This window comes from Trichomycterus rosablanca, chromosome 24, assembly GCF_030014385.1.
Source record: "Trichomycterus rosablanca isolate fTriRos1 chromosome 24, fTriRos1.hap1, whole genome shotgun sequence".
Lineage (NCBI taxonomy): Eukaryota > Metazoa > Chordata > Actinopteri > Siluriformes > Trichomycteridae > Trichomycterus > Trichomycterus rosablanca.
The window spans coordinates 9,210,146-9,354,324 of NC_086011.1; the positions used below are offsets into that span (position 1 = coordinate 9,210,146).

Genomic DNA, 144,179 nt, shown 5'->3' on the forward strand with positions numbered 1-144,179 from the left:
CTGTTAAGGTCCAGTAAGGCCTTTTAAGGTCCAGTAAAATCTGTTAAGGTCCACTAAGGCCTGTTAAGGTCCAGCAAGGCCTGTTAAGGTCCAGTAAGGCTTGTAAAAGTCTTCTAAGGTCTGTTAAAGTCCAGTAAGGCCTGTTAAGGTCCAGTAAGGCCTGTTCAGTTCCAGTTAGGCTTGTTAAGGTCCAGTAAAAACTGTTAAGGTCCACTAAGGCCAGTTAAGGTCCAGTAAGGCCTGTTAAAGTCTACTGAGGTCTGTTAAGGTCCAGTAAGGCCTGTTAAGTTCCAGTAAGTCCTGTTAAGGTCCAGTAGGGCCTGTTAAGGTCCAGTAAGTCCTGTTAAGGTCCAGTAAGGCTTGTTAAAGTCTTCTAAGGTCTGTTAAGGTCCAGTAAGGCCTGTTAAAGTCCAGTAAGGCCTGTTAAGGTCCAGTAAGGCCTGTTAAGGTCCATTAAGGCCTGTTAAAGTTTACTAAGGTCTGTTAAGGTCCAGTAAGTCCTGTTAAGGTCCAGTAAGGCTTGTTAAAGTCTTCTAAGGTCTGTTAAGGTCCAGTAAGGCCTGTTAAGGTCCAGTTAGGCCTGTTAAGGTCCAGTAAGGCCTGTTAAGGTCCAGTAAGGCCTGTTAAGGTCCAGTAAGGCCTGTCAAAGTTTACTAAGGTCTGTTAAGGTCCAGTAAGGCCTGTTAAGTTCTACTAAGGTCGGTTAAAGTCCAGTTAGGCTTGTTAAGGTCGAGTTAAACCTGTTAAGGTCCAGTAAGGCCTGTTAAGGTCCAGTAAGGCCTTTTAAGGTCCAGTAAAATCTGTTAAGGTCCACTAAGGCCTGTTAAGGTCCAGCAATGCCCGTTAAGGTCCAGCAAGGCCTGTTAAGGTCCAGCAAGGCCTGTTAAGGTCCAGCAAGGCCTGTTAAGGTCCAATAAGGCCTGTTAAGGTCCAGTAAGGCCTGTTAAAGTCTACTAAGGCCTGTTAAGGTCCAGTAAGGTCTGTTAAAGTCTATTAAGGCCTGTTAAAGTCTTCTAAGGTCTGTTAAGTTCCAGTAAGGCCTTTTAAGGTCCAATAAGGCCTTTTAAGGTCCAATAAGGCCTGTTAAGGTCCAGTAAGGTCTGTTAAGGTCCAGTAAGGCCTGTTAAGGTCCAGTAAAGTCTGCTAAGGTCCAGTAAGGTCTGTTAAGGTCCAGTAAGGCATGTTAAGGTCCAGTAAGGTCTGTTAAGGTCCTGTAAAGCCTGTTAAGGTCCAGTAAGGCCTGTTAAAGTTTACTAAGGTCTGATAAGGTCCAGTAAGGCCTGTTAAGGTCCAGAAAAAAACCTGTTAAAGTCTACTAAGGTTTGTTAATGTCCAGTAAGGCCTATTAAGGTCCAGTAAGGCCTGTAAAGGTCCAGTAAGGCCTGTAAAGGTCCAGTGAAGCTTGGTAATGTCCAGTAAGGCCTCTTAACGTCCAGTAAGGCCTTTTAAGGTCCAGTAAGGCCTGTTCAAGTCTACTAATGTCTGTTAAGGTCCAGTAAGGCCTGTTAACGTCCAGTAAGACCTGTTAAAGTCTACTAAGGTCTGTTAATGTCCAGTGAGGCCTGTTAGGTTCCAGTTAGGCCTGTTAAGGTCCAGTTAGGCCTATTAAGGTCCAGTAAGGCCTGTTAAAGTCTGCTAAGGTCTGCGAAGGTCCAGTAAAGCCTGTTAGGTTCCAGTTAGGCCTGTTAAGGTCCAGTTAGGCCTGTTAAGGTCCAGTAAGGCCTGTAAAGGTCCAGTGAAGCTTGTTAATGTCCAGTAAGGCCTCTTAACGTCCAGTAAGACGTGTTAAAGTTTACTAAGGTTTGTTAATGTCCAGTAAGGCCTGGTAAGGTCCAGGAAGGCCTGTTAAGGTCCAGTAAGGCCTGTTAAGGTCCAGTAAGGCCTGTTAAGGTCCAGTAAGGCCTGTTAAGGTCCAGTAAGGCCTGGTAAAGCCTACTGAGGTCTGTTAAGGTCCAGTAAGGCCTGTTAAGGTCCAGTAAGACCTGTTAAAGCCTACTAAGGTCTGTTAAGGTCCAGTAAGGCCTGTTAAAGTCTAATAGGGTCTGTTGAGGTCCAGTAAGGCCTGTTAAGGTCCAGTAAGACCTGTTAAAGCCTACTAAGGTCTGTTAAGGTCCAGTAAGGCCTGTTAAAATCTAATGGGGTCTGTTAATGTCCAGTAAGGCCTGTTAAAGTCTACTTAGGTTTGTTAATGACCAGTAAGGCCTGGTAAGGTCCAGGAAGGCCTGTGAAGGTCCAGTAAGACCTGTTAAAGCCTACTAAGGTCTGTTAAGGTCCAGTAAGGCCTGTTAAGGTCCAGTAAGGCCTGTTAAGTTCCAGAAAGTCCTGTTAAGGTCCAGTAAGGCCTGTTTAAGTCTACTAAAGTCTATTAAGTTCCAGTAAGGCCTGTTAAGTTCCAGTTAGGCCTGTTAAGGTCCAGTTAGTACTGTTAAGGTCCAGTAAGGCCTGTTAAAGTCTACTAAGGTCTGTTAAAGTCCAGTAAGGCCTGTTAAAGTCTACTAAGGTCTGTTGAGGTCCAGTAAAGCCTGTTAGGTTTCAGTTAGGGCTGTTAAGGTCCAGTTAGGCCAGCTAAAGTCTTCAAAGGTATTTTAAGGTCCAGTAAGTCCTGTTAAAATCCAGTAAGGCCTGTTAAGGTCCAGTAAGACCTGTTAATGTCCAGTAAGGCCTCTTAAGGTCCAGTAAGGCCTTTGAAGGTCCATTAAGGCCTGTTAAAGTCTACTAAGGTCTGTTAAGGTCCAGTAAGGCCTGTTAAGGTCCAGTAAGACCTGTTAAAGTCTACTAAGGTCTGTTAAAGTCCAGTAAGGCCTGTTAAGGTCCAGTAAGACCTGGTAAAGTCTACTAAGGTCTGTTAAGGTCCAGTAAGGCCTGTTAAGGTCCAGTAAGGCATGTTAAGGTCCAGTAAGGCCTGTTAAGGTCCAGGAGGCCTGTTAAGGTCCAGTAAGGCCTGTTAAAGTCTACAAAGGTCTGTTAAGGTCCAGTAAGGCCTCTCAAAGTCTGCTAAGGTCTGTTAAAGTCCAGTAAGGCCTGTTAAATTCCAGTTAGGCTTGTTAAGGTCCAGTAAAAACTGTTAAGGTCCACTAAGGCCTGTTAAAGTCTAATAAAGTCTGTTAAGGTCCAGTAAGGCCTTTTAAGGTCCATTAAGGCCTGTTAAGGTCCAGTAAGGCGTGATAAGGTTCAATAAGGCCTGTTAAGTTCCAGTAAGGCCTGTTAAGGTCCAGTAAGGCCTGTTAAAGTCTACTAAGGTCTCTTAAGGTCCATTAAGGCCTGTTAAAGTCTGCTAAGGTCTGTTAAAGTCCAGTAAGGCCTGTTAAGGTCCAGTAAGGCCTGTTAAGGTCCAGTAAGGCCTGTTAGGGTCCAGTAAGGCCTGTTAAGATCCAGTAAAACCTGTTAAGGTCCAGTAAGGTCTGATAAGGTCCAGTAAGGCCATTTAAGGTCCAATAAGGCCTGTTAAGGTCCAGTAAGGTCTGATAAGGTCCAGTGAGGTCTGATAAGGTCCAGTAAGACCTGTTAAAGTCTACTAAGGTTTGTTAATGTCCAGTAAGGCCTTTTAAGGTCCAGTAAGGTTTGTTAATGTCCAGTAAGGCCTGTTAAGGTCCTGTAAGACCTGTTAAAGTCTACTTAGGTTTGTTAATGTCCAGTAAGGCCTAGTAAGGTCCAGGAAGGCCTGTGAAGGTCCAGTAAGGCCTGTTAAAGTCTACTAAGGTCTTTTAAGGTCCAGTAAGGCCTGTTAAGGTCCAGTAAGACCTGTTAAGGTCCAGTAAGGCCTGTTAAGGTCCAGTAAGGCCTGTTAAGGTCCAGTAAGACCTGTTAAAGTCTACGAAGGTCTGTTAAGGTCCAGTAAGGCCTGTTAAGGTCCAGTAAGACCTGGTAAAGTCTACTAAGGTCTGTTAAGGTCCAGTAAGGCCTGTTAAGGTCCAGTAAGGCATGTTAAGGTCCAGTAAGGCCTGTTAAAGCCTACTAAGGTCTGTTAAAGTCCATTAAGGCCTGTTAAGGTCCAGTAAGGCCTTTTAAGGTCCAGTAAGGTCTGTTTAGGTCCAGTAATGTCTGTTAAGGTCCTGTAAGGCCTGTTAAGGTCTGTTAAGGTCCAGTAAGGCCTGTTAAGGTCCAGTAAGGTCTGTTAAGGTCTAGTAAGCCTGTGAAGGTCCAGTAAGGCCTGTTAGTCTACTAAGGTCTGGTAAGGTCCAGTAAGGCCTGTTAAGGTCCAATAAGGCCTGTTAAGGTCCAATAAGGCTCGTTAAGGTCCAGTAAGGCCTGTTAGGATCCAGTAAGGCCTGAAAAAGTCTAATAAGGCCTGTTAAGGTCTACTAAGGTCTGCTAAGGTCCAGAAAGGCCTGGTAAGGTCCAGTAAGGCCTGGTAAGGTCCAGTAAGGCCTGGTAAGGTCCAGTAAGGCCTTTTAAAGTCTACAAATGTCTATTAAGGTCCAGTAAAACCTGTTAAGGTCCAGTAAGGCCTGTAAAGGTACAGTAAGGCCTTTTAAGGTCCAGTAAGGCCTTTTAAAGTCTACTAAGGCCTGTTAAGGTCCAGTAAGGCCTGTTAAGGTCCAGTAAGGCCTTTTAAAGTCTACTAAGGCTTGTTAAGGTCCAGGTAAGCCTGTTAAGGTCCAGTAAGGCCTTTTAAAGTCTACTAAGGCCTGATAAGGTCCAGTAAGGCCTTTTAAGGTCCAGTAAAGTCTTTTAAAGTCTACTAAGGCCTGTTAAGGTCCAGTTAAGCCTGTTAAGGTCCAGTAAGGCCTTTTAAAGTCTAATAAGGTTTGTTAAGGTCCAGTAAGGCCTGTTAAGGTCCAGCAAGGCCTGTTATAGTCTACTAAGGTCTATTAAGGTACAGTAAGGCTTCATAAGGTCCAGTAAGGCCTGTTAAGGTCCAGAAAGGCCTGTTAAGGTCCAGAAAGGCCTGTTAAGGTCCAGAAAGGCCTGTTAAAGTCTACTAAGGTCTATTAAGGTACAGTAAGGCTTCATAAGGTCCAGTAAGGCCTGTTAATTTCCAGTAAGGCCTCATAAGGTCCAGTAAGGCCTGTTCAGGTGAAATAAGGCCTGTTAAGGTCAAGTAGGGCCTGTTAAAGCCTTCTAAGGTCTGTTAAGGTTTAGTAAGGCTTGTTAAGGTCCAGTTAGGCCTGTTAAAATATACTAAGGCCTGTTAAGGTCCAGTGAGGTCTATTAAAAACTACTAAGATCTGTTAAGGTCCACTAAGGTCTGTTAAGGTCCAGTAAGGCCTGTTAAGGTCCAGTAAGGCCTGTTAAGGTCCAGTAAGGCCTGTTAAAGCCTTCTAAGGTCTGTTAAGGTCCAGTAAGGTCTGTTTAGGTCCAGTAAGGCGTGTTAAGGTCCAGTAAGGCCTAATAAAATCTACTAAATCGTGTTAAGGTCAAGTAAAGGCCTGTTAAAGCCTTCTAAGGTCTGTTAAGGTCCAGTAAGGTCTGTTAAGGTCCAGTAAGGCATGTTAAGGTTCAGTAAGGCCTCATAAAGTCTAGTAAGGCCTGTTCAGATGCAATAAGGCTTGTTAAGGTCAAGTAAGGCCTGTTAAAATCTAATAAGGTCTTTTAAGGTCCAGTAAGGTCTGTTAAAAACTACTAATGCGTGTTAAGGTCCAGTAAGGCCTGTTAAAGCCTTCTAAGGTCTGTTAAGGTCCAGTAAGGTCTGTTAAGGTCCAGTAAGGCCTGTTAAAATCTACTAAGGCGTGTTAAGGTCCAGTAAGGCCTGTTAAGGTCTACTAAGGTCTGTTAAGGTCCAGAAAGGCTTGTTAAGGTCCAGTAAGGCCGTTTAAGGTCCAGTAAGGCCTGTTAAAGTCCACTAAGGTCTATTAAGGTCCAGTAAAACCTGTTAAGGTCCAGTAAGGTCTGTTAAGGTCCAGTAATGCCTGTTAAGGTCCAGTAAGGCCTTTTAAAGTCTACTAAGGCCTGTAAAGGTCCAGTAAGGCCTTTTAAGGTCCAGTAAGGCCTTTTAAAGTCTACTAAGGCCTGTTAAGGTCCAGTAAGGCCTTTTAAGGTCTAGTAAGGCCTTTTAAAGTCTACTAGGTCTGTTAAAGCCTAATAAGGCCTCTTAAGGTCCAGTAAGGCGTGGTAAAGTCTACTAAGGTCTGTTAAGGTTTAGTAAGGCTTGTTAAGGTCCAGTAAGGCCTGTTAAGGTCCAGTAAGGCCTTTTAAGGTCCATTAAGGCCTGTTAAGGTCCAGTAAGGCGTGATAAGGTTCAATAAGGCCTGTTAAGTTCCAGTAAGGCCTGTTAAGGTCCAGTAAGGCCTGTTAATGTCCAGTAAGGCCTGTTAAAGTCTACTAAGGTCTCTTAAGGTCCATTAAGGCCTGTTAAAGTCTGCTAAGGTCTGTTAAAGTCCAGTAAGGCCTGTTAAGGTCCAGTAAGGCCTGTTAAGGTCCAGTAAGGCCTGTTAAAGCCTTCTAAGGTCTGTTAAGGTCCAGTAAGGTCTGTTTAGGTCCAGTAAGGCGTGTTAAGGTCCAGTAAGGCCTAATAAAATCTACTAAATCGTGTTAAGGTCAAGTAAAGGCCTGTTAAAGCCTTCTAAGGTCTGTTAAGGTCCAGTAAGGTCTGTTAAGGTCCAGTAAGGCATGTTAAGGTTCAGTAAGGCCTCATAAAGTCTAGTAAGGCCTGTTCAGATGCAATAAGGCTTGTTAAGGTCAAGTAAGGCCTGTTAAAATCTAATAAGGTCTTTTAAGGTCCAGTAAGGTCTGTTAAAAACTACTAATGCGTGTTAAGGTCCAGTAAGGCCTGTTAAAGCCTTCTAAGGTCTGTTAAGGTCCAGTAAGGCCTGTTAAGGTCCAGTAAGGCCTGTTAAAATCTACTAATGCGTGTTAAGGTCCAGTAAGGCCTGTTAAAGCCTTCTAAGGTCTGTTAAGGTCCAGTAAGGTCTGTTAAGGTCCAGTAAGGCCTGTTAAAATCTACTAAGGCGTGTTAAGGTCCAGTAAGGCCTGTTAAGGTCTACTAAGGTCTGTTAAGGTCCAGAAAGGCTTGTTAAGGTCCAGTAAGGCCGTTTAAGGTCCAGTAAGGCCTGTTAAAGTCCACTAAGGTCTATTAAGGTCCAGTAAAACCTGTTAAGGTCCAGTAAGGTCTGTTAAGGTCCAGTAATGCCTGTTAAGGTCCAGTAAGGCCTTTTAAAGTCTACTAAGGCCTGTAAAGGTCCAGTAAGGCCATTTAAGGTCCAGTAAGGCCTTTTAAAGTCTACTAAGGCCTGTTAAGGTCCAGTAAGGCCTTTTAAGGTCTAGTAAGGCCTTTTAAAGTCTACTAGGTCTGTTAAAGCCTAATAAGGCCTCTTAAGGTCCAGTAAGGCGTGGTAAAGTCTACTAAGGTCTGCTAAGGTTTAGTAAGGCTTGTTAAGGTCCAGTAAGGCCTGTTAAGGTCCAGTAAGGCCTGTTAAGGTCCAGTAAGGCCTGTTAAAGCCTAATAAGGTCTGTTAAGGTCCAGTAAGGCCTGTTAAGGTCCACTAAGAACCACTAAGGTCTGATAAGGTCCAGTAAGGCCTGTTAAAGCTTTCTAAGGTCTGTTAAGGTCCAGTAAGGTCTGTTAAAGTCTATTAAGGCCTGTTAAGGTCCAGTGAGGCCTGTTAAAGCCTACTAAGGTCTGTTAAGGTCCAGTAAGGCCTTTTAGGAACCAGTAAGGCCTGTTAAGGTCCAGTAAGGCCTGTTAAGGTCCACTAAGGAATGTTAAGGTCCAGTAAGGCCTGTTAAAGCCTACTAAGGTCTGTTAAGGTCCAGTAAGGTCTTTTAAAGCCCATTAAGGTCTGTTAAAGTCCAGTTAGGCCTGGTAAGGTCCAGTAAGGTCTGTTAAAGTCCAGTAAGGTCTGTTAAGGTCCAGTAAGGCGTGTTAAGGTACAGTAAAGCCTGATAAGTTCCAGTTAGGCTTGTTAAGGTCCAGTAAAAACTGTTAAAATCCAGTAAAAACTGTTAAGGTCCACTAAGGCCTGTTATGGTCCAGCAAGGCCTGTTAAGGTCCAGTAAGACCTGTTAAAGTCTACTAAAGTCTGTTAAGGTCCAGTAAGGCCTGTTAAGGTCAAGTAAGGCCTGTTAAGGTCCAGTAAGGCCTGTTAAGGTCCAGTAAGGCCTGTTAAGGTCCAGTAAGGCCTGTTAAAAACTACTAAGATCTGTTAAGGTCCAGTAAGGCCTGATAAAGCCTTCTAAGGTCTGTTAAGGTCCAGTAAGGTCTGTTAAGGTCCAGTAAGGCCTCATAAGGTCCAGTAAGGCCTAATAAAGTCCAGCAACGCCTGTTCAGGTGCAATAAGGCCTGTTAAGGTCAAGTAAGGCCTGTGAAAGTCTACTAAGGTCTGTTAAGGTCCAGTAAAGCTTGTTAAGGTCAAGTAAGGCCTGTTAATGTCCAGTAAGACCTCTTAAGGTCCAGTAAGGCCTGTTAAAATCTACTAAGGTCTGTTAAGGTCCAGCAAGGCCTGTTAAGGTCGAGTTAGGTCTTTTCAGGTACAGTAAAGCCTGTTAAGGTCCAGTAATGCTTGTTAAAGTCTGTAAAGGTCTGTTAAGATCCAGTAAGGCCTGTTAAGGTCCAGTAAGGCCTGTTAGGGTCCAGTAAGGCCTATTATAGTCCAGTAAGGCCTTTTAAAGTCCAGTAAGGCCTGTAAAAGTCTACTAAGGTCTTTTAAGGTCCAGTAAGGCCTGTTAAGGTCCAGTAAGGCCTCATTAGGTCCAGTAAGGTCTGTTAAGGTCCAGTAAGGCCTGTTAAGGTCCAGTAAGGCCTGTTAAGGTCCAGTAAGGCCTGTTAAAGCCTTCTAAGGTCTGTTAAGGTCCAGTAAGGTCTGTTAAGGTCCAGTAAGGCCTGTTAAGGTCCAGTAAGGCCTGTTAGGGTCCAGTATAGCCTGTTAAAGTCTACTAAGGTCTTTTAAGGTCAAATAAGGCCTGTTAAAGTCTAATAAGGTCTGGTAAGGTCCAGTAAGGATTGTTAAGGTCCAGTAAGGCCTGTTAGGGTCCAGTAAGGCCTGTTATAGTCCAGTAAGGCCTTTTACATTTACATTTTCAGCATTTAGCAGACGCTTTCATCCAAAGCGACTTACACAATGAGCAGAACACCATGAGCAATTGAGGGTTGAGGGCCTTGCTCAGGGACCCAACAGTGGCAACTTGGTGGTGGCGGGGCTTGAACCGGCAACCTTCTGTTTACTAGTCCAGTACCTTAACCACTGAGCTATCACTGGCCCCAGTAAGTCCAGTAAGGCCTGTAAAAATCTACTAAGGTCTTTTAAGGTCCAGTAAAGCCTGTTAAAGTCCAGTAAGGCCTGTAAAACTCTACTAAGGTCTTTTAAGGTCCAGTAAGGCCTGTAAAGGACCAGTAAGGCCTGTAAAGGACCAGTAAGGCCTGTAAAAGTCTACTAAGGTCTTTTAAGGTCCAGTAAGGCCTGTAAAAGTCTACTAAGGTCTTTTAAGGTCCAGTAAGGCCTGTTAAGGTCCAGTAAGGCCTGTTAAGGTCCAGCAAAGCCTGTTAAGGTCCAGTAAGACCTGTTAAGGTCTACTAAGGTCTATTAAGTTCCAGTAACGCTTTTAGAGTCCAGTAAGGCCTCATAAGGTCCAGTAAGGCCTGTTAAGGTCCAGCAAAGCCTGTTAAGGTCCAGTAAGACCTGTTAAGGTATACTAAGGTCTATTAAGTTCCAGTAACGCTTTTAGAGTCCAGTAAGGCCTCATAAGGTCCAGTAAGGCCTAATAAAGTCCAGCAAGGCCTGTTCAGGTGCAATAAGGCCTGTTAAGGTCAAGTAAGGCCTGTGAAAGTCTACTAAGGTCTGTTAAGGTCCAGTAAAGCTTGTTAAGGTCAAGTAAGGCCTGTTAATGTCCAGTAAGACCTCTTAAGGTCCAGTAAGGCCTGTTAAAATCTACTAAGGTCTGTTAAGGTCCAGTAAGGCCTCTTCAGGACCAGTAAAGCCTGTTAAAGTCTAATAAGGTCTGTTAAGGTCCAGTAGGGCCTTTAAGGTTCAGTAAGGTCTGTTAAGGTCCAGTAAGGCCTGTTAAAGCCTACTAAGGTCTGTTAAGGTCCAGTAAGGCCTGTTAAGGTCCACTAAGGTCTGTTAAGGTCCAGTAAGGCCTGTTAAAGCCTACTAAGGTTTGTTAAGGTCCAGTAAGGAGTTTTAATGTCCAGTAAGGCCTGCTAAGGTCCAGTAAGGCCTGTTAAGGTCCACCAAGGTCTGTTAAGGTCCAGTAAGGCCTGTTAAAGCCTACTAAGTTCTGTTAAGGTCCAGTAAGGCCTGTTAAGGTCCACTAAGGAATGTTAAGGTCCACTAAGGAATGTTAAGGTCCAGTAAGGCCTTGTTAAGCCTACTAAGGTCTGTTAAGGTCCAGTAAGGTCTTTTAAAGCCCATTAAGGCCTGTTAATGTCCAGTAAGGCCTGTTAAAGCCTATTAAGGTCTGTTAAAGTCCAGTTAGGCCTGGTAAGGTCCAGTAAGGCCTGTTAAGGTCCAGTAAGGCCTGTTAAGGTCCAGTAAGGCCTGTTAAGGTCCAGTAAGGCCTCATAAAGTCCAGTAAGGCCTTTTAAAGTCTACTAAGCCCTGTTAAGGTCTAGTAAGGCCTTTTAAAGTCTACTAAGGCCTGTTAAGGTCCAGTAAGGCCTCATAAGGTCCAGTAAGACCTGTTAAAGTCTACTAAGGTCTATTAAGTTCCAGTAAGGCCTGTTAGAGTCCAGTAAGGCCTCATAAGGTCCAGTAAGGCCTAATAAAGTCCAGTAAGGCCTGTTCAGGTGCAATAAGGCCTGTTAAGGTCAAGTAAGGCCTGTTAAAGTCTACTAAGGTTTGTTAAGGTCCAGTAAGGCCTGTTAATTTCCAGTAAGGCCTCTTAAGGTCCAGTAAGGCGTGTTAAAGTCTACTAAGGTCTGTTAAGGTTTAGTAAGGCTTGTTAAAGCCTTCTAAGGTCTGTTAAGGTCCAGTAAGGTCTGTTAAGGTCCAGTAAGGCGTGTTAAGGTCCAGTAAGGCCTCATAAAGTCTAGTAAGGCCTGTTCAGGTGCAATAAGGCTTGTTAAGGTCAAGTAAGGCCTGTTAAGGTCAAGTAAGGCCTGTTAAGGTCAAGTAAGGCCTGTTAAGGTCCAGTAAGGCCTGTTAAGGTCAAGTAAGGCCTGTTAAGGTCAAGTAAGGCCTGTTAAGGTCAAGTAAGGCCTCATAAGGTTCAGTAAGGCCTGTTAAGGTCCAGTAAGACCTGTTAAGGTCCAGTAAGGTCTGTTAAGGTCCAGTAAGGCCTGTTAAGGTCTACTAAGATCTGTTAAGGTCCAGTAAGGTCTGTTAAGGTCCAGTAAGGCCTGTTAAGGTCCACTAAGGTCTGTTAAGGTCCAGTAAGGCCTGTTAAAGTCTACTAAGGTCTTTTAAGGTCCAGTAAAACCTGTTAAGGTCCAGTAAGGTCTGTTAAGGTCCAGTAATGCCTGTTAAGGTCCAGTAAGGCCTTTTAAAGTCTACTAAGGCCTGTTAAGGTCCAGTAAGGCCTTTTAAGGTCTAGTAAGGCCTTTTAAAGTCTACTAGGTCTGTTAAAGCCTAATAAGGCCTCTTAAGGTCCAGTAAGGCGTGGTAAAGTCTACTAAGGTCTGTTAAGGTTTAGTAAGGCTTGTTAAGGTCCAGTAAGGCCTGTTAAGGTCCACTCAGGTCTGTTAAGGTCCAGTAAGGCCTGTTAAGGTCCAGTAAGGCCTGTTAAGGTCCAGTAAGGCCTGTTAAAGCCTAATAAGGTCTGTTAAGGTCCAGTTAGGCCTGTTAAGGTCCACTAAGGCCTGTTAAGGTCCAGTGAGGCCTGTTAAAGCCTACTAAGGTCTGTTAAGGTCCAGTAAGGCCTGTTAAGGTCCAGTAAGGCCTGTTAAGGTCCACTAAGGTCTGTTAAGGTCCAGTAAGGCCTGTTAAAGCCTACTAAGGTCTGTTAAAGTCCAGAAAGGCTTGTTAAGGTCCAGAAAGGCCATTTAAGGTCCAGTAAGGCCTGTTAAAGTCTACTAAGTTGGATTAAGGTCCAGTAAAACCTGTTAAGGTCCAGTAAGGCCTGTTAAGGTCCTGTAAGGCCTGTTAAGGTCTGTTAAGGTCCAGTAAGGCCTGTTAAGGTCTAGTAAGCCTGTTAAGGTCCAGTAAGGCCTGTAAAGGTACAGTAAGGCCTTTTAAGGTCCAGTAAGGCCTTTTAAAGTCTACTAAGGCCTGTTAAGGTCCAGTAAGGCCTGTTAAGGTCCAGTAAGGCCTTTTAAAGTCTACTAAGGCCTGTTAAGGTCCAGTAAGGCCTGTTAAGGTCCAGTAAGGCCTCATAAAGTCTACTAAGGCTTGTTAAGGTCCAGTTAAGCCTGTTAAGGTCCAGTAAAACATGTTAAGGTCCAGTAAGGCCTGTTAAAGCCTACTAAGGTCTGTTAAAGTCCATTAACGCCTGTTAAGGTCCAGTAAGGCCTGGTAAAGTCTACTAAGGTCTATTAAGTTCCAGTAAGGCATTTTAAGGTCCAGTAACGTCTGTTAAGGTCCAGTAAGGCCTGTTAAGGTCCACTCAGGTCTGTTAAGGTCCAGTAAGGCCTGTTAAGGTCCAGTAAGGCCTGTTAAGGTCCAGTAAGGCCTGTTAAGGTCCAGTAAGGCCTGTTAAAGCCTAATAAGGTCTGTTAAGGTCCAGTTAGGCCTGTTAAGGTCCACTAAGGCCTGTTAAGGTCCAGTGAGGCCTGTTAAAGCCTACTAAGGTCTGTTAAGGTCCAGTAAGGCCTGTTAAGGTCCAGTAAGGCCTGTTAAGGTCCACTAAGGTCTGTTAAGGTCCAGTAAGGCCTGTTAAAGCCTACTAAGGTCTGTTAAAGTCCAGAAAGGCTTGTTAAGGTCCAGAAAGGCCATTTAAGGTCCAGTAAGGCCTGTTAAAGTCTACTAAGTTGGATTAAGGTCCAGTAAAACCTGTTAAGGTCCAGTAAGGCCTGTTAAGGTCCTGTAAGGCCTGTTAAGGTCTGTTAAGGTCCAGTAAGGCCTGTTAAGGTCTAGTAAGCCTGTTAAGGTCCAGTAAGGCCTGTAAAGGTACAGTAAGGCCTTTTAAGGTCCAGTAAGGCCTTTTAAAGTCTACTAAGGCCTGTTAAGGTCCAGTAAGGCCTGTTAAGGTCCAGTAAGGCCTTTTAAAGTCTACTAAGGCCTGTTAAGGTCCAGTAAGGCCTGTTAAGGTCCAGTAAGGCCTCATAAAGTCTACTAAGGCTTGTTAAGGTCCAGTTAAGCCTGTTAAGGTCCAGTAAAACATGTTAAGGTCCAGTAAGGCCTGTTAAAGCCTACTAAGGTCTGTTAAAGTCCATTAACGCCTGTTAAGGTCCAGTAAGGCCTGGTAAAGTCTACTAAGGTCTATTAAGTTCCAGTAAGGCATTTTAAGGTCCAGTAACGTCTGTTAAGGTCCAGTAAGGCCTGTTAAAGCCTACTAAGGTCTGTTAAAGTCCATTAAGGCCTGTTAAGGTCCAGTAAGGCCTTTTAAGGTCCAGTAAGGTCTGTTTAGGTCCAGTAACGTCTGTTAAGGTCCTGTAAGGCCTGTTAAGGTCTGTTAAGGTCCAAGTAAGGCCTGTTAAGGTCCAGTAAGGTCTGTTAAGGTCTAGTAAGCCTGTTAAGGTCCAGTAAGGCCTGTTAGTCTACTAAGGTCTGGTAAGGTCCAGTAAGGCCTGTTAAGGTCCAGTAAGGCCTGTTAAGGTCCAATAAGGCCTGTTAAGGTCCAATAAGGCTCGTTAAGGTCCAGTAAGGCCTGTTAGGATCCAGTAAGGCCTGAAAAAGTCTAATAAGGCCTGTTAAGGTCTACTAAGGTCTGTTAAGGTCCAGAAAGGCCTGGTAAGGTCCAGTAAGGCCTGGTAAGGTCCAGTAAGGCCTTTTAAAGTCTACAAATGTCTATTAAGGTCCAGTAATGCCTGTTAAGGTCCAGTAAGGCCTTTTAAAGTCTACTAAGGCCTGTTAAGGTCCAGTAAGGCCTTTTAAGGTCTAGTAAGGCCTTTTAAAGTCTACTAGGTCTGTTAAAGCCTAATAAGGCCTCTTAAGGTCCAGTAAGGCGTGGTAAAGTCTACTAAGGTCTGTTAAGGTTTAGTAAGGCTTGTTAAGGTCCAGTAAGGCCTGTTAAGGTCCACTCAGGTCTGTTAAGGTCCAGTAAGGCCTGTTAAGGTCCAGTAAGGCCTGTTAAGGTCCAGTAAGGCCTGTTAAAGCCTAATAAGGTCTGTTAAGGTGTAGTTAGGCCTGTTAAGGTCCACTAAGGCCTGTTAAGGTCCAGTGAGGCCTGTTAAAGCCTACTAAGGTCTGTTAAGGTCCAGTAAGGCCTGTTAAGGTCCAGTAAGGCCTGTTAAGGTCCAGTAAGGCCTGTTAAGGTCCAGTAAGGCCTGTTAAGGTCCACTAAGGTCTGTTAAGGTCCAGTAAGGCCTGTTAAAGCCTACTAAGGTCTGTTAAAGTCCAGAAAGGCTTGTTAAGGTCCAGAAAGGCCATTTAAGGTCCAGTAAGGCCTGTTAAAGTCTACTAAGTTCGATTAAGGTCCAGTAAAACCTGTTAAGGTCCAGTAAGGCCTGTTAAGGTCCTGTAAGGCCTGTTAAGGTCTGTTAAGGTCCAGTAAGGCCTGTTAAGGTCCAGTAAGGTCTGTTAAGGTCTAGTAAGCCTGTTAAGGTCCAGTAAGGCCTGTAAAGGTACAGTAAGGCCTTTTAAGGTCCAGTAAGGCCTTTTAAAGTCTACTAAGGCCTGTTAAGGTCCAGTAAGGCCTGTTAAGGTCCAGTAAGGCCTTTTAAAGTCTACTAAGGCCTGTTAAGGTCCAGTAAGGCCTGTTAAGGTCCAGTAAGGCCTCATAAAGTCTACTAAGGCTTGTTAAGGTCCAGTTAAGCCTGTTAAGGTCCAGTAAAACATGTTAAGGTCCAGTAAGGCCTGTTAAAGCCTACTAAGGTCTGTTAAAGTCCATTAAGGCCTGTTAAGGTCCAGTAAGGCCTGGTAAAGTCTACTAAGGTCTATTAAGGTCCAGTAAGGCCTTTTAAGGTCCAGTAAGGCCTGTTAAAGTCTACTAAGGTCTATTAAGTTCCAGTAAGGCATTTTAAGGTCCAGTAACGTCTGTTAAGGTCCAGTAAGGCCTGTTAAAGCCTACTAAGGTCTGTTAAAGTCCATTAAGGCCTGTTAAGGTCCAGTAAGGCCTTTTAAGGTCCAGTAAGGTCTGTTTAGGTCCAGTAACGTCTGTTAAGGTCCTGTAAGGCCTGTTAAGGTCTGTTAAGGTCCAAGTAAGGCCTGTTAAGGTCCAGTAAGGTCTGTTAAGGTCTAGTAAGCCTGTTAAGGTCCAGTAAGGCCTGTTAGTCTACTAAGGTCTGGTAAGGTCCAGTAAGGCCTGTTAAGGTCCAGTAAGGCCTGTTAAGGTCCAATAAGGCCTGTTAAGGTCCAATAAGGCTCGTTAAGGTCCAGTAAGGCCTGTTAGGATCCAGTAAGGCCTGAAAAAGTCTAATAAGGCCTGTTAAGGTCTACTAAGGTCTGTTAAGGTCCAGAAAGGCCTGGTAAGGTCCAGTAAGGCCTGGTAAGGTCCAGTAAGGCCTGGTAAGGTCCAGTAAGGCCTTTTAAAGTCTACAAATGTCTATTAAGGTCCAGTAAAACGTGTTAAGGTCCAGTAAGGCCTGTAAAGGTACAGTAAGGCCTTTTAAGGTCCAGTAAGGCCTTTTAAAGTCTACTAAGGCCTTTTAAGGTCCAGTAAGGCCTGTTAAGGTCCAGTAAGGCCTTTTAAAGTCTACTAAGGCTTGTTAAGGTCCAGTTAAGCCTGTTAAGGTCCAGTAAGGCCTTTTAAAGTCTACTAAGGCCTGTTAAGGTCCAGTAAGGCCTTTGAAGGTGCAGTAAAGTCTTTTAAAGTCTACTAAGGCCTGTTAAGGTCCAGTTAAGCCTGTTAAGGTCCAGTAAGGCCTTTTAAAGTCTACTAAGGCCTGTTAAGGTCCAGTAAGGCCTTTTAAGGTCCAGTAAAGTCTTTTAAAGTCTACTAAGGCCTGTTAAGGTCCAGTTAAGCCTGTTAAGGTCCAGTAAGGCCTTTTAAAGTCTACTAAGGCCTGTTAAGGTCCAGTAAGGCCTTTTAAGGTCCAGTAAAGTCTTTTAAAGTCTACTAAGGCCTGTTAAGGTCCAGTTAAGCCTGTTAAGGTCCAGTAAGGCCTTTTAAAGTCTACTAAGGCCTGTTAAGGTCCAGTAAGGCCTTTTAAGGTCCAGTAAAGTCTTTTAAAGTCTACTAAGGCCTGTTAAGGTCCAGTTAAGCTTGTTAAGGTCCAGTAAGGCCTTTTAAAGTCTACTAAGGTCTATTAAGGTACAGTAAGGCTTCATAAGGTCCAGTAAGGCCTGTTAAGGTCCAGAAAGGCCTGTTAAGGTCCAGAAAGGCCTTTTAAGGTCTGTTAAGGTCCAGTAAGGTCTGTTTAGGTCCAGTAAGGCATGTTAAAATCTACTAAATCGTGTTAAGGTCCAGTAAAGGCCTGTTAAAGCCTTCTAAGGTCTGTTAATGTCCAGTAAGGTCCGTTAAGGTCCAGTAAGGTCCGTTAAGGTTCAGTAAGGCCTGTTAAGGTCAAGTAAGGCCTGTTAATGTCCAGTAAGGCCTCTTAAGGTCCAGTAAGGCGTGTTAAAGTCTACTAAGGTCTGTTAAGGTTTAGTAAGGCTTGTAAAGGTCCAGTTAGGCCTGTTAAAATCTAATAAGGTCTTTTAAGGTCCAGTAAGGTCTGTTAAAAACTACTAAGAACTGTTAAGGTCCAGTAAGGCCTGTTAAAATCTACTAATGCGTGTTAAGGTCCAGTAAGGCCTGTTAAAGCCTTCTAAGGTCTGTTAAGGTCCAGTAAGGTCTGTTAAGGTCCAGTAAGGCCTGTTGAAATCTACTAAGGCGTGTTAAGGTCCAGTAAGGCCTGTTAAAGCCTTCTAAGGCCTGTTAAGGTCTACTAAGGTCTATTAAGGTCCAGAAAGGCTTGTTAAGGTTCAGTAAGGCCATTTAAGGTCCAGTAAGGCCTGTTAAAGTCTACTAAGGTCTATTAAGGTCCAGTAAAACCTGTTAAGGTCCAGTAAGGTCTGTTAAGGTCCAGTAAGGCCTGTTGAAATCTACTAAGGCGTGTTAAGGTCCAGTAAGGCCTGTTAAGGTCTACTAAGGTCTATTAAGGTCCAGAAAGGCTTGTTAAGGTCCAGTAAGGCCTTTTAAAGTCTACTAAGGCCTGTTAAGGTCCAGTAAGGCCTTTTAAGGTCTAGTAAGGCCTTTTAAAGTCTACTAGGTCTGTTAAAGCCTAATAAGGCCTCTTAAGGTCCAGTAAGGCGTGGTAAAGTCTACTAAGGTCTGTTAAGGTTTAGTAAGGCTTGTTAAGGTCCAGTAAGGCCTGTTAAGGTCCAGTAAGGCCTGTTAAAGCCTAATAAGGTCTGTTAAGGTCCAGTAAGGTCTGTTAAAGTCTATTAAGGCCTGTTAAGGTCCAGTGAGGCCTGTTAAAGCCTACTAAGGTCTGTTAAGGTCCAGTAAGGCCTGTTAAGGTCTACTAAGGTCTGTTAAGGTCCAGTAAGGCCTGTTAAGGTCCACTAAGGTCTGTTAAGGTCCAGTAAGGCCTGTTAAAGCCTACTAAGGTCTGTTAAAGTCCAGAAAGGCTTGTTAAGGTCCAGAAAGGCCATTTAAGGTCCAGTAAGGCCTGTTAAAGTCTAATAAGGTCAATTAAGGTCCAGTAAAACCTGTTAAGGTCCAGTAAGGCCTGTTAAAGCCTACTAAGGTCTATTAAGGTCCAGTAAGGCCTTTTAAGGTCCAGTAAGGCCTGGAAAAGTCTACTAAGGTCTGTTAAGGTCCAGTAAGGCCTTTTAAGGTCCAGTAAGGCCTGTTAAAGTCTACTAAGGTCTATTAAGTTCCAGTAAGGCATTTTAAGGTCCAGTAACGTCTGTTAAGGTCCAGTAAGGCCTTTTAAGGTCCAGTAAGGTCTGTTTAGGTCCAGTAACGTCTGTTAAGGTCATGTAAGGCCTGTTAAGGTCTGTTAAGGTCCAGTAAGGCCTGTTAAGGTCCAGTAAAGTCTGTTAAGGTCTAGTAAGCCTGTTAAGGTCCAGTAAGGCCTGTTAGTCTACTAAGGTCTGGTAAGTTCCAGTAAGGCCTATTAAGGTCCAGTAAGGCCTGTTAAGGTCCAGTAAGGCCTGTTAAGGTCCAGTAAGGCCTGTAAAGGTCCAGTAAGGCCTGTTAAGGTCCAGTAAGGCCTGTTAAGGTCCAGTAAGGCCTGTTAAGGTCCAATAAGGCTCGTTAAGGTCCAGTAAGGCCTGTTAGGATCCAGTAAGGCCTGAAAAAGTCTAATGAGGCCTGTTAAGGTCTACTAAGGTCTGTTAAGGTCCAGAAAGGCCTGGAAAGGTCCAGTAAGGCCTGGTAAGGTCCAGTAAGGCCTGTTAAGGTCCAGTAAGGCCTTTTAAAGTCTACAAATGTCTATTAAGGTCCAGTAAAACCTGTTAAGGTCCAGTAAGGCCTGTAAAGGTACAGTAAGGCCTTTTAAGGTCCAGTAAGGCCTTTTAAAGTCTACTAAGGCCTGTTAAGGTCCAGTAAGGCCTGTTAAGGTCCAGTAAGGCCTTTTAAAATCTACTAAGGCCTGTTAAGGTCCAGTAAGGCCTGTTAAGGTCCAGTAAGGCCTTTTAAAGTCTACTAAGGCTTGTTAAGGTCCAGTTAAGCCTGTTACGGTCCAGTAAAACCTGTTAAGGTCCAGTAAGGCCTGTTAAAGCCTACTAAGGTCTGTTAAAGTCCATTAAGGCCTGTTAAGTTCCAGTAAGGCCTGTTAAGGTCCAGTAAGGTCTATTAAGGTCCAGTAAGGCCTGTTAAAGTCTACTAAGGTCCATTAAGTTCCAGTAAGGCATTTTAAGGTCCAGTAACGTCTGTTAAGGTCCAGTAAGGCTTGTTAAAGCCTACTAAGGTCTGTTAACGTCCATTAAGTCCTGTTAAGGTCCAGTAAGGCCTTTTTAGGTCCAGTAAGGCCTTTTAAGGTCCAGTAAGGTCTGTTTAGGTCCAGTAACGTCTGTTAAGGTCCTGTAAGGCCTGTTAAGGTCTGTTAAGGTCCAGTAAGGCCTGTTAAGGTCTGTTAAGGTCCAGTAAGGTCGGTTAAGGTCTAGTAAGCCTGTTAAGGTCCAGTAAGGCCTGTAAAGGTACAGTAAGGCCTTTTAAGGTCCAGTAAGGCCTTTTAAAGTCTACTAAGGCCTGTTAAGGTCCAGTAAGGCCTGTTAAGGTCCAGTAAGGCCTTTTAAAGTCTACTAAGGCTTGTTAAGGTCCAGTTAAGCCTGTTAAGGTCCAGTAAAACCGGTTAAGCTCCAGTAAGGCCTGTTAAAGCCTACTAAGGTCTGTTAAAGTCCATTAAGGCCTGTTAAGGTCCAGTAAGGCCTGGTAAAGTCTACTAAGGTCTATTAAGGTCCAGTAAGGCCTTTTAAGGTCCAGTAAGGCCTGTTAAAGTCTACTAAGGTCTATTAAGTTCCAGTAAGGCATTTTAAGGTCCAATAACGTCTGTTAAGGTCCAGTAAGGCCTGTTAAAGCCTACTAAGGTCTGTTAAAGTCCATTAAGGCCTGTTAAGGTCCAGTAAGGCCTTTTAAGGTCCAGTAAGGTCTGTTTAGGTCCAGTAATGTCTGTTAAGGTCCTGTAAGGCCTGTTAAGGTCTGTTAAGGTCCAGTAAGGCCTGTTAAGGTCCAGTAAGGTCTGTTAAGGTCTAGTAAGCCTGTTAAGGTCCAGTAAGGCCTGTTAGTCTACTAAGGTCTGGTAAGGTCGTGTAAGGCCTGTTAAGGTCCAATAAGGCCTGTTAAGGTCCAATAAGGCCTGTTAAGGTCCAATAAGGCCTGTTAAGGTCCAATAAGGCTCGTTAAGGTCCAGTAAGGCCTGTTAAGGTCCAATAAGGCCTGAAAAGGTCCAGTAAGGCCTGTTAAGGTCCAATAAGGCCTGAAAAAGTCTAATAAGGCCTGTTAAGGTCTACTAAGGTCTGTTAAGGTCCAGTAAAACCTGTTAAGGTCCAGTAAGGCCTGTAAAGGTACAGTAAGGCCTGTAAAGGTACAGTAAGGCCTTTTAAGGTCCAGTAAGGCCTTTAAAAGTCTACTAACGCCTGTTAAGGTCCAGTAAGGCCTGTTAAGGTCCAGTAAGGCCTTTTAAAGTCTACTAAGGCTTGTTAAGGTCCAGGTAAGCCTGTTAAGGTCCAGTAAGGCCTTTTAAAGTCTACTAAGGCCTGATAAGGTCCAGTAAGGCCTTTTAAGGTCCAGTAAAGTCTTTTAAAGTCTACTAAGGCCTGTTAAGGTCCAGTTAAGCCTGTTAAGGTCCAGTAAGGCCTTTTAAAGACTACTAAGGTTTGTTAAGGTCCAGTAAGGCCTGTTAAGGTCCAGCAAGGCCTGTTATAGTCTACTAAGGTCTATTAAGGTACAGTAAGGCTTCATAAGGTCCAGTAAGGCCTGTTAAGGTCCAGAAAGGCCTGTTAAGGTCCAGAAAGGCCTGTTAAAGTCTACTAAGGTCTATTAAGGTACAGTAAGGCTTCATAAGGTCCAGTAAGGCCTGTTAATTTCCAGTAAGGCCTCATAAGGTCCAGTAAGGCCTCATAAAGTCCAGTAAGGCCTGTTCAGGTGAAATAAGGCCTGTTAAGGTCAAGTAGGGCCTGTTAATGTCCAGTAAGGCCTGTTAAAGCCTTCTAAGGTCTGTTAAGGTTTAGTAAGGCTTGTTAAGGTCCAGTTAGGCCTGTTAAAATATACTAAGGCCTGTTAAGGTCCAGTGAGGTCTATTAAAAACTACTAAGATCTGTTAAGGTCCACTAAGGTCTGTTAAGGTCCAGTAAGGCCTGTTAAGGTCCAGTAAGGCCTGTTAAGGTCCAGTAAGGCCTGTTAAGGTCCAGTAAGGCCTGTTAAAGCCTTCTAAGGTCTGTTAAGGTCCAGTAAGGTCTGTTTAGGTCCAGTAAGGCGTGTTAAGGTCCAGTAAGGCGTGTTAAGGTCCAGTAAGGCCTAATAAAATCTACTAAATCGTGTTAAGGTCAAGTAAAGGCCTGTTAAAGCCTTCTAAGGTCTGTTAAGGTCCAGTAAGGTCTGTTAAGGTCCAGTAAGGCATGTTAAGGTTCAGTAAGGCCTCATAAAGTCTAGTAAGGCCTGTTCAGATGCAATAAGGCTTGTTAAGGTCAAGTAAGGCCTGTTAAAATCTAATAAGGTCTTTTAAGGTCCAGTAAGGTCTGTTAAAAACTACTAATGCGTGTTAAGGTCCAGTAAGGCCTGTTAAAGCCTTCTAAGGTCTGTTAAGGTCCAGTAAGGCCTGTTAAGGTCCAGTAAGGCCTGTTAAAATCTACTAATGCGTGTTAAGGTCCAGTAAGGCCTGTTAAAGCCTTCTAAGGTCTGTTAAGGTCCAGTAAGGTCTGTTAAGGTCCAGTAAGGCCTGTTAAGGTCCAGTAAGGCCTGTTAAGGTCCAGTAAGGCGTGTTAAGGTCTACTAAGGTCTGTTAAGGTCCAGAAAGGCTTGTTAAGGTCCAGTAAGGCCATTTAAGGTCCAGTAAGGCCTGTTAAAGTCCACTAAGGTCTATTAAGGTCCAGTAAAACCTGTTAAGGTCCAGTAAGGTCTGTTAAGGTCCAGTAATGCCTGTTAAGGTCCAGTAAGGCCTTTTAAAGTCTACTAAGGCCTGTAAAGGTCCAGTAAGGCCTTTTAAGGTCCAGTAAGGCCTTTTAAAGTCTACTAAGGCCTGTTAAGGTCCAGTAAGGCCTTTTAAGGTCTAGTAAGGCCTTTTAAAGTCTACTAGGTCTGTTAAAGCCTAATAAGGCCTCTTAAGGTCCAGTAAGGCGTGGTAAAGTCTACTAAGGTCTGTTAAGGTTTAGTAAGGCTTGTTAAGGTCCAGTAAGGCCTGTTAAGGTCCAGTAAGGCCTGTTAAAGCTTTCTAAGGTCTGTTAAGGTCCAGTAAGGTCTGTTAAAGTCTATTAAGGCCTGTTAAGGTCCAGTGAGGCCTTTTAGGAACCAGTAAGGCCTGTTAAGGTCCAGTAAGGCCTGTTAAGGTCCACTAAGGTCTGTTAAGGTCCAGTAAGGCCTGTCAAAGCCTACTAAGGCCTTTTAAGGTCCAGTAAGGCCTGTTAAGGTCCAGTAAGGCCTGTTAAGGTCCAGTAAGGCCTGTTAAAGCCTACTAAGGTCTGTTTAGGTCCAGTAACGTCTGTTAAGGTCCTGTAAGGCCTGCTAAGGTCCAATAAGGCCTGTTAAGGTCTGTTAAGGTCCAGGAAGGTCTGTTAAGGTCCAGTAAGGTCTGTTAAGGTCTAGTAAGGCCTGTTAAGGTCCAGTAAGGCCTTTTAAAGTGTACTAAGGTCTGGTAAGGTCCAGTAAGGCCTGTTAAGGTCCAATAAGGCCTGTTAAGGTCCAGTAAGGCTCGTTAAGGTCCAGTAAGGCCTGTTGGGATCCAGTAAGGCCTGATAAAGTCTAATAAGGCCTGTTAAGGTCCAGTAAGGCCTTTTAAAGTCTACTAAGAATTGTTATGGTCCAGTAAGGCCTTTTAAAGTCTACTATGGCCTGTTAAGGTCCAGTAAGGCCTTTTAAAGTCTACTAAGAATTGTTATGGTCCAGTAAGGCCTTTTAAAGTCTACTAAGGCTTGTTAAGGTCCAGTAAAGCCTGTTAAGGTCCAGTAAGGCCCTTTAAGGTCCAGTAAGGCCTGATACAGTCTACTAAGGCCTGATACAGTCTACTAAGGCCTGTTAAGGTCTAGTAAGGCCTGTTAAGGTCCAGTAAGGCCTCATAAGGTCCAGTAAGGCCTCATAAGGTCCAGTAAGACCTCATAAGGTCCATTAAGGCCTGTTCAGGTGCAATAAGGCTTGTTAAGGTCAAGTAAGGCCTGTTAAGGTCAAGTAAGGGCCTGTTAATGTCCAGTAAGGCCTCTTATGGTCCAGTAAGGCGTGTTAAAGTCTACCAAGGTCTGTTAAGGTCCAGTAAGGCCTGTTAAGGTACAGTAAGGCCTGTTAAGGTACAGTAAGGCCTGTTAAAGCCTTCTAAGGTCTGTTAAGGTCCAGTAAGGTCTGTTTAGGTCCAGTAAGGCGTGTTAAGGTCCAGTAAGGCCTGTTAAAATCTACTAAATCGTGTTAAGGTCCAGTAAAGGCCTGTTAAAGCCTTCTAAGGTCTGTTAAGGTCCAGTAAGGTCTGTTAAGGTCCAGTAAGGCGTGTTAAGGTCCAGTAAGGCCTCATAAAGTCTAGTAAGGGCTGTTCAGGTGCAATAAAGCTTGTTAAGGTCAAGTAAGGCCTGTTAAGGTCAAGTAAGGCCTGTTAATGTACAGTAAGGCGTGTTAAAGTCTACTAAGGTCTGTTAAGGTTTAGTAAGGCTTGTAAAGGTCCAGTTAGGCCTGTTAAAATCTAATAAGGTATGTTAAGGTCCAGTAAGGTCTGTTAAAAACTACTAAGAACTGTTAAAGTCCAGTAAGGTCTGTTAAGGTCCAGTAAGGCCTGTTAAGGTCCAGTAAAGCCTGTTAAGGTCCATTAAGGCCTGTTAAGGTCCAGTAAGGCCTGTTAAGGTCCAGTAAGGCCTGTTAAAATCTACTAAGGCATGTTAAGGTCCAGTAAGGCCTGTTAAAGCCTTCTAAGGTCTGTTAAGGTCCAGTAAGGTCTGTTAAGGTCCAGTAAGGCCTGTTAAGGTTTACTAAGGTCTGTTAGGGTCCAGTAAGGCGTGTTAAGGTCCAGTAAGGCCTGTTAAAATCTACTAAGGCGTGTTAAGGTCCAGTAAGGTCTGTTAAGGTCCAGTAAGGCCTGTTAAGGTCTACTAAGGCGTGTTAAGGTCCAGTAAGGCCTGTTAAGGTCTACTAAGGTCTGTTAAGGTCCAGAAAGGCTTGTTAAGGTCCAGTAAGGCCTGTTAAAGTCTACTAAGGTCTGTTAAGGTCCAGTAAAACCTGTTAAGGTCCAGTAAGGTCTGTTAAGGTCCAGTAATGCCTTTTAAAATCTACTAAGGCCTTTTAAAATCTACTAAGGCCTGTTAAGGTCCAGTAAGGCCTTTTAAAGTCTACTAAGGCCTGTTAAGGTCCAGTAAGGCCTGTTATGTCCAGTAAGGCCTCATAAGGTCCAGTAAGGCCTCATAAAGTCTACTAACGTTTGTTAAGGTCCAGTAAGGCCTTTTAAAGTCTACTAAGGCTTGTTAAGGTCCAGTAAAGCCTGTTAAGTTCCAGTAAGGCCTTTTAAGGTCCAGTAAGGCCTTTTAAAGTCTACTAAGGCCTGTTAAGGTCCAGTAAGGCCTGTTAAGGTCCAGTAAGGCCTGTTAAGGTCCAGTAAGGCCTGTTAAAGTCCAGTAAGGCCTGTTAAAGTCCAGTAAGGCCTGTTAAAGTCTACTAAGGTCTATTAAGTTCCAGTAAGGCCTGTTATGTCCAGTAAGGCCTGTTATGTCCAGTAAGGCCTCATAAGGTCCAGTAAGGCCTCATAAAGTCCAGTAAAGCCTGTTCAGGTGTAATAAGGCTCGTTAAGGTCCAGTAAGGCCTGTTAAGGTCAAGTAAGGCCTGTTAAAATCTACTAAGGTCTGTTAAGGTCCAGTAAGGTGTGTTAAAAACTACTAAGATCTGTTAAGGTCCAGTAAGGTCTGTTAAGGTCCAGTAAGGCCTGTTAAAGCCTTCTAAGGTCTGTTAAGGTCCAGTAAGGTCTGTTAAGGTCCAGTAAGGCCTGTTAAGCTCCAGTAAGGCCTGTTAAAAACTACTAAGGTCTGGTAAGGTCCAGTAAGGTCTGTTAAGGTCCAGTAAGGCCTGTTAAGTTTTATTAAGGTCTGTTAAGGTCCAGTAAGGCCTGTTAAGTTTTATTAAGGTCTGTTAAGGTCCTGCAAGGCCTGTTTAGGTCCAGTAAGGCCTGTTAAGGTCCAATAAGGCCTGTTAAGGTCTACTAAGGTCTGTTAAGGTCCAGTAAGGTCTGTTAAAGTCTACTAAGGTCTGTTAAGGTCCAGTAAGGCCTGTTAAGGTCCAGTAAGGCCTTTTATTGTCCAGTAAGGCCTGTTTTTGTCCAGTAAGGCCTGTTATTGTCCAGTAAGGCCTGTTAAGGTCCAGTAAGGCCTGTTAAAGTCTACTAAGGTCTATTAAGTTCCAGTAAGGCCTGTTAAGGTCAAGTAAGGCCTGTTAAGGTCCAGTAAGGCCTGTTAAGGTCCAGTAAGGCCTCATAGACCCTACAAGACGTTACTAGACATTACTAGACTTTACTAGACCTTACTAGACCTTACTAGACCTTACTAGACCTTAAAAGACCTTACCAGACCTTAAAAGACCTCATCAGACCTTATTAGACCTTAACAGACCTGAATAGATCTTAACAGACCTGAATAGACCAAATCAGACCTTACTAGACCTTAAAAGACCTTACTAGATTTTACTAGACCTTAACAGAACTTAATAGACCTCATTAAATCTTAACAGACCTCACTAAACCTTACTAGACCTTAAACGACCTTAACAGACTTCAACAGACCTTACTAGACTTTATCACACCTTACTAGACTCTACTAGACTTTACTAGATTCTACTAGACTTTACTAGATTCTACTAGACTTTACTAGATTCTACTAGACCTTACTAGACCCTACTAGAATGTAACACTCACTGAATCTACTTTATTAAAAAAGAATGAGGTTAACATAATTTAAAAAGGGGGGGGGGGGGGGTCATTTCTGATAGTAAGAATACTTTTGTATGTCTGTACACAATAAAGTGAAACAAACATTTAATTTAAGTGTGGATAAAGGTAATCACCACCATATTACCATAGGCAGGTTTCACATGATATACTATTGCCACGTCTGGGATAACAAATGGAAAATAAAGTAAACAGTCTCACCAAGTTCCAAAAAGTCCAGTCACAGTTCAAAATTTCATTCTTATGTGATGGATTTCCAAGTTCACCAGTAATCCATTTGCTGTGACAGCCAGTCTAAAAGCCTCTGTAGCAAAGATAACTGTAGAGTAGGTCCTAAACAGTTGCTGGGTACTCAAAACCAGGATGACCAAGTACCACAAACCAGCAAATTGCATTTGGCACAATTCTAGACCAAAATGCTGAAAAAGAAAACATAAACTACATAACTACATGGGTAACACACTGTTTCCTCCCAATTAAAACTAAATATACAAAGCTACACAAACCAAAAGTACTTACGTTTGGCTAAAAGAACAGTATATTCTCCCAACAAGGGCTTGAAAAACATGCCTAAGGAACATAAAGAAATCCTGCATGTTACAAACTCATTTTCCCTCTCAAACTAATTCTTCTTCTCCCACTTAATTATACACCTGAGTGACTGAACACTGCCCCCTAGTGACTGGGAAAAGTATTTAACTAGTGACAGTGCCTGAACATTGTAACAAGACCCTACAATACCTTAGTAGACTTTTCTAGACAGTAGAAGAGTACTAGACTTTACTAGTCTTTACTAGACCCTACTAGACCCTACTAGATGGTACTAGACCCTGCTAGACCCTACTAGACTTTACTAGATTGTACTAGACCCTGCTAGACCCTACAGGAACTTACTAGACATTACTAGACTTTAATAGACCTTTCTAGACCTTAACACACCTTACTAGATCCTAACAGATTTTAAAATACCTAAACCAACTTTAATAAACCTTAACAGACTTACTTAACCTTAATAGACCTTACCAGACCTTAACAGTCCTTACTAGACCTTAACAGAATTTACTAGACAGTACAAGATGGTACTACACCCTGCTAGACTCTACAAGACAGTACTAGATGGTACTAGACCCTGCTAGACCCTACAAGACCTTACTAGACTTTAATAGACCTTACTCGACCCTAACAGATTTGACAATACCTAAAGCAAATTTAATAGACCTTCACAGACTTACTTGACCTTAATAGACCTTACTAGACCTTACCAGACCTTAGCGGACCTTATTAGACTTTAACAGACCTTAATAGACTTTTTAGACCTTAACAGTCCTTACTAGACCTTACTAGACCTTAGCAGTCCTTAGCAGTCCTTAGTAGACCTTAGTCTTCTTAATGTCTGTTAAGAATACCTTTTTCCACACTTTGCAAATTAAATGTTTGTTTCACTTTACTGTGTACAAACATACAAAAATAATCACCACCATATTACCATAGGCACACTGCAAAAAATGAAATCTTGACAAGGCAGAAAATCTTAAAAATAAACAATAGATCTTGTTTTTTTTATTTTAAGATTAACTGACTTCACTACATTTGCATGTGCAAGATTAATAATCTAGATTTAAGAAACTTTGTCTACAATTGTCTTAATTAGAAAAATTAGCTAATTATACAGACTTCTTACAATGAAACAAGAAACTTTTTCTAGAGAACTGAAAAGTATTGACCCTCTCCACTAAGTAAAAAGAAATTCAAGACAATTTTACTTAATTTAAGAATACAATGTGTTCTGAATATTTCTTTTTTAAGATTATAAAGCTAAACATCCCCACTCATGTTTCCCTTAATTTGATGACACATTTTTATGTGACTGACAAGAATTCTATTGGTATTTTCAATTTGCTGTTGGGTTTCTTTTAACCAAATGCTCATTACACAAAACACAAATTTCAAAAAAGGTGAAGCATTTTTTTTGTTTTATAACACATTTTACAAAAAGTGCAAATAAATAAAGTACAATAGTGCAAAAAAAACAGACATATCCTTTCTGTATATTCTTTTGTACATTATTTATACCAGTTGCAGCTGCTGGTCTTTCAAAGAGGGGAAGCTCATTGTCGGCTTACATTATAAAATTTATTTATACATAAATTCTGCCCTCCGTTCCTTTTCAAGAAAATGGCCTGAAATGGGTTGCAGTTTGTCTTTCGACTTCACTCGCAAAATCCGCGATGGGACTGAAGCTCCCAGTAATAGCTGTCAATCAAAACGGGATCCAGCCTTTCGACTGATCCTCCAATCATCTTGCAGAAGCTCAGCGTCCAGACCCGCCCACAGCTCATTCACCCCCAGAGACGCTCAGCGTCCGGGGGCGGGACAAAATCACGGCATTTATCCAATGACCGGCGAGTTTCGAAGCAATGAAAAAAAAAACCCATGCAGTCCCATTGAAGTGAATAGACGCTCAGCTTCTGTGGGCAAATGCATTGACGCTCCGGGAATGTATGATAATTAGCTGATTCTGAATGAACTCGTCTTCGAGATGAACATGTTCTAACGCATTTGTAGTCAATGAAATGTTAACACAACTGTACATATTTGACCATTTAATTTTTGACATTTTAGGGGAAGCTGAGCTTCCCTTGCAGTCTTAGAGAAGTCGCCACTGATTTATACACATGCACTTTAAACTTTACAGATTGTGCGTTCATACCGATGAAAAAACTGGGTCAAAAAAAACAAAACAAAACAGGCAACAGTTTATCTTCTCTTTCTTTCAAACCTCCCTTGTTCTCTCTACCCAGTGTTTATTTGACTTAAGTGTTAAAGCTACAAATACAGATACTATTAACAAGTAGATAACAAATATACTATTAACAAATAGATAACAAGCCACCGCTAGTGGTGGGTGGATTGATACAAATATTGATATTATCGATACCAATGTTGGTATTGGATCGATACTAGTGTGATGGGATCGATACTTTAGTTTTACTTTATCTCCGCTACATTCAGCACGTTTCTCCCGTTTCATCAGAAAGTAAAGACCATGTGTGTACAGACTCGCTCCTCTCACATCTTACAAGAAACAAGAAATCTGAGCTTTAAAAACAACTGAATTTATTTACAACCTTACTGAAAGCAGCTCTTTACAAAAAAAATTTATTACATTAATACACCTCATGAGAATTCAGATTAAGCAATTTGATGATGCATCTACCTTAATTATTAAAAAGTATCGGATTGATATTAGCGATACTGGCGCTGTATTTACTTGGTATTGGAATCGGATCGATACCAAATTTTGCAATATCGCACACCACTAGCCACGTCACACCCGAAAACAAAAACCCGCGAATCGCGCCTGGGGGGGTCGTCTATAACAGCTGCTTAAACAGTCACCGGTATTGTTGAGCTGTTTTTGTTTAATTATATTTGTGTTTTAGAGCTGTAATAAATGCAACACATTTTATCAATTCTAAAAGCTAACTAAAACCGTGCTGCCTAATGAAATGAATTGCTCCCCTTGTACAACATGAGATAGTACATTCCTCCTCAGTTCCCGCCGGAACTTTCTTCTAACCGAAATTTCAGTCTTTTTCTGCTGCTAAGTGCTAACCATAAACAACTCAAATTGACACCCTGGATGATATTTCCACCGCAGCACTTACAGGTAAGCTAATAACTTATATCTTCTGTTTGAATGTTGAGTTTTGTGGGCCAGTATTGTGCTTGTACAGAGTCTTATCTAGGTTTATTTGCGTTAGCATTGACCTAATTAACTTAGCTAGCTAGCTTAACTTTAAAGTCAGCATTTTTTTTCTTAATTGTTTTCAGGTTTGATAACCAAGTGTAGTTGGACCATAAAAGATACATTTAAATGAAAATTGCGAGTGGTAACACTGGATTCTTGGATAATGCAATTATCCATCTATTAATAGTGTCTCAAATCACTCCATGTTTCCTATATAGTGCACTACACTGTCTGGGGTGGAAGCGCTAATATGTCATGGCCTACGAAGTGCACTAAATAGGGAAAGGGGAGTGATTTGGGACGAAGCCTCACAGAATAAACATGAGTGCTGCTTTCTGTAAGAGGGAAAAACAACGAAGTTTCATTTAGACTTGAAAAAAGATTAAACTTAAAATAAGTGTTTTTCAAATGTCAGTGAAGTGAGTTTGAGCTTCTGAACTGTTTTGAAACTGTTCATGGACAAGCGGCTCCACAGGTGAGGGTCACTTCAGCCTGGTGAACGTGGTGTTAGGGACAGGAAAATAACTTTGTGGAGAACACAATGTGCTAAAAGTTTAAGGGTAAGGTAAGGAAGACTATAAAAGTGTGGTGATTTATTAGATGCGTTTTGGAGGAATAACTTGTAACCATAAGTAATAAATCACGATAAATGAATGATTATTGCAATAATATTATTATATGTCATGGCTCATGTGTTATTGTGGAGCCTGTAGTGATGAACACAAGTAATAATAAGTAGTTTTGTTCTTTTCTTCTGATTGTTTACTTTGCTGCTATAAAGAGCATTTTTAATCAGCTTATGTTTGTGAAATTATCATTTGATGTATAAGAAACAGTATTATGAAAACCATTTACTTATTGTAAATAATACATTTGAATACACAGTTAATATCTGCTGTTTGAAGTATTTTAATAATTCTTGTAACTCTTCTCTTAGTATTTTGGTTATTTGTAATGTTATGTAAATTATACTTTGTTTCGTTTAGAAGGCAGTGTACATACAAATTTATATTCATACTTTTTGTAAACTTTTTTTTTTTAAATATCTCTTAAATCATATTTTTTTCCTCCTTATGGCCCAAATAAATTGTGACAATAGTGATCTCAGTTTTAGATCAGAAATAGAGATTAAATAAAAACTGAGATGCTTCAGTTCTAGTTCTCTAACATATGTTCTCATGGCTGTTTGTGCTTGTTTACAGGTGATGGATGAGTTGGATGGATGATTCTTTAATCTGGCAATCACAAGTACACCACAGAACTGACGGAAAGCATTCTGTTCAAAAGTTCAGTTCTTTGGAGTCATGAAAAATGTAATGAAGCCACCAGTGACTCTGGATGAAGGTAAATTCAATGTAAGTCATTACTCAAAACGTATTCAGCAATTTGTACCCCTAGAGGCACCGCTGTCTAAAATATTTTAAAGCATCACTTTATTACTTATAATGAACTTCATTCATGAAAACACATCAATGTAATTTAATATTGTAGTTAGGTTTTTTTGTAATAACTCTTACAATTATATGTAAATACTGTAATATTGTGGCTCAGAATGCATTGTAACCAGCATGCATTGTAATGGGCATCATACACACATCAGCCGTAACATCAACACCACCTTAATCACTCATTGTCTATTTTATCAGCTCCACTTATCATCCTGGAGTACTTTGTAGTTCTACCATTACAGTCTGTAGTCCATCAGTTTCTCTGCATGCTTTATCCCTCTTCCATCCTGTTCTTCAGGACCCCCAGAGTATCAACACAGAGCAGGTTTTCTTTGGGTGGTGGATTATTCTCAGCACTGCAGTGACACTGATGTGATGGTAGTGTGTTGGTGTGTGTTGCACTGATATGAGTGGATAAGACAGCAGTGCTAATTGAGTTTTTAAGCATCTCAGTTCCACTGCTGAGTCCACCAGCCAACAATGTTCTTTGGGCAGCATCCTGTGACCACTAATGAAGGACTAGTGCATGACCAACACAAACTGCAGCAAGAAATGAGCGAACGTCTCAGACTTTACATCTACAAGGTGGACCAACAAGGTAGGAGTGTCTGTAGAGTGGACAATGAGTGGACACAATGTTTTAAAAACTCCAGCAGCACTGCTGTGTTTGATCCACTTGTACTAGTTCAACTCACACTAAAACACCACCACCATGTCAGTCACTGCAGTGCTGAGACAATCATTCAGTGAATTAATACCTGCTCTGTGGTGGTCCTGTGGGGGTCCTGACCATTGAAGAACAGGTGGCTAACAAAGTATGCAGAGAAACTGATGGACTACAGTCAGTAATTGTAGAACTAGAAAAGTACTCCAGTATGGTAAGTGGAGCTAATAAAATAGACAATGAGTGTAGAAACAAGGAGGTGGTGTTAATGTTATGGTTAATCGATGTAAATAGCTAGCAAACAGTAATTAAACAATTATTAACATTTATGGCTGAAAGAAGAATATCACAAACATATGTTTTGTTCCCTGGAGCCTAATTTAAGTTTGAAAATCACTAAATTGGCTAATCACTGAACACAAACATTAGATTGTTGTTTATGAATAGTACTTAGAAGGTTGACCAGATTACAGAGACTCTAACAGGAAATGTTACTTAAATGTTTGTTAGAAACTTTGTCTGTTTAAGAGTGTTAAAAAACACGAACAGACAACTGTTAGCTTGATGCTACAATACATTCTCATTAAAGATAGAAATTTGCGTTATGCTTGCAGTAAACACTTGATGAAATAAGTGATTTAAAATAATTTCTGGATGAAATACTGCTTTATTAGTAAATGATTGTTTTATAGATGTTGAGTGTTAAGTCTTTATTTGCCACTCGACCCTTACTTTATCAGTAATCAGTAAAATATCCCATGTGCTATTTTTATCATCCTCAACAAGCGGTAGTCTGAAGCCCCGTCTAAAGTCATGTCTGTTCATGAGAAATGTTGTGAGCTCTCAGGTTGGTCTAGAACTTTGAACACGTTTGGTGGTGTCTGTTTTATTCTGGGTATATTTTGAAGTCTGGTGGTTTCGGTGACTGATGGTAAAATAAATGTGTAATTATTGTAAATCCTGTGGTGTGGCCAGGCAAAAATTAAGTGAATTAGATATGACATATTGTAAAAATTCTGGAAGGGAAAAAATTTATTTTAAAAATGATTTCAATTTCAGTAAGACATTGCTTTTCTTTAAATAGTGCAACAGTCCATTGAGATTTTGAACGGCCTTCCAGCACTCTTCCCATCAGGAATTGCACCACCACAGAAACTGGGACAGCCAAGTGAGGCTCTGTTTCATATTCTCATGGTAAGTATTGTCAGCTGTTATTTATTTGTTGTTTAGATAGTTCACTAAACTGCTTGCAAAGAAACCTTAAGTTGTCATTTAAATCCTGAATAAAGTTTGTTCTGTTCATGTCTGTGGCTTATAGTGCCTTTGGTTTCTGTTTTTTCAGCCCTCTGAAAACACTGCTGCTTTTCTATCAACCCCCTGCTTCTAATTGACCAGGATAACTGCATGATCAGTGTTGGGAAGAACCCAGTGACAACATTCCCCAAAGGCCTGCTGCACGAAGGTGTTTTGTATGTCATGGCGTATACGCGCTGCAAGTCAGGTCCAGGTCCCTTTTTATTATTATTTTTTTATGTTTAAAGATGGTATATGAAGACCAAGCAATGTTGTTAATGTTGTAGACGTAGGGACATTGTTATTGGAAAGCCTTGACATCTAAGATTGACATGTTTTAATAGAATTCTCAGAAGCGGCCTGAACATGCTTGTTGTGTATTTGGATAAATCTGTCTTGTTTGCACACTTGTAATGTATTTATATCAAGCTGCCATGATGGCACACTTGTTAAAGTTAATAAAATTGATAGCAAAATTCAGATTTTCTGTTGTATTTTTGATAAACGGATTTGGCGTATGATGTCTTAATTTGAGTATAAAGTACATTCTTTTGAGTCTCAGATTACTGGCAATGCAGTCTTACCAATAGACAAATGAGAGAGACTAGTATTGAGTCTCTATGTCTTTCTTTTGTGCATGGAAACTGAATTTTTAACGCTTATGTCATGATTAAAATGCTCTAATTTTCATATTTTCTGACTGGTTTTAAGGCATTTAGTGTGATGCAAAAACCTATGTATTATTGCTTATTTTAAGAAGTTTTACTAAGTAACATTTGTTAATTATAATAATGAGGGTTTTTTAATTGTTCATTTCTTATTTTGAGAACTATTTTCTGGAGTTAATCTTATTTTAAGCTTTAAAGTGTTAATTTAAGAACATTCTAAAGCCATTTTAGCTAAAAATATGTCCAAGCATTCTAATTTCAAGAAATTCTTTACCAAATAAGGTTTTATGAAAATGCTTAAAACAAGATTAATATGCTAGTTTAGCTGATTATGCTAGTTTTTGGATTATTAATATGAAATTAGAGCAAATGAGTGTTACTCAAATCTAGCCATGATGCCTTAAATCAAGTAATTTCTTACTAAAAGATCTTTTTTCTTGTTTTAGGTAATCTTGCTAAGATAAATTCTCACTATACTGGCAGATAATTTTGCTTGATTTAAGTACCTTTTGTCTTGATTTGTTTTTATTTTTCTTGTTTTCTGAAGGTGATTTTTTGCAGTGCAGGTTTCACATGATATACTATTGCCACATGTCTGAGATAACAAAAGGGGAAAAAAAACATATAAAGAGTCCCTCTGCAAAAAGCTTTCAGAAGGTAAACTTAAACAGTCTCACCAAGTTCCAAAATGTCCAGTCACAGTTCAAAATTCCATTCCTATGTGATGGATGTCCAAGTTCACCAGTAATCCATTTGCTGTGACAGCCAGTCTAAAAGCCTCTGTAGCAAAGATGACTGTAGAGTAGGTCCTAAACAGTTGTTGGGTACACAAAACCAAGTAGACCTCAAAGTACCACAAACCAGCAAATTGCATTTGGCACAATTCTAGACCAAAATGCTGAAAAAGAAAACATAAACAGGTATAACTGCATGGGTAAAACACTGTTTCCTCCCAATTAAAACTAAACATACAAAGCTACACAAACCAAAAGTACTTACGTTTGGCTAAAAGAACAGTATATTCTCCCAACAAGGGCTTGAAAAACATGCCTAAGGAACATAAAGAAATCCTGCATGCTACAAACTCATTTTCCCTCTCAAACTAATTCTTCTTCTCCCACTTAATTATACACCTGAGTGACTGAACACTGCCCCCTAGTGACTGGGAAAAGAATTTAACTAGTGACAGTGCCTGAACATTGTCACAAGACCCTACAAGAAAATACTAGACTTTACTAGACAGTACCAGATGGTACTAGACCTTACTAGACCTTACTAGTCTTTACTAGCCCTTACTAGACCCTACTAGACATTACAAAAACTTACTAGACGTTACTAAACCTTACGAGACACTACCTGACCCTACAAGACCTTAAGAGATCTTTTTAGACAGTATTACACCTTACTAGACCCGCCAAAAACTTACTAGACATTACTAATCTTTACTAGACCTTATTAAACTTTAATAGACCATTCTAGACCCTACTAGACCTAACAAGACATACCTAGACCTTACTAGACTTTACTAGACCTTACTAGAAATTTAAAAACCTTACTAGCCCTTATTAGACCCTACTAGACCCTACAAGACCTTACTGGATCTTACTAGACCATACTAGACTTTACTAGACCCTAGTAGACCCTACTTGACCTTACTACACCCTACTAGATTTTACTAGACCAGAACAGACCTGACTAGACTTTAATAGACCCTACTAGACCTTACTTGACCTTACTAGACTTTACTAGACCTTACTAGACCAAACTAGACCAAACTAGACCTGACTAGACCCTACTAGACCTTACTAGGCCTTACAAGACCCTACTAGACCCTACAAGACCCTACAAGACCCTACTAGACCCTACAAGACCCTATAAGACCAGACTGGACCCTACTAAATCCTACTAGACCTTTTTAGATTTCACTAGACCCTACAATACTCTACTAGACCTTACTAGACCTTACTAGACCTTCTAGTCTGTACAAGACCCCACTAGACCTTAATAGACCCTACTAGACCAAACTAGACAAAACTAGACCCTACTAGACCAAACTAGACTTTACTAGATCCTACTCGACCTTTCAAGAACTTACTAGACCTTACTAGATCCTACTCGACCTTTCAAGAACTTACTAGACCAAACTAGACCTTACACGACCCTTTTAGACCCTACAAGACCATACTAGACGTTAATAGTCTCTACAAGATCCCACTAGACCCTACTAGTCTTTACTAGACCTTACTGGACCCTACTAGACCTTGCTAAACTTTGCTAGACCTTACAAGACCCTACTAGACCTTACTAGACCCAACTAGACCCTACTAGTTCTTATTAAAACCTACTAGACCCTACAAGACCTTACTAGACATTACTAGACTTTAATGGACCCTACAAGACCTAACTAGACCTTAATAGATTTTACTAGACCTTATTAGCCCCTAATAGACCCTACAAAACCTTACTAGACACCAAGAGACCTTACTAGGCTCTTTTATACCTTACTAGACCCTAAAAAACCCTACTAGACAAAACTGGACCAAAGTAGACCCTACTAGACCAAACTAGACTTTACTAGATCCTACTAGACCTTTCAAGAACGTATTAGATCTTACTAGACCTTACTTGACTTTACTAGACCTTACTAGATCCTACTCGACCTTTCAACAACTTACTAGACCTTAGTAGGCCTAACTTGACTTTACTAGACCTTACTAGATCCTACTTGACCTTTCAAGACCTTACTAGACCTTACTTGACTTTACTAGTCTCTACTAGATCCTACAAGACCTTTCAAGACCTTACTAGACCTTACTTGACTTTACTAGTCTCTACTAGATCATACTCAACCTTTCAAGACCTTACTAAACCCTACAAGACCTTTCTAGACCACAACAGATCTTACTAGATCATTCTAGATTTTACGAGACCCTACTAGACCATACTAAATTTTACTAGACCCCATTCGACCAGACCAGACCTTTCTTGACCTTACTAGTCTCTACAAGACCCTACTACACCCTTTGAGACTCCACTAGACCTTACTAAACCTTTACTGGACCCTACAAGACCTTTATTGACCCTATTAAACCTTACTTGACCTTACTAGACCTTGCTAGACCCTACAAGGCCCTATTAGACCTTACTAAACTTTACTAGACCTTACTAAACTGTACTAGACATTACTAGACCCTACAAGACCTTACAAGACTTTACTAGACCTTACTAGATTTTACTAGACCTTACTAAACCTTACTAGACCTCAATAAATCTTACTAGACCCCACTAGACTTTATTAGACGTTACTAGACCCCACAAGACCTGACTAGACCTTATTAGACTTTTCTAGACCTTACTAGACCTTATTAGACCCTACAAGACCCTACTAAACTTTACTAGACCTTAATAGACTTTTCTAGACCTTACTAAACTTTACTAGACCCTACAAGACCTTACTACACCTTGCTAGACCCTTTAAGACCTTACTAAACCATACTAGACCTTACTAGACCCTGCTAGACCTTACTAGACCCTACAAGACCTTTTTAGACTTTAATAGACCTTTCAAGACTTTATTAGACCCTAATAGACCATACAAGACCTAGCTAGACTTTTCAAGACTTTACTAAACCCTACAATACCTTACTAAACCTTACTAGACCATACTAGACTCTAGACCAAACTAAATTTTACTAGACCCTATTAGACAGACCAGACCTTACTTGACCTTACTAGACAAAATCAGACCCTATAAGACTCTACTAGACCTTAATAGACCCTACTAGACCTTACTGGACCCTACTAGACTCTGCTAGACCTTAATAGACCCTACTAGACCTTACTGGAAACTACTAGATTTTAATAGACCCTACTAGATTTTACTTGACCTTACTAGACCCAACTAGACCTTAATAGACTTTACTAGACCTTACTAGTCCCTACTAGACCTTACTAGACCATTCTAGACCCCACTTCACTTTACTTGCCCTTACTGGACCTTACTGGACCATATTAGACCCTACTTGACCTTACTAGCCCCTACTAGACCTTACTAGACCTTATTAGACCCTACAAGACCTTACTAGAACTTACTAGACTAGACTTTACTAGCCCCTACTAGACCTTATTAGACCCTACAAGACCTTACTAGACCCTACTAGACCTTACTACACCTTGCTAGACCTTACTAGACCCTATAAGACCTTACTAGACCCTATAAGACCTTACTAAACCCTACTAGACCTTACTAGACCCTGCTAGACCTTACTAGACCCTACAAGACCTTTTTAGACTTTAATAGACCTTTCAAGACTTTATTAGACCCTAATAGACCATACAAGACCTAGCTAGACTTTTCAAGACTTTACTAAACCCTACAATACCTTACTAAACCTTACTAGACCATACTAGACTGTACTAGACCAAACTAAATTTTACTAGACCCTATTAGACAGACCAGACCTTACTTGACCTTACTAGACAAAACCAGACCCTATAAGACTCTACTAGACCTTAATAGACCCTACTAGACCTTACTGGACCCTACTAGACTCTGCTAGACCTTAATAGACCCTACTAGACCTTACTGGAAACTACTAGATTTTAATAGACCCTACTAGATTTTACTTGATCTTACTAGACCTTAATAGACCTTAATAGACTTTACTAGACCTTACTAGTCCCTACTAGTCCCTACTAGACCTTACTAGACCATTCTAGACCCCACTTCACTTTACTTGCCCCTACTAGACCTTACTGGACCATATTAGACCCTACTTGACCTTACTAGACCTTACTAGACCCTACTAGACCTTACTAGACCTTACTAGATCTTATTAGACCCTACAAGACCTTACTAGAACTTACTAGACTAGACTTTACTAGCCCCTACTAGACCCTACTATACTCTACTAAACCTTACTGGACCCTACTAGGTTTTACTAAACTTTACTAGACCTTACTAGATCCTACTTGACCCTTCAAGAACTTACTAGACCTTATTAGACCCTACTAGACCTTACTTGAATTTACTAGACCCTTACACTGATCAGTCATAACATTAAAACCACCTCCTTGTTTCTACACTCACTGTCCATTTTATCAGCTCCACTTACCATATAGAAGCACTTTGTAGTTCTACAATTACTGACTGTAGTCCATCTGTTTCTCTGCATACTTTGTTAGCCCCCTTTCACCCTGTTCTTCAATGGTCAGGACCACTACAGAGCAGGTATTATTTGGGTGGTGGGTCATTCTCAGCACTGCAGTGACACTGACATGGTGGTGGTGTGTTAGTGTGTGTTGTGCTGGTATGAGTGAATCAGGCACAGCAGCGCTGCTGGAGTTTTTAAATACCGTGTCCACTCACTGTCCACTCTATTAGACACTCCTACCTAGTTGGTCCAACTTGTAGATGTAAAGTCAGAGACGATCACTCATCTATTGCTGCTGTTTGAGTTGATCATCTTCTAGACCTTCATCAGTGGTCACAGGACACTGCCCCAGGGGCGCTGTTGGCTGGATATCTTTGGTTGGTGGACTATGCTCAGTCCAGGAGTGACAGTGAGGTGTTTAAAAACTCCATCAACAGTGCTGTTGTCTGATCAACTCATACCAGCACCATGGCGGTCCAACTAAATATTAGAGTGTGTTACAATCACCTGTTGACATCACCTGTTTGGTCACCAGTTTTTTCACCTCGTTACTAGCCCTTTATAGCCCCAATCCCAACTTTTTTTGGAATGTGTTGCAGGCCTGAAACGCAGGAATGGTATTTATTAATAAATGAAATAAAGTTGAGCAGATAAAACATGAAATATCTCAGGTTCATCTTGTCTGCAATCAAATAAAAGCTAAGTAAATGTAAGGAACACTATTTTTATTTTATTAGCATTTTCCATGCTGTCCCAACTCTTTCTGATTTGAGTTTGTTTTTCTTGTTGTGTCTAGTGGATTTTTTAGATTGTAGAATGCAAACAAGCTACACCCCCTGTAGCCAACACTTACAGTAAATATAAAGTAAATTTGGATTTGTCCAAACTGCCAAACTGTTGGTACCAGAATAAAAAAAAAGCACACAGCCACTCAGGAGGCACAGTGGTAAAAACACACGCTGGAACCAGAGCTGGGATCTCGAATACATCGTATCGAATCTCAGCTCTGTTTTCCGCCTGGGCTGAGCAGCCACATGAACGATTGGCCTGTTGTTCAAATAGGGGTGGGATTAAGCCGGATAGGGACTCTCTCATAAGTAATGCAATTACGACCTCTGCTGGCTGATTGATGACGCCTGCACAGAGATGGGGGAAAGAGTGCTGTCAGGGTGTGTCTCTCCGTACACAGTGCTGATCCACATATGCACTCGTCACAGTTTAGGTGACGAGATGCATACGGCTGTTGAACACGTGTCGGAGGGGGCGTGGGTTAGCTTCATTCTCCTCAATCAGAGCGGGGATCGGCATTGGTGGAGGGGAAGCATGACGCACTAAAAGGGAGAAAAAAAGGAGAAAATGCATAAACAATATACACTGCCTGGCCAAAAAAAAGATCACACACTCATATTTGATTGGACCGCCTTTAGCTTTGATTACGGCACACATTCGCTGTGGCATCGTTTCCACAAGCTTCTGCAATGTCACAACATTTATTTCTGTCCAGAGCTGCATTAATTTTTCCCCAAGATCTTGTATTGATGATGGGAGATTTGGACCACTGCACAAGTCTTCTCCAGCACGTCCCAAAGATTCTCAATGGGGTTCAGGTCTGGACTCTGTGGTGGCCAATCCATGTGTGAAAATGATGTCTCATGCTCCCTGAACCACTCTTTCACAATTTGAGCCCGATGAATCCTGGCATTGTCATCTTGGAATATGCCCGTGCCATCAGGGAAGAAAAAATCCATTGATGGAATAACCTGGTCGTTCAGTATATTCAGGTAGTCAGCTGACCTCAGTCTTTGAGCACATAACGTTGCTGAACCTAGACCTGACCAACTGCAGCAACCCCAGATCATAGCACTGCCCCCCACAGGCTTGTACGGTAGGCACTAGGCATGATGGGTGCATCACTTCAGCCGCCTCTCTTCTTATCCTGATGCGCCCATCACTCTGGAACAGGGTAAATCTGGACTCATCAGACCACATGACCTTCTTCCATTGCATTAGCCTCACTGACAAGTGGTTTTCTTAAGGCTACACAGCTGTTTAGTCCCAATCCCTTGAGTTCCCTTGACATTGTGCGTGTGGAAATGCTCTTACTTTCACTATTAAACATATCCCTGAGTTCTACTGTAGTTTTTTTACAATTTGATTTCACCAAACGTTTAAGTGATCGCCGATCACGATCATTCAAGATTTTTTTCCAACCACATTCTTCCTGGAAGATGATGTTTCCCCACTGTCCTTCCACTTTTTAATAATGCGTTGGACAGTTCTTAACCCGATTTTAGTAGTTTCAGCTTCTCCTTAGATGTTTTTTCTGCTTGATGCATGCCAATAATTTGACCCTTCTGAAACAGATTAACATATTTTCCACGACCACAGGACATGTCTTTCCACATGGTTGTTTAACAAATGAGAAGCTACTCACTGCATCAGTTAGGGTTAAATAACTTGTTGCCAGCTGAAACAATCACCCAGGCTCTTACCTATTTGCTCAGTTAAATCCAGGTGGTGACCTTTATTTTGGCCAGGCAGTATATATATATGTATATATACTGTATATATACTGTATATGTATGTACAGTATATATATATATATATATATATATATATACACTGTATATATATATATACAGTGTATCACAAAAGTAAGTACACCCCTCACATTTCTGCAAATATTTCATTATATCTTTTCATGGGACAACACTATAGACATGAAACTTGGATATAACTTAGAGTAGTCAGTGTACAGCTTGTATAGCAGTGTAGATTTACTGTCTTCTGAAAATAACTCAACACACAGCCATTAATGTCTAAATAGCTGCAACATAAGTGAGTACACCCCACAGTGAACATGTCCAAATTGTGCCCAAATGTGTCGTTGTCCCTCCCTGGTGTCGTGTGTCAAGGTCCCAGGTGTAAATGGGGAGCAGGGCTGTTAAATTTGGTGTTTTGGGTACAATTCTCTCATACTGGCCACTGGATATTCAACATGGCACCTCATGGCAAAGAACTCTCTGAGGATGTGAGAAATAGAATTGTTGCTCTCCACAAAGATGGCCTGGGCTATAAGAAGATTGCTAACACCCTGAAACTGAGCTACAGCATGGTGGCCAAGGTCATACAGCGGTTTTCCAGGACAGGTTCCACTCGGAACAGGCTTCGCCAGGGTCGACCAAAGAAGTCGAGTCCACGTGTTCGGCGTCATATCCAGAGGTCGGCTTTAAAAAATAGACACATGAGTGCTGCCAGCATTGCTGCAGAGGTTGAAGACGTGGGAGGTCAGCCTGTCAGTGCTCAGACCATACGCCGCACACTGCATCAACTCGGTCTGCATGGTCGTCATCCCAGAAGGAAGCTGACGGACAAGAAAGCCCGCAAACAGTTTGCTGAAGACAAGCAGTCCAAGAACATGGATTACTGGAATGCCCTGTGGTCTGACGAGACCAAGATAAACTTGTTTGGCTCAGATGGTGTCCAGCATGTGTGGCGGCGCCCTGGTGAGAAGTACCAAGACAACTGTATCTTGCCTACAGTCAAGCATGGTGGTGGTAGCATCATGGTCTTGGGCTGCATGAGTGTTGCTGGCACTGGGGAGCTGCGGTTCATTGAGGGAAACATGAATTCCAACATGTACTGTGACATTCTGAAACAGAGCATGATCCCCTCCCTTCGAAAACTGGGCCTCATGGCAGTTTTCCAACAGGATAACGACCCCAAACACAACCTCCAAGATGACAACTGCCTTGCTGAGGAAGCTGAAGGTAAAGGTGATGGACTAAACCCAATTGAGCACCTGTGGCGCATCCTCAAGTGGAAGGTGGAGGAGTTCAAGGTGTCTAACATCCACCAGCTCCGTGATGTCATCATGGAGGAGTGGAAGAGGATTCCAGTAGCAACCTGTGCAGCTCTGGTGAATTCCATGCCCAGGAGGGTTAAGACAGTGCTGGATAATAATGGTGGTCACACAAAATATTGACACTTTGGGCACAATTTGGACATGTTCACTGTGGGGTGTATTCACTTATGTTGCAGCTATTTAGACATTAATGGCTGTGTGTTGAGTTATTTTCAGAAGACAGTAAATCTACACTGCTATACAAGCTGTACACTGACTACTCTAAGTTATATCCAAGTTTCATGTCTATAGTGTTGTCCCATGAAAAGATATAATGAAATATTTGCAGAAATGTGAGGGGTGTACTTACTTTTGTGATACACTGTATATATAAAAACACACATATTGTTACGTAGTTGTGTAAAAGTTATGTAAATATTAGGGCTGTCGAAGTTAACGCGATAATAACGCATTAACGCAATCTCAATTTAACGCGATTATAAAAATTAGTGCCGTTAACGCAAATTCTAGTTCATGTTGAGACTTGACTGGTAGAACAAACGTTTTAATGTTGGACTTGCCACCGTTTTTCATTTGCGGTTTGTTAACATAATGTTACCGAGTGTCGTAGTAATGCACTTGCATAATAAAGAAGCTGCCAGTCCTCCATTCACGTAACGCTAGGACGGACACTTAAAAATCCTCCTTTTGGAGTGAACTGGTTTCATTTTTGATCAATATTATTTACCATTGGCTCAGGTACATGTCAAAACAAATGCTTTGTATTTCATTGGTTTAACAGCCTCATTTCACTGCTTACAGCGCTACCACTGGCCAATCGGAGAAGGTCCGCCCTCTAAATGCTAGTCTGTGATTGGGTGGTTGAATTTCGCCCGCCCTCTCTGTTTTGTAAACACCGCTACCTGAGTCAATCACTCAGCTCTCATGATCAGGAACGCGGTGAAAATGCCAAAAAGTAAACTTTTGAGGCAGCGATGAACGGACCTAAATATGAAAAGACACAACATTTAGTGAGTAAAACAGTCATTTGTTATATAATTCTTGCTTAAATTGGTCAAAAACTCTGTTATATGGGTTCTGGATTCATTCTGTGTTGCAGTAGCATGTCCCCCTGTTCCTAATATGATGTCCGGCTTTTTGGGGTGTTATGTCCTCCTTTTTGTTACTATGAATCTGGCCACCCTAGTCTAAACACACTCAGTTCGTGTAGAAACGTCCATTAAACCACTGGATAGTATTACTGCCTAGTATGTGAGTGAATAAAACAGTTTTCTCTTGTCCCAGCAGTTTTTAACATCAGTACATTTAGCATAAAATGTGTTCACCATTGTAACTGTAACATTTCACTTAAAAATCCTTGTTTTCTATAACATTTACACAGATTTTTTTTAATGCGATTAATCGCGATTAACTATATGAAATTCTGAGATTAATCGCGATTAAAAATTTTAATCGTTTGACAGCCCTAGTAAATATATATCATAAGCACCACCACTGCTTTATCATATTTGCTTTAATTATTTAACATATCTTTCACTCTACAAGGTTCTCATTCATCTTTCCAGCTACATAAATACATACGCTTCTTTAAAACCCACTATTGACGTGACCGTGTCCATCCCTAGCCTAGCTAAGAACATTCTCCCACTCTTAATTATAATAACACGTTGCATCATGACGTCTGATTTCATAAGGATTGTATTTGTAGCCGCTCAGGTGGCGCAGCGGTAAAGTACGATAGCGCACCAGAGTTGGGGTTTCGAATACATCGTATCGAATCTCAGCTCTGCCTTTCCGACTGGGCTGGGCGGCAGCATGAACAACGATTGGCTGTTGTTCAGGGTTAGAAAGTAAGAAAGTCGGATCCTAATAACTGGTGCGACTGCGGCCCCTGCTGGCTGACTGATGGCGCCTGCACAGGGCTGAGGAATAATGCCGATGGGGGTGTGGCCCTCCATACACAGTGCCCGTCAAGTGTTTGAACTCGACTTGTGCAGGTGCAGGTGTCTAGTAGACTACAGCTTTTGCACCAATAAGCAAGGTTTTCTTTTAATGTGTCCAAGTTTTTCTTTACTTCCTTTCACCTTGAAAGAGTCTGGAAGCACAGTCCAAAAATATACTCCCAGTAATACCAAAAAAAAATCAACACTGAAGACAGAACACGAATTCGGAGTGCATTTATAGCATTTTTCCAGTTCCTCAATGATAAAACGACCCTCGATTCCAGCACCTGCAACTTCCTTGTGCTTTTATCTCCCTCATAAAATCCCTTCGATCCCCATCTCCGAATCATGGAGTCCCAGGAGTACGATGCGGCGCCCCCTAGGGGAGCCTCAGGACGAGAAGCACAGCCCGCAACACTCCATGCAGATCTCCAGGCAGTCGGCCGACTCGCAGCAGGCGTCGATGATCCCACAGTCCATGTCGCACGGCAGCTCGCAGTCGCCACATTCCTCCGAACCGCAGCAGCAGCAGAAGCACGAGTTGTCCGAGGAACACGAGCCGCACGTGGCGCAGTCCAGCACGATGTTGCACAGCATCAGGAACTCGCAGAACAGGCAGGCAAGGATGCAGTGGACGCAGCAGTCTGGTACACAGATGGGGAAATGACTTGAAAAGACCAAAAATATGTGGACACCAAGGCATAAACTTCTACTATTCAGCCAAGTCAATTTATTTGTATAGCGCTTTTTACAATAGATTTGTCTCAAAGCAACTTTACAGAATCCAGGACCAACAGACCAAATACTCCTGTTGAGCAAGCCAAGGGTGACAGTGGCAAGGAAAAACACCCTTAAAATTACGGGAAGACACCTTGAGAGGAACCAGACTAGGGATAAGAAGGTCTGCATGGTAATGGAATTTCTCTATTACATTAAACATTAAAACCACCTCCTTGTTTCTACACTCACTGTCTATTTTATCAGCTCCACTTACCATATAGAAGCACTTTGTAGTTCTACAATTACTGACTGTAGTCCACCTGTTTCTCTGCATGCTGTTCTTCAATGGTCAGGACCCCCACAGGACCACCACAGAGCAGGTATTATTTAGGTGGTGGGTCATTCTCAGCACTGCTGTGACACTGACATGGTGGTGGTGTGTTAGTGTGTGTTAAGCTGGTATGAGTGAATAAGACACAGCAATGCTAAAAGATTTTTTAAACACCTCACTGTAACTGCTGGACTGAGAATAGTCCAGCAACCAAAAATATCCAGCCAACAGCACCCCATGGGCAGCGTCCTGTGACCACTGATGAAGGTCTAGAAGATGACCAACTCAAACAGCAGCAATAGATGAGCGATCGTCTCTGACTTTACATCTACAAGGTGGACCAACTAGCTAGGAGTGTCTAATAGAGTGGACAGTGAGTGGACACGGTATTTAAAAACTCCACTCATACCAGCACAACACACACTAACACACCACCACCATGTCAGTGTCACAGCAGTGCTGAGAATAATCCACCACCTAAATAATACCTGCTCTGTGGTGGTCCTGTGGTCCAATGGTGACCATTGAAGAACAGCATGAAAGGGGGCTAACAAAGCATGCAGAGAAAGAGATGGACTACAGTCAGTAATTGTAGAACTACAAAGTGCTCCTATATGGTAAGTGGAGCTGATAAAATGGACAGTGAGTGTAGAAACAAGGAGGTGTTTTTCAAAGAGTCCAAACACAAGCCAAGCAAGCAATGGTTGACGCCCTTGGTCAGTGCCCCAACAATAGCAACCTCATTCTCACATCTATCCCTTGTTAATATGCCCAAATTCTGTGTTCCCAAATTCCACCCTAGTTCCTCACTAGCACTCACCTTCTTGTGCTTCTGTAGGAATCTGCGAGCTGTTAGACTTGGAGCTTCCTTTACTCCTCTTGCTGCTCTGGCTGTTGATCGATGGGTTCGAATGCAGCTTCTTGGGTTGCTTATGGTGCAAAGAGGACGACGAGGACGTCGAAGACCCTGCCCGCAACAGTGGCGCGCCGTTCTTGACGCCCCCGCCGTGCACGTGGTGTTTAATAGACTTGTTTCCATTTTTCAGAAGCACTCCGGTCTCCGACATGCCGGTTAATGACTTGTGTAAGGGCGTGGACCTGGCCTGAGGCTGACCTAGAAGAAACAACAACAACAACAAAAAGTTGATCGTGACTGTGGCCAAGGACTGTGTTAAATACAAGCTCTTCTACCGTGCAATTACTGTCCTGTTATAGCAGTGAGTAAAAAAAAAAAAATCCCCACAGATGCTAAGAGCTGTGAACTTCACACATTGAGGAGCTTAAATCCACTTACCATATAGAAGCACTTTGTAGTTCTACAATTACTGACTGTAGTCCACCTTTCATGCTGTTCTTGAATGGGCAGGACTACTACAGAGCAGGAATTATTTAGGTAGTGGATCATTCTCAGCACTGCAGTGACACTGACATGGTGGTGGTGTGTTAGTGTGTGTTGTGCTAGTATGATGAAGTTTTTAAACACCTCACCATCACTGCTGGACTGAGAATAGTCCACCAACCACAAAATCCAGCGTCTTGCAGCGATCACTGATGAAGGTCTACAAGATGACCAACTCAAACAGCACCAATAAATGAGCGATCGTCTCTGACTTTACATCTACAAGATGAACCAACCAGGTAGGAGTGTCTAACAGAGTGGACAGTGAGTGGACACAGTATTTAAAAACTCCACTCATACCAGCACAACACACACTAACACACCATGTCAGTGTCACTGCAGTGCTGAGAATCACCCACCACCCAAATTATACCTGCTCTGTAGTGGTCCTGACCATTGAAGAACAGGGTGAAAGCAGGTTAAAAAAGTATGTACAGAAACAGATGGACTACAGTCAGTAATTGTAGAACTACAAAGTGCTCCTATGTGGTAAGTGGAGCTGATTAAATGGACAGTGAGTGTAGAAACAAGGAGGTGGTTTTAACATTATGGCTGATTGGTGTATATATTATATTAATAAAGCTGAAGGGCAGGTACTCATCTGATGCGTAATTTGCACAATGGTAACAGTCATTAGCTATATGTCAATCTGCAAACTGCATACTTGCTTTGTTGGAAGCTTCAACAAATCTTCGTTTGTCAGATTGAACACAGTTACAATTGCCATATTAAGTAGATACTAGTTCTAGATAAAACTAATGATGGTTTTACTTATGACTAGAGTAATTTTTAATACTGTACACAGTGTTCATGTAAATCTCTTAAAGTTCAGACCTAAGACTCCCTGTAAGTTTACGGCCTACAAATGTTCTAGTGTTCCTCCGCGAAACCACTCAGCGAGTTTTTCTTGGCAGCTCATCCCCAGCTCGGCATATATTTCACTCCCGAACGACACAGGATCCAAATTATGCCAGACGAAAGAAAAACGAAGTGAAAAGCACACCTACACTGCCAAAAGAAATACGTCCCAACCCTAAAGAAATAATGAAAAAAAAAAAAAAAAAGCATTTGCTGAATGTATATATTATTATAAGAATTAATACCATCCTATTACTGGGATGAACGCTTGCACAACCTTAACATAGTCGCTGTGGGTCGAAGGCGAAAGTCGTAAGAGGGTACTGAAAGGCGGACTTCCCCGATCGAGGGCTGGTACACCAACACATTAAAAAAGTATACATTAGACAAAATCGGGGTGGGGAACACACACCTCCAGTGGAGGCATGTTGTTCTTGGTCAGCTACTGAGGCCATGCAACAACTAGTCTAGTGTGACTGAATATTCTTCAAACTCAAACTTCCAGATGTTTGACATGTTAAAAGATGTTTGCATTTATACATCATCAAATCTTTCCAGCTGTGTCTCTTTTTTCATAATGGAAACAATAATGTAAGAACACACTATGGTAAGTGTAGTCCTAGTATGTACATCTGATCTTGGCCATACAAGCAGCCTTTAAGACGAGAGAGGTAGTGTATCTTGTCAAGTCAAGTCAAATATATATATATATATATATATATATATATATATTAGGGCTGTCGAAGTTAACGCGATAATAACGCATTAACGCAATCTCAATTTAACGCGATTAAAAAAATTAGTGCCATTAACGCAAATTCTAGTTGATGTTGACACTTGACTGGTAGAACAAACGTTTTAATGTCGGACTTGCCACCGTTTTTCATTTGCGGTTTGTTAACATAATGTAACCGATCGTGGTAGTGATGCACTTGCATAATAAAGAAATAAATACATGCTATATTCACAAGTTGTCGGGAGCAGAACACTTTATTACACTTAATTAACTTCTTCTTCTGTACCGAATACCGGAAAGCTGAGTCGAGCACGTTAGTTCATGAACTATGGAAGCCCCAAAGGGTCAAAACACACTCACTTCGTGTAGAAACGTCCATCAAACCATCGTCACGATACAACCACAGACAAGTCTGATACAATAACTACGCCTTATCCCACCTAAAGCACCGCTGATCTACAATGTTTGCTGATGGAGAAATTCTAACCTACAATCTGACATTTACTGCCTAGTATGTGAGTGAATAAAACTCCCTTACAGTTTTCTCTTGTCCCAGCAGTTTTTAACATCAGTACATTTAGCATAAAATGTGTTCACCATTTTAATTGTAACATTTCACTTAAAAATCCTTGTTTTCTATAACATTTACACAGATTTTTTTTTATGCGATTAATCGCGATTAACTATATGAAATTCTGAGATTAATATATATATATTAGGGCTGTCGAAGTTAACGCGATAATAACGCATTAACGCAATCTCAATTTAACGCGATTATAAAAATTAGTGCCGTTAACGCAAATTCTAGTTCATGTTGAGACTTGACTGGTAGAACAAACGTTTTAATGTCGGACTTGCCACCGTTTTTCATTTGCGGTTTGTTAACATAATGTTACCGAGCGTCGTAGTGTCGTAGTAATGCACTTGCATAATAAAGAAGCTGCCAGTCCTCCATTCACGTAACGCTAGGACGGACACTTAAAAATCCTCCTTTTGGAGTGAACTGGTTTCATTTTTGATCAATATTATTTACCATTGGCTCAGGTACATGTCAAAACAAATGCTTTGTATTTCATTGGTTTAACAGCCTCATTTCACTGCTTACAGCGCTACCACTGGCCAATCGGAGAAGGTCCGCCCTCTAAATGCTAGTCTGTGATTGGGTGGTTGAATTTCGCCCGCCCTCTCTGTTTTGTAAACACCGCTACCTGAGTCAATCACTCAGCTCTCATGATCAGGAACGCGGTGAAAATGCCAAAAAGTAAACTTTTGAGGCAGCGATGAACGGACCTAAATATGAAAAGACACAACATTTGGTGAGTAAAACAGTCATTTGTTATATAATTCTTGCTTAAATTGGTCAAAAACTCTGTTATATGGGTTCTGGATTCATTCTGTGTGTTGCAGTAGCATGTCCCCCTGTTCCTAATATGATGTCCGGCTTTTTGGGGTGTTATGTCCTCCTTTTTGTTACTATGAATCTGGCCACCCTAGTCTAAACACACTCAGTTCGTGTAGAAACGTCCATTAAACCACTGGATAGTATTACTGCCTAGTATGTGAGTGAATAAAACAGTTTTCTCTTGTCCCAGCAGTTTTTAACATCAGTACATTTAGCATAAAATGTGTTCACCATTGTAACTGTAACATTTCACTTAAAAATCCTTGTTTTCTATAACATTTACACAGATTTTTTTTAATGCGATTAATCGCGATTAACTATATGAAATTCTGAGATTAATCGCGATTAAAAATTTTAATCGTTTGACAGCCCTAATATATATATATATATATATATATATATATATATATATACGTATATAGCACTATTTACAAGACATTGTCTCAAAGCAACTTTACAGAATCCAGGACCAACAGACCAAAAACCCCTATTGAGCAAGCCGAGGGCGACAGTGGCAAGGAAAAACTCCCTTAAAATGACAGAAAGAAACCTTGAGAGGAACCAGACTCAGCAGGGACCCATCCTTCTTGGGTGAAAGGTCAAAAATTGTATGGTCAAGGATGGGTTCAACAAGAACACCTCACTTCGGTGCACGCCTCATGTGCAACACAGGAAGCAAGGCAATGGCTAATCAACAAAGCCTGTTCATAAAGGTATCCACCAGCGGCAGCAAATTAACTCAATGAGGTGCGGAGACTGCCTATTAAAGAAACTGTGCCACACACAGGTCCACAGGCTAGGCTGTAAGGTAAGGCAATGTCGTTTTGGCGTAAAAAAAAATAACATTATGACCTTCCCAATATTGTGTTGGTCCCCCTTTTGCTGCCAAAACAGCCCTGACCCATCGAGGCATGGAGTCTGACACCTTTCTATCAAAACCAGTATTAACGTCTTCAGCAATTTAAGCTACAGTAGCTCGTCTGTTGGATCAGACCACATGGGCCAGCCTTCGCTCCCCACGTGCATCAGTGAGCCTTGGCCACCCATGACCCTGAATGTAAAATGTTCTCTTGCTGCCTAATATATCCCACCCACTAACAGGTGCCATGATGAAGAGGTAATCAGTGTTATTCAGTTCACCTGTCAGTGGTCATAATGCTATGCCTGGTCGTTGTATGCAGGCCAGACCAAGCCCAGCATCATTTCCTTGGAGAGAAAGGGCAGGTACTACAGAGAAGCCAGCAAAGATTTGGAAATAAGGCATGGACTTTAAAGGGACTCTTCCAGCTGCAGCAAATTAACACGTAATGAGGCGCAGAGACTGCCTATTGAAGAAACTGTGCCTTTAAGAAGAGAAAAGAACTGATCTTTGTATTTTCTCAACTGCACATGTGTTTAGAAGTCTCAAGAGTAGATTATTCTGGTCCACAGACCTGATTAGGCATTCTGTATGCCGGACGCCCTTTCTCTTGATGCAACCCTCCTTATTTTTATCTGGGCTTGAGACCAGCACTGAGAACACACTGACAAGCCTAACCCCAAGCCTGGCTGGTGAATAAAGGTGGTATTTCGGTGTGGTAGCTACCACGAGCATCTGTCCTGTTCTCAGGTTTTGTCCCAGTCAGCTCTCTTAGTGTTTGCTACAGGTTTGCTGGGTTCCCAAGTCTGGTGTATGTTTGGGTTGTAAATTGCTGGTAGACTGAGTAGCTGGCAAAGTTGCACCAAAGTGATTCTGCTTCTATCCTCAAGCTTGGGGCTGAGGCTAATGCATCTCTTTTGTGTTACAGTTTGTATATTTCATAGTTTGGTTAATTTAAAGCTCTGACAACACCTTTAAATAATTTGCCAAGCTCTTGAGTTCAAATCTCAGCTATGCTGACTTTGCCAAGCATCCAACAGACTCAACTGGCTGGAGTAGGTAGGTAGGTAGGTAGGTAGGTAGACTGGCTGGCTGGTCGAGGTGCCTGCACAAGTTGTGGATGATGTGGATGTGGATTTGCAACTCAATTTTTCCCTTGTGCCAATCGGGGTCAGAACGCTGAATCAAATACAAGGTGAGTCACTCGGCATTGAGTAACGTTCTCATCACCCGCCACCCTAAAACAACATGTTTAACTTCCAAACCTAAACACACACAGACCTACACATGAATAGAAAGAAGCCTTTTGTAATGGTGCACAACCCCTAATCATCTGCCGCGTCCAAAACTTAGTGACTAATGATGTTTTTGTTCTGTTTCTTAGTCATGACTCTGGGCTTTTTGACTCAGAACTGCATCTATATTTATTCTGCACTTGGTAATGCAGGGTAATGAAGCATGTTCCTTTGAGAAGAACAAGTATTCAACCATGTTATGTTATTAAATATACACTATATGGTCAAATTGAATGGGGGCCAGGCTGGACCGAGCCTAGCATCATATCCTTCGGGAAAAAGGTCAGGTACCACAGAGAGGCCAGCAAAGATCTGGCAATAAGGTGTGGACTATAAGGGGACTCTACCAGCTGCAGCAAAGTAACACTTAATGAGGCGCAGAGACTGCCGTTTAAGATAAAGCAGCACTTTTAGTCATTTGCGCCTTTATGTCCCACTGCTGGCCATTCCTGGCACAGCAGGTGGGCATGAACAGAAACAGTCGCACTGTAACAGCAAAGAATATTCCTCAAACTGCTAAAAGTGGTCATATATCAAATTAAAAACATCACTTATTTTATGTTATTCAGCTTCATAACCAAATAACAGCAATTATCTACGATTCTTGACACTAATAAATACTTACAAACAAAATGAACATATAAACATAAATTTGAAAACTCAAATAAATACAAACAAAAAGTATTTAGACACCACAAGACATGGAGAGTCATGCACCGATATCCATCATCCCCTGTCTCTGTGCAGGCAGCATTGATCAGCCAGCAGTGGTCGTAATTGCATCAGCTATGAGGAACCTCTCTGGCACTCTCCCTACAAACGAGTCAATTGTTGACTATGTAGGCGCCCAGCCTGCCGGAAGCAGAGCTGAGATTCGAATCACCTGAGCACATAAATGTATTTTATATAAATTTTTCCCCAACTTTTCTAGTCGTATCCAATTATCCGATTGCATTACACTTCCTCTCTACCAATGCTGATCTCCACTCCTGACTCAGGAGAGTGAGACACATGCTCCCTCCGACATGTGTGTAGTAGCCGACTGCACGAGGCGAGTTCATATGCTGATCAGCTTTGTGTACGGAGAGCAACACCTTGATAAATATTATTCCTTGACTCGCATCAACCGGCCAGCAGAGGTCGTAACTGCATCAGTTATAAGGTCCTGGCTCCGGCTCCCACCCTGTGTGAACAACAGCCAATCAATGTTAAAGGTGCCCAGCCTGCCAGTAGCAGAGCTGAGATTCAAACCACATGAGCACATAAATGTATTTTTTATGTAAATTTTTTTGGTATTTTTCCCAATTTTTCTTCGCAATCTAGTCATATCCAATTACCAGATTGCATTACGCTTGCTGATCTCCACTCCCCACTCCAGACTGAGGAGAGCGAGACTGACACACGCCCCCTCCGACACGTGTGCAGTAGCCGAATGCTCGAGGCAAGTTTAACCAGCCAGCAAAGATTGTAATTGCATCAGTTATGAGGTCCTGGCTCCGGCTCCCACCCTGTATAAACAACAGCCAATCGTTGTTTATAAAGGTGCCCAGCCTGCCGGTAGCAGAGCTGATATTCGAACCATCTGAGCGCATAACATGTACAACTGTTACCTTCAGGTGTGTCTGACATACCTAACGTTAATAATAAAAAGGTGTCCTCATACATTTAGCCAAATATGGTAAATCAGTGCACTAAAATACTCCAGCCTGCTTATTTTTAAGCTCTGTGAAATCTGTATAAGTGACATTTTTATATTGGTCAGGCGCTATAATGGATGCTAATGTAACATGAATTAATCAAGAACAGAGTCCCTTAAAAAAAAATCCCAAATCCCAGCTCATTTCAATGACAATCTCCAGCGGAGAGGACTCTAATTGGAAAATTTCCGAGCTGCGGTTTAAGCGGGCGCGTTTCCCTTGATTTAAAGGAGTTTATTTCCGCTGATAGGGGCCCCGTCTGACGGGTTATAATGGATGAATGAAAAATGGCCGGAATTGGGCTTTAAACCCTGCTGAGATTGAATAAATGTTCCCTTACATCTGAGCCAGAGATGGAAATGAGAATGTAGGGTCGAGAGATATACAGAGAGAGGAAGAGAGAGAGAGAGAAAGCATTCCATCACTGAGATGAGATGAGCATATTCTTAGCCAGGGATATAAATCCCTGATGGGCTATTAGAGGAATGTCTTAACATAGGCCTTTGTTCTCACTTCTCAGCACCTTAAATTGTAGCCCAGACACACACACACACCCATATCCATAGGGCCTAATTAAAGTTTACATCCATGTATGGATACATTATATGTACAACCCCAAATCAGAAAAAGTTGGGACAGTATGGAAAATGCAAATAAGATAAAAACAGTCTTCCTTTATTTTACTTTTTACATTTACTTTGACTTATATTCCTTTGCAGACCCGGAATATCCCGAGATATTTTTTTTTTTTTCTGCTCAACTTAATTTCATTTGTTAATAAACCTCCATTCCTGCATTTCAGGCCTGCAATACATTCCAAGAAAAGATGGAACAATAAAGCATTTACCACTGTAATGTTGCTATTCCTTTTCACCACACTTAAAAGACGTTTTGGCACCGAGGAGACCAAGTGATTTAGTGTTTCAGCTTTTATTTTGTCCCATTCTTCCTGCAAACACGTCTTAACATGTGCAACAGTACGGGGTTGTTGTTGTCGCATTTTTCCTTTAAAAAATTCTCTATTGGGGACAGGTCAGGACTGCAGGCAGGCCAGTCCAGTACCCGTACCCTCATCTTTCACAGCCATGTCTTTGTAATGTGTGCAGCATGTGGTTTTGCATCGTCTTGTTGAAAAATCCATGGACGTCCCTGGAAGAGATGACGTCTTGAAGGCAGCACATGTTGCTCTAAGATCTCAATGTACTTTTCTGCATTAATGCTGCCATCACAGAAGTGTAAATGACCTTTGCCAAGGGCACTGACACAGCCCCATACCATGACAGACCCTGACTTTTGGACTTTGGTCCGGAGCACAAGGCATCCGTTTTTTTCCAAGAAGAGACCTGGAATGCTGATTCATCTAACCACAAGACACGTTTCCACTGTGTGAGGGTACATCCTACATGCCTCCGAGCCCAGAGAACTTGACGCCACTTCTGGACATGGTTAACATAAGGCTTCTTTTTTGCACAGTAAAGTTTTAAGTGGCATTTGTGCATGTAACTCTGTATTGTAGTGCTTGACAAAGGTTTGCCAAAGTAATCCCTCACCCATGTGGTTATATCAGCTATTGTTGAGTGGCGGTTCTTGATGCAGTGCCGTCTGAGAAATCGAAGATCACGGGCGTTCAGATTAAGCTTGCACCCTTGGCCTTTACGCACTGAAATTCCTCCCGATTCCTTGTTTTTAACATTTCAATCATTTTCTTACACATTTGTTGACAAACTGGAGATCCTCTGATCATCTTTGCTCATCAAAGACTCAGACCAAACCATGATTACAATCACCTGTTTAAAATCGCATTATTATTTAGTTTTTTCACCTCATTACTAGCCCTATATTTCCCCTGTCCCAACTTTTTTTGAAATGTGTTGCAGGCCTGAAATGCAGGAATGGATGTTTATTAATAAGTGAAATGAAGTTGAGCAGATAAAACATGAAATATCTTGGGTTCATCCTGTCTGCAATCAAATAAAAGTCAAAGTAAATGTAAGAAACTCTGTGTTTTTTTATTATTTGCTCCTTCCATGCCATCCCAACTTTTTCTGATTTGGGTTTGTAGAAAAATACATACACTCCTACTATCTCTTTATGTACATAATAAATCGGATGTTCACAACTTTGAGGCAACGGTTTGGGACAGGCCCTTTTCTGTTCCAGCAGGACTATAACTGTGCACCTCATAAAGACGCGTTTTTCACAAACAGGGTGTGGAAGTCCAGTGACCTTCAAAAAGTCCTGACCTCAACCCCAATAAACAATTCGTAAAGAACTGGAACACTGTCCAGGAGCCTAGTACTCATGACGGACATCAGTCCGTCACCTCATGAATGTTCCAATGTTCCACAAACACACCTCAACATCTTGTGGAAAGATATAGCAGAAGAGTGAAGCCACAAGGGGGCTCCACAAAGTCCATGTTTTTGGTCATAGCTTCAAAATAGGACCAGACATAGCTAAAACGCAGGTGTTACTGTCCACAGTCAAGCAAGTTAAATGGGTTTAAAGGTTGCCATGCAGGAAAAAACACCCTAGTTCAATGTTTTTCCATGTGATCTGCACCAAATTCCAGTTAAGCTTTGAAATGCTGGTTTTTAGCATTTTAGCCTCTAAGCTGTATATGATTCAAAGCTTGCTTTACCGTTTACAGTGTCACGCTTGTTTAAGTGGTTCCTAACCTGGTATGTACCGGTCAAGTCAAACTCCCCTGCTCATACAGGTACAGAGCAGTCACCACCTCCACTTAATAATTAACATATTCATTCATTCATGTCTGTTTTACCATCCTGGTCAGGGTTACAGTGGGTGCAATTCTCTTATAAGCTTATAAGATAATCAATAAATGTAAATTAACACAGATGAAGGATTTTTTATTTCTTTCAAAGGACAAAACTGGCTGTGTGTGAGGGAGGGGGTAGATGGGAAATCATCTCTATGAAAGCCAACCCCCCCTTCCTTACCCTCTCCCCTTAAAGAAAGAAGAGAAATAAACAATGACACCCCCTTGACATCGTAAAGCAGCAGGATTTCTGGAAACGCATGACTAAATCTTACCAAAAGCAGACCAAATCTCAACTTTGAGTCACATGATCACATTTCACGCCTTTAGTTGTACTTTGTTCCCAGACGTGCCTACTGGAGGCGTTTTGCCCAGATGCATGCAACCCCCATGACATCATCACTCCAAGCATGTACATCTGGCCCATGTGGAATGCAGCATGACCTCGAGGTTTGTGCCGTAAGCCTGCTCGTCTGAACTTCAGAACCGAGCCTAATTTCAACGACACGACACACAAGCCAAGAATTACTAGTGAGCAAGTGCAGATTAAACACATGTAGAAAGATACAGACGTTCCTGAAAAGCAGATGAAGCTACGGTATTCGCTGTTTACGAGGTCCGACCAGACGCTTCTCACAAGCCAGCGTCACAGGAAACCAGATGAGAACCCGAGTGCCGGCGCACATGTGGTCTATTGCACAACTCTTTTATAGCACATTCGTGTTTGAAGGATGGGAACTACGTAACGTCTTTTTTTAACTGTTGTCGTAATGTTTATTGATTACTAAAACTGTACCGTGATGGACTGGCATCCTGTTCAGGGTGTGTTAATGCATTGCGCCCCTTGATTTCGGGATACCAGACCGACATGACCCTAAACAGAATCATGTAGTGGAAAAATATGAAAATGAAATAAAATAATAATAATAATAATAATAAAAAAAACTAATACTGTATGTCAAAAGTAGGCATTGCATATTTTGTATTATTTGTTTATTTATTTACAATCTCAGCAGCCCATTGTACATTTATTTACCTCTGAAAGTCCTTTTTTAGTCTAATCTCAAAAAAGCTATAATAATAATGATAATAATAATTATAAATAATAAATTAAAGAATAATAAAATAAATATTAATAAATAAATAATAATCATAATAAAAATAATTACGAATAATGAATTAAAGAATAATAAAATAAATAATAAGAATAAGAATAATACTAACAAATAATGACAAAATGAATAATAATAAGAATAAGAATAATAAAGAAATAATAATAATAATTAATAGAATGAATCACAAAAATAATAATAAAAATAATAAATAAATAATAATTTAAATAATGATATTACTAATAAAAAGGAACCTGAGTAATGAATAAAAAAATAATAATAAATGATTACAAATAATAATAATAATAAACAATGATATGAGACAATAAATAATAATAAAATGAATAAACAGAATAATAATAATAATAATAATAATAATAATAAATGATTAATAATAATAATTAAATTAATAACAAAAATAAAATGAACAATAATAAAATTATTAATAATAATAATAAACAAATAATTAATATGAATAAATGAACATTAAGAATAATAAAATGAATAAAAAAAATAATAATATTAATAAATGATTAAAAATAATAATAAAATGAATAACAAAAAATAAAATTAATAATAATAGTAAGAAGAAGAAAATAATTATAAATGTATAATAATTTTAATAATAATATTACTAATGAAAAAGAACATATTATAAATATTGAATAAAAGAATAGTAATAATAATAATAATATAATAAATGAATAATAATAATAATAATAAATGAATAATTAATATGAATAAATAAATCATAAGAATAATAAAATGAATAATAATTGATAATGATAATAATAATAAATAATAATAATAACAATAATAATAAAAGTGATAAAATGAAAGGAACTGCGACCAGTAAAGACAGAGATCAAGTGGGCCATTCTAAAACTAGCTAAGCCTGGTCCAGATGACAAAGCAGTTAAACCGCTCAGGGAAGTGTGCAAGACTGGGATCTGACCTAAAAAAAAAAAAAAGGTCTTCACTGCATTGCCCAAAAAAGCTGATTTGGGAGAGGGATAAACTGAAATTGGAAAAACATTGTCCAAACATTAGTATAATAACAGTTCAGCATAACGACTGTTAAACTGGACTCAATTACCTTAAACTAGTGGGTTTTACTCAATATTAGTGCAGATGGACAAGAGAAAGATGAAACAAAAACGTTAAGAGTGGAGAACTTCAATGGCACCATTAGGATGAGGCCTCGTCAGCTGGAGCAATTTTTCTCAGATCACCTAATAACTCATTTTCTCTCTGTTCACTTGCCAATGCATTAAATTTAATATCATATCAGCCAGCCTCCACCCTTTCACCCAACCAATCTCTCGCCCTCTGGGCTTTATCACATTCCACATGCCTCTCCCTTCAACAGCTCAAAATAACCCTATTAATCACTAACTTCAGGCATTTGCAACCATTAAAACCGTTTCATTTCTTTTTCTTGTCTGGAGTTTTGAACCAGAGCAACACTGCCGGACTGAAGCTCTCGGACGATCTGAAAGAGTCGTGATTTTCATTTTGAAGGTGTAAGGAAAAATCACATTCTTTAGGTATGATTTCATGTGTCTGTTCCAGAACAAAAACCAGCAAATGGAGTCTGTTGTATATCAGCATGACAAGATCATGATCTCACCAACCACACCTGTAGATACAGGAAAGACCTGCCTGGTCACCTGTACTGAATGTTCACACATATGTATACACCGATCAGACATAACGTTATGACCACTTTCCTGATATTGTGTTGGTCCCTCTTTTGCTGCCAAAACAGCCCTGCCCCGTCGAGGCATGGACTCCACTAGACCCCTGATCGTGTGCTGTGGTATCTGGCACCAAGATGTCAGCAGCAGATCCTTTAACTCCTCTAAGTGGTGAGGTGGGGCCTCCATGGATCAGACTTGTTTGATTGGATTGAGATCTGGGGAATTTGGAGGCCAAGTCAACACCTCAAACTCGTTCTTGTGCTCCTCAAACCTGCTGAACCTCATTATCCTGCTGAAAGAGGCCACAGGATCAGGAAATATCGTTTCCATGAAAGGGTGTACATGGTCTGCAACAATGCTTAGGTAGGTGGTATGTGTCGAAGTAACATCCACATGGATGGCAGAACATTGCCCAAAGCATCACACTGCCTTCTTCCCATAGTGCATCCTGGTGCCATGTGTTCCCCACGTGATGTAAAAAAAAAAAAAACGTGATTCATCAGACCAGGTCACCTTCTTTCATTGCTCTGGGGTCCAGTTCCGATGCTCACGTGCCCATTGTTGGCGCTTTCAGCGTTGGACATGGGTCAGCATGGGCACCCAGACTGGTCTGCGCAACAAACTGCGATGCACTGTGTATTCTGACACCTTTCTATCAGAAACAGCATTAACTTATTCAACAATTTGAGCTACAGTAGCTCGTCTGTTGGATCGGACCACACGGGCGTCAATGAGCCTTGGCCGCCAATGACCCTGTCGCCGGTTTACCACTGTTCCCTCCTTGGATCACTTTTGATACATACTGACCACTGCAGACCGGGAACACACCACAAGAGCTGCAGTTTTGGAGATGCTCTGACCCAGTCGTCTAGCCATCACAATTTAACCCTTGTCAAACTCACTCAAATCCTTACACTTGCCCATTTTTCCTGCTTCTAACATCAGCTTTGAGGATTAAATGTTGCCTAATATATCCCACCCACTAACAGGTGCCGTGATGAAGAGATAATCAGTGTGTCACTTCACTTGTCACTGGTCATAATGTTATGCCTGGTGGATGTACAGTATATATTATATATTACTTTTTTTTTTAATCTTTTTGTTTTTATTATTAAGACAGTTTAAGTAAGCTTAGCCAATATAGCCAAAATCTTTTACCAATAGTATGTAAACGTTTACATCAATCAATCAACAATTTATTTATTTTACAAACCCCATTTCCAAAAAAGTTGGGACACTAAGTAAAACTCAATTCGTTAATTTTCTTGAATCTTTATTTAACTGATAAAAGTACAAAGAGAATATTTCCAATATTCCAATATTGGAATAAAGTTGGAACAGGGCAAAAAAAAAGTAAATAGTTAATAGTATATTGAACTTAGTGTTTTGAAACATTCCACAATGAGCAGGTGGATTGGTAACATGTGAGAGAATCATCATTCCACCCAAGACTCAAGTCTTTACATGCAGTGATGTGCCTGACTCATCATGACTGATCACTTTGTATTAATCTTCATGAGAGAACTGTCAATCATTTGAAAAAGAACGTTTCTCAATGCAAGTTTGCAATTAATGTAGGTATTTTACCATCTATTATACATAATATTGTGAAAACATTCGAGGAATCCAAAAAAATGGATAAGGAAACCACTGTTGAATGTGCATGACCATTGAACCCTAACTCTAATGTGCTAAATAGAGAGAGACAAGTTCGGGAGTACTACAGAAAACCATTGTTACTTAACGCAGTACACTGCTATATTAAGAAATGCAACACGAAACTCTATTACACAAAAAAAGCCAAACATCTAAACATCAATTCTATACAGAAATGTCGTTGAGTTCTCTGGGCTTCAGCTTATCTCAGATGGACCGTAAGGCGGTGGAAACGTGGTGTTGTCAGATGAATCTGTTATCAGTGAAAGGTGCAAAAGCCAACATCTGTCATAATAAAGGGGTGCATCAGTGCCCATAGCATGAGAAACTGTCATTCTAATGTGCTAAATAGAGCTGGATGGGTTCGGGAGTACTTCGGAAAACCATTGTTACTTAACACAGTACGCCGCTGCATCAAGAAATGCAACCTGAAACTCTATTACACAAAGAGAAAGCCAATTATCTAAACAACAATTCTATACAGAAATGCCATTGAGTTCTCTGGGCTTGAGCTTATCTCAGATGGACCGAAAGGCAGTGGAAACGTGTGTTGTGGTCAAATGAGTCCTAGGCGCAAAAGCCAACATCTGTCATAGTAAAAGGGTGCATCGGTGCCTATAGCATGGGTGACTTGCATATGTGTGAAGGTACAAGACAATGTCAGGCCTTTTTCTGCACACGCTACAACTTCATAGCTTCATAGACAACGAGTGCATGTGCTGGACTGGCCTGCCTGCAGTCCAGACCTGTCTCCTATTAAAAATGTAAGGTGCATTATGAAGAGGAGAATCAAACCACAATGACTTTGGACTGTTGAGCAGATGAAGTCTCGTATCCAGCAAGAATGGAGTACAATCCCACTAGTAAAACTGCAACAATTGGTGTCTTCAGTTCCCAAACCATTGACAAGTCTCTTTAATAGGAATGGTGATGGAAAACCATGCTAAACATAAAGTTTACTGCAGGTATCAAGGCATCAATAATAACTTGAATTATTTATTTGTTGGTGTATAAAGTTCCATAATCTTATTTGTTTACTTACTCATTACTGATTTGATTATGATCGACTTGTAAAAGTCAATGATAATTTTTAAAACCAGGCTGCATTTACTGCACCCGTTTGAATCAGCCACAATCACTACAATGGGAAATTCTAGAAAGTTCTGAAGAGGATCACTTCAGAGTATGTGGAACAGTGGCCTTTTTGCCAGCAAGAAACCAAAACTGTCACCTTATGCTAGGAGGACAGGGGGTCAACAGGGGGTATATTAGATGTATTCCAAAAGACGCCAAAAATGGATTGTGTGGCACTGCCCGAAATCAAGGGAGCTACACTGGTGAGCTGCCTATCTAGGCAGCTGTCTAAGAAGAGAGGATTCTGACCCCTAGGACTGGATTCCCACCCTGATTATAGACACAGAACTTGGGGGTTTGAGGTCATAGAAACTTGTGGTGATCAGGGATGTTGGGTTGCTGTTCCGATCATTCACGTTTGATGAATGCCACCCATTCACACACATCCAAGTAAACACATCCATCAAAACTCTACCAACCAGTCTGAACACACACCTGGATCAGTTACACAACCCAACCTAATGTTTTCAGACAATACCAAAGCCACATCTGCGCTTTCTGGTAGGCATCCAAGCCTCTCTTTTCCGATCACTCAGTTTTGTTGATGGTGGGAAAGGTGGGCGGTGACATTCTGTGAAAGCCCTCATGACCTTGTTACCTGCTAGTTCTCCCTTTTAATTATGCTGTTATAATTAGGGGTTCCGGAGTCTCATGCTACTCTCTGCGATACTTCTTTTACATTTTTACCCACCTGAGGTTGAAGCCTGCCAGTCGAGACTGTGATGCCAACAATGCTGCTCCTACTAGATGTGACGGGACCCTGACGTGTTTGCGCTAAAAATGTCCAAAACTCACTACGAACATTATTACAGACTGGATTGAATAATGAAGAACTTCAATTGTTTTGCCAGTTATAACCTTTGAGTTCAATTTAATGTTGTGTATATACGATTTGTGTTAATCCTATTCATTACTCTCCAGGAGGATGGGTGTCTGCTGAGTCTGGTTCCTCTCAAGGTTTCTTCCTTTAATTTTAAGGGAGTTTTTTCTTGCCAGTGTCGCCCTTGGCTTGCTCAACAGGGGTTTTTGGTCTGTCGGTCCTGGATTCTGTCAAGCTGCTTTGAGACAATGTCTACTGTAAAAAGTGCTATACAAATCAATTCGACGTTTGACTAACAGTTAGCCTCAGGCTGTTCCAAACAATGTGCTGAGGTGGCACAACCCGCCAGCAAGCCAGCTAACACGGTTAAATTGTTTTTTGGATGCGTAACTGCCAAAAATTACTGCCATCATGGACACGGTAATTTTATAAGCTGGGCATAAGGCGTGGACGAGACGGTGTGATTCAGGTACACGACTTACCCTCAATCCAGATGAAGTCATAGCGCTTATTCACAGTCAAAAGGAGGTCTAATGCCACCCATTCACACACACCCAAGTAAACACATACATCAAGACTCCACCAACCAGTCTGAACACACACCTGGATCAGTTACACAACCCAAACCTCATATGTTTTCAGACAGTACCAGAGACACATTTGTGCTTTCTGGTAGGCATTCAAGAACGCATGTGAAAACCCCATCTAATTAATGGGTATGAATATCTATCCACACCCATTGCCACAGGGTGCAAAAAATATACAAACACTCAAAGTAGATTAGACAGTACTAAAGAGCTCAGAGATGGTGAGCACTGCCAATTTCCAAATGACATCAAGGAGAACTGTTCGTCAGAAGCTTTTGTTCCATGGCCACACACAAGCCTAAGACTACCATGTGTAAAGCTGAGTATTACCTGAAGTACACTTGCTTTTGATTGTCTTGGCTTGGGCTTTACCATTTGCCAGCTGGACAGACAAATCTTTGACAGGTCTCCTATTTTGCTGCCAGTTCTGTTGGCTGGCATCTACACAGACATGATTGGCTGGGTCTGAAGGGGGTACTTGAAGCCCTGCCATAGATTGGCATTCTGTACATGGTATTTCATTCGAAGTGTTCACTGTGTTCACAGTAAGACTTTGGATCTGTCTCAAATCACTGTCTATGTAGAGAGCTCACTAGGTTTTAGGTCACTAGAACAATTTGCCAGCCGGACAGACCAATCTTTGTTTGGAGGACTCTCATATTTCGGCTGGCCAGGCGTCTACACAGACATGATTGGCTGGGTCCGAAGGGGGTAGCCTAAGCCCTTCCATAGATTGGCATACTGTACATGGTATTACTGCCTTGCATTCAGTGTTTCATTATGCTCACTGTAAGACCTTGGGTCTGTCTCAAATCACTGTCTATGTAGAGAGCTCACTAGGTTTTAGGTCACTAGAACTATTTGCCAGCCAGACAGACCAATCTTTGTTTGGAGGACACTCATATTTTGCAGCCGGTTCTATCGGCTGGCCTGGGCATCTACACAGACATGATTGGCTGGGTCTGAAGGGGGTAGCCGAAGCCCTGCCTTGAATTGGCACACTGTACATGGTATTACTGCCTTGCATTCAGTGTTTCATTTTAAGTGTTCACTGTGTTCACAGTAAGACTTTGGGTCTGTCTCAAATCACTGTCTATGTAGAGAGCTCACTAGGTTTTAGGTCACTAGAACAATTTGCCAGCCAGACAGACCAATCTTTGTTTGGAGGACACTCATATTTTGCCACCGTTTCTATTGGCTGGCCTGGGCATCTACACAGACATGATTGGCTGGGTTTAAAGGGGTTAGTTGAAGCCCTGCCATAGATTGAATGCAAGGCAGGAACACCATGTTCAGAATGCCAGTGTTTCATTTTAAGAGTTCACTGTGTTCACAGTCAAACTGCTGTCTATGTAGAGAGCTCACTAGGTTTTAGGTCACTAGAACAATTTGCCAGCCAGACAGACCAATCTTTGTTTGGAGGACACTCATATTTTGCCCCGGCTCTATCGGCTGGCCTGGGCATCTACACAGACATGATTGGCTGGGTCTGAAGGGGGTAGCCGAAGCCCTGCCATGGATTGGCATTCTGTACATGGTGTTACTCCCTTGCATTCAGTGTTTTTTGGTGGAACTACATTTACATTTTAGGCATTTAGCGGACACTTTTATCCAAAGCGACTTACCGTACTGTGACAGTATACTGTCTAAGCAATTGAGGATTAAGGACCTTGCTCAAGGGCCCAACAGTGGCAACCTGACAGTTGTGGGGCTTGAACTTGTCCAGTAACTTAACCACTGGGTCACAACTAGAACATGCAAACTCCACACAGTAAGGACCCAGACCGCCCCACCTGGGGATCGAACCCAACACTTCTTGCTGTAAGGCGACAGTGCTACCCACTGAGCCATCGTGCCGCCCCCATTCAGTGCAGTACAAGGTAAGGTGTACAAGTATAATTTAGCTGCAAATTCGAGCTTGTCATTGACAAGGCCGGAAACGTTAACTGTCGTTAACTTTGTTAGCCTATTAAGCCAAAACTGTGGTGGTTGGCGGGGACAGCTGATGACGCAATCGGTGTCTGACATCAGACTTTAGAAGTCAGATCATTGAGATGCTTTAGTTAGTTAGAACCCTTTTTACTTCCTAGGTAGGCAGTAGGCAGCAAGGGAGCTCACTAGGATTTGAGACAGACCCATTGTTTCCAGCTTTAATCTAAAATTCCACACAAGTTTTTCTAGACCTTCAATCCTGACATCAAGATCAGATCTGGCTCATATATATGAGTTATGTTCAGTGTCTAGAACATTAATACAATTAGCCATGTAGTGTAGCCTACATAGTCACAAATCCTTATCAATGCAAAGTTTAAATCCTGTATAAACATCCAATTTCAATTTTTTTGGTTATTAAGCCTAATAAAGAATTACAGCAAGTCCACCAGCCTGGTAAGCGAGGTACCTATGTAATCCGGACATCTGGAACCTATATAGCTGCAAGTGAGAACACAGGACAAAACAGACCGACACAGGCAGGAGGAATCGGGTTTCTTCTTGGTAAAACTCTGCGTGAAATAAAAATCCCAAGATCAGCAACTTTTCCGTCTGGCAGTCCTACGGGGTGAAAATAAATGCGGTTTCAGCAAGTGCCTGCATACTTTTGCTAAATCCGGAAATACGACACGTACGTGTGCTTGAATAAAAGCTGCGAGTTTGAACTGTATGAACGAAGGGAAAAAAAGCTTTGTTCTTCATGGAGTCATGGACTCTCTATGGCTAAACCATTGGTTTATTTAGTTTCACTAGCCACTTCAACTGGGGGAGCTCCGGTTTCCTCCCAAAGTCCAAAAACATGCAGTCAGGTTAATTGAAGACACTGAATTGCTCTATAGCTGAATGGGTGTGTGTATGTGTGTGTGTTTGTGTGTTTGGTGTCTGCCTTGCGATGCCTTGCACCCATTGAAAAGCTGGGATAGGCTCCAGCACCCCACTGCGACCCTAATTGGATAAGCGGTTAAGAAAGTGGGTGAGTGAGTGAGCCACTTCAACTGGGCAGTGGTTGCTCGGTGACTAAGGTACAGGACTAGTAATTGGAAGGTCGCTGGTTCAAGCCCCACATCTGTCAGGTTGCCACTGTTGGGCACCCTTGAGCAAGGCCCCTAACCCTCAGTTGCTTGCAATGTATACGGTCGCAATTGTAAGTCGCTTTGGCTAAAAGCGTCTGATAAATGCTGACGCTTCAACATTAATAGGGTTGAAATTTAAACCAGACCGTCCACCTTCTACAAAAAGTGCATCATGAAAACTGAAGTACCTGAAGGAAACCCACATACACTGATCAGCCATAACATTAAAACCACCTCCTTGTTTCTACACTCACTGTCACTACACTCACACATTTAATCAGCGCCACCATATAGAAGAACTCCATCTGTTTCTCTGCATGATTTTTTAGCCTCCTTTCATGCTGTTCTTCAATGGTCAGGACTCTCCCAGGACCACTACAGAGTAGGTATTATTTGGGTGGTGGGTCATTCTCAGCACTGCAGTGACACTGACATGGTGGTGGTGTGTTCGTGTGTGTTGTGCTGGTATGAGTGGATAAGACACAGCAATGCTGCTGGAGTTTTTAAACACCTCACTGTTATTGCTGGACTGAGAATAGTCCACCAACCAAAAATATCCATCCAACAGCGCACCGTGGGCATCGTCCTGTGCCCACTGATGAAGGTCTAGAAGATGACCAACTCAAACCGCAGCAATAGATGACAAGGTGGATCAACTAGAAAGGAGTGTCTAATAGAGTGGACGGTGAGTGGACACGGTATTTAAAAACTCCAGCAGCACTGCTGTGTCTGATCCGCTCATACCAGCACAACACACACTAACACACCACCACCATGTCAGTGTCACTGCAGTGCTGAGAATGATCCACCACCTAAATAATACCTGCTCTGTGGTGGTCCTGTGGGGGTCCTGACCATTGAAGAACAGGGTGAAAGCAGGCTAAAAAAGTATGTAGAGAAACAGATGGACTACAGTCAGTAATTGTAGAACTACAAGGTAAGTGGAGCTAATAAAATGGACAGTGAGTGTAGAAACAAGGAGGTGGTTTTAATGTTATGGCTGATCATTGTATATGCATTGGGTTTCTTCCAGATGCTCCGGTTTCCTCCCACAGAAACAAGTGTACTGACCAATGGAAACCAACGTATTCATATGGCTGACCAAAGTATTATTTGTGGCCACTGAAGTAGGGTGACCATAGGTCCTCTTTTTTCTGGACATGTCCTCTTTGTTGGACCTAAAAAATGTATTTCTAAGTCACCAAAGTTTGCCTACTTACAATCATCTCAGTTTTACCGTTATGCCAAAAACATACGTAAATACTGTAGCGCTGTGGTAATTTTCCAAGCTTTCACAACGATAAAAAATAAACAAAACTGTGACAGCCATATCAATATCATATAATTATTTTGGACAGCTCTGCATCGAGTAAATCCTTTATAATGGAGCATAGTTTTTTTTTGGCTTGTATCATTCACCGCACAATCAGACACCATAGTACTTCATGGGTGGCATTTCGAATGTAGTTGTGTTTTATTCTAAAACAAATTTAGCAGTTCATATTTTATTACTATACTGTAAATACACTGACCAGGCATAACATTATGACCACTGAAAGGTGTAGTGAATAATACTGATTATCTTTTGATCACGGCACCTGTTAGTGGGTGGGATATATTAGGCAGCAAGTGAACATTTTATCCTCAAAGTTGATGTGTTAGAATCAGGAAAAATGGGCGAGCGTACGGATTTGAGCAAGTTTGACAAGGGCCAAATTGTGATGTCTAGACGGCTGGGTCAGAGCATCTTCAAAACTGCATCTTGTGGGGTGTTCCCTGTCTGCAGTGGTCAGTATCTATCAAAAGTGGTCCAAGGAAGGAACAGTGGTAAACCGACGACAGGGCCAAGGCTCATTGATGCACGTGGGGAGCGAAGGCTGGCCCGTGTGGTACCGATCCAACAGACGAGCTACTGTAACACAGTGCATCGGGCTGCATAGCCACAGACCAGTCAGGGTGCCCATGCTGACCCCTGTCCACCACCGAAAGCGCCAACAATGGGCACGTGAGCATCGGAATTGGACCGCGGAGCAATGGAAGAAGGTGGCCTGGTCTGATGAATCACGTTTTCTTTTACATCACGTGGATGACCGGGTGTGTGAGCATCGCTTACGGAGGAGGCAGTATGATGCTTTGGGCAATGTTGGGCAATTGTGAATCAATACAGAAGCTTGGTACACAGATGTGAATGGTTAAGTCTTAGAAATGACCGAAGCCCTGCAATGGATTGGCGCATTGTACCCTCTGTGGCCCTGACAAGAATAAGGCCTGATTAAATGATTATGTATATATATACAGTGTATCACAAAAGTGAGTACACCCCTCACATTTCTGCAGATATTTAAGTATATCTTTTCATGGGACAACACTGACAAAATGACACTTTGACACAATGAAAAGTAGTCTGTGTGCAGCTTATATAACAGTGTAAATTTATTCTTCCCTCAAAATAACTCAATATACAGCCATTAATGTCTAAACCACCGGCAACAAAAGTGAGTACACCCCTTAGTGAAAGTTCCTGAAGTGTCAATATTTTGTGTGGCCATCATTATTTCCCAGAACTGCCTTAACTCTCCTGGGCATGGAGTTTACCAGAGCTTCACAGGTTGCCACTGGAATGCTTTTCCACTCCTCCATGACGACATCACGGAGCTGGCGGATATTCGAGACTTTGCGCTCTTCCACCTTCCGCTTGAGGATGCCCCAAAGATGTTCTATTGGGTTTAGGTCTGGAGACATGCTTGGCCAGTCCATCACCTTTACCCTCAGCCTCTTCAATAAAGCAGTGGTCGTCTTAGAGGTGTGTTTGGGGTCATTATCATGCTGGAACACTGCCCTGAGACCCAGTTTCCGGAGGGAGGGGATCATGCTCTGCTTCAGTATTTCACAGTACATATTGGAGTTCATGTGTCCCTCAATGAAATGTAACTCCCCAACACCTGCTGCACTCATGCAGCCCCAGACCATGGCATTCCCACCACCATGCTTGACTGTAGGCATGACACACTTATCTTTGTACTCCTCACCTGATTGCCGCCACACATGCTTGAGACCATCTGAACCAAACAAATTAATATTGGTCTCATCAGACCATAGGACATGGTTCCAGTAATCCATGTCCTTTGTTGACATGTCTTCAGCAAACTGTTTGCGGGCTTTCTTGTGTAGAGACTTCAGAAGAGGCTTCCTTCTGAGGTGACAGCCATGCAGACCAATTTGATGTAGTGTGCGGCGTATGGTCTGAGCACTGACAGGCTGACCCCCCACCTTTTCAATCTCTGCAGCAATGCTGACAGCACTCCTGCGCCTATCTTTCAAAGACAGCAGTTGGATGTGACGCTGAGCACGTGCACTCAGCTTCTTTGGACGACCAACGCGAGGTCTGTTCTGAGTGGACCCTGCTCTTTTAAAACACTGGATGATCTTGGCCACTGTGCTGCAGCCCAGTTTCAGGGTGTTGGCAATCTTCTTGTAGCCTTGGCCATCTTCATGTAGCGCAACAATTCGTCTTTTAGGATCCTCAGAGAGTTCTTTGCCATGAGGTGCCATGTTGGAACTTTCAGTGACCAGTATGAGAGAGTGTGAGAGCTGTACTACTAAATTGAACACACCTGCTCCCTATGCACACCTGAGACCTAGTAACACTAACAAATCACATGACATTTTGGAGGGAAAATGACAAGCAGTGCTCAATTTGGACATTTAGGGGTGTAGTCTCTTAGGGGTGTACTCACTTTTGTTGCCGGTGGTTTAGACATTAATGGCTGTATATTGAGTTATTTTGAGGGAAGAATAAATTTACACTGTTATATAAGCTGCACACAGACTACTTTTCATTGTGTCAAAGTGTCATTTTGTCAGTGTTGTCCCATGAAAAGATATACTTAAATATCTGCAGAAATGTGAGGGGTGTACTCACTTTTGTGATACACTGTATATACAGTATATATATATATATATATATATATATATATATATATATATATATATATATATATATATATATATATACAGGGGTTGGACAAAATAACTGAAACACCTGGTTTTAGACCACAATAATTTATTAGTATGGTGTAGGGCCTCCTTTTGCGGCCAATACAGCGTCAATTCGTCTTGGAAATGACATATACAAGTCCTGCACAGTGGTCAGAGGGATTTTAAGCCATTCTTCTTGCAGGATAGTGGCCAGGTCACTACGTGATGCTGGTGGAGGAAAACGTTTCCTGACTCGCTTCTCCAAAACACCCCGAAGTGGCTCAATAATATTTAGATCTGGTGACTGTGCAGGCCATGGGAGATGTTCAACTTCACTTTCATGTTCATCAAACCAATCTTTCACCAGTCTTGCTGTGTGTATTGGTGCATTGTCATCCTGATACACGGCACCGCCATTGGATGCACATGGTCCTCCAGAATGGTTCGGTAGTCCTTGGCAGTGACGCGCCCATCTAGCACAAGTATTGGGCCAAGGGAATGCCATGATATGGCAGCCCAAACCATCACTGATCCACCCCCATGCTTCACTCTGGGCATGCAACAGTCTGGGTGGTACGCTTCTTTGGGGCTTCTCCACACCGTAACTCTCCCGGATGTGGGGAAAACAGTAAAGGTGGACTCATCAGAGAACAATACATGTTTCACATTGTCCACAGCCCAAGATTTGCGCTCCTTGCACCATTGAAACCGACGTTTGGCATCGGCACGAGTGACCAAAGGTTTGGCTATAGCAGCCCGGCCGTGTATATTGACCCTGTGGAGCTCCCGACGGACAGTTCTGGTGGAAACAGGAGAGTTGAGGTGCACATTTAATTCTGCCGTGATTTGGGCAGCCGTGGTTTTAGGTTTTTTGGATACGATCCGGGTTAGCACCCGAACATCCCTTTCAGACAGCTTCCTCTTGCGTCCACAGTTAATCCTGTTGGATGTGGTTTGTCCTTCTTGGTGGTATGCTGACATTACCCTGGATACCGTGGCTCTTGATACATCACAAAGACTTGCTGTCTTGGTCACAGATGTGCCAGCAAGACGGCACCAACAATTTGTCCTCTTTTGAACTCTGGTATGTCACCCATAATGTTGTGTGCATTGCAATATTTTGAGCAAAACTGTGCTCTTACCCTGCTAATTGAACCTTCACACTCTGCTCTTACTGGTGCAATGTGCAATTAATGAAGATTGGCCACCAGACTGGTCCAATTTAGCCATGAAACCTCCCACACTAAAATGACAGGTGTTTCAGTTATTTTGTCCAACCCCTGTATATATATATATATATATATATATATATTATATATATATATATATATATATATATATATATATATATATATATATATATATATATATATATATATATATATATATATATATATATATATAAGATCAAGCATCTCCACGACTAAGAAGCACAAGGAAACAATAAAGAAGTAAAGGTAAATTGCGGGTTTTACTGTATTTTATATGGATTTTTAACTGTTTCTAATTGTATTTCAGTGTTTTATATTATATTTGTGTTATTTTCAGTGTAAACCTAAAATATATGCAGTTCCACAGGACCATGGAACGCATTAACAGGTTTCCCATACATCCTTATGAAAAACAAAAATACCTTGAAACTCGACGCCTTTGACGTCGAGTTTTAAGGTACCACTGTACTCCGAATCTGCTATGTACTCCTATGAACATCAAGTCTACCTCCGAACCGACCCCAAGTCGGAAATTCAAAAAAACTAATAACTTACATGTGATGCTTTTGCTAGGTGTGATGTCCATGCTGGATAGGCTGTTGTTGTTGTTGCCGTTGTCTCTAACATCTGTTTTATTTCCGGAGTGACACGTAGGCTCCTGCCGTGTGTGCTCACTGTTCCCATTTTTACCTGAGGGTTAGAGAACACAGACGGGGTGAAACGCACGTCAAGCGTGCATCCAAAACGTGTGGTTCTAAACAACGTTAATGAGCTCAGGAAAAAACAACTTGCACGGGGTAAATATTGAGCTCACATGTTCTGTGTCTTCTCGGGTAAATTTACGAGGAGGAAACTGCATCTGTTTAGAGAATTCTAGTTGGCAGGGATGCCAGCATGGCATGTCCAGGAGGTTTTCTGCAAGATCATCACTGTTCTGGCCGCAACAGTACGTGCCTGTACATGCACGAGTGTGTGGGGGGGGGGTGGGTGCGCTATGAATGTTTATATTCAAAGAAGAATTCATGCACAGCGCACAGCACAGCATGTGTGTATGTGTGTAGTGCGTGTGTGTGGGCATGCATGTGTTTTTACGCAAACACTGGAGCCAAGCAGGCTCATTTTGCGGCCGAGTAATTACACAGCGCTGTCTGAGAGAGCCTGAACCGGGACGAACATCAAAGCGAGGCAGGTTTGGGCCTAAGTGAGGAGAAAAGGGCAGAGAAACGAACAGGAAGTAGGAGGGAAGTATGGGTAGAGAGGAGAAAAACATAGAAGTCTAAGAAATAGAAAAGAAAGGTTGATAAGGAAAAGTGGAAGGAATTAAGAAAATAGGTTACAAGAAACAAGGGAATGAAAGATAAGTAAAATGGGGTGAGTAAGGGTGAGATAGTGAGATAGAAGTTAGGAGTAAAGAAAAGGAAATTAGGAGTAAAAATAAGGGAAAAATAAATACAAAACAAAAATTAAAGGAATGGAGAAAAAATGGGAAGGAAATAAGAGGACAGCAAGAAAGTTAAAGTAAAAAAAAAGACAAGAAAAATTTAGGAACAAATAAATTACCAAAAAAGTGAGAAAAGTAAATAAAATAAAAAAATCAATGCAAAAATATGAAGCGAGAAATTAGAAAAGTTTAAGAAAAGAACAAAATGTAAAAAAGGAATGTAAAAAAGAAAGGAATAAAACAACATGCATGGAGACAAATGTATAAGAATGTAAAAATAATAATAATAATAATTGGTTAGACATAGAAGGTAAGGCAAAGAAACAAATAAAAAAAGAAAAGGAAAAGAAAGACAGGAGAAAAGCATAAAAGAAAAGAAAAAAAAATAAGAAAGAATTTGTAATAAAAATCAAAATTGACAAAGAAAACAAAGAAAACAGAGTAAGGTTAAAAAAAAGGGGGGGGCAGTTCAAGCAGGGATAGAACAAGTAAATTATGATAAAACATTAAAATACAAGAACAGGTAAGAACAAGGCAAGGAAATAACAGGAATTTCAATCAAAATGAAACAGAAAATTGAAAAAAAAATTTAGAGGCAAAGACATTATAGAAAAAGATAATAGAAATGAAAGTAAACCAAAAAAAGAAAAATAATTGAAATAAAAAGGCAACCCAAGGCAAGCTAAGACATGAGAGAAAAGAAAAAGGCAAAGCAAGGAAATAAATATAATTATGTGAAAGTAAAAAAAAAACATAGATAACAACACATAAGGCAACAAGGGAATGAGTAAAGATAAGTAGATCAAAGGTGATACTAGGAAAGGAAAACATAGAAACAAAAAAAGAGAAACTAAAAAAGTGAGACATAGCAAATCAAGTAAGAAACTGACAGCAGAAAAATAAATTTTATATTTCTTTATGAAGTAATAAATATTAGGTAACAAAATATGTATGTTACAAGAAAATGCAGAGAAGAAGGAAAGGGAAGGGAAAGAAAGGAAAAAAATGAAAAGGGGAAAAGGAGAGGAATAAGGGAAGGTAAAGGGAAAGAAATAAAAGGCAAGGAAGAGGATAGGAAAGGGAAAATAAAAAGTAAATAAAGGTAGGGAAGGGAAGTAAAGTAAAGTAAATGAAGAGGAAAGGAACAGAAGGGAAGGGAAAGAAGAAAAGTAAAGGAAATTAAAGGAAAAATGAAAAGTAAATAAATGAAAGGAAAGAAAAATAGGGTAAGTAAAAGAAAGGAAGGAAATGAAATAAAAGGAAAATAAAGAAAAGGAGGGGAAAAGGGAAAAGCAAGAAAAGGAAAGGAGGGGAAAGAGAAGGGGAATGGGGGAGGAAAAAGGAAAAGAAAGAAATGGAACCAAATGAAAAGGAAGAGAATGAAAGGAAAGTAGAAACGGGAAAAGTAGGAAAGAGAAGAAAATTAAAAGGAAAGAAAAGGAAAGGAAAATAAGGAAAAGAAAGAGAAGAGAGGGAAAAAGAAAAGAAAAGGAAAGAAGGAAAAATAAGGGAAGTGAGGGGAACGGTGAAAAGGAAAGAAACGGGACTGAAAAAAAGGGAAAGGAAAGAAAGGAAAAGAAAGAAAAGGAAAGGAAAGGAAAGAAGGGGAAAGAGAAAAGGAACGGGATAAGGAGGGAAAGGAAAATAGAAAGGGAACGGAAAAGGGAAAGGGAAAAGAAAGAAAGGGAACCGAATGGAGAGGAAGGAAGAAAAGAAGAAAAGAAAGGAAAAGAGGGGAGAGGAAAAGAATGAAAGGGAGGTAGAAAAGGGAAAAGTAGGAAATAAAAGAAAATGAAAAGGAAAGGAGAAAAGAAGGAAAGGAAAGGAAAGGAAAAGAAAGAAATAGAAGGGAAGAGAAGGAAAGGAGAAAAAAGAGAAAGAGAAACAAGAAAGGAAAGGAAAAGAAAAAAAGCAAAGGGAAATGAAAAAAGGAAAAATAAGGGAAGTGAAAGGAATGATGAAAAGGAAAAGAACAGAACTGGGAAAGAAAGAAAAAGAAAAAAAGGTAAAAGAAATGCAAGAGAGGGGAAAAGGAAAGGAAAGGGGAAAAATAGGGGAAGTGAGGGGAACGGTGAAAAGAAAAGTGACAGGACTGAATGAGAAGGGAAGTTAAGGGAAGTGAAAAAAAGAAGAGGGAAGAAAAGGAAAAGAAAGGCAAGAGAAGGGAAAAGGAAAACACAAGGAAAGGAAAGTTAAAAGGGAAATGAAAGGAAAGGAAGAGAGGGGAAAGACAAAGGGAACAGGAAAGGAAGGGAAATGAAAATATAAAGAGGAAAAGGAACCAAATAGAAAGGAAGAGAAGAAAAGAAGAAAAGAAGGGAAGGGAGGGGAGAGGAGAGGAAGAGAATGAAAGAAAAGTAGAAAAGGGAAAAGTAAGGAGGGAAAAAATGAAAAAGGAAAGGAAACAGAAGGGAAAAGGAAAACAAAGAAGGAAAGAAAGAAAGGAAAATAAAATAAAGGAAAGACAAGGAGGGGAAAAAGAAAGGGAAATAGAAGGGAAGGAACGGAAAGAAAGGGGAAATTGGAAGGTAAAGGAAAAGAAAAAAAAGCAAAGAAGAAAAAAGGGAAGAGAAAGAAAAACAAGAAAAGAAAAGGAGAAAATGAAAAAAGGAAGGAAGGAAAGGGAAAGAAGGAAATGAGAATAAAAAAGGGAATTAAGAATTAAAGAGCAGTTAAAAACAAAGCCATCAGTAAAGCTTGATGAACTAAATGAGAGAAAAGAACCAAAAATGTAATCAAATAAAAGACAAAAAATACTGTATACAATAACGAGAGAGAGAAGGTAAGAGAAAACAGGGAAGGTAAAACAGTGCTAAGCTGTATTTTACTCAACAGCCTCTCTCTGTCATTCCTGGCCAAATGGGAGCCAGCTGGGCTTTATTTGCTGTCCGGTAAATACCCACAGCGCCCTCCTTTTGCAGCTCCACCGCTCGCTTCTCTGTTTATTTGCTTTAGTCACTGGCGCTTGCTGACTCCTGTTTTTCTTTGCCGGCTTTTGGCTGCCTTCAGTGTTTTTTTATTCTTTTTTTTTTGGGAGGTGGATATCTTTCTGAGATTTTTTTAGATTGAGGACGGGACAGAAAAGGTTGGTTTTGTTAAAGACTGGTGGAGCTTAAGAGAGGGGTCAAGGAAACGACGAAACGGGGAGAGTTGAAAGCTTAGCCGTTTAGGACACTTCCTGAAGAATATGGAGCATATGATGACAGCATGACTGCCAGACTCCAGGAGCAATCCTTTTCTCATGTTCCTCAGGACGTTTTCACCTTTCAGCATATGATAAGCTTTCCTCTCCATTTCCTCCTCTGAGGTCCAACATCTGGATCGTCGGAGGCTGGACTAGCTCGTTTCAGCTTCTTCATACTAGACGCAAACAGGGCGTGCTGCACATTTTGTAGCATTAATAGTATCCCACGTCGTCCAGTGTACTATCGCAGTACGATATAGTTTGCTTTAGAAACACTATATGACCAAAAGTATTTAGACACCTGAGCAACAGTGTCAGTTGGCACAGCCTGGATTCACACCGACAATCTTCAGGATGGTAGCCCAAAGCTCTACCCACTAGGCCACCACTGTCTCTGACACCAAGTCGTCCAGTTTGTAATGGAGCAAAGCACATGTGCTGTTCATGACATAGACTTTAAAGTACATCCCCAAATCAGAAAAAGTTGGGACAGTATGGAGAATGTAACTAAAATAAAAATGCAGTGTTCCTTACTGATTGCAGACAGTTTGAACCCGAGATATTTCATGTTTAATCTGCTCACATTCCAAAAGAAGTTGGGACGATGGCAATTTACGGCTAGTAATAATAATGATGTGATTCCAAACAAGTCATTGTAATCATGGTTTGGTCCAAAAGCAGCGTCCAGGAAAGGCTGAGTCTTTGATGAGCAAAGATGATCAGAGGATCTCCAGTTTGTCAACAAGTGTGTGAGAAAATGATTAAAAGAAAAATTGGAATAGATTTGCATATTTCTCCCTCTACAGTGCATAATATTATTAAACCAATCAAGGAATCAGGAGATATTTCAATGTGTAAAGGCCAAGGGCGCAAGCTTAACCTGAATGCCCATGATCTTACCCTTAGATGACACAGCATCAAGAACCACCACTCAAAAATAGCTGATATAACCACATGGGTGAGGGATTACTTTGGGTTTGGCGGTTGCCAGGAGAACGGTACTTGTCTGACTGCATTGTACCAAGTGTAAAGTGTGGTGGAGGGGAGATTATGGTGTGGGGTTGGTTTTTAGGAGTTCCAGTGAAAGGAACTCTTAATGCTTCAGCATACCAAGAGATTTTGGACAATTTCATGCTCCCAACTTTGTAGGAACAGTTTGGGGATGGCCCCTTCCTGTTCCAACATGACTGCGCACCAGTGCACAAAGCAAGGTCCATAAAGACATGGACGAGCGAGTTGTGTGGAAGAACTTGACTGGCCGATAGAACACCTTTGGGATGAATTAGAGCGGAGACTGCGAGCCTGGCCTTCTCGTCCAACGTCAGTGTCTGACCTCACAAACGCACTCCTAAACCTCGTGGAAAGCCTTCCCAGAAGAGTCGAAGCTGTTATAGCTGCAAAGGGTGGGCCGACATCATATTCAACCCTATGGATTAAGAATGGGACGTCGCTCAGGTTCATATGTGTGTGAAGGCAGACGAGCGAATACTTTTGGCACATATAGTGTAGAATCTGTACATAAACCACAGTCCAGCGTGCACCAATTAAACAAACAAAAGCCCGTTACGAAAGACATGTCATCAAAAGTCACGCTGTGTGTTTAAAGAGAGAGAGAAAAAAAAGACACAGACAGACTTAACAGTGGAGACATAAGCAAAGAAATACAGCCCAAAGAAGTTGGAAGGCTGAGGAACTTTCTAGAACTGAATTACAGGGTAATTTGAACTGCGGCTTTCTTTGTGTGCGGTAGACTGTAGATTATGCTCAGCGTCACATGTTCGGCTCCTCTTCGTGACCCAAAAAACAGCCTTTATTACCCACAAACACGGTCTTAACGGCCGCTGGAGTCCTACTGGTCTGGATCAGCGAGCATTAACGACTGGAGCTGAGCCATCATTATGTGCTACGCCGTAATACTCAATCATAATCCGCTGCTAATGCAGTCCAGAGAGATCTCATAAAACTGTCCTTTTAATACACCTTATTTCTCAGTGAAGGAAAAAAAGAAGGAGTGGAATCCATCATCCCATCATACATCGGGAGGAATTGCCAGTTTGTTAAGTGACATGGAACTCATGGGTTCTGAATGACAAAACTACCACAAATACATATTACAGTACAGTATACTTTGTAGTTCTACAATTACTGACTGTAGTCCATCTGTTTCTCTGCATGCTTTGTTAGCCCCTTTTCACCCTGTTCTTCAATGGTCAGGACTCTCCCAGGACCACTACAGAGCAGGTATTATTTAGGTGGTGGATCATTCTCAGCACTGCACTGATACTGACATGGTGGTGGTGTGTTAGTGTGTGTTGTGCTGGTATGAGTGGATCAGACACAGCAGCGCTGCTGGAGTTTTTAAATACCGTGTCCACTCACTGTCCACTCTATTAGACACTCTTACCTAGTTGGTCCACCTTGTAGATGTAAAGTCAGAGACGATCGCTCATCTATTGCTGCTGTTTGAGTTGGTCATCTTCTAGACCTTTATCAGTGGTCACAGGACGCTGCCCACAGGGCGCTGTTGACTGGATATATTTTTGGTTGGTGGACTATTCTCAGTCCAGCAGTGACAGTGAGGTGTTTAAAAACTCCATCAGAGCAAATAAAAAATAGAGGAGCGATCGTCTCTGACTTTAAATCTACAAGGTGGACCAATTAGATAGGAGTGTCTAATAGAGTGGACAGTGAGTGGACACGGTATTTAGAAACTCCAGCAGCACTGCTGTGTCTGATCCACTCATACCAGCACAACACACACTAACACACCACCACCATGTCAGTGTTACTGCAGTGCTGAGAATGATTCACCACCTAAATAATACCTGCTCTGTGGTGGTATTGTGGGTGTCCTGAAGAACAGCATAAAAGGGAAACAGATGGACTACAGTCAGTAATTGTAGAACTACAAAGTGCTCCTATATGGTAAGTGGAGCTGATAAAATGGACAGTGAGTGTAGAAACAAGGAGGTGGTTATGGCTGTTATTATCAGTGTGCCGTGATGAAGAGATAATCAGTAGTCCAAAAGTATATGGACACCCTTCAAGTGTTTAATTTGGGGTGTTTACGCCACAGCCATTGCAATGAGGTCTATAACTTTTTCATAGTATTGAATTTGAACATCTACTACAAGTGAATATCCATCGTCTTGTCCAATGTTCGCGTCTGACCTTACCAATGCAATTTTTACCGCAGGTGTCCACATACTTTTGGCCATATGCTCTAACTGGAATCAGACATAGTACAGGTTTCAAATGCTTCATGTCCATACTACACGCGTGAACCCCTGAGCTAAGAAACATATGGAAACTTGTAAACACAGCCCATACGTTTTCTAATAAAAATAAATATGTGTATGATTAAAAATATGTTGCTGCGGCTTTTGGTCATAAAGATCCAGTAAACAATGTGCCTTCCTGTTTAGCCTTAGGAGGCCCTCTTACTTTTTTTATGATTTTTTCCCACAATAACAGGAAAGAGCTAGTATCTGAGATTGCTACTTGGAATCTATAAGGCAGAAACTGGCAAATCTTTCTTTACCAGAAGATTTAATGGATACCAGTTGTACTGGCTGGATGAAAATAGTTTGGACGGTTTAAATATGTCGCTGAAAGCAGTTTCTGAGTACGATATTATGACAATGGGGGGTTTTGGACAATGAGAACATTACAAATTGGCCGGCTCATATAGGAGCACTTTGTAGTTCAACAATTACTGACTGTAGTCCATCTGCATGCTTTGTTAGCCCCCTTTCATGCTGTTCTTCAATGGTCAGGACCCCCACAGGACCACCACAGAGCAGGTATTATTTAGGTGGTGGATCATTCTCAGCACCGCAGTGACACTGACATGGTGGTGGTGTGTTAGTGTGTGTTGTGCTGGTATGAGTGGATCAGACACTGTCTCACTGTCACTGCTGGACTGAGAATCATCCACCAACCAAAAATATCCAGCCAACAGCGCCCCATGGGCAGCGTCCTGTGACCACTGTAGAGGAAGGTCTACAAGATGACCAACTCAAACAGCAGCAACAGATGAGCGATCGTCTCTGACTTTACATCTACAAGGTGGACCAACTAGGTAGGAGTGTCTAATAGAGCGGACAGTGAGTGGACACGGTGTTTAAAAAAACTCCAAACTTCTTGATAGAGAGTAGGGCACTCGATAATGATTGGTGCAGCAATAAACTACACAAGCCCAATACTGCTACGATCTGGGATTCGAATCTCAGTGGTGCTATCAGCCGGTCAAGCTTCTGCACTGACAGATTGGTTAATGTCTGAGGGGGTTGGGAAACAGCCATTGGAAGGTGCACTTACCAGTGCCAGGAGATGGGGAGTCACATGTAAGTCGCACACACAGCGACTTCAGGCTTGACTCGAACTCGTTTTAAATGACTCGGACTCAACTCATGACTCGCAAAAAAATGACACGTAAACAACAAGAGTCCCTAACGTCAGCATGTGTTAACATTAGTTACGTGTGACAATTTGTACTCGTGACTTGACTCGGACTCTAGCCTAAGGACTCGTGACTTGACTCACACTCTAGCCTAAAGACTCGCGACTTGACTCACACTCTAGCCTAAAAACTCGCGACTTGACTCGGACTCTAGCCCAAAGACTCGTGACTCGACTCGGACTCTAGCCTAAAGACTCGCGACTCGACTCGGACTCTAGCCTAAAGACTCGTGACTTGACTCTGACTATAGCCTAAAGACTCGTGACTTGACTCTGACCTAAAGACTCGTGACTTGATTTAGACTCTAGCCTAAAGACTCGTGACTTGACTCACACTCTAGCCTAATGACTCACGACTTGACTCGGACTCTAGCCTAAAGACTCGTGACTTGACTCGGACTCTAGCCTAAAGACTCGTGACCTGACTCGAACTCGTATTTTGTGACTTGTGAACATCTCTGCCGGTCCCAACCCAAGATAAACAGTCAGGACGGATCCACTTGTGTGTGTGGTCCGTTAATTTCTCATTACAGAAAATTAGAATGACGTTGATTATGTTGATATTTTAAGAAATGTATTTGAATTCTTGGCTCTGATCCGAAAAAGTTAAGCAGGAGAAACTTTTTCCTTCGGTCGACTCCCCCCCCCCCCAGCAAGCAGCGCTGGCTTATTTACTCCCCGGAGGCTGGTGAGAGCACAGTCAGTCTTTCAGGAGCTTAAAGTCTGCACATACGAGGTCTGGTATTAGAGCTAGAGGAGCCGTGTGGCTTTACAGGGACACTTTGAAATTCATTCAGTCCTTCCCAACCCTCCCTATCCGCCTCTTCGGATGCCGGGTCGTCTCCGTCTCCTAACACCTAACAACCCCCCGCTAATACCTGTATAGAAGTCAGTCACTGGAGCGAAAGAGAAAAGAGAACACCGGTTTAGACGTGTCGACTCGACAGAAGAAAATAAACTGACAAGAGTCTTAGGGATGTTTTACACCCCGCTGATACAGGGAGCTTGGCGAGAACCAGACGCTTAAATCAAAAACTTTCACAGGCTCCCGCGCTGACGAAACTTTCGGAGACCTTTCAGAGAACGGTGCTGACATTTTGCTCTTAATGGAACACTATCGCTCGGACCAATTTACAATGTATGGAACATGCAGATAAAATAAAAACACAGTGTTCCTAACATTTAGTTTGACTTTTATTTGATTGTGGACAGTTTGAACCTGACATATTTCATGTTTTGTCTGATCAACTTCATTTCATTTGTTAATTTACCTCCATTCCTGCATTTCAGGCCTGCAACACATTCCAAAAAAAGTTGGGGGGCAATTTAGGGCTAGTAATGAGGTGAAATGTTTAATGTTTAAAAACAATGTACAGCTTGGAAGGGATTTGCATATTTCTCCCTCTACAGTGTATAATATCATTCAATGATTCAAGGAATCGGGAGGAATTTCAGTGTGTAAAGCTTAACCTGAACGCCCGTGATCTTCCATCCCTCAGACGGCACTGCATCAAGAACCGCCACTCGACAATAGCTGATATAACCACATGGGTGAGGGATTACTTTGGCAAACCTTTGCACTACAATACAGAGTTACATGCACAAATGCCACTTACTGTGCAAAAAAGCAGCCTTATGTTAACCATGTCCAGAAGCGGCGTCGACTTCTCTGGGCTCGGAGGCATCTAGGGTGGACCATCGCACAGTGGAAACGTGTATTGTGGTCAGACGAATAAGCATTCCAGGTCTTTATTGGGAAACAATGGATGTCGTGTGCTGCAGACCATCCAGACTGTTATCAGCAACAAGTCCAAAAGCCAGGGTCTGTCATGGTATGGGGTTGTGTCAGTGCCCTTGGCAAAGGTCATTTACACTTCTGTGATGCAGCATTAATACAGAAAAGTGCATCGAGATCTTAGAGCAACACGTGCTGCCTTCAAGACGTCATCTTTTCCAGGGACGTCCATGCATTTTTCAACAAGACGATGCAAAACCACATGCTGCACACATTACAAAGGCATGGCTGCGGAAGAAGAGGGTATGGGTACTGGACTGGCCTGCCTGCAGTCCTGACCTGCCTGCAGTCCTGACCTGTCCCCAATAAACACCAAACACTAAATCACTTGGTATCCTCTGTGCCAAAACATCTTGTAAGTGTGGTGAAAATGAATGCCAACATTACAAAGTGGTAAATGCTTTACTGTCCCAACTTTTTTCGGAATGTGTTGCAGGTCTAAAATGCAGGAATGGATGTTTATTAATAAATGAAATTAAGTTGAGCAGACAAAACATGAAATATCTCAGGTTCATGTAGGAAACTCTTATTTGATTTTCCATGCTGTCCCAACTTTTTCTGATTTAGCGTTGTATAAACCTTTTAAGATTTAATTCTTCAGAAGTCGCGAAGTTGCGTCTGCAGTTTTGGCTTGAGACTGAAACGAACTATTCACTCCCTGCCAAAAGCGCGAGGCGGACCTCGAAGACCGATGTGTCGGGCGATTGCGGTGGAAGTTAATTACCTAGACTGATTAAAACCATCGCTCGTTAAAACCCGGTGAGGTTGATACACATGCTCGCGCAGCAGAAAGAAGATGAGAAAAATGAGGTGAAGAAAAATGATGCTACTTTTAGTCGATAGTCTTAATCACGGCCGGCGGGGCCAACGGTGACGCAGCGTGTATTTCAAGTAGACTTTATCTAACAAAGGCGTCTTTTATTCGGTCATTCGGTTTATTCTGGTCTGCGTCTGTGGCCTGAGTGAGAGTTTGCACAAGGGGAAAGAAAAACAAGGCAAAAATACAGCCAGAAGTTACACTGATTAGGCATAACATTATGACCACCTTCCTAATATCATGTTGGTCCCCCTTTTGCTGGCAAAACAGCCCTGACCAGTCAAGGCATGGACTCCACTAGACCCCTGAAGGTGTGCTGTGGTATCTGGCACCAAGATGTTAGCAGCAGATCCTTTAACTCCGGTAAGTTGTGACGTGGGGCCTCCATGGTTCGGCCAAGTCAACACCTTAAACTCGTTATTGTGCTCCTCAAACCATTCCTGAACCATTTTGCTTTATGGCAGGGTGCATTATCCTGCTGAAAGAGGCCACAGGTATCAGGGAATACTGTGTCCATGAAAGGGTGTACATGGTCTACAACAATGCTTAGGTAGGTGGTACGTACCAAAGTAACATCCACATGGATGGCAGGACCCAAGGTTTCCCAGCAGAACATTGCCCAGACCATTGAGCATCACACTGCCTCCCCGGCTTGCCTTCTTCCCATAGTGCATCCTGGTGCCATGTGTTTCCCACGTGATGTAAAACCCTGACAGGGCACCCTGACTGGTCTGCGGCTATGCAGCCCCATACACAACAAACTGTGATGCACTGTGTATTCTAAAACATTTCTATCAGAACCAACATTAACTTCTTCAGCGATTTGAGCTACAGTAGCTCGTCTGTTGGATCGGACCACACGGGCCAGCCTCCGCTCCCCACGTGCATCAATGAGCCTTGGTCACCCATGACCCTGTCGCCAGTTTACCACTGTTCCTTGCTTGGACCACTTTTGATAGATACTGACCGCTGCAGACCGGGAACACCCCACAAGAGCTGCAGTTTTGGAGACGCTCTGACCCAGTCGTCTAGCCATCACAATTTGGCCCAAATCCTTACGCTTATAAAATGTTCACCTGCTGCCTAATATTTCCCACTCACTAACAGGTGCTGTGATGACGAGATAATCAGTGTTATTCACTTCACCTGTCAGTGGTCATAACGTTATGCTTGGTCTGTGTACTTAAAGCATAGAAAATCCTCCTACACGACCACGCATCAACTGTATATGGTCAAGATATGGTCAGGCAATGTCGAACAGGAAGGTCCAGCTCACAATCAGCATTCCGATATATCCCGAAAATCTTCAATGGGGGTGGTGTCACGGCTCTGTACCAGTCACTGGAATTCAGTGGAACCAAACTCATCAAACGTGTATTCATGGGCCCCCCTTTAGATGTCTATATACGTAGATCTATAGATGTATAGTAGTAGTGATTTGCACGCTGTATAGACTGTGTGCCAATATTTATGCATCGGGATAAAGTTTTTAAGAGTCTGTATGAGCGAGTGTTTGGTTAGAGAGGATAAATGTGTGTGTGTGGGGTGTGAAAGTATGTCTGGTTGTATTTATCCATGTGTGTGTGTGTGTGTGTGTGTATGAGACTCTCAGGGAATGCAGAGGATGAATAGATACAGTGAAAACAGCACTCGACACCTAGAGCGAAGAAAAAAGCATCAATAGAGTCTTTTTCTTTCTTTCTCCTGGTTCATACCATCTTTACATTCATCCGGTCACAAATTCATACCACGTGCACCTCTAGACCTCTAGATTTCCCTTAAAGAAGTGATTATGCGTCTTATAACGTGACATGCTGCAATGCTGCACTTAAAAAAACAATATTGATACAAAATGACACCGGTTCTGAAAATCAACTGGGCCGTGAGGACAAGATGGCGCTGCTAAGTCAAACGTCTCGGATACAGATACACACAGTGACTCGTTTCAAATGACTCGGACTCATGACTTGCGAAAAAAAATTACTTGTGAACAACAAGCATCTCTAGGGTCAGCATGTGTTAACATACATATATAAACACACACACACACACACACACACACACTGATCAGCCATAACATTAAAACCACCTCCTTGTTTCTACACTCACTGTCCATTTTATCAGCTCCACTTATCATATAGGAGCACTTTGTACTTCTACAATTACTGACTGTAGTCCATCTGTTTCTCTGCATGCTTTGTTAGTCACTTTCACCCTGTTCTTCAATGATCAGAACCCCCACAGGACCACCACAGAGCAGGTATCATTTGGGTGGTGGATCATTCTCAGCACTGCAGTGACACTGACATGGTGGTGGTGTGTTAGTGTGTGTTGTGCTGGTATGAGTGGATCAGACACAGCAGCGCTGCTGGAGTTTTTAAATACCGTGTCCACTCACTGTCCACTCTATTAGGCACTCCTACCTAGTCGGTCCACCTTGTTGATGTAAAGTCAGAGACGATAGCTTATCTATTGACTAGACTATTCTCAGTCCAGCAGTGAAAGAGAGGTAGTGGTCTGTAGTGGTCCTGACCATTGAAGAACCGCATGAAAGGGGGCTAACAAAGCATGCAGAGAAACAGATGGACTACAGTCAGTAATTGTATAACTACAAAGTGCTTCTATATGGTAAGTGAAGCCGATAAAGTGAACAGTGAGTGTAGAAAAAAGGAGGTGGTTTTAATGTTATGGTTGTATATACATACATACATACATACATACATTATATATATATATATATACAGTGTATCACAAAAGTGAGTACACCCCTCACATTTCTGCAAATATTTTATTATATCTTTTCATGGGACAACACTATAGACATGAAACTTGGATATAACTTAGAGTAGTCAGTGTACAACTTGTATAGCAGTGTAGATTTACTGTCTTCTGAAAATAACTCAACACACAGCCATTAATGTATAAATGGCTGGCAACATAAGTGAGTACACCCCACAGTGAACATGTCCAAATTGTGCCCAAAGTGTCAATATTTTGTGTGACCACCATTATTAGCACTGCCTTAACCCTCCTGGTCATGGAATTCACCAGAGCTGCACAGGTTGCTACTGGAATCCTCTTCCACTCCTCCATGATGACATCACGGAGCTGGTGGATGTTAGACACCTTGAACTCCTCCACCTTCCACTTGAGGATGCGCCACAGGTACTCAATTGAGTTTAGTCCATCACCTTTACCTTCAGCTTCCTCAGCAAGGCAGTTGTCATCTTGGAGGTTGTGTTTGGGGTCGTTATCCTGTTGGAAAACTGCCATGAGGCCCAGTTTTCGAAGGCAGGGGATCATGCTCTGTTTCAGAATGTCACAGTACATGTTGGAATTCATGTTTCCCTCAATGAACTGCAGCTCCCCAGTGCCAGCAACACTCATGCAGCCCAAGACCATGATGCTACCACCACCATGCTTGACTGTAGGCAAGATACAGTTGTCTTGGTACTTCTCACCAGGGCGCCGCCACACATGCTGGACACCATCTGAGCCAAACGAGTTTATCTTGGTCTCGTCAGACCACAGGGCATTCCAGTAATCCATGTTCTTGGACTGCTTGTCTTCAGCAAACTGTTGGCTGGCTTTCTTGTGCGTCAGCTTCCTTCTGGGATGACGACCATGCAGACCGAGTTGATGCAGTGTGCGGCGTATGGTCTGAGCACTGACAGACTGACCTCCCACGTCTTCAACCTCTGCAGCAATGCTGGCAGCACTCATGTGTCTATTTTTTAAAGCCAACCTCTGGATATGACGCCGAACACGTGGACTCGACTTCTTTGGTCGACCCTGGCGAAGCCTGTTCCGAGTGGAACCTGTCCTGGAAAACCGCTGTATGACCTTGGCCACCATGCTGTAGCTCAGTTTCAGGGTGTTAGCAATCTTCTTATAGCCCAGGCCATCTTTGTGGAGAGCAACAATTCTATTTCTCACATCCTTAGAGAGTTCTTTGCCATGAGGTGCCATGTTGAATATCCAGTGGCCAGTATGAGAGAATTGTACCCAAAACACCAAATTTAACAGCCCTGCTCCCCATTTACACCTGGGACCTTGACACATGACACCAGGGAGGGACAACGACACATTTGGGCACAATTTGGACATGTTCACTGTGGGGTGTACTCACTTATGTTGCCAGCTATTTAGACATTAATGGTTGTGTGTTGAGTTATTTTCAGAAGACAGTAAATCTACACTGCTATACAAGCTGTACACTGACTACTCTAAATTATATCCAAGGTTCATGTCTATAGTGTTGTCCCATGAAAAGATATAATGAAATATTTGCAGAAATGTGAGGGGTGTACTCACTTTTGTGATACACTGTATATATATATATATACAGTACACATTTGAACATTGTTACCTTTGGATTGGAATCTCTAGAACGCTCCTACAGAATTGGCGTTAATGCTTGAAAGAGCGCTTTCTGAACCAATCAGACCTTCTGATTTTAATTGTTAGTAAGAAATGCTGTTATTTGAATTCATTCAGTTTGCGTTACACAGATGATGTGTCAATGAAACGCTCGATTGGCTTTCTAACGAGTTCGTGTTTTACTTTACAACCGGGAAAAGTTTGGAGGTTTTTAATTATAAGCACATTTACAAAATAACGGATTATATTCCTAATGGGACACACGGTTATAAATTTAATAGCATCTGGAAGAACATAAGCTAAGGTAAGCAGTGGTTATGATTTTTTTTTCTGTGTTTTGGATTTCGTCCACTGTGCTGTGATTTATCATGCTTTTGTTTTGCAATGAAAACAAATTGTATCAGTTTAAGCTTTTAACTGGTTCCTTCTTGTTACGGAAATTACATTCTTTTGCACAATGACTAGGATAGTAAAGGCACTAAGTAAAATGGCAAAATACAGTTGCTAATCTGTTGTTTTTTATCTGAACTTACATATTTGTTTATTTCTATGCTACATTTTCAATCATTGTCACTGCGAGAGCACATCCGGAACGAGGAAATCCGGGCCAGGAGTGGAGTGAAGGACGTGATCGCGGAGTACAGAAGGAGTAAATTCCGGTGGGCAGGACACGTCGCACGGTTCACCGACGACAGGTGGACCCGTGCAGTTGTCGAGTGGTATCCGCGCGAGCGGAAAAGACCACTCGGAAGGCCTCCAAGAAGATGGGAAGACGAGATTAGATCGCGAATGGGACCAATGTGGACAAGAATGGCAAGATCGAGAAAGGAATGGAGGAAATGCTGTGACCAGCGGTGCCAACAAGGCACCTGACAGCCTGGTCGGTCAAGGTGATCAAGGTGACATTTTCAATATATGTTTTGTGTATATTATATTGAGTTGTGACTTGACTCGGACTCGTATTTTGTGACTTGTGAACAGCTCTGCTGGGATATAATAAAATAAAAGCTATACCAGACGATTCCGTCGCTGTGACCCCTCAGGGGTGCAATTAAGGGGAAAATAGAAAATAATTAACTACCCTCCCATGTCTGATCCGCCACACCGACGTGCAGATAGCTAGCCTACGTCTTCGCTAAGCCTTCATTCTAAGACAATAGGCGTCTAATCGGAGCTTGTAAGCTGGCCAGGAGTGAAAGCGGACACGGCTTGAAAGCCTTGTGCTGGAATCCGTCCAAATTTGCAGAATTAGTGAAAAGAATGGCAAAGGAGGGGTGAAGGACCGACCGAGGGTGTTTGACTGGCTTTACATGGATCGTTTTGACAGAACTCGGTGATATGAGTATTATAAACACGGAAACACAATATTCTTCACTTAAATAACACTTGTATGTAGTCACAGAGCTGTTCTGGAAATCAACGGGAATGTAAATAAACAATGCTAGTGAGTGCCGAGGACCTTGAGCATTGATATGAAGTTGCTCAACATGTCTCGAGTCCTCGAGTCGGCTTATGACACCAATTGGCAGCCAGCTACAACAGTCTTTAGGTCCCTTCCTAGACAATTAACCCCCATTCACACCTCCTAACGACTTACATGTTAGCAGCGTGGCTCAACGACTCTAAGGACCATCCCCAAGCAACACCCGACTAGAGGTTTAATACCTGGAACTCCCTATTAACTTTTAGAACTAAAGACGCCTTTCGGATAAGATGAGGAACATTTTCAAAACCTAGACGGCAGCAGCTAGACGGGCTAGCAGTGACTCAGTAAGGTCCTGGTAGGTTGTCACAGGTATCTGGAGCCATGCAGACTGCAGTGAATCTCACAGCTGCTGGAGGGGGCGTGGGGGAGGATCCATAGAGCGAATACAACAATCAAGGTGGTCCCACAGATGCTCAATTGGGTTCAAGCCTGGGGAATTAGGGGGCCAGGGTAGTACTTGGAAGTCTTGGTCATGCTCTTCCAACCAATGAAAGATCCCATCTAACCCAGGGAAGACCATCAGCATGTATGGGTGTACATGATCTGCAAGGATGGATTCATACCCAAATCGGCTGAGAGTGCCATCCACATGGATGCATGGGCCCAGAGAATGCCACCAAAACATTCCCCAGACCATAACGCTGCCACCACCAGCTTGTGTTGTTCCAGCAATGGTTGCAGGGTGTTTGTTATCTGATGTTTCTCGCCTGACACGCCAACGTCTATCCATTCGTGACCCATCGGAGAAGGCAACCCTTTGCCAATCATGGGAGGTCCAATTCCGAAACGTGACTTCCTTCAATAAGGTACGTGCTGCCACCACAGAAAGTAAGAAGAGGTTATAATAATGTATAAGAAGTCGACTGTGTATTCGTAAAGACCAGGGACAAAAGTCAACACTTCTGTCCCCCAGATAAGACTGTTTAACGCCATACGACAGCAGGACGCAAATGAAAAACTCAAATAGAAATTTACTCATTCAATCTGGAAGAGTGGGGTCTGTTAAAGAAGCAGAGAAGGATCGATCATATTAATTCTTCAATCCTTATTAATGACCAGTGCAAAAGGCTCTCACTCAGTGGCCCAACAGTGGTGAACCAGTGATCCTTCAATGAGAAGTCAATACCTTTACCTCAGAGTTGGCATAAAAATAAGAATGTTCAAGCTAATGGTAAGGTGTCTACATACTTAATGAACAAAAGTATGTAAACCTTGGACTTCAACTATAATATGCATTATTAAATGTGACAATATGATCAAACCCTCTTGATCTGAGAGTATATCTCTCACCATCTTATAAGAGCTATACCCCAATCATATGTAAAGGCACACATAGCCATTGTAATCAAAGGTCATTGTGATTTGCATATGGACCTGATCATGGTCCGGCTTCGGTCATTATGCAAATCGCCTGCATATAAGGTTGGGGTATTTAACACCAGTTCAGACTGAAGAAGTCCCTTGGATGAGTGATGAAACATATCTCTACAACAAACGTGTGCCCAGATGAACTGATTTAACTCTGTGAATATGATGAAATCAAACAATGGATTTTAAAAGGTACTTGGTACTGGTCTGTTGAATTAATTCTACCCACTGAAATGATAAACCTCAACTCAGCCTTCATTCAATTCCAAGAATAACATGTGGAGTGGATTTACCGCCACACAAAATCCCATGTGAACATCGAATGCTTCGTAAGATCAAAAGAAATACCGGGAAAGCGGTAAATAACGTCCCTGTGGTAAAACTGGTGTAGTTTAGTGCTATGAAAACGGATCTGTCTGGCTAAAAACAACAACGGATGTTTGTATGAATAAGTGAGAAAACAAAAACAGTGAAGCTGGCACGCTAGGTAGAGAAATTAAAATGTAAAAATCTACACAGAGCAACAGGCTAAAAGATTAGCACTCTGCGGGTTATGCTAAAATGGCCTCCATGTAAACAATGATAGGAAAGATAGCATATCTTCATGGCTAAGTGAAAGTAAATTGCTCTTTTTTACCAAATTCTGGTTAAAAACAACAACTATTTGCAGTAGAATAATCATTTTTCATCAACTCCTCCAAATTATATTGTTAGCCTTCGCCTCATGCATGACGTCCACACTGCCAGTAGAGAACCACTAACTAGCACATAAACCACATTAAAATTTAATATTCTTTTGGTTGTAAATAAATGTAAATGCGAGCGGCTCAGTGCTTAACCAATTCTGTGGACGCGGGGGGGAGGGGGGGGGTTAAAATATGGACAGGCATTTTCGTATTTGAAACGGAGCCACGCACCATTGCTGAATGTTCTAGGTTTACATTCAACTATTAATTGTAGCTTCTATTTATTCTATCATTCAATTTCCGAGTGTTATTTAATAACTGCTGTGAAATGTGGTACATGTAAGCCTGTAACAACAAGCCAATTGATCGAATTTGAGATGATAAACAGGGCAGGGTTCTAGTATTCTATGTTCCAAACTCTCCTCTGGTCTGGCTACTCTGTATACTAAATTCCTTTAGATATACAACAATCAACCATAAAATTAAAACCACCTCCTTGTTTCTACACTTACTGTTCATTTTATCAGCTTCACTTACCATATAGAAGCACTTTGTAGTTCTACAATTACTGACTGTAGTCCATCTGTTTCACTGCCTGCTTTGTTAGCCCCCTTTCAAGCTGTTCTTCAATGGTCAGGTCCACCACAGAGCAGGTATTATTTGGGTGGTGGATCATTCTCAGCACTGCAGTGACACTGACATGGTGGTGGCGTGTTAGTGTGTGTTGTGCTGGAATGAGTGGATAGGACACAGCAGCGCTCACTGTCACTGCTGGACTCACAACAGTCCACTAACCAAAAATATATCCAGCCAACAGCACCCCGTGGGCAGCGTCCTGTGACCACTGATGAAGATCTCAAAGGTGACCAACTCAAACAGCAGCAATAGATGAGCGATCGTCTCTGACTTTACATCTACAAGGTGGACCAACTAGGTAGGAGTGTCTAACAGAGTGGACAGTGAGTGGACATGGTATTTAAAAACTCCAGCAGTGCTGCTGTGTCTGATCCATTCATACCAGCACAACACACACTAACACACCACCACCATGTCAGTGTCACGGCAGTGCTGAGAATGACCCACCACCTAAATAATACCTGCTTTGTAGTGGTCCTGTGAGACTCCTGACCATTAAAGAACAGCATGAAAGTGGGATAACAAAGCATGTAGAGAAATAGATGGACTACGGTCAGTAATTGTAGAACTACAAAGTGCTTCTATATGGTAAGTGGAGCTGATGGTAAGTGAGTGTAGAAACAAGGAGGTGGTTTTAATGTTATGGCTGATCGGTGTAAATATAAATAAATAAATGGAAATTAAAAACTTGATACTGCAGGAGTGTTTAAGCAGTTACTATAATAGCAATACTTAATATAAGTACTTATTGTTACAAAAATAAATTATGTAATATTTTATATAATGTAATATATATAAAAATTATTAAAAAAAATTATTAAATCAAAAATAAATTATAATTAAAAAAACTGTTTGCATAATTTAGCCACACTCATTGCTAACAGCTCAATATACTTATTTATATAAAAATAAATTATAATTAAAAATATATATATTTTTACTGTAATTTATAGTGCAGACAGTTTAGATATTTTTTAATGTTAGATGTATTACAAACGCAACATTTTGTTCTGACCTGTAGCTTTCAACTGATTGAGATACACGTCTTTTCACCAGGTACCACATAAATTCTTCGTCTCTCACGATCAGCATCTTGTGCATTAAAAAACAAACACTCATGTGCTTCAGAACCCAAAGTGGCACCGTAAACATCCGACCACAACAACTAGACAGATGAGAAGCAGGCCGCCCACTTCATGCACATGAAACCTGGTCAGAATCAAACGGTGTGGGCTATTTTGGAAAGTCGTAGACAGATGTCGGGAATCACATTAGCTTCACAATCTGTCTTCACATGGAATCGTTCCCACAATGTAAAGTGTTCCGTCATGTCTTACTAATATTTGCAAAATTATGGATCCAGTAAATTTGATATGAACAGTTCTGGAAATAGTATTTGCCCCCACCCGATTTCTTCTATTTGTCTTCCTGATTTGTCATAATGTGATGGCTAGATGACTGGGTCAGAGTATCTACAAAACTGCAGCTCTTGTGGGGTGCACAAAGTGGTCCAAGGAAGGAACAGTGGTAAACCGGCGACAGGGTCATGGGCGGCCAAGGCTCATAGATGCACGTGGGGAGCGAAGGCTGGCCCATGTGACGAGCTACTGTAGTTCAACAGACGAGCTACTGTAGCTCAAATTGCTGGAGAAGTTAATGCTGGTTCTGATGTTGCATATGGGGCAGCGAAAGGGGAACCAACACAATATTAGTCATAATGTTATGCCTCATACTCCCCAAAAGGTGGCACAACCAGTGCCCATTTAAGGTCTTGCACTGGCTTGAGTTTTTCGGATCAGTGCCCTACTGTATCACCCAAGCTTCAGCTTAAGGTCACCCACTGACAGGTGGACATTCTACTTCATGATTGTCTGACAGAGAGCAGAATACATGGTTCTATCAATTATGATAAGTCATCCAGATGTTGCCGAAGCAAAGCGGCCCCAGATAATCACATGATCACCAACAAGTTCCTAAAGACCTTATACTAAGTCAAACATCAAATGTGGTGTTCTTTACACCAGATGTCTTTAAAAAAGTCTCTTCCAAAAGAACTAAACACCTCCCTGTCACTGCTGGACTGAGAATAGTCCACCAACCTAGAAAAATATGCAGCCAACAGCGCCCCGTGGGTAGCGTCCTTTGACCACTGATGAAGGTCTACAAGATGACCAACTCAAACAGCAGCTATAGATGAGCGATCGTCTCTGACTTTACATCTACAAGGTGGACCAATGAAGTAAGAGTGTCTAATAGAGTGGACAGTGAGTGGACACGGTATTTCAAAACTCCAGCAGCGCTGCTGTGTCTGATCCACTCATACCAGCACAACACACACTAACACACCACCACCATGTCAGTGTCACTGCAGTGCTGAGAATGACCCACCACCCAAATAATACCTGCTCTGTACTGGTCCTGAGAGAGTCCTGACCATTGAAGAACAGCATAAAAGGGGGCTAACAAAGCATGCAGAGAAACAGATGGACTACAGTCAGTAATTGTAGAACCAAAAGTGCTTTAATATGGTAAGTGGAGCTGATAAAATGAACAGTGAGTGTAGAAACAAGCAGGTGGTTTTAATGTTATGGCTGAACAGTGTATGTCTACATACTTTTAGCCTTGTAGTGTACTAATCCTGCTGAGATATTTTAAGATACCTTAAACTATGCAATGTTGATTTGTAATTCAGGCCAAAGTGCAGACGTGCCTTAACACGTCTAATGTAATATTATGATTGGTATGCTTAAAGTTTGCTAGTGAACTATTGCACCTAGTGCTTGATGTTAGTACACTAGGATGTGTGTGTATTTATACACTCTTTGAGCACTTTATTAGGTACACGTATCACTGATCATTGAACCAAATTGTAGGCATGCAATTACTGACTGTAGCCTGTCTGTTGCTCAGTATGCTTTGCCACCCCTATGTACCCTATTTATCAATAAGAGATCTCCTCACCACCTCCAGTGACCAGACACATCAGAGTCAATGCAGAGTGGAAGCCAACAGCGTCCTGTGGTCAGTAAGTGTCCACTGATAAGACTAGAAGGAGGACTAACACTAACTCTAACTGCAGACCTACAGCCAGTGCTAACTATACAAAACATACACTGATCAACAATAACATTAAAACCACCTCCTTGTTACTACATGCACTGTCCATTTTATCAGCTCCATTTACCATATAGTGGCACTTTGTAGTTCCACAATTACTGACTGTAGTCCACCTGTTTCTCTGCATGCTTTGTTAGCCCCCTTTCAACTTGTTCTTCAATGGTCAGGACTCTCCCAGGACCACCACAGAGCAGGTATTATTTGGGTGGTGGATCATTCTCAGCACTGCAGTGACACTGACATGGTGGTGGTGTGTTAGTGTGTGTTGTGCAAGTACGAGTAGAGAAGACACAGCAGCGCTGCTAGAGTTTTTAAACACCTTACTGTCACTGCTGGACTAAGAATAGTCCACCAACCAAAAATATCCAGCCAACAACGCCCCGTGGGCAGCGCCCTGTGACCACTGATGAAGGTCTAGAAGATGACCAACTCAAACAGCAGCAATAGATGAGCGATCGTCTCTGACTTTACATTTATAAGGTGGACAAACTGGGTAGGAGTGTCTAATAAAGTGGACAGTGAGTGGACACTGTATTTAAATACTGTGTCTGATTCACTCATACCAGCACAACACACATTACTCTGTGGTGGTCCTGTGGGGGTCCTGACCATTGAAGAACAGGGTGAAAGCAGGTTAAAAAAGTATGCGGAGAAATAGATGGACTACAGTCAGTAATTGTAGAACTACAAAGTGCTTCTATATGGTTAGTGGAGCTGATAAAAATGGACAGTGAGTGTAGAAACAAGAATGTGGTTTTAATGTTATGGCTGATCAATGTATCACAGTAAGCAGAGGGATTGGTTACCAAACTTCATGAGAGAACTGTCAGTCAGCTAAAAAAAAACACTCAATGCATGATTGCAAATAATTTAAGCCTTTCACTGTCTACCAGACTTAATATTATGAAACGATTCAAGGAATCCAGAGAAATTTTAAGGAAGGCTGGGAAGCTCTGTTTACAAACCATGGTGTGTGACCTTTGAGCCTTATGCTAAATATAAGACGCATATAGCCAATGAAGTACTCTAGAAAACCATCGTCACTTTACACAGTTGGTCGCTGCATCAAGAAGTGCAACCTGAAACTATTACTTGATTTGAAAGCCATGCATAAATTTAATAGATCTACCAAAAGTCTGTGGTTAGATGGTCCACCTTTCATCTAATTACAAACGTAACTACCGGAAGTTGCTAGACACTATGTTCAAGGAAACCATGTTCTGTGGTCAGAATTTTGGGAAAAGACAATACAGTGTACGTTAATGCAATTCGAGCAACTGAGGATTGAGAGCCTTGCCAAACAGTGGCAACTTGGTGGTGGCTTGATGGGGCTTAAACCGACAACCTTTGGATAACTAGTCAAGTACCTTAACCGCTGAGGAACCACCGCTTGGACCAGCATTTTTAAAGGTTTCCATATACCAGTTGTGTAGTGCCTTTGCATGGTTTCCCTACGTTCACCTGGGCACCCATGATTCCTCCCAAGCCACAAAAACATTCCAGAAGTGGATTTGCCTACTCCGAATTGCCTCTAAATGTGATTAAGTAGGTAAAGAGATGAACTAGAATTTGTCCAGGTTGTAATCTCTGAAGATGTTAACTTGACTTAGTCTTAGTCATGACTTAGCTAGTCCCAAATGACCAGGACTAGAGATTTTTGATGTGCATACCTGATTCAGGAGCATTCTGACACTCTGCTGGTATGCTCTTTGGGCTGAAACATGCACCATCAGGAGGTTGAGGCGAGCTGGCACCGGGGCTACGGTCCTCCTCCAACATCTGCTCTGAAGCCGGAAGCCAAGCAACCAGAAACTACCCTGTACAGAGACACAGCCAAAAAACACGGTTCAACTTTGACCATGCCAACACGAGATCTCCTTGTGTTCGGAATTTTAGGCGGTCCAACTCTGAGTGCTGGAAGTAATCTACATGTTGGCTGCTGGAGCGCCCAATTTGGAAAGCTGTAGTATAAAACACAAAGAGGTGGGTAGACCGGGCGTGTATGGAGGGTGATATGGCAAAAATATCATAACACGATACACTGGCAATACAAAATATGTCGCTAGTTTTGGCCAATTATTGATACCAAATAAACCAGCATCACATTGCTCTGAGTCAATACTGTAAAAGTACTAGTGATACCCTTGATTTTTTTTACCTTTGACTTGATGATAATGGACTTTTCACGGATGATCTATGTCATGTCAGTCAACACCACAAGTGTTCACAGCACAGACAGAGTGAATACTCCCAATTTCCCTGCATTCCTCTGCCAGCTGCATGACACCCACACTGACAAGGGCCTGTTATGCCTAGTTCTTGCCTGTTATGCGCTAGATTTGCCGGCTCGGGAGCAACTCCGCGATCGAAACTCGGCTCTCAATCGCTATGCGTCAACTACTCAACTTCTAGCATGTCAGATATCTAGATCTAAGTTGCCCGACTGGCAGTGAGTGCTATGTCGAACAGCCGATGAGAACGCAAGATACGGGGTGAGGGAAAACGCAGGGGAGGCGTTGTAAAAAAGTGGGACAGGGGCATAATATAGTTTATATCAGATCCGAGCGCTCGGCGACCGAAGAGAGATTTCTAGCCTGTCAGATATCTAGATCTGAGTTGCCCGACTGGCAGTGAGTGCCATGCCGAACAGCCAATGAGAACGCAAGATACGGGGTGAGGGGAAACGCAGGGGAGGCGTTGTAAAAAGGCGGGACAGGGGCATAACATAGTTTATATCAGAATACATCGGCACACACACACGTTTTACAGTATTTCTGACCTGATCGTTCTCAACGTTGCATGGCAAAAAATATTTATTAACCTCCAACTCCCTATAGAACAATCCAAGCCAAATCCACTCAGGTTCATTTATTTTTTCTCCTTGATTTAACGCTGCACATCAGCGCATTAACAACTCTGATCGCTCACTACTTGTTGACGTGCATTTTTGGACGTGGTATCGTTAAACCCCTCGTCACTTCTCGCGTTTGTTTTCGTGACAAAACGTAGTTTGGGAGACCAGAGAAGCTCGCCCGCGATTCCAGTTGGTGATATCGTGTAGTGTGATATGCCCTATCGCCGATCAGTCGTGTAGTGTGAAATACACAACGATTAAAGAGACTCCCGATTACAAGAGATCCAGTCGTGTAGTGTGAACTGTACAGCAACCTGATGACTTGGAAAGTCGTGTAGTGTGAACTTGGCATTACCCTGCTGCTTTTGTCAAACCCTTGACCTGCCAGTAGGACTCACTGTTGAAGCAAGTAGGTACTACATCTAACCTCCCTCCCTTTGACACAGCCAACTGTGTTGGTTGAGCGGCAAGACAAAGAGACAAAACTAAGGATTCTTAGTGGACCGAGGTCCGATGAAGGTCCGATGGGGACAGAAGATCGTCTCTAACACTTTAAAATAATGGAACTTTACAATTACTTTAATTACTTTAAAATCCGGGCATTATTTTGCATTATTGTGCAATATAACATGGTCAAAGATATGTGAACACCTCTCTGAAGTATTGAGTTTAGGTGTTTCGTTCACATCCATTGCTAATAGGTGTGTAAAATCAAATCAAACCTCTAGTTTTGTGTTGGCGCACTCCTGTTTCAGAAAGCAAAGGTCTACAAAGACAGGGTTTGACCAGCTTGCTGTAAAAGATATCCAGCGACTTGCTCAGAGACCTGGCTTCAATCCTTTGGGATAAACTGAAAAGTCCAACAACAGTGCCTGACCTCACCAATGCCTTTTAAAATCTGGAATCTGGTGGAAAACCTTTCCAGAGGAGTAAGTGGTTTTGGAATGGTATGTCCAACAAGCCCTATAGTTAGATGTCCACAGACTTTAAGCATATAAACATAGCATGTAAACACATGGCATAGAAAACCACCTCCTTGTTTCTACACTAACTACACTATTTTATCAGCTCCACTTACCATACAGAAGCACTTTGTAGTTCTACAATTACTGACTGTAGTCCATCTGTTTCTCTGCATGGTTTGTTAGCCCACTTTCATGCTGTCCTTCAATGGTCAGGACCCACACAGGACCAGGTATTATTTGGGTAGTGGATTATTCTCAGCACTGCAGTGACACTGACATGGTGGTGGTGTGTTAGTGTGTGTTGTGCCGGTATGAGTGGATAAGTTACTCACTGTCCACTCTATTAGACACTCCTACCTAGTTGGTCCACTATTGTAGATGTAAAGTCAGAGACGATCGCTCGTCTATTGCTGCTGTTTGAGTTGGTCATCTTGTAGACCTTCATCAGTGGTCACAGGACGCTGCCCACGAGTCACTGTTGGCTAAATATTTTTTAGGTTGTTGGACTATTCTCAGTCCAGCAGTGACAGTGAGGTGTTTAAAAACTCCAGCAGCATTGCTGTGTCTTATCCACTCATACCAGCACAACACACACTAACACACCACCACCATGTCAGTGTCACTGCAGTGCTGAGAATGATCCACCACCCAAATAATACCTGCTCTGTAGTGGTCCTGGGAGAGTCCTGACCATTAAAGAACAGCATAAAAGGGGGCTAACAAAGCATGTAGAAACGAGGAGGTGGTTTTAATGTTATGGCTGATCAGTGTATTTAAGACAATATAAACTATTAAAAGGCCACATCTCCAGATTTATGTATAATAGTGAATGATTTGTGTAGTGTGACCCAATATGACACAATTTAATGGCATAAATTTCTCAAAATGTATGTAGAATACGATCTGATACGTCACCTATGACCGGTATTGGCTCTAATAACGATATTTACTATCTTAGTAGTACATACATACTATAAAAATCCATTTTTGATCTGATTCTAATGACAAAGCTTAAATTATTGGTTGACAGTAATACTGAGTCTAATATTAATTCCCTAACAGTTACCAAGCTGACTAGTTACATGAAGTTAAAACATAAAACACAGATATACTGTGTTCACTCGGATTAAAACGTATATAGTATATAGTGCCTGTACAACTCTGACAGGCAACTTGCATCACACCACTGCTGACTCACTGGGAGCAAACTGCAAATGTCAAACCTAGGGTGGTAGCACGCTTAAAGACAGTTTGGTTTTTATGTTTAATGATCTGTCACCCACAAAAGTGAAAGTCGGATATAAAAATTTATTTTAGGGGAGTATTGAAATATCTAAATGGATATGGAAGTGAACAACACAACAGATGTTTACACTTTATAACTGTTATTGGATAACATTGCAGCACATCTGTCCAGGACCAACCTTGATCTGATACTTTGAATGCACCTTTACTTGATATTTGCATACAGTTTTGGACAGTCATTCGTCAAAAATGGTTTAAACATGCTTTTAGTAGTTTAAAAACAGTACAGTTGTACGGTTTACCATACAAACATTTCGTGTTACGAACAATCTTTTTCAACTTAACGTACAAACAAATTTCGGATTGCGAAGCGAAATTCGCGAAACGTGACGTCACAAACAAGTTGACTCCGACCGTCTCTCTCTATATAAATATATATATACAGCGAGCGAACATTCAGACAGCGGACAGTGTTTTTCCGATGTTTTCTTTATATTTTGTAAAATTCTATACTAAAATGTCCCCAGAGAAGGTGAAGAGGAAACGCAGTTTTTTTGTTGTTGTATAATTACTCCTGCCAGTAGCTGTCACTGTGTATCAGACAGAGGGGACAGTGAGTAAGAGAGAAGAAGGAAGTTATTCTTTCGTGAAATGGCACCTACAAAATACAACGCTATTGGAATAAAGAAGAAAATAATAAAGAAATATGAGAGTTATTGTTGTTTCTGGTAGATACAATGTATTTTGGTGTATGGTACAGCACACGTACTGTACTGAAATGTGATGTGTTTAAGTACAGTACAGTACTACTGTGTATTATTGTTTATTACAGGAATGTCTATTCTATAATTTAAGATTTAAGGGCAAATAAAGTTGTATTTATAACAAAAAAGAGCGTTTAAGACATTAGAAAGGTTAGGTAAGGGGGGGTTGGGAGGTCTGGCATGGATTAATTCTATTTACATGATTTCTTATGGGAAAAATAGGTTTAACTAACGAACATTTTGACTTAAGAACAGCCCTTTGGAACCAATTAAATTCCTAAGTCAAGGGTCCACTGTATTTAGATTAAAATAAAATAAAAATAAAATAAATCTGTTTTCTATGTTTGTGCTAACTGAAATTCTCTAAGTGATAAAACCATGGGCGGCTCGTTCCTTAGGGCGATCGAGCGACGCACCACCAAAGGGCGAAAGGGAAGAATTTTTTTATCACATTCAACCAGTGTTAAACTAGCTGTGACTGTTCTGGACAGTCTGAGACTTGCCTCTGAATATCGTAGTCCAATCAGCGCCGAGTTCCGTACAGTACCGCCCATACTTTTGGGCGATTTCAGTCCGATTGAAAAAAAATTGCCCGGATTGCTCTCATAGACTCTCGAACTGTAGGCACTGCAATACAATCTGTATGGGTTCCGGGAGGGCTCGCACTTAGTACCATTGCCTCAGTTCGGAGCAACTCCATCGTGTCATTAAGGGAAATGCTATTTAATCGTCGTAGTAATCAGGATAAATCAGCAACTAAAAAATTAGGGCCACCCAGACCAAATTTAAACATCAAGCAAGTATCTACAAAGGGGGGAAATCAAATAAGTTTACACATAAGTAAATTACAAGTAAGTCATGCAATTTTTTAATTGTGAATTGTGATTGCACTTATTGGGTGTGTTTGAAAAGCTAGTGCGCTCTCTACATAGACATAATTTTAAGTCATCCTGTGCGCGCTCCCGAGAAGGAGCTTGTTCGAAATCCTAGATGCCTTAATATCCTCACTAGTTAGGCGTCTTAAAATTCTAATGTTATTTTGACTCAAGAACGAGTGAGCAGCGGAAGCGTCCTTAGTGATCAAGGCAATCCCAGCATTCAGTGCAGCAGATCTCTCACAGAAAAATAATAAAAACATGGCTGATGTTCAAACGTAAATAAATTATTATTGATTTTTAACTTGTATAAACTTGCACAAGTGTTTTTATTTGCAAGTTCGGGTTTGTCAGCGAATGTAACCGTTTTCGGTACACGAAGAGAGATGTTAGTTGACATGCTACCGCACTGTACCACCCCATGCCATTGGTTCGAATGACAAGATGCTAAATGCGAAACCCGATGGAATCGCTGTCCGAGTAGCGCGTTCGAATAACCTGACTTATAAGTCATTGACTTATTAGAATCCTCTCTACTGAGGCAGCTGCCTATGTAGGCAGTAAGACAGCAAGGCAGCTCCCTAGGTTTTCGAACACACCCATTGTATCTCCCCAATTGTTTAATTGTACTAATTTATTCATTGCACATCAGCCCCGATCTGATGAAGACTGAATTAAACTGTTAGTGTGAAAGCTTTACTTAATTTTATGATGTTTATTATTCCATGTTCAAAGTTATTTATGAGGGCAAACTGACAGATGACTTAAGATGTTAATTATTTAAGCTGTAATTTACCCATTGAATGGGTCAATTGCCCCCCCTGAAAGATTTGGCAGGAGCCACCACTGGATAAAAGGTCAATTTAAAAAAAATTTGTAAAAGTTAACATAACATAATTTTAGAAGTTTGTCAATATACTGAATGTATTATTAAATAAATAACATACATACAATTGCATTTAAGTGTTTTTGTTTTACCACTTTACTACATGCACCTACTTATACAACAGACTTGACGTTAAACTGCACTATTGTTTCTCAGAGCTCTAACTGCACAACTCGGCCACTTTTTAACGAGTTCAGACAAGTCAACAAAGTCCGAACCCTGGACTTAAAACCTGTTAAACGTGTTCATAGTAAAAATGTAATTCTGCTTGGTTTACCTGTGAGATAGTGCACAAAGTGCGGCGATGTTTCAATAACACATTCTGTATCAGCACAGCCTTAACGCGACGCGTCAAAAAGTCCCAATAAGACGCTAAAAAGTCCAGGTCCTCATAATGCCGAACCAAGAAAAGTGCGTAATAAAGTGTAAACGCACGATGCTTGAAGGTATTCCTCAACCCCACATGTACAGATCAGAACTTCACGAATCTGACAGCATTCTCGCTATCACAAACTACCCAAAAAGTTCCATTAACTTCCAGAAAAGTTCCACATGCAACAGATATAATCCGAATTATCCGCGTAATACCGGCTCCTCCGTACTTTAACTGTCACATTAAATCGGTCTTTGCTCAGTTGTTGCCAGTTCCAGCGTGCAGACTTTCTAACGGCGATAGACTCACTCGAACTTTTACACACACACACGAAGCCTTTTAGACAGGAAATTACACTGGAGCCTGATTACTGCTGCTGCCTTCAGGCACAAACACACAACTCATGCTTTTACTCGTCTGTAATCTGTAATTACACCTTACTAAAATAAGAAACAAGTCCAAAATTACTGCAAAACATGCAAATTAACGCTCATACTATAATAATAATAATAATAATAATAAATACTGTTATTGTTGTTATATATAATTATTAGTTGCTATTATTATTACTAATATTATTAGTTGTTATTATTACTAGTATTTTTTATTATAGTTATAATGAAGACTTTATTAAATATATTAAGATAAGATTTCTTTATTGATTCCCATGGGGGAAATTCGAGATGCAATAATATACTACTACTACTACTAATAATAATAATAATAATAATAATATGAATAATAAATATTGTCATTGCTGTTTTTTATATTACTATTATTATTATTTGTTATTATTATTACTGATATTATTTGTTGTTTTTATTATTATTATTGTTATTATTATTATATTAATAATGTAGACTTTATTAAATATATTATACAATAATACTGCTAATAATACTAATAAATATTGTTATTTTTTTATAAATATTATTATTTGTTATTATTATTACTGATATTTGTTGTTATTATTACTATTATTATTTTTGTTATATTAATAATGTAGACTTTATTAAACATAGTATAGAATACTACTACTACTACTAATAATAATAATAAATATTGTTTGTTGTATTATTAGTATTATTTGTTATTATTACTAATATATACTTATAATAATCTTTTACAATTTAATCAATAATTAATTATATATAAATAATAATTCATGTTAAAAACTAAATGATTATTATATATATTATATATATATTTTTTTATTTTATTTCTGTCTCATAAGGATATTCTCTTTGTGTCTTTACATGTGTAATTTCTGCTATTATTCTTAGTTTATTAGTATTTTTATTACTATTACTACCAATGTAGAATGTATTAAATATTAATATTTATTTATAATAATGTATAAGTCATAATAAGTATAAGTAACATTTATTTTAATAACTAATAATAATATTGTTATTTATAATTATAATTATTAAATTACATAATGTTTTTTTGTGGTTATTATTTATTGTTTGTGTTTTTTTATTTATTTGTTATTATAATAATAATGGTGATGATGATTATTATTATTGTGTATTCTTTTTCCTGTCATAAGGACATTCTCTTTTAGCATATTTTACATGTCATTTTAATCATATCTTTTTATGTATTTGTTAATATAATATTTATATAATAACAATATACCGTATTATTATTATTTATCATTATTATTAATATGTTGTTTTATTTTGGTTTTGTTGGTTTTAGATACCATAGTGATAGTATGGGGCCTAAAAACTAAACTTTTCAGTCGTTTTGAAAAAAGAAGTAATTCTTAGATTCCAGACACAGAGCGATGACAGTTTTGGATTTACACGTTTAAATTGACTTAAGCCCACACACAAAAAAACACTAGCTTACAGTGAACCATGCTTGGGACTGCTGAAGCATTATAAGGCAAACCTGGAGCATGAAACCAAACTGGAAACAGGTTTAGCCCGAATTTGTCAGGTAATTTAGCCAGTTTTCATTTTAAAAGGGTAACATGGATATCATGTGTGCAATTATTCCCTAAACCCTTAAACAATTTAGATGTTAATCTATTATTTATATGAATGCAATCCTTCAGATCCTATCTTGTTGCAAAGTTTGCACTTTGTTGCAAAGTCAAATTCTAACTGGTAGACATCTCAAATCTAACTGGGCTGGCAACATTTTAAAGCACCCAACCTACCTACGTCACAGACTGTCCCCCTCCCAAAGGGCAAAAGATACACACCAACATACATACATCAACAGACATACATACAACAGACATACATACATCAACAGACATACATCAACAGACTAAGGAACAGCTTATTCCCCAAAGCCATAGCCTCCATTACAGCCCCCTGGACACATACACTAACACACCCCATACATACACACACCCATAGCTACTGAATACAGCAAACGAACCAGTCTGTCTTATTGTTGGTTTGTTTTTTAGCCAGTCTCCCGTTATATTGTCATTATCTTTAAGGTTGTGGTCTTTATTTATTTAATGATAATATGGAGAAAAAGGCGAATTCAATCTTAACTTCCATACTTCATACTTAACAATAGAAGCACATTGTTAAACCTGCCTGGGAAAATTTGTGGTTTCATGACCTTTCCAATTAGGGTTTATCTAACCGATCTTCCTACTCAATCATGTCTTGTAAACATATCCTCATGCTTATAAATATAAACACTTGGGCGCATAGGTAGCTCAGCGGTAAAACACACTAGATCACAAAAAAATGGTTTATATTAAAAATAATAATAAAAATTATTTTACTACATCATATACAGTATATATATATATATATATATATATATATATATATACACATATACACACACACACACACACATATATATAAATATATACACTGATCAGCCATAACATTAAAACCACCTCCTTGTTTCTACACACACTGTCTATTTTATCAGCTCCACTTGCCATATAGAAGCACTTTGTAGTTCTACAATTACTGACTGTAGTCCATCTCTTTCTCTGCATGCTTTGTTAGCCCCTTTCATGCTGTTCTTTAATGGTCAGGACCCCCACTGGACCACTACAGAGCAGGTATTATTTGGGTGGTGGATCATTCTGAGCACTGCAGTGACACTGACATGGTGGTGGTGTGTTAGTGTCACTGCTGGACTGAATAGTCCAATAACCAAAAACATATCCTATGACCACTGATGAAGGTCTACAAGATGACCAACTCAAACAGCAGCAATAGATGAGTGATCGTCTCTGACTTTACATCTACAAGGTGGACCAACTAGGTAGGATGGTCTAATAGCGTGGACAGTGAGTGGACACGGCATTTTATAACTCCAGCAGCGCTGCTGTGTCTGATACACTCATACCAGCACAACACACACTAACACACCACCACCATGTCAGTGTCACTGCAGTGCTGGGAATGATCCACCACCCAAATAATACCTGCTCTGTAGTGGTCCTGGCCATTGAAGAACAGCATGAAAGGGGGCTAACAAAGCATGCAGAGAAACAGATGGACTACAGTCAGTAATTGTAGAACTACAAAGTGCTCTAAGTGGAGCTGATAAAATGGACAGTGAGTGTAGAAACAAGAAGGTGGTTTTAATGTTATGGCTGATTGGCTCGTCTGGCGGGTTGGATGCCTTAAAATTGTTTCCTTAAAACTGGTACAATTACGACCTCTGATGGTTGATCAGTGGCACCTGAACAGAGACGGGGGATAATGGAGATGAGTGCATACATAGTGACTCTCCATACACAAGACTGAGACTCAATCTGAAAAGATTCAGTCGGGTATTGCACACATGTCGGAGGGGGCGTGTGTTAGTCACAGCTCTTCTCTGTCTAAGTGGAAGTCAGCCACAGTAGAGAGGAAGCTAAATGCAATGTGGTAATTGGATATGACTAGATTGGGAGGAAAATTGGGGGGAAAGTAGTATTCGACCTTAGTTAAGCTTCCTGTATATTGGGGTCTTCATTAATAGGGCTACACCGGTCACATCTGTAGCAAGGCACAATCCACTATGACCATCAAGCCCTCAGGTGGCATTGCATAAGAATACCATTTTACTATTGTGCTAAATATTGCCATGGTCCCCCCACAGTCCCCCACTGCATTAAGAACTGCAACCTTTATCATTATACAAAGAGAAAGTCATACATCAATTCTATGCAAAGACACTCCTGAGTTCTCTGGGCCTGAACTCTGCTCAGACGGGCCGAAAAACAGTGGAAACGTGTGCTGAGGTCAGACAAGTCTACGTTTCAGCTTGTTTTCCTCTGTCTTGGTGCCAAAGACAAATGGACCGTGCAAGGTATAAAAGCCCACAAATGTCACAGTATGGGTGGTGCATCCATGGCATGGGTGACTTTTAGAGAGACACATGCTGTCATTGTGTGATTTGTTTCTTGGGAAGTCTATGGTTATTTTAGTAACACAATGCCAAGTCTCATCCTGTTAAACAGTTGAAGTCTTGTATCAAGCAAGAAGGCTATGATTCCTCAGTTACAAATTACAACCCCAAATCAGACCATTTATTAATAAACATCCATTCCTGCATTTCAGGCCTGCAACACATTCCAAAAAAAGTTGGGACGGTGGCAATTTAGGGCTAGTAATGAGGTGAAAAAACTAAATAATGATGTGATTCCAAATCCAAACAGGTGATTGTAATCATGGTTTGGTACAAAAGCAGCATCCAGGAAAGGCTGAGTCTTTGATGAGCAAAGATGATCAGAGGATCTTCAGCTTGTCAACAAATATGTGAGAGAATTATTGTGCATATCGTGCATAATATCATTAAACGATTCAAGGAATCAGGAGGAATTGCAGTGCGTAAAGGCCAAGGGTGCAAGACCTGGAATGCTGATTCATCTGACCCCAATACACGTTTCCACTGTGTGATGGTCCACCCTAGATGCCTCCGAGCCCAGAGAAGTTGAGGCCGCTTCTGGACATGATTAACATAAGGCTTCTTTTTTTGCACAGTAAAGTTTAAGTGGCATTCGTGCATGTAACTCTGTATTGTAGTGCTTGACAAAGGTTTGCCAAAGTAATCCCTCACCCATGTGGTTATATCAGCTGTTGTTGAGTGGCGGTTCTTGATGCAGTGCCGTCTGAGGGATCGAAGATCACTGGTCTTCAGCTTAAGCTTGCGCCCTTGACCTTTACGCACTGAAATTCCTCCAGATTCCTTGAATAGTTGAATGATATTATGCACTGTAGAGGGATAAATATGCAAATCCCTTCCAGTCGTTCTTTGAGGTACATTGTTTTTAAACATTTGAAGATCCTCTGATCATCTTTGCTTATCAAAGACTCAGCCATTCCTGGATGCTGCTTTTGGACCAAACCATGATTACAACCACCTGTTTGGTATCGCATCATTATTTAGTTTTTTCACCTCATAACTTTTTTTGGAATGTTGCAGACCTGAAATGCAGGAACGGAGGTATATTAACAAATGAAATGAAGTTAAGCCATTGTTAAGCCCATGTTTCCCAATGGAACCAGACCCACCTCAACCCTGACTCAGATAAATCAGTTGATGAAAATGAAAACCAATTGATCTGACCACATTTTCTAAATAATTTATGCAGAAATCATTCATATACATGAAGTCATCACATTTAGCATTCCATTTCCTGCTGTATTTACAGTACTACTGTAAATAGCATGGCTCGAGACTGCAATTTTAAAGCTTTCCACTCAAGACATTGTTCCGTGGAGACGGTGGGACGCTATTCCGCCCCAAAGGCATGGTTTTAATACAATAATATGACCCAGACCGCATCTAACAGTTCTTGGCTAAACACTTGCATTGTTATACACGTTTGTCTAGAAGTGTAGAGAAGCCTATACATCTCCATATGCAGCTCTGCAAAGTCCTGATAAATGGAGCTAATGTGTGAGTCCAGGGTTCGACTGGAAGCTCCGGGGAAGCTCAAGGAAATTGGTTATGCTACACTGAGCAATGGAAGCCTTTCGCTGGAGAAATTAAAGTGAAAAGTTAAGCGGATCTCATTCTGCATAACACTTTGGGGTTATTCATCCGTTCAAGAAGGTAAAGCTGATGAATACTTGTTAATAAGATTAACATTTACGGCATTTAGCAGATGCTTTTTATCCAAAGCGACTCACAGTACTGTGACAGTATATTGTCTAAGCAATTGCAGGTTAAGAGCCTTGCTCAAGGGCCCAACAGTGGCAACCTGGCAGTGGTGGGGCTTGAACCAGCAACTTTACGACTACAAGTCCAGTACCTTAACCACTAGGCTACAACTTCCCGATAGTCAAGAGAGTCAAAGATATTGTAATAGAAAGAACAAGGCGATAGAAATAAAGAAGGATAAACACTAGACACTGATCAGCCATAACATTAAAACCACCTCCTTGTTTCTACACTCTACAATTACTGACTGTAGTCCATCTGTTTCTCTGCATGCTTTGTTAGCCCCCTTTCATGCTGTTCTTCAATGGTCAGGACCCCCACAGGACCCCCACAGGACCACCGGTGATGGATCATTCTCAGCACTGCAGTGACACTGACATGGTGGTGGTGTGTTAGTGTGTGTTGTGTGTTTTTAAATACAGGTACAGTGTCCACTCACTGTCCACTCTATTAGACACTCCTACCTAGTTGGTCCACCTTGTCAATGTAAAGTCAGAGACGATCGCTCATCTATTGCTGCTGTTTGAGCGGGTCATCTTCTAGACCTTCGTCAGTGGGCACAAGACGCTGCCGATGGGGTGCTGTTGGCTGGATATTTTTGGTTGGTTGGTATTCTCGGTACAGCAAGGACAGTAAGGTGTTTAAAAACTCCAGCAGCGCTGCTGTGTCTGATCCACTCATACCAGCACAACACACACTAACACACCACCATCTCAGTGTCACTGCAGTGCAGTAGTCCTGACCATTGAAGAACAGCATGAAAGGGGGCTAACAAAGCATGCAGAGAAACATATGGACTACAGTCAGTGATTGTAGAACTACAAAGTGCTTCTATGTGGTAAGTGGAGCTAATAAAATGGACAGTGGACAGTCCGCCACTGCATCAAGAAAAACAGACACCCCTAAGTTCTCTGGGTCTGAACTCAGCTCAGACATTCAATAATATGGGATGTTGATTGCAAGCCAAGACTTCATCCAATATCTTGTCACAATGGTAATACATTTCCACAAACAAACAAAGAGAAACGTGTAATATACCACACAGATTTACTATGACTTGGTGGGATGTTTACATAACCTTATGTTACTGATTGTTTTTAGTGGCTTCGAACAGTTTAAAATGGCTCAGAATCGAGAAAGAGAGCGAGCTGGACAAAAATGTGGTTCCAATCACTCACAAAGATGCTTTTGTTCTCCCACACTAGTTCTGTATGAGCCAGTGATCCAGCCCAGCCCCGGTCTGTCAGGGGTGTCTTAATTAGACTCATTAGGGAGGCCGTGAGTCCGAGCCAAATTGTGTGTAGCAGGAGCTGGAACCCGGTGTGGTCAGCGTGCTGTAGGATGAATTTTAATAGTCTTAGTCATTTAGGTAAACAAGACCGGGTCTGTGGTTGATGGTCTTGCAGGAGCGCAGTGTTCGCTTTCGGGTTGAGAACGAAATGAAACGTTCTGCAGGTCTTTATATGGGCTGAGTCATGATACCGGGTTCAAATAGATGAATCATTCCATAAGAAGAGCTCTGTTTGAATTCACAACACTGGATGAAATGTGCATGAAACAAAAATACACAGCACCACTTACCATATAGAAGCACTTTGTAGTTCTACAATTACTGACTGTAGTTTATCTGTTTCTCTGCATGCTTTGTTAGCCCCCTTTCAAGCTGTTCTTCAATGATCAGGACTCTCCCAGGACCACCACAGAGCAGGTATTATTTGGGTGGTGGATCATTCTCAGAACTGCAGTGACACTGACATGGTGGTGGTGTGTTAGTGTGTGTTGTGCTGGTATGAGTGGATAATACACACCTTACTGTCTCTGCTGGACTGAGAATAGTCCACCAACCAAAAATATCCAGACAACAGTGCCCCATGGGCAGCATCCTGTACCCACTGATGGAGGTCTACAAGATGACCGACTCAAACCGCAGCAATAGATGAGCGATCGTCTCTGACTTTACATCTACAAGGTGGACCAACTAGGTAGGAGTGTCTTATAGAGTGGACAGTGAGTGGACACTCATACCAGCACAACACACACTAACACACCACCACCAGGTCAGTGTCACTGCAGTGCTGAGAATGATCCACCACCTAAATAATACCTGCTCTGTGGTGGTCCTGTGTGGGTCCTGACCACTGAAGAACAGAAAGCAGGTATGTATAGAAACAGATGGACTACAGCCAGTAATTGTAGAACTACAAAGCGCTCCTATATGGTAAGTGGAGCTGATAAAAATGGACAGTGAGTGTAGAAGCAAGGTAGTGGTTTTAATGTTATGGCTGATCAGTGTACATTTGTAACAGGGTGGATCTCTCAGGAGCACACTTACCAATTGGTGTAGTCCACAAGCAGCGTGGGTCCAAACGTGTAGCCTGCTCCAAAAAGGGTCGTCCTTCTGCTTCTGGGGCGGCTCGCTTGTCCAGGGTGGTCCCCTCTTGACGCCTAATAGGGCACTAATTTGCTGGCATCATACCCAGGAGCAAACTGGACCAGACCAGGCTTCCCAAAATCTGTGAGGAAGAAACCATGATAAATAGAAACAAGTCCACCTGGAGCGAATTACCACTCAACAAGACCTAGGTGATTGCCAGTTAAGAGGAACTGCACCTATATTCCCCCTCTGCTGGCCTTATTTGGCAAGGCAGAAAGACATGATTCTGTAACCCAGCTACGATGTCGATCTTTACAACAGAAGGGCTTGTTAAATTATTAATAATGTTTAACATTTATAATGAAAACAAAATGTTAATTTGAAATTATTTATCTTGCAGATGAGGAGACTCCTCCTCTACCAAAAAAGAGAGCTCGGTTGGCGAGTGAGCCGACAGAGACCGCAAAAGATGGCACAGTGTGGCGTGAAGTACAAGTGGGGAAACGTCTCCATTTCACCCCAATAGAACCGTACCCTACAGATGGAGAGCCAAGGGCTAAGGCCAGACGAAGTGTCCGGAGTCGCCTTCAGAGCTTCCTCTGTTTGATCACTCTTGACATGCTTCGTAGCATTCAAGAATGGACTACTCAACATGCACGTCACACGGAGCAGGTGGATTGGTTCATGGATCTCCCGGAACTAATGGCATTTATTTCAGTCACTATCTTGCGGGGGGTGACCAAGGTTCCATCACTACGTGACAGCTGGTCAGCAAACCTGGCAAACCCAAGGATCATTGCAACTATGGCCCGAAACCGCTTCCAAGACATCATGCAACACCTACGCTTTGATGACATGTTCACACGCAGTGAGCGAGCGGAGACCGATAAGTTTGCTGCAATCTCCGATGTGTGGAGATTGTTTGTCACCAACTGCATCGCATCCTACAACCCTGGTCGACACATCACTATTGATGAACAGCTTTTCCCGTCAGACTCGCTGCTGTTTTCTGCAATACATTGCAACAAAACCAGACAAGTTTGGCATCAAGTTTTGGGTGGCTTGCGACTTGAAATCAAAGTACATCTGTAATGTCCTCCCATATCTTGGCAAGGACCCCAGTCGTCCCAGCAGGGAGAGACTGTCCGAAACTGTAGTGATGAGGCTGATGGAACCATTCATGGACAAGGGCAGAACTGTAACCACGGACAATTTCTTTACATCATTGTCACTTGCACAACGACTGCTTAGCCGGAAAACCACTATCCTCGGCACAGTCAACAAGAGTCGCCGGGAAATTCCTCAATCCGCTAGACAGATGGACCGCACTGAATTCACCACTCAGGTGTTTTCAACCACTGGTGCCACACTGACAGTGTATGCACCCAAACGAAAGAAGGCCGTCTACATTCTCAGCAGCATGCACAGCGTGGTTGAGACTGAGGATACCAACAAAAGGAAGCCAAACACGGTCACACAATACAACCACACAAAGTGCGGTGTGGATGTAATGGACCAAATGGTGCGGGAGTACAGCGTGCGTGCAGGAACACGGAGATGGCCAGTCGCCGTGTTCTACAACATGATTGACATGGCAGCACTGAATGCGCATGTTCTTTATCAGGCATGCACTGGGGTGCAGGAGAGACGGGTGGACTTCCTGGTTGAGCTTGCAAAAGAGTTAGGTGACTCTCATGTGAGTGAAAAGAAGGCACGCAAGGAGAAACTCCTTCGGCAACAACCTTCCACACCCAGCCCTGGCAAAAGAGCGAAGTGTCAGGTCAACCATCGATGCACGAACAATTGTGCAACTGAGAGATGTGTTGACTGCTACAAATACACGTGTGGCAAATGTACCAGGGACATACCCAGGCAGTGCCAGGTATGTTCCGACAGTGCAGACAGACTGCTGAGTGAGTGCTGAAATGCTAGTCACACAAGAAGGACATGCCACTCACACACACACACACGCAGCCCCCCACTGCAGCCTATTGTAAATATGTGTGGAATTGTTTTATTCCTTGTATTTTTTTTATTATTTTTATAACAAAAATAAAAAGCATGGAAACAAATAACAGTTGTTCTTTTGTATATTTTTCACACTGAAATTTCAGTCCTCTTGACTTAGACACAAATGCTTCTGGTCATTACTCACAGCTGTACCTTGCTCTAAAATTTCTAATTCTCTATTTAAAATATATAAAAAATGATTCATTGTTTCAGTGCTTTTTTGCTCAAATAAAACTAAACTAAATACAATATGTATAGTCTTTATATTATCAAATACAATAAACTGAATAGAACTAACTAGAAACTAAATGGCTAAACTCAATGGAAAACAACAACCTCCTGTGGTGCGACAGTAATGGCCTTATTTGCAGAACAAAAGACGGTGATTATAGGATGTTAGCTAAAATCCTTCAGGTCATTCGACCCATCTCTGGGTCCCAAAGGTAGAAATGTTAAATGACCCCTCTCTGGGACTTCTAGTGTTAATAACATTTAGTATTTATTATTCCACATGTTTTAATGAGGGATAAAGCTAGACTGCAGATAGGCCACACTAACACTTGCACTGGGTTTAATGATGGATTTCTTTATTATTCAAACATTTTATTAATGTTTTGGACTGGAGATGGTGAAATCCCTGAATTTCTGGCAACTGTAAATGAACAAACATTGATCTACTCTTATACAGCTTGGCCTTGACGAGACTTGCAATGATTATGACAAACAGGCAGGACAGAACAAGCTAAGCTAATGGCTACAGGCTAATGCTAATTGCTTATCTACAGCTAAACATACAAAAAATCCCCCAAACTAAACTAATCTGACTACTAAACTTCAAGATACAGAGATGCTAACACCTGTGCTAATGACTATGCAAAGCTAAAGCTGAACAGAAACTAAACATGAAACAAGAAACAGTAACTTAGGCAAACAGATCAAACTAAAAGTGGCTGTAACCAGAACATGAACTGGAGCATAAACAGTGGCTAAGCTAACCCTCATCCAGCTATACAATCACCAACACAGAGTACTGCAGACAAAGGGAACTAAATGCACTGATTACAAATGAGGACATGAGGAACAGCTGGGGGTGATAAGCACTGGGACGAATCAGGGACAAGAGGCGGAGACAAGAAGGGTGTGGTACCAAAACAAACACAAAGACACCATGTGCTAGGCACATCCAATTTCCCAATTGTCACTTCATCTGCAACTGCAAACCCTCACCTCCTTGTTTCTACACTCACTGTCCATTTTATCAGCTCCACTTACCATATAGAAGCACTTTGTAGTTCTACAATTACTGACTGTAGTCCATCTATTTCTCTACATAGTTTTTTAGCCTGCTTTCACCCTGTTCTTCAATGGTCAGGATCCTCACAATACCACCACAGAGCAGGTATTATTTAGGTGGTGGATGATTCTCAGCACTGCAGTGACACTGGCATGGTGTTGGTGTGTTAGTGTGTGTTGTGCTGGTATGAGTGGATCAGACACAGCAGCACTGCTGGTGTTTTTAAATACCGTGTCCACTCACTGTCCACTCTATTAGACACTCCTACCTAGTTGGTCCACCTTGTAGATGTAAAGTCAGGGATGATCGCTCATCTATTGCTGCTGTTTGAGTTGGTCATCTTCTAGACCTTCATCAGTGGTCAAAGGACGCTGCCCACGGGGCGCTGTTGGCTGGATGTTTTTGGTTGGTGGACTATTCTCAGTGCAGCAGTGACAGCGAGGTATTTAAAAACTCAATGACATGGTGGTGGTGTGTTAGTGTGTGTTGTGCTGGTATGAGTGGATAAGACACAGCAATGCTGATGGAGTTTTTAAACACCTCAAAGGGCACAAAGTAACACCCTGGACGGGCGCCAGTCCATCGCAGGGCAGACACACACACATCCAACCTGACTGACCGAACCCAGGACCTTCTTGCTGTGAGGCGACAAAGCTACCCACCGAGCCACCGTGCCATATAGCATAAACTGACACGTAGAATTTACACTATATGTAAGTAAATTGTTGTGCATTCAAATTTATAACTATTAATTATTAATGTAATAGAATTAATTTATGATTTGACCAATGAATGGACCAGAACTTGCTTAGTTTTATTAAAGTAAATAAAAAATAATATAATTTTTTAAACCATATGCCTGGATTAATATTTGGTATGAATGATAGGTCTGGCTATTAGGCTCTACCGCACTGCTATTAATATTAACCACACTAATTACTTAACATACCACAAATATAATAAATATAATCCGTACTTTTGAACATCCTGTCCGAAAACCATGTCCTGTGACTCAGTTTAGACATATTTAGACATACACAAGCCAGCATGGTAGAACGGAACCTGATCCTGAATCTAAGCAGCTTGAAATAACATTCCACACCTTCTGTGTCAGCATGAGCTTTTTCACCAGTGTGAAGGAAGGTCTCCTTTTTTCATTTCCCAATTCGTACTGCTTACTTTTTGACTGGTTTATTTACTCCTCCTGGTGGACAGAGCATGTAACACAACAACATAAAGGCCATGGGACAGCCAGGCCTTGCAATGTGTCAAAGTTTGTATCGTAATGATAGATTTCTAGCCTCGTACACAATCAAAGTTTGGTCTCTGAACATCTGTAGATCTTGCAGATACATTCATACTAATGTGGAAAATGCTGGAAACAAAAACTGTGCAGTTGCAAAACAAATGTACTACAACTCCCGGTCCGGTGAGAGATTATTTTAAACCACTAATAATATTTAGTAAATATTTATACATTTTAATACTGTGTAAAACCAAAACAGGAGCATTTTGTCTATTGAGGTTATTTCTTGCAACAAAGCAAATGTCATTTTAAAATACAGTACATTCACATGTTGGAAACCTTCGACACTGCTCCCCACCACCATATTCAACAGCATTGTGTGTACCGTACAGACCTTCAGGTTCTTGGGAACTACTATTTCCAATGACCTAAAGTGGGAGGCCAACACCAACTCCATCCTCAAAAAGGCTCAGCAAAGGATGTACTTTCTGCGTCAACTGAGGAAACACGGTCCGCCACAGGAGCTGTTGAAACAGTTCTACACCGCAGTCATTGAATCTGTCCTGTGCACATTCATCACAGTGTGGTTCGGTTCAGTCACAAAACAGGACAGATGCAGATTGCAAAGAGTGGTGGATAGAGCGACAAAAATCATCGGTGCTCCTTTGCACACCTCCAGGACGTATACAAAACAAGGATTAGAAACCGGGCAGAAAAAATGATCACAGACTCCTCACATCCTGGACACGAACTTTTTAACCTCCTACCCTCTGGCAGGCGCTACAGAGCCCTGCACACAAAATCAAACAGACACTGTAACAGTTTTTTTTTCCAAATGCCATCAAACTCATTAATAACTAAAACTGAACTGCTGTTTACATGCCACACTGCACTTTATACATGCTGTATGATACTGTAACTGCATCTTACCTTACTTTACTATTCATCTTATACTATTTTTATATTTTCTGTACATATGCAAATTCTGCTGAACATGTAAATTTGTACATTGTCTACATATAGTCCTGTCTGTATATTGTATTGTTTGTAAATTGTAGAGAGCTAACAACAGCCGGAAACAAATTTCTTGTGTGTGTAAACATACTTGGCGAATAAAGCTGATTCTGATGTAGTATTATGTACATGTATACTGTATATCTCCATCTCTATTTCCTCACCTGCTCCCGTTAGGGGTCGCCGGCGGATCGTGATCAGCATTATTGATCTGGCACAGTTTTTACGCCGGATGCCTTTCCTGACACAACCCTCCCTATTTTTGCCGGGCCTATTTATGCCGGGCTTGGGACCGGCACTACAATGCACTGGTTTGTGCATCCTAGCTGGATACCTATAGGACAATTCAGTGTCACCAATTAGCCTGGCTGCATGTCTTTGGACTGTGGGAGGACACCGGAGCACCCGGAGGAAACCCACGCAGACACGCGGAGAGAACATGCAAACTCCGCACAGAAGGGACACGGGGGATCGAACCCAGGACCTTCATTCAATAATTGAATAATTTCAATTGCAACTATTAGCATCATTGTTTTACACTGAATGTGGGGCAGCTACAAGACAGCAATGAAGACAGCACAACTTTGGGGTGATGTGGCAACGTTGGTGTTCATAGAAAACCAGGTGGGTATTTTGAATCAGTTGCAGGGGTATGAAAGAGGACATTTACAAGAAATGCAACATAAAACTCTATTACACAAAGAGAAAATGTCCCAGCATTTTTTGGAAATGGGGTTGTATCTATTTTTATATAATTTACCCTGTGCAACCCCACCACAGTTTCGCTTCCAGACGTGTGGACATTTCTGATCAGCCATAACATTAAAACCACCTCCTTGTTTCTACACATTGTCCATTTTATCAGCGCCACTTACCATATAGGAGCACTTTGTAGTTCTACAATTACTGACTGTAGTCCATCGGTTTCTCTGCATACTTTTTTAACCTGCTTTTACTCTGTTCTTCAACGCTCAGGACCCCCACGGGACCACCATAGAGCAGGTATTATTTGGGTGGTGGATCATTCTCAGCACTGCAGTGACATGGTGGTGGTGTCCACTCACTGTCCACTCTATTAGACACCCTGTAGATGTAAAGTCAGAGACGATCGCTCATCTATTGCTGCTGTTTCAGTTGGTCATCTTCTAGACCTTCATCAGTGGTCACAGGACGCTGCCGACGGGGCGCTGTTGGCTGGATATTTTGGGTTGTTGGACTATTCTCAGTCCAGCAGTAACAGTGAGGTGCTTAAAAACTCCATCAGCATTACTGTGTCTGATCCACTCATGGGAGTCCTGGGAATGATCCACCACCCCAATAATACCTGCTCTGTAGTGGTCCTGTGAGAGTCCTGATCATTGAAGAACAGGGTGAAAGAGGGGGTAACAAAGCATGCAGAGAAACAGAGAACAACAAAATGCTTCTATATGGTAAGTGAAGCTGATAAAATGGACAGTGAGTGTAGAAACAAGGAGGTGGTTTTAATATTATGGACCAAAGTGGACCTGACCCTGACATATTGAGCTACTGTTGAATCTTTTTTGGGAACTCTTTGCCTCAGACCTAAATTTTGCGATGAAGTATCAGACGGCCAGATGACAATTTAACAAAAACATTATATTATTTCTTTGTATAGTGAGATCAAGGCTCTTGTCAGCAGTTTAGACAAGCTAGTACTGCTAAATACTTACAACAGAAGTGGACTGAGTACTGAGTAAGTGCCTCGGATAAATGTAACACTGAACCGTGAATGACTGTCATTAGGGTGATGCTCTTGGACGAAATGACACTTGTATACATTACACACTAGTTCTGAGAATTTTTAGACACACTTTGGCTAAACCTCTTAAATAGTGTTATTGTAAGCCGTGCTTCCCTGTGTAGATGTTTTCACCCCAGATCGTCCCCTAAAAACCTGGGGAAATCCCAAACATCATAAATGAGTGGTATGTAAATACTCTTAGAGCCACTAAAGCAAAGGTCGAATCATTTGCATAGGGCTGGAGCCTATACCAGTTTTTCAATGGGTGTAAGGCACACAGTAACACCCTGGACACACACACAATCATTCACCTATAGGGCAATTCAGTGTCTCCAGTTAACCTGACTGCATGTTTTTGGACTGGGGAGAACATGCAACAGACACGAGGAGAACATGCAAACTCAGCACAGAAAGGACCCGGACCGCCCCGCCTGGGGATCGAACCCAGGAACCTTGTTAGATCAAAGGATTTTTTAATAAATAAGATGACACATCATCAGTGATAGTACTTGGGGTCATAGGGTGTTTTGGGTCTTTCAACTACAGACACCCTCACCCAGGCGACCCGACCGGGAGTGATCAGTTCCCAGCCTGTGTCCAAGTAGCAATAGCACACGGTTTGTCCCTCCTAATCCACAACCATCTTGAAGCTTTCTCTGCTGCTTCTGAGGCTTGTCTGATGGCTTTCCTTTTCTGTGCGCCAGTGCTACCCAGGACGCTTTGCAATGGGTAAGCGCCGTGCCCTCCACCCCCTTCATGTATTTGCCTCTCTTCCTTTCATTGGCCTCCTTCATCCGTTCTTCCCTGTAGAAGGTTAGTAAGTGCATGTTATTGCTCAGCCTAAGTGCTTACTAAAGAGGTGATGAAGGTTTTTAATCGTTTTCTTAAAGACAGCAGGAGACTCAGATGTTCGGACAGACAGAGGAAGCTCGTTCCACCACTTGGGTGCCAGTACAGAGAAGAGCCTGGATGCTTGTCTTCCTTGAGTCCTGGGTGGAGGATCAAGTCGAGCGAGACTAGTGGCTCGGAGTTGCGTGGTACAGAGCGGGGTTTGATTAGACCTCGAAGGTAGCTTGGGGCTGGTCCATTTTTGGCTTTGTAGGCAAGCATCAGAGTTTTAAACTGAATGTGTGCAGCTACAGGAAGCCAGTAAAGAGTGAAGGCAGCAATGGGGTGATGTGGCAGTGTTTAGGTTGGTTAAAAACCAGACAGGCAGCTGCATGTTGAATGAGCATGCCAGGATGGAGTTGCAGTAGTCCAACCGTGAAATTACAAGTGACTGCACAAGAATCTGAGTAGCTTCCATGGAGAGACATGGACAAATCTTCCTGATGTTGAGTTCTGGGTGGATCTAGACGAGCGAGACTAGTGGCTCGAAGGTTGCGTGGTACAGAGCAGTGTTACATGAGTTACAGCTGTGCAGAGGTAAAGCAGAGGATGTACGTCAGCAAAAATATACAAAAAGTGGCAAAAGTATGTGGACACATGACCATGACATTGGCATCAATATGTAGTTCTGCTATTCTACTGCTATAAAACTATTAATACTACTTACTCTACATGATAAGGAGTTCAGCAATTCGGGGAAACACTGAATAAAACTTTTTCAAATCCAGTAGAGACAGTTATAGTGGTTTGGATATCTCAAGAATTACCCCTGGTTGTCTTGTTTCAGGACAAACTTAGTGCCCATGGGAAGGATTCAATCTCACAGCTGGCTTGGAAACACCTGGGGACACAGGTGAAGTCTGCTGCCAGTGCAACCCAGATTCACAGGAACAAAGTGACAAATGAAAGATGCAAAAATATTCGCAGCTCACAACGGAGAAAGTGGATGGAACAGGGATAGCGCAGAGATAAGAACTGGATGTCACAATATGACAAACAGAACAGACAGGGAACCATCAGAGCATGGGCAACTGGCACCTCCAGCGCATGAAGTGGTTTTACAGGTGTTTCCTTTAAAGGAAAGGGACGTCATGCCCTCACTGGGGCAATCCACCCTACCAGTGTATTTCCATCTGGAGGACCAAAAGACTGCAAAATGGGAGAGAGTTCTCAGAAACCAAAAGAATGCTGACACCCCACATCGGCGGAGAACCGGTTAGGGCCGAACAAACCAGCATTGCAGCTTCCGAGAAATGTGCAAATGTGGAAACAAAGGAGTCAGCAAGAAGGAAACAGAGAAACCAGAGTATATAAGGGAACATCCACCTGGAGCGAATCTACGCTTAATGACTGAATGACAGGTAATTCAGAGGGATGCGACTCCTAACATGGATCACCTGCTGAAGAACATTTTAGGTCATTTGTATCCATATTTAAGCTGTAAATAAATAACGATGGCATGTACGGACAGTGTAATAAGTATGACAATGACAGTATGACAGGGTAACTATCCAAACCTGCTGGCTCGGCTATGCATGAGAACCCCTTACCAACCAACTGGCGCCTCCCAAGCATTAGGTGGTTCTTTTACAGAAAAGGGACCTCATGCCATTACTGGGGCAATCCACCCTACCAGTGTATTTCCATCTCGAGGACCGAAATACTGCAAGATGGGAGTGAGTTCTCAGAAACCAAAAGAATGCTGACACCCCATGTCGGCGGAGAACTGGATAGGGCCGAAATGTGGAAGTGTGCAAATAAAGGAGCCAGGGAGAAGGAAACAGAGAAACCAGAGTATATAAGGGAACTTCCACCTGGAGCGAATCAACTCTCATGAGGTTCAAGTTATTGTCAATCAAGACAGAATGACAGGCAATGCAGAGGGATGTGACTCCTAACATGGTTCCATCGCTGTAAATAAAAACAAAAACGACATGTACGGACAGTGTAATAAGTATTTTATTGCATTTTATAATGCCATTGTCAATAATTAGTACAGATTACATGCAACTAGAACTACTGTACAGTTTTTTATTGTCTGCATGAGCAGACACAAGAAGATTCAGGTTACAAATACACAGATATATGTTTTTTTTTTATACAGCATGAAAAAAATGGCAGTGACTGGCATAAACAAGGTCACCCCAGGGTAAAAACAATAACGGTGGACGACAAGTTGCCTTTTTTTTGTATACCATCTTGGAGTCACCATATATTCTTCCCCAAAGTTTCATTCGAAAGTTGAACAAAATGAAAAGGTAAACAAAAATATATATATATACTAAACTAGGTACATAGAAGTCACTGCTAAAAATGTACACACATTCATAATGTAAATCAAAACAGCTGAAGTGGTAGATCCATTCAATTGGCCTAAAAAAACAAAAAAAACAAAAACAAAAAGGTAATACCATCGGGCGAAGCTCCCTGGCGAGGATCAGTCAGAAATAGAGCTGTTAGCCAATTTGGTAAAATTTTGGAGACACACACAACCAATGACTTGTTATAACACCAATTCAGAAATGCTTTCTCATTATGGTTACATACTGTAATGAAAGTATGGTCTTATTATTTTAGTGGCATGGAGGATCAATTAATAATCGATTTCTAATAAGCTTCTTTTTAGGGTTGTCACGCAGTCCATTGGGCTCAAAGCCAACACACAAACAAAGAAAACCAACCTAATATAAAGCACCATTGCCAAATGACCAACGGCTCAGCGACGTCTGGTAATTACAGGAATGATTTGGTTTAAGGGAGTCTGTACAAATACATCAATTGGCACCTAAACAGACCAACGAAAACACCTCAAAGTTACAATTCTCAACGTAATACAGGGCTACATATTCATCTTCAGGTGTCGCCGTTTGTTGTTCCTTTCCTCGTCCCAGGGTTTGGTCCTGTCCTTTGAGAAAAAAACGTCCTTTTGAGGGATCTTTATTCTCGTTTTCTCGTATTCGCTCATATTTTTCCTTAAAAACGCATAAACGCAATACAGATCCCCCCCCAAAAAAAGAGTATCAAAATAGTTTCTAACTAAGATAAATATACAAACTGGTGTTACCTAAGTGTAACCACTTAACTAATTTTTCATCTTTGTATTTTTGAGATAACACAGTTTAAAAAAGAAAATGAAAGCATCGTCCCAGACGGTCTGTGAAGAATTAAAAAATGGAAAATAAAAGGAGTGGAAATAATGATACCTGCGGCACATATATGATAAATACATACACTTCGGCGTAAGCGATACAGTATAGGATAGAATTTGAGCTAAAAAGTTTTACAATTAACTACATAGATGGGTGGAGAGGATAAACAAAGAGAAAATAAAAATATATATATAAAATAAAGGAAGAAAAAAATGCCCTTGAAAGCTAAGCCAAGCGGTAATATACAATAATACATTACAACAAGCTTGTAAGATAAACGAAAATGGAGTTCGCTAATACCACTGACGTATATCAGTCTACATCTTTATAAAACGACTTTGTTTACAGGTGTACCTTAAAGCACGATTGACGTTCATTTGCAGCAGTTCCTTATTACTCAGACTGTGTACTATATACGTTTTATCATCCGTATCCTTTTTTAAAAGATCTTTGGATAGTCTGGTTATTGTTAAGCTTTTTTTGTTTGCAGCTCGTCTTCCGTGTGAATTAAAAGTCACCGCTACACTCGAGCCATTATAAAGCCACATTCTGCATTAATTGGAAAGCCGGGGGTGGGCATTTAAGTAAGAGTGCCCCCCCTCCGCCCCCTGTTAATGCATTCTGCCCATCATCATTTCTGACACTGGCCCATTGAGCGCGCTCTAATGACCGGCTGCTTCATTGGCTTAAAGCGGGGCCTGGCCCCTCGTTATGCACACGGGAATCACGGCGCACAATTAATGCCTTCTCACCATAGACACTAGATAGACACTATGCTAATAGATCACTTAAAGATACTGGATGTGCAATTTGGACTGAAACCTTTTAAATAATGCTGACCACTTTAATGCTTCACACATAACAGGACTCAGCATTTTTTCTTTGTAAGGGAAGAGGTAGTCATTTATTTTTGTTTTTATTATTATTATTATTTTTAGTGTGGTGTGTATTGTGACTAGACGGCCAGACAGGCTTTTTTTTTCACAGGTATGCATCAAAGCATATTTTGGTTCTTAACTGTTGTTGTTTATAGACGAATGAGATACAAATAACTACGTTTGTCTTTCATTGGCCGTTCGTTTTGACTACTAAAAAAGAGGTAGCGACATTTTTGGTTTGATCTTTATAGACGTCTCTTTTTAAACACCGTGAATCAAACGGACCTTAATTAAACCAAAAAGTGTTTGTTTTTAAATAATAGTTCATTCCAGACTAAACATGGTTTGTATTGAAGTATTGAAGTTGTCCCATAATTGTGTTCTTACTTAAAACCACAATAATAATCATTATTATTATTATAAAATATTAAAAATGCATAAAATTACTTCAGTCTTGGAAAATCATATTTAAAATCAAATAAAAATAGAAATACAATTCTGGAATCAGATGAATAAAACGCTTGTCTGTTTTTGGTATTCGTGTATTTTGAAGCGTCAGTATACACTGATCAGCCATAACATTAAAACCACCTCCTTGTTTCTACACTCACTGTCCATTTTATCAGCTCCACTTACCATATAGAAGCTTTGTAGATCTACAATTACTGACTGAAGTCCATCTGTTTCTCTACATACCTTTTTCGCCTTGTCAGGACCACCACAGACCAGGTATTATTTAGGTGGTGGATGATTCTCAGCACTGCTGTGACACTGACATGGTGGTGGTGTGTTAGTGTGTGTTGTGCTGGTATGAGTGGATCAGACACAGCAGCGCTGCTGGAGTTTTTAAACAGTGTCCACTCACTGTCCACTCCTACCTAGTTGGTCCAACTTGAAGATGTAAAGTCAGAGCAATCGCTCATCTATTGCTGCTGTTTGAGTTGGTCATCTTCTAGACCTTCATCAGTGGTCACAGGACATGGCCCGCTGTTGTCTGGATATTTTTGGTTGTGGACTATTCTCAGTCCAGCAGTGACAGTGGGGTGTTTAAAAACTCCATCATACCAGCACAACACACACTAACACACCACCTAAATAATACCTGCTCTGTAGTGGTCCTGACCATTGAAGAACAGCATGAAAGGAGGCTAACAAAGCATGCAGAGACGCAGATGGACTACAGTCAGTAATTGTAGAACTACAAAGTGCTGCCACATGGTAAGTGGAGCTGATAAAATGGACAGTGAGTGTAGCAACAAGGAGGTAGCTTTAATGTTATGGCTGATCTGAGTATTTGTATTTTTGATTCAAGTGCCTACTGTCCGTAAACCTTGAGGTGTATTCTAAGGTTGTGTTCTTAACACTTCGCAGTTGCCTGAGTTTGAGATAGTTCTTTCTTGTAAGTGCTTTCTCAGCTAACGACCCAAACGAGGCTTGATAATACTGTGTCATCTTAAACTTACACCCTACATAAATCGCCCTATTAGCTTAACACTTCTAGAAACCATCCAATTCCATTCAGCAATTCACGCTTTGGTTTTTGGAATGTTCTGTACTGTTAACATAATATAAAAATTAAAGCAAATAATAATCATATAATCATAATAACTTAAGTAAGGGCTATTCTTTTGGCCAGTTCTTTATAAGAAAAAGGAAATAAAAAGGAAATCAAACATTGAGGGTATTTGGTTTACTACAAATCTCTTTGGTAACCTGTAACGAAGGTAAAATTGGGGAGATAAAAACGTCATTAAAATGAAATTTGGTATGGCACTGCTGCAAAGGTATGAAGATCTCGTATGCTTGCTAACTGGACTCAAGACGGTGGACTACAGATTTATGCATTCGATATGGAAAGAATCGCCAGGCTGGTTAGGCCACAGGTAAGAACTGCTCACAATTTAAGAGCTTGCGGCACGGTGGCTTAGTGGGTAGCACTGTCGCCTCACAGCAAGAAGGTCCTGGGTTCGATCCCCGGGTGGGGTGGTCCGGGTCCTTTCTGTGCGGAGTTTGCATGTTCTCCCCGTGTCCGCGTGGGTTTCCTCCGGGAGCTCCGGTTTCCTCCCACAGTCCAAAAACATGCCACCAGGCTCATTGGAAACACTGAATTGTCCTATAGATACCTAGCCGCTATATGCACCCAAGCCCGGATAAAATAGGGAGGGTTGTGTCAGGAAGGGCATCCGGCGTAAAAAAAATTGTGCCAATTGTGACAAAAAATTGTGCCGAATCAATCCGGACCCTGCAACCGAACGGGACAAGGGCAGAGGAAGAGGAATAAAGATAAAGTCATTCAGTAACTGCACCATCATCTACGTATTTAAAGCGATACTAATAAGTATGGAGGTGGCACGGTGGCTTAGTGGGTAGCACTGTCGCCCCACAGCAAGAAGGTCCCGGGTTCAAATACATCCTTTCTGTGCGGAGTTTGAATGTTCTCCACGTGTCTTGTGTGGGTTTCCTCCGGGAGCTCCGGTTTCCTCCCACAGTCCAAAAACATGCAGTCAGGTTAATTGGAGACACTGAATTACCCTATAAGTGAATGTGTGTGTGTGTGTATGTATGTATGTTTGTCTGCCCTGCGATGGACTGGCGTCCCGTCCAGGGTGTTACTGTGTGCCTTGCGCCCATTGAAAAGCTGGGATAGGCTCCAGCAAAGCGGATAATACAATGAATGAATAATAAGCATAGAAATAAATCCTATAAAATGAGTCCAGGATCTTTTAGGGAACCTGCACCTAACCCACTTTGACTAAGCCCTTCCTCACTGTGCCTATTTTATGGTCCTTGTTTGACTCTCGACTTTGATGGTAAGTGCTCGTCACATAATAAAGGGCGTTCTGAATAATAAAACGAGGATTATTAACATCCTCATCCATATTTAGCCTGTTTGGAATGGTGACAACTTTAAAAATACATATATAACAACAAAAACAACATTAAACAAATATAAGTACATCATGATGAAATGATCTGTTGGAATAAATGCTTCAAAGCTATGTAACATATCAGCCAAGTAGGTCAGTTTTCTTAACTTTAAAGCATCATGGCTGCCAGTGCTTGGTCCTGGTTCCTCTTCCTGGAATAAAAAGCGTTTTTTTGTGTGGAAACAATCAAAGTACTGTTTTAAAAGCTTTCAAAAGCTAACAGAATATCCTAGCTACTTGTCGAAATCATCGGGGATTGGATAGGGTCATCGTCTTGCTTAGTGCTGCTTAGTGTCTGATCACTTAAAAAGTTAACACTGATCCAAGACGGGAAAACTTTACCTCGTTTTCCTCGAGTCCGTGCGTGTCGAGTAATGTAAGTCAGGGTTTGACTGTCTTCAGTCCCGTCTTTTATTTTTTATCGTTTCCTTGACGGAACCCTTAAGTCGCAGTTTGTTGGATGTGTGTAGCTTTCCAAGGTAAACCACTGTAAATCTGTAGTTTTTACTCCCCCAAAAAATAAGAATAAAGCTTGTAAGACAGGACTGTAAGATGCTTTGGGGACTTGTGGTGTTTCTCAGCATGTACATTTCACGTCAGTTTCAAATCGAAAGGGTTGCTCCAACACCAGTCCAAAACACAGAAGTGGCTAAGGGATCGTCTCTGGGACTTCAAAACATAGTAAGGAAGTAAAAAAAAAGAACTAAAATGATAAAAAGATGCATGATCCATGGTTTTACATTATGGACCGGTGAGGTTTACACCCTGTTTTGGTTTCTCAACCCTGTGGTTGCTTCTTTCTTTGTGTTCCTTTTGCGCAGAATGGACAGGCAGGCTGTAAGCCCACAGTGTTACTCCAGCTCCTCGGTAGGAAGCTCATCATCCATGTCACGGTCATCGCCTGGCAGGCTCAGGTTTTGAGTAACAGCCGCCATGAGGGACATGGGCCGACTGTCCTCTTCCAGCTCTGCGGGTTCCTCCTTCACGTGGACATGGTGCCTGTAGCAAAACACAATCAAATCTGTTCATATTTTAGTTATCTTGGGCATTTTGTGCAAAATATAAGGTTAGCAGATTAACTAGAGGTTAACCCTGATGCGTTGTTTACTACCATAGTCTAATGACCCAGGTAATCACTTCTGTTGAGATCACTGACACACTCATGGGTGCAAGGCACACCCATTCACCTATAGGTGAATATACACCAATCAGCCATAACATTAAAACCACCTCCTTGTTTCTACACACTGTCCATTTCATCAGCTCAATTTACCATATAGAAGCACTTTGTAGTTCTACAATTACTGACTGTAGTCCATCTGTTTCTCTACATGCTTTGTTAGCCCCCTTTCATGCTGTTCTTCAATGGTCAGGACTCTCCCAGGACCACTACAGAGCAGGTATTATTTGGGCGGTAGGTCATTCTCAGCACTGCAGTTACACTGACATGGTGGTGGTGTGTCCTGTGACCACTGATGAAGGTCTAGAAGATAACCAACTCAAACAGCAGCAATAGATGAGCGATCGTCTCTTGACTTTACATCTACAAGGTGGACCAACTTAGTAGGAGTGTCTAAGAGTGGACAGTGAGTGGATCCACTTATACCAGCACAACACACACTAACACACCACCACCATGTCAGTGTCGCTGCAGTGCTGAGAATCATCCACCACCGAAATAATACCTGCTCTGTAGTGGTGCTGTGGGGGTCCTGACCATTGAAGAACAGGGTGAAAGCAGGTTAAAAAAGTATGTAGAGAAACAGATGGACTACAGTCAGTAATTATAGAACTACAAAGTGCCTCAGTAGAGAGGATTCTAATAAGTAATTAACTTTTATAAGGCAGGTTATTCGAACGCGCTACTTAGCGATTCCATCGGGTTTAGCATTTAGCATCTTGCCATTAAAACCAATAGAATGAGGTGGGACAGCGCTAACATGTCAATATAACATCTCGATTCGTGTACAGAAAACTGTTACATTTGCTGACAAGCCCAAACTTGCAAATAAAAACACTCGTTAAAAATCAATAATTATTTATTTACGTTTGAAAATAACTTTGTCCGCACCGTCAGCCATGTTTACTTTTCTGTGAGAGAAGAGATGCCGCAATGAATTCTGGGATTGCCTTCATCACTAAGGACGCTTCCGATTCTCACTCGTTCTTGAGTCAAAATAACATTGAAATATTAAGATGCCTCAGTAGTGAGCTTATTAAGGCATCTCGGATTTCGAACAGGTGTATAGCTGCTCTTATGTTTGTATAGTTTTTTTTAAATAATGTTTACTACTTGAAGAGGTTTTGATTGTGAAATAAAATATGAAATGACCCATTTTGTCAATCCTGTTAATTCCCTCATGTGATATTGAAGCTTTCTTAGTTTAATGCTCAGTTTCAACCGAGTACAAAGATGTAGCTCGTCATAATCTTTTGTATCCCTTGTAGGCACCACCCTTTTTCACAGATGAGCCCCTTATTTAGAGTAAGATACATGCATTATTAATATTATTAATAATGTGGTGAAAATTCCTGCATTTTTTTAATATCGCAATATATATCGCAGGAAAAAAAAAAATCGCAATGTCAGTTTTTTCCAATATTGTGCAGCCCTAATATATACCCAACAACTACAAGTAAATGGTAATATGACTGTATGGTATAGTTACTTACCCATACTGTTGGGGTGAGAGGCCAGGACTGCAGCTGCCGTTACTGTTCACCTGCTCCACGGTACTGCTCACATCATCATGACCCACATGGAGCATATTGAGGCTGCTGTTGTTTACCAGTGCTGGGCTGTTCAGGAGGCTTAAACCACTCTCTGCCAGTGCTGCCTGCTCACACAGATGGATACACACATGTCAGATGTGTTTTCATTACAAAATCCCCCCTAAAATTAAGCAGCATAACTGGATTTGATTAACTGAACCACAAATTGATTTTGAAGTTGGGTCCAATATCTTTAGAAAATGGTCTAAATATGTAGTAAGGTATCAGTACAGTCCATTAGATTTAACAGAAATTATTCATACTGTTTAACCACCGTCAGGGTCACAAAGAGTCTGATTCAATGGATGAGAGGTACGATACAACCCGGACAGGTTGCCAGTCCCTTACAAAGCACACACACACACCTAAAGATTTTTTTTAGTAGCTCCAATTGGCCTGTCTGGATGTCTTTGGTTTTGTAGCAGTGATTGCTCAGTGGTTAAGGTACAGATCTAGTAATCAGAAGGTTGCCGGTTCAATCCCTACCACCACCAGGTTGCCATTGTTGGACTCCTAAGCAAACCCTCAACCCTCATAATTGTAAGTCACTTTGGATACATAATCTGGAGCATGTGGACACAGGGAGAACATGCAAACTCCACACAGAAAGGACCCCGGCTGCCTGGCTGCCCTTCTTGTTGTGAGGCAACAGCACCACCCACTGTGCCACCATCCTTCCACAACCAAATACAGTAATATTTATTCTGTTTGTTTTGCCAGTTGTTCTTTAAGGCCTGTGCCACATCTGGTAATACAATGTATGGTAATCAATACAGATCTTACTATCATTGCATACCATGGCATACCTGTGTGCTAGGTGTTTTACTTCTACACCACCTAACTGATAAGTAATACACCCCCAGGTGGGCTAACGATTTGCGGTTAAGTCTGAGGTTGAACTAGGCGCTAAAGAAGGGGATGGTAAATTGGATTTACGACCGTATTAAAGCTAAGAGACAGGTAGGACATGTTGTGATCAGGTAGAAACTTGTAGCAGGAGATGCGCAGACAGCTGGACTGCTTTACGATGGACGCCTTATACAGGCCTAAACATCACCCACCTAAACTGTTCAAGCACTGAGCTTCTATTTCTATAACCTGTCTACATTCTTTTATTGTATGTATTCCAGATTGTATTCATGTATGCATTTATTTATAATTCTTCAGGATAATTAATTTCTCCACTCGGAAATTGTCACAAGGTGCAACCACCGAATATATATATGGTGCAGGCGCCATCAATCAGCCAGCAGAGGTCGTTATTGCATATCTGAACAACAGGCCAATCGTTGTTCATGTGGCTGCCCAGTCCAGCCGGCAGGCAGAACTGAGATTCGATATGAGATCCCAGCTCTGGTTCCAGCGTGTGTTTTTACCGCTGCGCCACCTGAGCAGCCCCAACCACCATATATTAAAGATATATTTCAAGTTATTGATCACAACTAAAACATGTTCAATGTAATTCTAGAGGTATCTAGTCTGTATTACATATTTATTTATTATTTATTTATTAATCTAAAGAAACTGCTTTATTTTGGTGATTTGGTGAGTCTGGATTTACATTTCAAAAAGTATTATAAGCCATTTCAATATATTTGTTTTTTATCTGATGTAAGTTAGAAATTAACTTTATATATACAAATTAATATTATGTTTTCATTATTATTATCTGAAGTTTTTTAATTTTTTTTATGTCTTTTTTTTTCACAAAGTGCCCTACACGCCACATTATTCTAATTTAATAAGCTATATACATATAAAAGAATTGCTTTAATTTTTTATGATTTTTACACAATTATTAGACAAAATTATAGTTTTATTTTTAATGAATTCAAACACATATAAAAGTAATTTAGAAGATGTGTCTCGAAATATAAAAAGCATAGTATTATATCATTTAGCATGTGTGAGAATAACATTAATAACCACAACATGACCTACATATAATTGTATACAGCAAAATAAAATAAAGGGAGGCACGGTGGAGCAATGGGTAACAGGTTCCTTTCTGTATGGAGTTTGCATGTTCTCCCTAAGGCAAATTGGAGATATTAAAATTGCCCTAAGTGTGACTGTGTATGTGTGTGCTCTGTGATGGACTGGCAACCCGTCTGGCTGTTTCCTGCCTTTCACCCAATAAATCAGACCCACCTCTACCTTGACCAGGATAAAGTGGTGGTAAAACTGACAATAGTACATTTTAATTGCAAGGGCGGTTGTAGCCTAGTGGTTAAGGTACTGGACTAGTAATCAGAAGGTCGCTGGTTCAAGCCCCACCACTGCCAGGTTGCCACTGTTGGGCCCTAAGACTGTATACTGTCCCAGTACTGTAAGTCGCTTTGGATAAAAGCGTCTGCTAAATGCCAAAAATGTAAATGTAATGTTCACTGTTCCAGGCACAGTAAAATCTGTTTTGTACAAAATTGTATCCCTGTCATAACAATCATGCTGTCATTTTTTTAACCCAATTAAATATATTAGTAGGTCTATCAGATTCCACTTTATGTACTTCAGAAGTCAGGAGTTTGTGCAACTTCATGTGATACTAGCAGTTGAGATAGTTTTTGGAATAACATAATGCTAGATGCCACCACTAGGGGTCCCCTCGCCTCCACATAACAGACACATAAGCGCTTGGTTCTAAACACCGACCTGAATTCTCAACCTTGTCATGATGATTTCCTTTAAATACCTTTTTTACAGCCCTAAATGTCTCAGTTATTTACCTATAAATCTCTAAATTATTAATTTTTTGTTGTTGTTAGATATGTCCATTTTTTCCCCATCTAGATTTTAAAAAGATTTGAATTAAATGCAAGAATAATTAATTATAAAATTACTGTTCTGACCGAAAAATCTCTTTTCAGGCATGTAAAATTATTAAAATAATACTAAATTAAATAGAATTGTTTAATGGATTTAAAAAACATTACAAAGTGAGTAAAAAAGTGGGGTTTGCTGATAGGTTAAAACACATAGTTTAATATTTATATTTAAGTAAAAAATATAATATATAAGTAAAACATATTATATTATTATAATATTTAAGTAAAAAAAAAAAATGTTTCTTAGTTTGTAACACTGATGCTATGCAAGTAAACCAAAATTACAACTTAATTATATGTGCCATTAAAGAAAAAAAAAAAGAATTTTATGGAAAGGTATACAGGTGGCACAAGTGAAGCAGGTAAGACTATTACACTAATTGGGGTAAAAAAATTTTTTATAAAATGTATTTTTCATCAAAGGTAGATAGAATGTGATATGTACTGTATTTATACTGACATTCGGAAGTGCAGCATTTGTAATAACTAATTGATAATGACACGAATGAATCACATTATGGCAACAATAAAACACACACACACACACGTCATGTAAATTCTATTTTTTTTGTATAAATTACATTTACTGCATATTCATTTGAACTAAAATGACACAAATGGCAAAACTCAATAGAATAAAAATGTTGCTGCTGTTTTTCGACCATTTACGATCACTTCAGTCTATCTGTATTATCTAAAATTTAGCAGATTTTTTGAATGCTTAGCTCTGCCCTACCTGACACAGCTAATTCAAAAACATCATAATTTCCTTATTTAACATCAATTTATACTTATGGCAAACTGATCAATGTTTTTTTTTTATTTATTGTAGATTTGAGGTGAAAATATCTATCTAAAGAGTAATTTATTAATTCACTAGTTATATTACATGTATACAGCTACTTTATTAATGCTCTTGGAGATGAGATCTATGTAAGATTTAATATAATAATTTTTTGCACATATTTGTTAGAGGGTCAAAATTAACCATTTAATTTTAATACCATGCAGTTGCTAGATTTTTGCTTCCTTATGAATACAAATTATATTATATACATGTATTATTAATATAGTTGAAAATGCTACAGTATATTTACACACTTAACAAAATGAGTTGTTTTATAAGATTACTTCTACTTTTCAACTTTGGTATATATGGTAATATGGTATTAATTGTATATATGGTATATTTGGTAATATGGTATTAATTAATTCACTGTCTGACATTCAATCAGATGAGAAAATGTTTAATAATTCTATTTGTAGAATTTAAATAAAAACTATAGCACCTTCATTCAATTTTTAGGCTAAAAGCATAACAAATTGAATATAGAAGTAAAATTAAAAGTAGAATCTACAAAAAATAAAGAAATATTTCATATTAGGATATATAAATGTTTACTTTAATTTGTCTACTTTTATTTTTTTCTCCATTAACAAATGTTACACATTTAAGTGCACAACTGTATATAATACTCAGAAAAATACTAACTGAAAAGATACTAAAGAATAATAATAAAAAAGTTATATACATATATTAATTATTTTAATTGCAAATGCTACTTTATATTTGCACACAACAGAAAGAGTTGTTCACTTGTTGATTACTTTTATTTTTTATCCTTTATAAAGTATTAATTCATTCACTGTCTGACATTCGATCAGATGTGAAACTTAAATTTGTAATAATAATTTTATTTGAAGAATTTAAATAAAAAACTATAGCATCCTTAATTTATTTTTAGGCATAAGGCTATTTAAGGCATTACATCAATTGAATATAAAAGTAAAATTAAAAGTAGAATCTACATAAAATAAAGAAATATTTCATATTATGATACACTTGTATAAATGTTTACTTTTATAAACATCTGACTGCACATTTTTTTATCCATTAACAACTGTTACACCTTTAAGTGCACAACTGCGTATAATACACAGAGAAATACAAACTGAAAAGATACTAAAAAATAATAATAAAAAAGTTATATACATATATTATTTATATAGTTTCAAATGCTACATTATATTTACACACTTAAGAAAAAAGTTGTTTTATAAGATTACTTCTATTTTTCATCTTTTATAAAGTATTAATTCATTCACTGTCTGACATTTAACCAGACGAGAAACAACTATAGCATCCTTAATCTATTTTTAGGCATTTTTAAATATAAAAATATGTATAAATATATAAATATAAAAGTACATGATACATGATAATAGTACTAATGACATAAAATTAAAAGTAGAATCTATATATATATTTATTATATATATATATATATATATATATATATATAAATATAAAAAAAAAAAATATATATATAAAAAAAAAAAATAATAATAAAAAAAAAAAAAATAATATATATATATATATATATATATATATACAGTATATACAGTGTATCACAAAAGTGAGTACACCCCTCACATTTCTGCAGATATTTAAGTATATCTTTTCATGGGACAACACTGACAAAATGACACTTTGACACAATGAAAAGTAGTCTGTGTGCAGCTTATATAACAGTGTAAATTTATTCTTCCCTCAAAATAACTCAATATACAGCCATTAATGTCTAAACCACCGGCAACAAAAGTGAGTACACCCCTTAGTGAAAGTTCCTGAAGTGTCAATATTTTGTGTGGCCACCATTATTTCCCAGAACTGCCTTAACTCTCCTGGGCATGGAGTTTACCAGAGCTTCACAGGTTGCCACTGGAATGCTTTTCCACTCCTCCATGACGACATCACGGAGCTGGCGGATATTCGAGACTTTGCGCTCCTCCACCTTCCGCTTGAGGATGCCCCAAAGATGTTCTATTGGGTTTAGGTCTGGAGACATGCTTGGCCAGTCCATCACCTTTACCCTCAGCCTCTTCAATAAAGCAGTGGTCGTCTTAGAGGTGCGTTTGGGGTCATTATCATGCTGGAACACTGCCCTGCGACCCAGTTTCCGGAGGGAGGGGATCATGCTCTGCTTCAGTATTTCACAGTACATATTGGAGTTCATGTGTCCCTCAATGAAATGTAACTCCCCAACACCTGCTGCACTCATGCAGCCCCAGACCATGGCATTCCCACCACCATGCTTGACTGTAGGCATGACACACTTATCTTTGTACTCCTCACCTGATTGCCGCCACACATGCTTGAGACCATCTGAACCAAACAAATTAATCTTGGTCTCATCAGACCATAGGACATGGTTCCAGTAATCCATGTCCTTTGTTGACATGTCTTCAGCAAACTGTTTGCGGGCTTTCTTGTGTAGAGACTTCAGAAGAGGCTTCCTTCTGGGGTGACAGCCATGCAGACCAATTTGATGTAGTGTGCGGCGTATGGTCTGAGCACTGACAGGCTGACCCCCCACCTTTTCAATCTCTGCAGCAATGCTGACAGCACTCCTGCGCCTATCTTTCAAAGACAGCAGTTGGATGTGACGCTGAGCACGTGCACTCAGCTTCTTTGGACGACCAACGCGAGGTCTGTTCTGAGTGGACCCTGCTCTTTTAAAACGCTGGATGATCTTGGCCACTGTGCTGCAGCTCAGTTTCAGGGTGTTGGCAATCTTCTTGTAGCCTTGGCCATCTTCATGTAGCGCAACAATTCGTCTTTTAAGATCCTCAGAGAGTTCTTTGCCATGAGGTGCCATGTTGGAACTTTCAGTGACCAGTATGAGAGAGTGTGAGAGCTGTACTACTAAATTGAACACACCTGCTCCCTATGCACACCTGAGACCTAGTAACACTAATGAGTCACATGACATTTTGGAGGGAAAATGACAAGCAGTGCTCAATTTGGACATTTAGGGGTGTAGTCTCTTAGGGGTGTACTCACTTTTGTTGCCGGTGGTTTAGACATTAATGGCTGTATATTGAGTTATTTTGAGGGAAGAATAAATTTACACTGTTATATAAGCTGCACACAGACTACTTTTCATTGTGTCAAAGTGTCATTTTGTCAGTGTTGTCCCATGAAAAGATATACTTAAATATCTGCAGAAATGTGAGGGGTGTACTCACTTTTGTGATACACTGTATATATATATATATATATATATATATATATATATATATATATATTCTACTTTCATTTTACTCACCCAGTATATTCAAATATTTCATATTAGAATATACCAGGTAAGTCAAAATGATGTTAACACTAATGGATCTATTCTACGTGAAATGTGTGTCCGGGCTTTAAATGGTGCTGTTGCTCGCTGGTTTTTGTGTGTTGAACAGCTCAGGAAGAGTTTTTGTCCAGAGGCTGTAAACCTGTTAAACTCTACCACACCACTTTAAAAATATCACTGCACCCTGGATCGCACTGAACTCTTTTGTACTTTATGGAAGTAAAATTTGCACATGGCACTACTGCACTAATAATGTACACTGATCAGGCATAACATTATGACCACCTCCGTGTTTCTACACTTGCTGTCCATTTTATCAGCTCCATTTACCATATAGAATCACTTTGTAGTTCTACAATTACTGACTGTAGTCCATCTGTTTCTCTGCATGCTTTGTTAAACCCCTTTCATGCTGTTCTTTAATGGTCAGGACTCTCCCAGGACCACTACAGAGCAGGTATTATTTAGGTGGTGGATCATTCTCAGAACTGCAGTGACACTGACATGGTGGTGATGTGTTAGTGTGTGTTGTGCTGGTATGAGTGGATAAGACACAGAAGCACTGATGGAGTTTTTAAACACCTCACTGTCACTGCTGGACTGAGAATAGTCCACTGACCAAAAATATCCAGCAAACAGTGCCCCGTGGGCAGCGTCCTGTGACCACTGATAAAGGTCTACCAACTCAAACAGCAGCAATAGATGAGTGATCGTCTCTGACTTTACATCTACAAGGTGGACCAACTAGGAAGGAGTGTCTAACAGAGAGATAGTGAGTAGACACGGTATTTAAAAACTCCATACCAGCACAACACACACCTGCTATGTAATACCTGCTCTGTAGTGGTCCTGTGGGGGTCCTGACCATTGAAGAACAGGGCGAAAACAGACTAAAAAAAAGGTATGTAGAGAAACAGATGGACAACAGTCAGCAATTGTAGAACTACAAAGTGCTTCTATATGGTAAGTGGAGCTGATAAATGGACAGTGTGTGTAGAAACAAGGAGGTGGTTTTGATGTCATGGCTGATCGTTGGCTCTGTACTTGCACTCTGCACAATGACAATAAAGTTGAATCTAATCTAATGTAATCTAATGTAATCTAATCTAATCTAATCTAATCTAATGATGGTAAACAGGTTGAGACTGTCCTGTAAATCATCTTACACATATGAAGTATGTTTTGTTAAATAAATAATGGTTTCCGGCATTCAAGTGTTACATAATTTTGACTCTCCCTGTATAAATGTTTACTTTTATAAAACAAGTTACATATTTAAGTGCACAGCAGCGTATACCAACATACATATCTTCAAAAATACTAAAGAATAATCACATAAAGCTCAGCTTAGCTGTGTGAATCTTATGAGTCCTTTCGTTTAAGCTTTGTTTATGTGTGGCCTTTTCAGAATGAGTGCTCTCATTTCCATAGTGATGGCCTGAAGGGATAGTGAGCGATAAACTGGGCCAAGACGAAGTGTACGTTTGTATATATGTGTGTGTGTGAGTGTGTGTGATTAGCTGGGCTGTTTGTTTTTCAGGCGCCGACATCACTTGTCCTGTGTGGAGATGGATGAGTGCAAACCTGACAGAGTGAGTGAGCGGGACACACACACACACACACACACACACACACACACACACACACACACACACACACACACACACACACACACACACACACACACCACACACCACACACCACACACACACCACACACACACACCACACACACACACCACACACACACACCACACACACACACCACACACACACCCACACACACAAACAAAACCACCCAGTTGACCGTATAACAGCAATAAATCAGGTTTTTAAATCTTCAGCAGCAGCCGTATGCATCTCGTCACCTACATTTTGACGAGTGCAATGCGGATCAGCACTGTGTACGGAGACACACACCCTGATCAACGCAATCTTTTTCCGTCTCTGTGCAGGCGCCATCAATCGGCCAGCAGAGGCCGTGATTGCATTAGTTATGAGAGAGTCCCTGTCCGGCTTTTTATTTCTATTTTCTTACTATTTTTAATGATTTTTCTCCCCTTTTTTAGGGCGACCAATTACCCAATTGCGTCATGCTTCCTCTCCACCAATGCCAATTTCCGCTCTGATTGAGGAGAACTAAGCTAACCCACGCCATCTCCGACACATGGGCAGCAGCCGTATGCATCTTGTCACCTACACTTTGACGAGTGCGGTGCAGATCAGCACTGTGTACGGAGACCCACACCCTGATCAATGCCATTTTTTCCAGTCTCTGTGCAGGTACAGGTCGTAATTGCATTAGTTATGAGAGAGTCCCTATCCGGCTTTTTATTATTATTTCTATTTTATAAAAAAATTTTTGCGCGTCCAATTGCCCGATTGCATCCTGCTTCCTCTCCATCGATGCCGATCCCCGCTCTGATTGAGGAGAACGAAGCTAACCCACGCCCCCTCTGACACGTGGGCAGCAGCCGTATGCATTGTCACTTACACTTTGACGAGTGCAATGCGGATCAGCACTGTGTACGGAGACACACACCCTGATCATCGCACTCTTTTCCCGTCTCTGTGCAGGCGCCATCAATCAGCCAGCAGAGGTCGTAACTGCATTAGTTATGAGAGAACAACAGGCCAATCGTCGTTCATGTGGCTGCTCAGCCCAGCCGGCATGCAGAGCCAAGACTCGATACCACGTATTCGAGAACCCAGCTCTGGTGTTCCAGCGTGTGTTTTTGACCTTATTGTACAGCTCCTTGGATGACACTCGATGTCTTCATTTAGTACCACATTGAATTAGTACTCAGTAATCAAAATAACCCTAGGTAAAATGGTATGACTGCTTGGTATGACTGCTTATTAAGCCGGAGGCAGCATCTCAAATCACATTGTACTAAACAGTGTACTAAATAGTATGCCGGCCTGGTAATGATGCTATTAATAATGATAATGATTTGACATACCAGATCGAAATAATGGAACACGAACACACGGACAAGGACGAGGATAAGGTTAAGGTACTGGACTAGTAATCAGAAGGATCAGAGTTCCAGCCCTACCATCGACAAGTTGCCAATGTTAAAATTAATCCTCAATTTCTTGATTTGGATAAAAAAGTCTGCTAAATATATAATATATAATTACTTGCATGTAATTGCAAATACTGCATCTGCAGTGTAAGCTTTGTAACACCACACACACACACACACACACACACACGGCTGAGGTTTTTTGAACACTGAGTGAAATAAGCAGCATGACACAGTGGCTTCCAAATGGATTTTCTAGGACAGACACTAATTTTATGCTGTGACCTTAATTGACAAATACTTGATGCTATAAATCACAGCTGTGAGAGAGACCGTGTGAGGGGGGGAGGACATGAGAGGAGGTTTGGGACAACGTGCTAATTAGTGGAGGAAATTGATATCAGCGCCCTTGTGAGCTCGATCTGGCCGTGTGTACGCACGGGGACGCGCAGACTCACCTGGTAGCTGGCGTTCAGCGAGCCGAAACCCAGTCCGGAGATCATGTTCTTGACCAGAGTGGGACTTCTGCAAACAAAATAAATAAATAAATAAAATAATTAGTCACTATATCACTATGGATGATGAAGATCTAAGCTAGCCCATGCTTATTTCATCTGACAGCATATTGTTCTGTGCACAAACACACACACACAGGCAGCATGTTTGCCGTCGTATCCCTGGCAGTCTTTGAGAACGGACCCTAACATCTGTTTGCTCAAACGCAAACAGGCGTGCTTTTCTGCAGTGCATCTGCTTGCCTTGTACACTAAACGCTAAAGACACTAAAGGGAAACACACATACGCGCGGCACAAAAGGGACCTTTGTGCTTTTCGCTACGGCAGCGGGAGGGTAATGATAGGAAGTCCATTAAGGCAATCGTACGTGCCAATAATGATTACCATGTCGCAACTAACACGGACTAACCAGAGACTGAACTGGAATGCCTTTTTATTAATGGTTTCATTACTCCATCGCAGCTCGGAACACCTGTAATATAGTCGGAATTAGATGTGAGTGAATGGAAGGCACAGGTACCAGAATTGGCACAGAAGCACTGGGCACCAAACTGTATTTACTTACTTTCACCCGGGCGCAATTTACATAGCCAATTTTTTTACTTATTACCCACCTGTACCCCATTCAACACCCTCATAGAATTCCTACTAACCAGATATTATGTAAGTGGTAAACCAATCTCTGGTGTGTGTGTATCAAGTGCAGCAGTGTTCTTGGGATCTTAACGCTGCTAATAAAATAGCTAATTAATATACACTGATCAGCCATAACATTAAAACCACCTCCACTTACCATATAGGAGCACTTTGTAGTTCTATAAATACTGACTGTAGTCCATCTGTTCCTCTACATACTTTATTACCGTGTCCACTCACTGTGCACTCTATCAGACATTCCTACCTAGTTGGTCCACCTTGTAGATGTAAAGTCAGAGACGATCGCTCATCTATTGCTGCTGTTTGAGTTGGTCGTCTTGTAGACCTTTATCAGTGGTCACTGGACGCTGCCCATGGGGCACTGTTGGCTGGATATTTTTGGTTGGTGGACTATTCTCAGTCCAGCAGATACAGATTGCTGTGTCTTATCCACTCATACCAGCACAACACACACTAACACACCACCACCATGTCAGTGTCACTGCAGTCCTGAGAATGATCCACCACCTAAATAATACCTGCTCTGTAGTGGTCCTGTCCATTGAAGAACAGCATGAAAGGGGGCTAACAAAGCATGCAGAGAAACAGACGGACTACTGTCAGTGATTGTAGAACTACAAAGTGCTTCTATATGGTAAGTGGAGCTGATAAAATAGACAGTGAGTGTAGAAACAAGGATGTGGTTATTATTGCATTCAGAAGGCAACTCAGTAACTGTGAATGTATCATTATTAGGAATAAAACTAGAATTGCAAGCAAAGATGGGTTGGGGCTGACCACTTTGTTCCAAACTTTGGGAGACATTTGTCACCCAGGTCTCACATTGTTTCTCAATGCAAGATTGCGAAGAATTTATTTTATATAATATATTTTACCACCTACTGTACATAATATTGTGAAAAGATTTAGGGAATCCCTAAAAAACTACTATAGAACTCACTATATAAATATGACATTTTAAAGCTTGAAGCATGACCTGTCCGGACTTTAACTTCACGATCCCTGGTGCTGGAACGTTCCTTACTATGATGCCACAGTCCATGATATTTTACCTGTTATAAGCAGATGATATCTGTGATATTCTCATATTATAATTTAGCACTAGAACACCATGTATGTCTTCTCTCAACCTTACCCGGTCATCTTTGGTGGTCTCCTCTTTTGGTATTCCACTTCATCCACGGTCCAAACGGCACCTTTTACATTCTCCACCCGCACAAAGCACTTGTGAAGGCTCAGGTTATGGCGCACGGCATTCTGGGTCAGACACAAGACAAGGGAATGGCGGGTGAGAAATACTAAACTGTACAGTAGATCAGTTACAATCTAAACAAACAGCACAATGTTTTCTACAGCATATTAATATTAGTATTAAATATAAATGTAAAGAGATGGAAATACTGATAAAGAACAGAACGAACGGAGTCGATCACGTGTGATGGCTGGAAACGCAATTACAGTACCGCGTCGTATAAAAAGTCTTTAATAAGAGCGTAAATCGTAAACCTGCTTTCTAATTAAAAGCTCGGTGGCGGTGATAAGCATAATAAGATTGCAGTTCAATGAGGGATGTGTGGGTTGAATTTATCTCACCATCTCATATTCCTCCCTGCATACGCGTACCCACGTGATTATGCCCTCCACCACAAACACGGCACCAATTAAGTGCATATTCACCGAGGGGTAGTGACACCGGGGTGCCACGCCGTCACGCCAGTAGAAGGAAAAAGAAATAAAAAGCTTTCTGTTAAAAATAAAGGGAAAAAAGAAGCACCCTGTCCTCCCCCACAGCAAGCCCTATTCATTTTTTTTATTTTAAATTTTGCTAATCAGCCACTATCCAGAATAACACCCCCGAGGGAAGCCCCTTCTTTTTCATCTGCTATTTGTAGTTTGTTCATGCCCAATTTCATTACCAATTTTAATTCGTGTATAATTAAATCCTGTGTATTTTCTCTGACACGCTCCTTTTTTTTTTTTTTTTTTTTTACCCGCACCCCATGAGGGAGGGACTGCCGATGCCGGAATCACTCCTAACCGTAATTACAAGTGCCATAATCAGACGAGGCCTCCCTCCTTTGAATAAATTTCCAGGCGCAGGAGCGATGATGCTTAGTTTTGCAAATTAGTATGACCCCAATTTCAGCCTGCCACCTCGCCGATTTTATTTGCATTCCCATCCGTGATGAAAGACTAATTCTCCCAGTTAAAACATTAGCGGCAATTTAAAGGGGGTCAGCCTCGGCAGACATAAACAAAATGCTTTGCTGCCTGTGTGTGTGTGAGAGAGAGTGTGTGTGTATATTCGGAAAGATGGAACTCGTGGCGCGGGTGTCAGACGGGTATTGCCTGCTCAAGTGGTGATGCCCACACAAAGGGACATGAACGTCAGGCACGATTTCAAGTTCTCATCAAGGAGATGAGGCTGTTTGTCTTGCTGTAGCCACATTAATGGTGTAACATACATTTTAAATAGTGATTGGGCCAAGCCAGATGTACGGCTAAATACTTTCCATCAATTAAACTCTTTAGGATAACGGATGGCAACTGTAATGGGTGTGAATGGGTATCATTTTTATTGTACATTAAATAATGGTGTGTTTAATCAAATGCAATTTCTGGACTTCTGACCAAATTAGATGTGTCTTTGTAGGCTTTTAATGAAATATATACACTGATCAGCCATACCATTAAAACCACCTCCTTGTTTCTACACTCACTGTCCATTTGATCAGCTCCACTTACCATATAGAAGCACTTTGTAGTTCTACAATTATTCACTGTAGTCCATCTGTTTCTCTGCATGCTTTGTTAGCCCCCTTTCATGCTGTTCTTCAATGGTCAGGACCCCCACAGAGCAGGTGTTATTTAGGTGGTGGATCATTCCCAGCACTGCAGTGACACTGACATGGTGGTGTTGAGTTAGTGTGTGTTGTGCTGGTATGAGTAAATCAGACTCAGCAGTGCTGATGCAGTTTTTAAACACCTCACTGTCACTGCTGGACTGAGAATAGTCCAACAACCAAAATATCCAGCATACAGCGCCCCGTGGGCAGCGTCCTGTGACCACTGATGAAGGTCTAGAAGATGACCAACTCAAACAGCAGCAATAGATGAAATCTACAAGGTGGACCAACTAGGTAGGAGTGTCTAATAGAGTGGACAGTGAGTGGACACGGTATTTAAAAACCACAGCAGCGCTGCTGTGTCTGATCCACTCATACCAGCACAACACACACTAACACACCACCACCATGTCAGTGTCACTGCAGTGCTGAGAATGATCCACCACCTAAATAATACCTGCTCTGTAGTGGTCCTGTGGTGGTCCTGACCATTGAAAAACAGGGTGAAAGTGTAGAAACATGGAGGTGGTCATAATTTTATGCCTGATCAGTGTATACATTATGTATATGACTAGGGGTTATTTGTACAGTTCAATGTTTAAAAAAAAAATAGCATAGTGGCATAGTCTCCTATAGTGTAGGGATTATTTGTAACAACCTGAAGCAGTGGGCCCTAAACTTTGCTGACTACAGCATTTCAAATTTAGTACAAATTTATTTATTTGACTTGTATATTTCTATTTAAACTATATTTGTTTAGTAACATACATACTCCAATTTGAATAAAATAATGAAATAAATAATGTGGCGGATTGTTCAAGCAGCGGAAATTATTAAAATAATAGAAACAA

The 144,179-nt window shown here is 41.2% G+C and overlaps 2 protein-coding genes across 2 annotated transcripts in view; both read right to left on the reverse strand.

Annotated features, from left to right (window-relative positions):
* Window positions 1-43,743: 43,743 nt before the first annotated feature.
* Window positions 43,744-102,843, reverse strand: mdfi (MyoD family inhibitor). Its single transcript, XM_062986871.1, has 5 exons — window positions 102,761-102,843; window positions 96,565-96,711; window positions 72,079-72,213; window positions 46,056-46,349; window positions 43,744-44,828 (listed from the first exon to the last, which is right to left on the reverse strand). The coding sequence occupies exons 2-5, from the start codon at window positions 96,671-96,673 to the stop codon at window positions 44,575-44,577; spliced, it is 792 nt and encodes a 263-aa protein (XP_062842941.1). The 5' UTR covers window positions 96,674-96,711; window positions 102,761-102,843; the 3' UTR covers window positions 43,744-44,574.
* Window positions 102,844-127,062: 24,219 nt separating this feature from the next.
* The window catches only part of foxp4 (forkhead box P4), a 201,205-nt gene continuing 184,088 nt past the window's right edge, over window positions 127,063-144,179 (reverse strand). The window contains exons 16-19 of the mRNA XM_062986129.1: window positions 141,618-141,739; window positions 139,768-139,834; window positions 129,219-129,382; window positions 127,063-127,544 (exon numbers count right to left, since the gene is read on the reverse strand). Of these exons, the coding sequence (XP_062842199.1) occupies window positions 127,397-127,544; window positions 129,219-129,382; window positions 139,768-139,834; window positions 141,618-141,739 (501 nt within the window). The 3' untranslated portion in view covers window positions 127,063-127,396. The remainder of the gene's footprint in view (window positions 127,545-129,218; window positions 129,383-139,767; window positions 139,835-141,617; window positions 141,740-144,179) is intronic.

Coding starts and splice junctions, on each gene's coding strand:
- mdfi (XM_062986871.1), bottom strand. CDS start 96,673: ATGTTGGAGGAGGACCGTAGCCCCGGTGCCAGCTCGCCTCAACCTCCT. Junction 72,214..96,564: donor TCAGAATGCTCCTGAATCAG/GTATGCACATCA, acceptor TCTAACCCTCAG/GTAAAAATGGGAACAGTGAG. Junction 46,350..72,078: donor ACCTAGCAAAAGCATCACAT/GTAAGTTATTAG, acceptor TGTTTCTTCTAG/GTCAGCCTCAGGCCAGGTCC.